The sequence below is a fragment of the Polyodon spathula genome, chromosome 13 (genome assembly GCF_017654505.1).
Source record: "Polyodon spathula isolate WHYD16114869_AA chromosome 13, ASM1765450v1, whole genome shotgun sequence".
NCBI classification, from domain to species: domain Eukaryota; kingdom Metazoa; phylum Chordata; class Actinopteri; order Acipenseriformes; family Polyodontidae; genus Polyodon; species Polyodon spathula.
The window spans coordinates 11,178,037-11,302,489 of NC_054546.1; the positions used below are offsets into that span (position 1 = coordinate 11,178,037).

The 124,453-nt window shown below is 36.4% G+C and overlaps 3 protein-coding genes across 8 annotated transcripts; 2 read left to right on the top strand and 1 right to left on the bottom strand.

Annotated features, from left to right (window-relative positions):
• The first annotated feature begins 11,982 nt into the window (after positions 1 to 11,982).
• On the top strand, positions 11,983 to 29,350 carry LOC121325337 (microsomal triglyceride transfer protein large subunit-like). The gene is made up of 18 exons (XM_041267764.1): positions 11,983 to 14,075; positions 14,356 to 14,546; positions 14,821 to 14,964; positions 15,389 to 15,496; positions 17,091 to 17,207; positions 18,842 to 18,981; positions 20,660 to 20,813; positions 22,585 to 22,736; positions 23,730 to 23,898; positions 24,160 to 24,267; positions 24,966 to 25,175; positions 25,440 to 25,651; positions 26,135 to 26,232; positions 26,425 to 26,546; positions 26,805 to 27,029; positions 27,500 to 27,624; positions 28,253 to 28,423; positions 28,818 to 29,350. Exons 1-18 carry the CDS (start codon positions 14,006 to 14,008, stop codon positions 28,972 to 28,974), a joined length of 2,673 nt encoding a protein of 890 aa, XP_041123698.1. The 5' UTR covers positions 11,983 to 14,005; the 3' UTR covers positions 28,975 to 29,350.
• Positions 29,351 to 32,478: 3,128 nt separating this feature from the next.
• On the top strand, positions 32,479 to 38,502 carry LOC121325883 (steroidogenic acute regulatory protein, mitochondrial-like). The gene is made up of 7 exons (XM_041268963.1): positions 32,479 to 32,545; positions 32,909 to 32,984; positions 33,888 to 34,041; positions 34,433 to 34,591; positions 34,953 to 35,137; positions 36,339 to 36,432; positions 38,392 to 38,502. Exons 1-7 carry the CDS (start codon positions 32,482 to 32,484, stop codon positions 38,500 to 38,502), a joined length of 843 nt encoding a protein of 280 aa, XP_041124897.1. The 5' UTR covers positions 32,479 to 32,481.
• Positions 38,503 to 56,157: 17,655 nt separating this feature from the next.
• On the bottom strand, positions 56,158 to 109,661 carry LOC121326251 (A disintegrin and metalloproteinase with thrombospondin motifs 3-like). 6 transcript variants are annotated; one of them, XM_041269481.1, is made up of 23 exons: positions 109,508 to 109,661; positions 108,282 to 108,673; positions 94,344 to 94,500; positions 93,521 to 93,562; positions 89,365 to 89,561; positions 80,829 to 80,912; positions 75,955 to 76,102; positions 72,492 to 72,597; positions 71,195 to 71,338; positions 70,832 to 70,964; positions 70,073 to 70,186; positions 69,319 to 69,467; positions 65,111 to 65,283; positions 62,811 to 62,944; positions 62,239 to 62,362; positions 61,781 to 61,864; positions 60,687 to 60,847; positions 60,236 to 60,401; positions 59,831 to 59,963; positions 59,114 to 59,321; positions 58,534 to 58,663; positions 57,813 to 57,923; positions 56,158 to 57,443 (listed from the first exon to the last, which is right to left on the bottom strand). In XM_041269481.1, the coding sequence occupies exons 1-23, from the start codon at positions 109,587 to 109,589 to the stop codon at positions 56,824 to 56,826; spliced, it is 3,792 nt and encodes a 1,263-aa protein (XP_041125415.1). In that variant the 5' UTR covers positions 109,590 to 109,661; the 3' UTR covers positions 56,158 to 56,823. The 6 variants fall into 6 exon arrangements, with proteins under 6 accessions (XP_041125415.1, XP_041125414.1, XP_041125413.1 ...); XM_041269480.1 differs by having other exon boundaries at positions 61,781 to 61,861; positions 75,946 to 76,102; XM_041269479.1 differs by having other exon boundaries at positions 75,946 to 76,102.
• Positions 109,662 to 124,453: the final 14,792 nt, after the last annotated feature.

Here is a 124,453-nt window from a genome sequence, read left to right on the forward strand (position 1 = left end):
TGTAATTCAAACCCAGCACAACCACAACAGGGTTACTCAATTTGACTCAATTTCATAGGGTGAAGAGTGCTTTTTTCTTTTTTCTAACTGCCCAATTTCACGTGCTGCTCACAAATCTAAATGTAGACTGTATCCCTGATAGGGATTCCCTGATATTCTTGTGTAAACTAACATTGTGTTTGTTTGTTTCATTTATAGGTAAAGTCTAATACTTGATTGATTTATAAAATGTCATTGTTCAATGATGCAATCTATAAATACATTGTATCATTTCAGTAGACGATTGCTGTGTAAAAATTGTTGAAGGCATTTTGTTTTTGAGAATATTCAAAGCTATTGCTGCTTTTATATTCTGTAATTATATGAGATGGAAGCAACAGAAAAACATAATGATCTTACAAACCTGTCACTTCCACTTATCAGTAGCACTAGATTTTATTTAAAAAGCAAACAAGAGGGCACACAACAGCTATCTAGTCAGAGTTTGTTTTACAAAGACAAAAAACAACACATTTATACAGTAATCGGCAGGATATGAGTCAGTAGCTGCTGTGGGTTCCCTTTCAATTCGAAGATGGCCACCAAACAAGGTTTATGGGATATACACCTGCCTATTGGTAGGTGTCACTGAGCTCTTACTATCAAATTGAGTACGGTGCTCATTGACTCACATTACCCAGTACAGGCAGTGTGCTGACTCTGCACGGTACTCGGTGCATGGAGTGCACACTGTGCTCAGTGCACGTGGTGCCCGGCATTGCATGGTACTTGGGCAACGATGCCAAGAGTTGGCTGTCGCCTGTGCAGTACACAACGTATGTGGGGCTCCGGCTGGACTCCACTACGATGTGTGCATACCTGTCGGATGACAGAGTAGCAGCTATTCAGCACCACCTCTCCCTGTTTCGACATGGATCGAAGGTGCCCCTTGTCTTGTGCCAGAAACTACTGGGTCTGATAGCCTCAGCGATATCAACCATCAAGCTGGGCTTACTGTGCATTCACCCGCTGCAAGTGCGGCTCAATGTGTTTCACCTGCATCCCAAGTGTGAGTGTGTTTTGCGTGCTTGGTGGCCCTGCGCTGGTGGAGGACGACATCTCACTTGTGACAAGGGGTCCGAATGGGAGAGGTTCCAACCGCTGGGTAGTGACAACGGACGCCTCCAACTTCGGTTGGGCTGCAGTCTGCGAAAGCAGAGGAGTCAGTGGGTCCTGGTCGAGCCACTGGACATCCCTTCATATCAAAATGCTGGCGCTGCAGGCGGTTCTCCTTGCTCTCCAGCGCTTCCTACCTGCGGTGCACAACCAGCATGTGTTGATCCGCACGGACAACACATCTGTGGTGGCATATGTCAACCACCAGGGTGGCCTTTGGTCCCTGTGGCAGCATTGCCTTGCCTTCAGGCTTTTGACTTGGGCTCAAAGGAACTCGTTGTCCCTTCACGCAACACATGTCCCGAGCATAGACAAATGGGCGGTGGACCTCCTGCTCAGAGCACTCCTTTACGCATTCCCGCCTCTGCCATTGCTCCAGGCCTTTCTCAAAAAGGTCGGGTCAGAGAAGGCGTCAGTTCTCCTAGTGGCCCCCAGGTGGCCCAGGAGAATCTGGTTCTCGACCCTGTGCCAGCTATTGAACAACCCGCCTTGGGAGATTCCGCTTCGCCTGGATCTCCTCAGTTAGGCGAGAGGCACGCTTTGGCACCCGGAGCTGGGCAGGCTCCAGCTGTGGGTCTGACCCCTATGTGGAAAGAGTTCCAGAATTGGTGCTGGACTAATTGTCATGACCCAATCTCTTGTCCCATACTTGTCATCTTGCAATTTCTGCAAGATCTGCTTGAAGTTGGTAGATCACCTTCCACACTGAAGGTATACCTAGCGGCTATTTCTGCTTGCCATGCCCCCGTTGACTGAATGTCCCCGGGCGAGAATTTTCTGGCTAAAAATTCTCTCACATAGGAATTTTTTTATTATTATTATTTTTAAATCAGAAATGCAGGCATATTGATTTGCTGTAGTTTATTATGGTGTCTGCAGCAGCACGCAACATCTTCTGTCTAAACTACAGGATGAATCGTGTACACAGACTATAACTGCAGATGTCTGTGCTGAATAGTACCGCAAAACCTTCCATGAAGAGTTGCCTCGTACCAGCCTCTGGGGAAAAAGTTTGGATAATTAAGACAATAGAGATACCTGTTGAAATGAGGGAGGGTACAATCTGAATTACTGGCACTGCACACCGGCAGCTACAGTTATACAAATGTGTAACATCTGCAAATATAAATGCAAAGGATATTATCATTGTTAAAAAAAATAAAAACTTTCGAAACCCCTCCGGGGCCCTCTGAGTGTCCATGCCCGAGTGTAGCGGCACCTGCTGCACCTCCTATTGCTCCGCCACTGCTTGTTACAATGCCAGCAAGGCTTGACTGACATACATTTTAAAGTTATAGCAAAGTTCAATCTCAGTATTCTAACATGTAAATTGTGCACAGTCATGTCTCCAGAACTTTTATTTTTTTATTTTTGCTGTAAAGATCCACTTTGCTTTTTCAGTCGCATGTTTACTGGGTTTTCACTGTAATTATAATGGTCAACTGTAATTAGAACATAATGGAATTCAACTTAGTGAATTCTGATGAGTACCCTGTATGTGAGATGTTCATTGTGGCAAGGTTTTTTCTTTTGTTGAGTTTTAGTAACCTAGCAACTGACTAAGAAACAAAGCAAATAGAGGGACCAAGAGGACTTTCAAATGCTTTAACATTTCACAGGAAAGCTGAGGAAGGTCTGTGCTGGTAAGTTATTTTTTATTTATTTATTTATTTTTCAAATCTATTACCTGTTCCAAAAATGTTACTCACAGCAGACTAATGTTATATTTTTGTCCCTTGTGTTTTTCAATGTATTCTTCTTCAAGAGTGTTATTTATATGTTCCTTTTGCATGTTTTTTTTTTTTAATTAGTTAAGGAAAATATGAAGACGTATTGCTTTGGAAAAGGCTTTTTAAATCATCAGGGAGACATATGTTTACATATGTTATGCGCACTGATGTATACTTTCATCTCTTCCAGTGCTTTTTCTCTCTTAGTACTGATAACACTTGTTAGAAGGGCAGCTTTACAGTGTAATGCTCTTATAGGGTTTGTCAGTTTTGTAAATTCTGTTCAATAAATGTATTAGTTAAAATAGCATTAGGAATAGATACAAATAATATACAGCTCTACTTAATGACCAGAATTATTTCCCATTTTTTATGGTGCTATTCAATCAATCATCCAGACATAATCAAACTTCCAGAGAGCAGGTCTACCATGTGGGTGTTTAGTTTTGTATAAGTGTGATCTACTCTTTTGTATTTTTTCATTTACTATGTTGATTATAACATTTTGTAGCTTTGAAGGGATTCATATTTTAAATCAATGTTTAAATATTTTCTTTTATTAACCTTCTTGCCATAAGGTCAAACTCCAGAATGGCTACAGAAACCAACAATGTTCAGAATTTGTCCCCAAAACAGGAGTAAGTACCACTGCATTCCAATTCAAGTTTAAGCACCATTACTATTAACATAAAGTGTATGACTAAACAATTTTAAATAGCATTTTATGTTCTCTGTTCACCACACAAAGCTTATCCACTGATAATTTATGATGTAAATTGGTATGTTAATAAAAATAACTTGTAGTGTATGTCAGTATGTTTCCGTAAAATATATGACTTGTATAATACATGTGCCTCTTGATAAGTGATCAACAGCCAAAACATGTTTCAGACTACATTCAAATGCATGAATGCAATATGCAGTAGGAGTATGTTTGAGAACGGAAATGTGATGTTTAATCTCTGATTAAAGAGTAAGTAGCAGGATTCTAAAAAAAATATATAGCATTATACATCACCACATGTGGCTACAACTGTTTAAATACCATAGTTGTAATTTTTCTTTTCGTTGTTAACATCCTGACAACTGTTTACACTTATAACTTTAAACTCTGTTAGTTTCAAAGCTCTTTTCAAAATGTCCGCTCTACTGCACTGATAGTGAAAGGATTAGTGCCCACATTGTCAAAGAGGTAACACAGCAATAACGATTCTTGATGTGGTATGGAACAGAAAAGCCGGAGCACTTCTTGTATGGGTTTTTTTTTTTTTTTTTTTTAATTGCTCTTTCTGCAGTGATATAGAGGACAGATTTCAAACCCCAGTGCACCAGAGTGGCCATTTTGAACAGAGGTTTGAAACAGAGTTTAAAGTGATAAGTGTAAATAGTTGTCAGGATGTTAACAATAAAAATAAATATTACAGGTACATTATTTAAACAGCTGTAGCAACACATGGGGATGTTTAAGGCTATATTTTTCGGAACCCTGCTCCTTACTCTTTAAGGTCTCTGATTTGAACAACACTGTTTGTGTAACATTTAACAGGTGTGATTATCATACTGTCTTTTATATTGTTTTGCTTTAAGTGCTTTAAATGCCTCTGTAAAGAAAAGAATGAAGCAACTTGAAGATCCAGTGTCCAGTACCTTCAACCATAAGGACATAGTGAAAAGCATGACTAAAGCTGGGGATGTGTCTTTTAATAACCCTCTACGGTTTACTGATGATGCTGTAAGGCCTCCATCAAAGGGCAGCCCTCGTTTCGGGGTTCTGAGTCATCATTCCTTCTTCTCCAGACACAACCCGCACCCCCATAGAGTGACTCACATCCAAGGTAACATGCTGTGAGATGCAAAATCGCCATCAAATGGAGAGTATACCATTTCTAGTTTTGAGGTGTGCATATCCCTTTGTTGAAATGGCTTTAAATCAGCAGAAAACAGCTTAAAGCCCTCACAACGTACAGTAGCAATCAAGTGGTCAGTAGTTGTGGTTCCTATCCTGTAATTCCTATTTGTAAAAGTCTAGGAACTTTCCTATTGTTCTTGTACTATCACAGAGAAGTATAAAAAAGATACACTGAAACCTTCATTTGCTAGCAACATTCCAAATGATCTATTTTCTTTAGCAAATACAGTAATATCATAGTGGTTCAGTTAAAGTTAAAGAAGAAACATGAATATACCAATAAGATTAAAGAATACTGTGAGTATCTCATATGTTTAGTTACATATAAATAATGAGAACAATGTGGTTGCTAGGTTTCATGTGTTGCTGTTAGTTGCACAACAAAGCTATTCAAGAAATACCTCTGATAAGCATGTATATATTTTTTTCTATAGAATTGCACTAAAGCCTCTATGCTTTCTCTGTGTATTTAAAATAGATCTTTTACATGCATTTGTAGAGTCCTCATCTGTGTGCCACCTCCCACCAATCATAAATAATTCATGTGTAGTTTATAAGTCACTAGTCAATACCAATGAATTGTAATCAACCCAAAACAAACTTTTGTATCTCTTTCGAGCTTGTTTAACTTGTTCAGGCTTGTCTGTGGCACAGTTTGAAAAGGCCAAGCACTTGCTGAGTGCACGCTAGATGTTGTGCACCTTTATGTCACAGAATGAACAAGCACATTAAAATAGCATTATCTTTATTGGAGCCTTTAAAACCCATGGATAACTGCATAATACTTTTAGCCATTCCACCATGTATCATAGAATAAAATATGCACAAAACTTAGCAGTAGTATATTAGTGATTGTAGTTAAAATAATCAGTATTTTAGGTGTTATTATTGAATTAAAAATATATTAAGAATCAACAAAATCACAGATGTATAGTTTACATTTGACTGCACATTTTACAGTACAGTTCTTAATTCACACTTAATTGTGTGACCAGCAGAAAACCATTGCTTTAGTCATATTTTTATTTTGACAGTCTTGTTATCTTCAGAAAATTCTTCTCCACCACATCAAAAGAGGGCAAACTTTGAATATGCAAACAGAACATAAATTGATCCTGATAATGGGTTGTGATGTCTCAGCAGAAAAAGTGGATTTCTGTAAACTGCATTAGCACTGGCACACTCCGTAACAAAGGAAAAACAATGTGTTATAATAATATAATTAAATATAGAGAATATAGCTGTGCATTTAATAAGCAGAGCCATACCTTCCCCATAGCATGACTGTCTCTAAATGTCCCTACTGGCAGTATCAGGGCTGTACCAGCTGCAAGTTTACTCTCAACCTCCATGCAGGTTAAATATAATTTCATCTGTTAACCCTATTGTACTATACTGTTGGTAAAGAGACTAAAGAGAATTTTCCTGAAATTATATCTGCAGATAATAAAGCTTTAGATTGTGTAAATGTCCTCTTCTATTGGTCCTCTTTTCTCAGTGGGTGGTACAGTACACTATTAATTTGCCACCCACATAGGAGGCTGTATGGTCCAGTAGTTAAAGAATAGGCTTGCAACGAGGAGGTCCCTGGTTCAAATCCCAGCTCCCTCACAGAACTCACTATGTGATCTTGAGCAAGTTGCTTAACCCTACTTGTGCTCTCTCCTTCAGGTGAGACGTTGTTGTAAGTGATTCTGCAGCTGCTGCATAGTTCACAGACCATTGTCTCTGTAAATTCCCTTGGATAGAAGTGTCTACTAAATAAAATAATAATAATAGCTTGATTGTACACTCCCATCAAAGGGAAGCTTCTAAAATCCAAACACACCAATGAAGGGTATGACAACTAGTTGGCTGGGAAGTGCTTTGCCCCACGTGCATTTTCCTTTTCTCGCTTATTTCAAATTCTTCCTTCAGATCCTAGCAGGAGACTTTCTGAATATGCACACTGGAACTCTTATTTTATTTTATTTTTTTAAAGATAAAAGAGCTCTGAAATTTGGAATACAAAGTAAGGGTACTAAATTTGTGGGTGGTAGTGCATTATCATAAAAAAAAAAATCACAAAGTTTTGAAGTTTGCAGGATTTTTAGGCAGATTGTTCATAACATGCCGGCATGCAGAAAATAAGATGTAGAAATTATTAAATATGGATGACGACTATAGTTATTTAAAACGTGTAATGTAATGATCACTAGGGGTTATGGTTGGACTTGCTTAACTTACTTGACTCTTTCTCCCTTTCTTAAGGTCTGAATGGAAACCCAGTGTGCATGGTAAATGACGACTGGTATGCTTCTACCCCTCTGTGTCCACACCCTTTAATTAGAAGCCAGCTTCCCATGACTGTTTTGGGAGCTCCGGGGTTGGAGTTGCCCTTTGGAGAGTTTTATGGAAGTGGTGCACAAAGACAGGGCACAGGTATTTTTTTTTTCATTTCATCAGTTTTGTTAACCCATTTCTGATGTGAATCGCCTCTTTTCACCCACCAAACAATCAAGAGGAGACAAGGGCCCAGCACTGGGGAGTCTCAGCCTGGCATTGCTGAGGGCGTCTGACCAGTAGTGGTAGATTGAGGACAATAAGGAAATAGCTATAGCCCCATTCCGTTTTTCTTCCCTACCCCCACGGAAGCACTAAAACCAATGCAGTGCTCCATATGAGTCCCCAGCCAATATCAGCAACTTGGTGCAAGTAGAATAAAAACAAATGGTTACTAATTTATAGTTCAGTTGACAGTGAATTTCAGATATGCTTTATTAAACTTTATTAAACTGTATCACTAAATCACTGTTCTCATTATGTCATGAATTTCTTGTGTAAAGGAACGCTCATAATCTAGGGTATAGGGGTCTTATTCATGCAGCTTTAACACGTGAGTAATTTAAAGAATGCATTTTATAAATAATAAAATACAATGATATTTATAAAACCATTTTAGATTGCTGCTGGCTTCATTTCTAGTGTACACAGTTTCATGAATATCATGAATACAAACAGACTTTAATAATTAACACAAGCATTCTTTAATAGGTTGTACAGTTAGATCTTTGTGAAGATGTTCCAATGATAGAAGTATGCTGATGATAGCTTTGATTTCACATTGTGGTCTATCCAATAGATTTTTGGAATGACAATCCTATGGATTACAAAACACTGATAGAAACGCCAGAACAATTATATAAGCTGACAGGAGAGGGATTTTCTTGTTGATATCCAGAACTGCACAGTTCAATTTTGATCTTCAAAAATCCATTGTTTTTTGTTGCAGGTTTGCTGTCAGAGGCTTGGAGAGAGGAGCTTAAAGATCTTGCAGCTAAAGTCTGCATGGCAGGCCCTTTTGAAAAAGAGGAAAAGAAAGTAAGTGTACAGGGTTTTGAATACCATTGACAAATACATTATTTTCATAGTTCCAGTATAGGAGTGAGAAAGTTTTTCACCCCAAGCTGAGGCTCACTGGATGTTTGCCTTTGGTGGTCATACTACCAATGGATGCCTGACTGGTGTTAAGGCTGTCATGTGTGACAGTAGCACTGATATCACCCCAGAGTATCACTGTTAATCTGTAGGATGGAGCAACACTTAGAGCAGGCTAGAAATTTAAATGAAAAGTCAACTATATCACTGAATTATACATTCACAGTTGTTTGGGAAGGTCTATTTGCTGGCCGAACTGTACGCCTTTAAATCAACTATGTTTGATGCCCAACACATTTTTAGAGAGAACTCTAGGGTACACAATCTAGTGTTGCTAGGTTTTTTGGTCAGGGGGTTATCAGGGGTTTCCACTTTGTCCAACAAGGGGATTAATAAAAGACTGCCTTCAACTAATATGTTTAAACATGCATTCCCCTGCTACTACTTACCAGCATAACAGAGTTAGAAATTACATCCAATTGTTAAATATAAAAAATGTTTTTTCCAAACAATTTTGTTGAACTGATAACACTTTACATGAAAAACCTGTTGAGCTCATATTCTCAACATGGTACGGAATATGTGAGACACTACTTTTAATAAAAACTTAGCATGAACAGGTAAATAAAGGTAAACAATGAGAGTTATGGGTTAATGCTTTGTGACTTTGGCCCAAAAAGTTATTTAAAGGACAGAACCCTAAAGCAGCAGTAAAATGCTTATTTTGGTATCAAGTGAAATCAGGTAACTCTACAATAATGTGTTGATAGGTAGAAGAAGTATCGGTACGCAGAGCTACACAGTACTCTGCACAGACTGGTCGAATAATCCCACCCTCATCACGAGCTGCAAGCCGCCGTTCATCCCAAGCTTCAAGAAGACACACCCGAACCAAGGGTCAACTTCCATTTGCAACTATCTGCAATCAGGAACTTATGGTAAAATATAGTTTTTTAATCCATACCAAATTTAGTTTATTCAATAAAAATATTTGTTACAAATCTGATGAGCTCTCATAGGTGCCATATACTATTTATTTACCCCAATAGAAACATTGGTACATAATAAAGTGATTGAATAGAAGTAAGAATGAATTAATAATAGCATTTGAACTCAACAGATACCAACTGCTGATTTCCAGGGTTGCTTCATTGGCAGGACAAGTGTTGTGTGCTTTTCTATTTGTGTCACACTGACCCATGTCAAATCATTTTGCCCATAACAGGTTCTGGAACTGCTCTGTCAAATTCTCCAAACTGATTCTTTATCTCAAGTCCAGCAATGGCTACTATCAGCAGGGCAACATGGTAAGAGGAATAATACATCTGAAACATTCAGGCAATGCCATAAATAATTGTAGCTCTATATACAGCTTTATTTTTCAGTTGGAAAAATTTGCCACATTGTTCCTTCTGCAAAAAAAAAAAAAAAAGGGTTGTGTGTGACATTGTTTTTCTGCCAAATACAGTGACATTGCTTTTCAGTTTTATAATAATTAACCAACATTTGCATCTGAATCCATTTCAAAGCACACTAGCAATGATTTAGCATTATTTGCATAACAAAACCTGTAAAAAAATATTTTTAAAAATCACAATTTGAGTGGCTGTTTTCACAGATCTAAGCAGTTATCGACATGATAGGAATTTATTTATTCAACATTAAATCTTTTGCTATCTTAGGGTTTAATAAATATTTTTTAAATAGTACACATTTTCAGCAAGAGTGAAAGTAGCCATTACATTACATCTCCCTAATCTCCTTCCCATAGATACTCTGCATTATGTCCCCCTAAGATATAGAATAAGAGAGAGAGAGAGAGAGAGAGAGAGAGAGAGAGAGAGAGAGAGAGAGAGAGAGAGAGAGAGAGAGAGAGAGAGAGAGAGAGAAGATCTTAGAATTTGAGTATTCCTTAACCCTCTGCTCACTATAAGATGGATGCCTCGGTTTGATTGTCACAATACAGATAGTGACTATCTTTGAAGTCCTTTGTCTGTTTCAAGAAAGATATTAAAATGTCTCATCAGAATGTAATGGGGGTCAATGGGGAAAAGCCCCTAATAGTATCACTTCCATTTTTAATGTAACTCACATTTATCAGTCATACAACTGATTTCCACTGCACTCAAAGTAAGCTGCAGGTTTCCGAAAACTATAGTGTAAGGATTATTAACAGCTAACACAGCAATAACGATCCATGACGTGGTGTGGAAGAGAAAAGCCACAGCACTTGCTATGTTTTTTTTTTTTTTTCGCTCTTCTTGCAGTGATTAAGAACAGATCTCAAACCCTAGTGTACTAGAGCAGTCATTTTGAAAATAGCTTTGAAACAGACTTTAAAGTTATACATGTAAAAAGTTGTCAGTATGTTAACAAGAAAAAAGAAAAATTACAAGGATGTTATTTAAAGCGTATAACGCTTTTTTTTTTTCTCTTCAGACCCCGCTACTTAGTCTTTAATATCCCTTTGGGTGAAAACAATCACATATGTTTTAATGTCTATTTTGTTAGGGTGTTTGTTTGTTAACTCCACTTAATGTCACCATTGTGGCTCAGTCCCTTTTGCAGTGACATTAAAAGGTTTTGACTGTATATATGTTACTTTCTTGGTGTCTCTTATCTAGAGAAAGACATGGTTATGGGAATGATCCAAGCTGCAGTGGCAAACAGCCCCTTTGACCAAATTGGTGAGAATCCTGAAGGATTTCTTACTCAGAAATCTCCATTGGCACGTAGTTCCTCCTGCCCCTTGACTACTGGATACAACATGAACAAAAACCTGTTCAATCGGTAAGATGTGATATGAGCTATTATTGATTAGCAAACAACCATGAGAACCTTTGTGGGGAGCCATAAAGAGTTGTAATTTTAGAAAGATGTATAGGTTGTCATAAGAGTGGTGTTTCAATTTACAATTATCCATCTTCTGATGTCTGCTCATACCACTTCTTATATTTTGATTTTACTTTTCAGCTCCTGCTGTGAAGCAACAGTTAAAGGCTTTTGAAAAGTGATTCCCTGTACAACAAGTTATTTAAATTGTAGATGTTCCTGGAGCATTTAGTACCAGAATTGAAGATATGAGCTGCAATCATAACTTATACTACGTTTAGCAAAGATCTTAAATAATTCTGATCATTATTGTAAACTTCCCACTTCTCAGCTGAATCCTACAGTGCCCCATTAATTTAAAAGAAAACACGTGTATCAATGAATTAATATGCACTGCTGTGCTTCTTGTCAGATTCTACCATGAACAGAAGCCCAAAACAATTAAAGAAGAGGAGACGCCAGGTAATGGAATTTATTATAGTTTAGCGTGCACGGGGGAAGGCAGCACCAGGGCTGGTAGGTGATGTAATCACACACCGGGACATAAGCCTGATACACACTCCTTGCAAAAGAGCCAGCTCTTTTGTACAGCGGTATTAATGCTATGCTTTATTGTGAGAGGTCCTGGATTCGCACCAGCCCTCCGCCTGTGTATGGGTTGCCTCGTCCTGAGTGATGCGCCTGCCTGTGTTAACTGTGCTAGCTACAATATATTCAATTATAAATATGACTGCATCATCTGTACTCATACACTGGGGAAATGGTTTTAAAGAATAATAAAGCACTAAGCTAATATGATAAAATACACATTTTCTTTTCTCTACAGAGCGTATTGGAACAGCAGAGGTTCTTCAGATTCACACAGATCCATCTCTTGAGTCTCAAGAAAATGAAAACAATAACTCTGGAAACTCCAAAGACAATTTAATTTAATAGAGTATTTATCAGTGATCTGTGGACTTGTACACTGCTAGTAACCTTAATCAAATGTGTCCAACAACTTTAATCATGAATGCATTCATGCACATCTAAGCTTTTAATAAAAGAGGTGCTGACCAATATAAGGCACTTTGTACACTAAAGAATATCTCCACAAACAAAGTCTTTCGGGAGAGACATTGTTATAAGTGACTCTGCAGCTTATCCATAGATCACACCATAGTCTCTGTAAGTCACTTGGATAAAGGAGGCTGCTAAATAAACACATAATAACCCTAATTAACCATCCATGCACACATTGTTTAATTGTTGGTATTTGTGGAGTTGGGACTAGTCGCACACTCAAAAGGCTCTTCTATATTTTTGTAGACATGACCGCTGATGTTGCATAGCAACATCTTACATTTTATTTGCTTTTAATTCAACTAGAACAAAGTAAAAATACATCCAATCATACCGTGTCACACATTTAACCTTATGATCCAAATATAATTTTCCATACTAGGTTCTGTTCCTTTTAAACCTATGACTATACACTTTTTAAATATAGGGTATTCTGTTAAAATAAAAGGATTGATGCTGTGTAATTAATTACACAAATCAGGGCCCAGTATTAGTTTGTGCTTAATTACACCAGTTGTAAATCTTCCAATTTTATTGTGTATGTGAAGAATAACTTTATAATTTAAAATAAATAAACAGGACATTAAAACCAACAATGAATAATGTTAATGTTGTCAGACGTTTCAAAGAGTTAATGTTTAAAGATATTGATACAAAAGACACATATTCTGATTAGGAGCTATAGTTTATTCATGAGGCATTGTTAAGATGCTGGTTTGTAAGTAGTCAATTTACTGAAGGTTTTCATTAATTAAACCTATGTAGCTCATGCCTTTACATAATTGCCTCTATCAGAAGACATAAAGAACAAGAAGGAATACAATAAAATTGGAACATTCAATGACTATCCACTTACTTTTTCTTAACTTGCGCACAGCACCTGTATTAAATTATATGTCACCAGCTAAACAGAACAATGCTCTTACAATCACATCCTTTCTAAGTCCTTTTATTAATTTAAGTATATGCTCATTGACTATCAGTGCATTGATGCTGTAACTTGCATTTGGCATTGTGTGTATGATTAAGGAGTTTCATTTAACATCCCTTATATAACGGGCATCTTTTTATAACATGCTATTCCCATTAGACATGCTCCTCACATAAGCTGTGTTCTCTGATGTGATAAATGCAGAGCGGTAATGCAAAAAAGAATACTAAGTAGGATCAATCAACTGTGTTTAAATATATGATTGTATTATTGTATCAATTAAACATAAACTGTACACTTGCTATAATGTCGACAATCCCGATATTAAACCATTGGTTTTAGTTTTAGAAAAATGTGTTAGTGTTCATTTAGGTTGTGAATTATGATACACATGTAATCTACACTCAAGTTTACCACAAGCCTTGTAAATAATTCACATCTTGTGTATAGTGCACCACAACCTCTTGCATAGATAAATGATTATAAACAATGTATCTTCCAACAGTTTGTCCTTTAATGTAAACAAAGTGGTCTGAATTTTGAAGAATTCTATTGAAGAAAACACCTGTCTAAATATGGATGTGAAGAGGAGAAGATTAAAGACTATTGAGGTGTAGATAACAGAAAACGTAATTGACATTCAAAATGAATTCCTCACATGCTGGGTACATTTGATCTACAGTTCAAAATTCAGCATTGTTATTAAGCAATACCAAAAACCATTATGTTCAGTATATCGTGCTAAAATTAATGTCTCAGCAAAACTTACATTCGATCTGTTCAACAAACAGTTAATTATTGACCCTGCTTTCTTTTTCGTGAAATTTGGGCATGCCTCTTTCCAAACTGTGGCCATTATTTGGAAAGCAGTTTTATTGACTCTTGTTATTCTTATGTGAGGAGGTGAGGGAAGGGGAAGAAGTCCCTCTTTCATTTGGAATTCGTTTATTCTGCACTACTCTCTCCATCATGAAGATGACTAAAGCTTTCAAAAATACTTTGCTGACCTTGTCCTTCCTTGCTTTGATTGAGAAAAACGGTACAATTTTTAACATTTATTCTAACAAAGTTTTCAATTGTAACTTTCTAGGTATACATTAGCATTTTTGGTTTTTTCAAAATAAATTTTAATGCAGATTTTAATGTGGTTCTACTGGGTTTTTTTGTATTTTTATTTGCAGTGATCATGTTCTATTTCATCAAAGAAAAATATGCATTATATCGTAAATGAATATCTTTGAACATGTTGCAATTTTGAGAGTATTGAGAGGCTATTTATTTACATTGTTCTGATCTCATTGTTCTTTTTTATTTTTTAGTGACCTTTACAGTTGTCCCTCCCTTTAAGTCAGGTGTTGTATATGAGTACCTCTATACGCTGGACATTTTACTGGAACCTGCCTCTGGTTCTGGCATCCTAAGATCTGGGTTCGGGATAGAAGCATTAATTCAGATGCACTCACTCTGGAAAAACAGCACTAACACGCTGGATCAGCTAATACAAATCCAAGTTAGTGTCATATTGCCAAGCTGTAGTTATACAGTACATTAGGTGCCTACAATGTTCTGTTAAATATTAGCTTTTATTTCTGTATTGCTTTTGTTCCATACCCATATGACTTTCCAATACTGATTACATGTAATGCTGTAATTACCAGGCTTCCATTTTTAATAAATTAATAGCATAAAACCTATTTTGATTGTTATTTGTCCTTGTTTTATTATTATTATTATTATTTATTTATTTATTTATTTATTTATTTATTTATTTATTTATTTTTTAGTTTCAAGACATCAAGGTTCTAAAAAATGTAAAACATGAAGACAATCAATATATCTTCGAAGACTCATCTGTGGAAGGATTGCTAGGACAAGACACTGTAATTCATTTAAGAAAACCAGTTCTGTTTCAATCTGTTTTGGGCAAGGTAATGATTATATCTGCTCTGCGAATTTAATGTAGTCCTTCTTCTTACAATTCAGGGATAACTGAGCAACTCAGTAGTTTGCCTCACAACACTGACAGCATATAATGCCATTGTCTTCACACTCCTGATTTCAACATATGTTATTACAGTTTGTGACTAGGGTATAAATAAGCTGAGATGGTAATTAATTCACTGTAAAAGTGGCTGATAACAATGATCTCCTTTTAGCCTTGGAGTGGTCCATGAGTAACTCCCCCTAACCCTAACCCTAACCCTAGGACTTACCCCCACCCCCCCAACATTAATTGTGTTCTACTATTAACCTTGACATTTACATTGTTGCTGTGCTTCTTGCTGCCTCAATCCACTGCCACCTCTACAATGTATTCACCCATGTTGTAATCTCTCCATAACCCTCTTCCAGATTGTAAGAATGTTTGGAGCTAATGAAAACAATGGGACCGTTCTGAATCTAAAAAGAGGCCTGGTCAGCATGTTCCAGTTCCAGCAACATTCTGCATCTATAATCGAGGTGAGGTCCTGTTCAATCCCCTCAAATGAATATACAGCTCGGCTACTCATCCTGTCTCATGTAAACAACAAGAGGCTATTTGCTATTAAAATGCAATGGAACTGACATCAATAACATTCAAAACTCAGAAATGAGAGAGAAAGGTTATAGGAAAGCATTACAGTTTGAATGAGAGTATGTGTATACCTTAAAGATAAAAGATAAAGATAGACTCACACTAAATCACTCAATTATTTTCACTGGTAAAAATAAATTGCCCAGAACTACACAATTTGCTGGGAATGCTAGGCAAGCTCTAAGGAAGGATTGACAAGATACAATGAGCCAGTGGCACTGAATCAATGAAATCAGTTTACTTAATGCATCACCAGTACCATTTTTCTGCAGGGCTGAACAGCCATATAATGAAATAGTAATAATTGAATAACTGCCAATGGTTCCTGCTCCTACATGGTAACAACATGTAGTTTCGTTCTGATTTTTTCTATGATTTGCACATCGGTAATGAAGGAATCTGTTTTGTCACCATTTTTAGTTTAAATTAGTAAAACTCCAGTTATTTTAAACTGTTTTAAGGAGGTAGAAATGAGGCTTTATGATGTTTAGCTAAAAAAAAAAAAAAAAAAAAAAAAGAAACCCTAACCACTAATAGAAAAAGAAATATGAAAATATGGATCAGTGTATCCAAGCAAATAAATGTTGTATGCACCTTAGTTTAACATCTTCTGATTTGAAATTGCTTTCCAGAATAATATTCATTATCACAGTTTCTGCTGCTGTTATTTGATATGTTTACCAGCTATACATATCATCTAAATAACCAGTGCTTCTGTACTTGATTCACCTTTGTTGGTTTGGTACCTGAAACTGGGATAGTTTTATTTTTTTGGTATGGTACAAGAAACTAAAAAAATCAAAGTACACTTACAGGCTAGGTCAGAGGTGTCTCTATAACCATGGATGCACATACGCATACAGAAATACAATAGAGATACTCAGAGACCTTAGCTCATCATGTCAGACAAAGAAACACAATTTCAATGGGAATTTGAATGAGACTAATGAAAAAAAACAAAGAACAATATGCACACTCAAATTAGGGTTAAACATTATTTTCCACAATTATGCTTGTTGTATAAGAACATAAGAACATAAGAACATAAGAAAGTTTACAAACGAGAGGAGGCCATACGGCCCATCTTGCTCGTTTGGTTGTTAGTAGCTTATTGATCCCAAAATCTCATCAAGCAGCTTCTTGAAGGATCCCAGGGTGTCAGCTTCAACAACATTACTGGGGAGTTGATTCCAGACCCTCACAATTCTCTGTGTAAAAAAGTGCCTCCTATTTTCTGTTCTGAATGCCCCTTTGTCTAAACTCTATTTGTGACCCCTGGTCCTTGTTTCTCTCCATGAACATGTATAGTGTTCTGTGGTTTAGCTCACACAAACTCTTCCGTGGCTTATGGCTTATTCGGCTGTCCTCATTCATGGAATAACTACGTACTACAGAATAAATGTTCACGATTTATCCTCTGTGTAATGTATAAATATACCATATATGATTACACCTTATGTTTCCAAATGTTCTTTGCAGAATGATGTCTCTGGTAAATGCAGTGTGACATACGCAGTTTCTCAGAACCAGGTGTTAAAGTTAAAGGACCTCCAGAGCTGTGAAAATGAGGCTTTTGGGCATAAGTCTGCAAACAAGGTATAATTCTGTACTTACTTACTGTTGTGTTTTAGAACTTTTTTTTTTTTTTTTTTTTTTTTTGTAGATTGATGTTTCAGGATATTTTGTAGATCCATAGACTGCCTGCATAAGTTTCAACAGTGCAGAATTCCTGAGGCTTTCTATCAAAAAAGATGCTAGATACAGACATTGTCATACAAGAGGTTGATGAAACCATGATAACTGTGTGAAACTACAGTATTTAATAAATCCTAACACCATCAGTTATCTTTATTACAGTTGTTTACTTTTTTAGCAGTGCCATGATATAGAATTCACCTTAGAGTCAGGATCATTTTTATTGTATGGTGAACCCTATTTTTATTGAGCTAAGTTTAAAATAAAAAATGTCCAACCAATGTTAATAAAGACAGAATAGGGTTAAACAGTACACTATTTAGACTGGCATCTTGATTAGTATTGTATATCTATAATAAATGGAGCATGCATGTTCAATAACATTAGCATGACATTGAGTTATTTGTGATTTATTATAAATCAAAGCATAGCGTCACTGTAAAATCAAGGCAAAGTTCAAATTTGCTGTCATCAGGTTTTTTTTTTGCAAGGACACCTGTAAACTCTGTTATCAGGGAGGAATTTGCTGGCATTTATTCAGATTTACTGGAGGCCCATAGCAACCATCTGCTGTGAAAGACTCAGAACTGTATTATTGACACAATCTGTAAGTCCTTACTGGGGCAGAAACAAATGGGACATGTAGAGGTGCCAACAGATCCAGAATATGACCCCATGACTGTAAAGAACCTGTTCAGCCCTGTATGCCTTTTTTGTCTTGATGTGTAGTCAGAAAAATATTATTCTCTCCTTTATCACTATTATATTTATTTGCTATGCTGTTCCCATGGGCAGGGGTGTAATGCTGCAGGGTTGGCAGGGAGAGCCTACCCCTCAGTTCTTTGTCAGGTGGAGCACCGCTTCAGTACTTCATATGTAGATGAGCTGATTCTGAACCAAACCACTCAATATACAGGGGGGGATGGGCAGGGGACGGGACAGGGGACTAATAGGATTATTATTAGATGTTAATAAGTTGTATGAAAGTTGTGTATAATTGTAGAAGTGAAATGATGTTATTTTGCTTTGTAGTCCCCCACTCAAACAGCTCAATATTACTGTACATTTCTTAATATAGCTAAAGTTAGAGATGGAACCCATTATACATTCACTGTTGCGATTCGTGTGTTAAAATGATATAACTACTGTAGGGTGATAAATTGTGGTTCTGTTGAGTGTATGGGGAAATGGGGTTGACATGGGGTGTGGCAGCGTTCGTGGGGTTAGGGTAGATAATAGCGACCCCTCACTTCTATATATAGCACTACACCCCGACCCATGGGGTTGGATTATTAGGTCCATAACATTTCTATTTTGTACGTTGTGACAGCACAGCAGTAATATGTCACATCCCAAAAGGCTTTTCTGGAGAAGCATTTTTTCTAAAACAGCAATCGCAATGTAACCCACTGTAAAGGGCAACATTAAACTTCTCTCTGTACTCCAATTAAGATCACACTGAGCAAGTGCCATATGGCATCAAAACTATACCGCAGTACAACATTGTAAGGCCATGCCAATTTGATGTTTTAAAGGTCTTTGGAGTGAACTGGCAGGGTATTAGCAAAAGTCTCTACTCGATGGAAAACAGCCTCATCAAATCTATAGTATCTGAGGAAACTCATGTGATTAGTTTGAATCTGCAGTCTACTGTTGGCACAAAGATCACCTCAAGGTTTGTATATGATATGCTTTCTTTCACTATAATTATTTTTTTATGGTTGAAAATTCAATTGTTCTGTTTTTAAAAGTATCTTTAGAAAGCAGTAGGGTTTAATACAGCATGAATGTCAAGGGCAGCAATAAACTGTCTGAAAATTAACAAGCCAAACTCTCCTGGGAACTAACTATATAATACCTAAATAATACTGACCCAACATCTACTGGCCCTCAATTCTTTAAGAAATCAGTAAAATTAAATAGCAGAATTGCAATAATACATTCATCACAATTTTAGACACCAAAATGTAAAGTATAACTTTTTAGTTTTTTGTCAGGCCCATCTGTATTTTCTCATGTTTTTTCTTTTCTTGTGTGAGTTTACAAAGCAACCTTCTAGTACTCCCACATTATACCAAATGTTTAATACCCAATGACAAGTTCATTAAATAAAGAAATTAACCTCTGTAACCTGGGTTATTAATCATATTTTAATATTAGAAACTTGAAATACAAAAGATAGTTGGGAGGTGTTAAGCCATAAGCCATAGTGCACTAAGTGTACCAATCAGAAAATTATCAATGTACTGACAAAATATCACTTTTAGCAGGCCATTAATTAAAAAAAAATCTGTGGAGATTTGTGTATATTGGGTATTTATACCAGTACATACACAATGTGTCAATAAATACAACTTACTGCATGTCGCAGTAAGGCCACTATTTAAAGGCTGAAGAGATATGATAAAAATTAAATTCAATATGTTTTGCTTATTACATTATACACATCATCCATAAGCTTAAACACACTGTAAATTTGTCAGTGATACAGTAACTTAGATTATATTTTGGTTACATCCGAGTTGATGGTACGACAGGATCTATATTGAAATGTTTGTCTAAGTCTAATTACTATGATACTGATTATATGTAATACTGTACCTGATAATCTATAAAGGAATATTTAACACTATCCTCTTCTCAGGTAGCTATCCATAACGTTTGAAGGAACTAACAGGACCTAAAGATCAATGTAATACTTAAATCTGTAGTATAAATCACAACCAAGTTACATAATAGCCTTCCACTAGTATTCTTGAAAACCACTGACCTTGTACAGAATGAACTGTAAATCAAGCAATTGCAAGAAGCAAATTTTAGCTTTGGTTTATAGTTCCTGTGTAGCTCCCTACAACCATTTTTAAAATATCTTACATGTTCAAAATAATTCTCTGCCGTGATATTACCTGAAGAATAACTGGCCTTTTCAAGAGATCCCAAGACTCAAAACACAAAGTTGTCCCTTGTCTCCCATAGTAAAAGCATAGCAACGTGTGATGTGAGTGAAAGCATGACAGTGGTAAATTCATGGTATAACCAAGGGAAAAGCATGGAAAATCTGCAAAATGACCATGCAAAAATACCAATGTAAACTTTTATTAGGGGTTACTGTATAGGCGTTAATTATCTGCCTGGTAATTACAGTCTGTATAATAAGTGGTAATACAGGTTATTTCTTAACTCAACACAAAATTTCCAGTGCTTGGAAAATGGTAAGTATATACCAAGGATATTTAATTAAGTATCTCCCCTCAGAGATACTTAACTAAATATCCTTGGTAGAGATTTTCACTGGCAAAACAGATTTTTCTGCAACTTACTAAAAGCAAAAAATGTCTTCACACTTGTTTTAGACAACAGCTACAGTTGTTAACAACACACACAGGAGCTGCTGAGTTTTCAGGACCACGCTTTGAGGAAATATTGACTGCTCTTCAAGGAAGTTACATCCCAATAGATCTCAATGCTGGTCCATTGAAGAAAAAATCTTGCACAAGCTGTCCATCGGTAAGACTAATTAACAACTAATTTGACACTTAACCCACAATATTAGTAAAGATCTGACAAGCTGTGTGATCTTAGCTCAAGGACCAAATATAGCACATGCAGAAATGAGCCCTAACCAGGCTTCCCTCAGCAGTAATGTTACAACATTCTCACAAGCTCTTTATTTGTTTTTCTGATAAAATCTATACTTTGGATTCTTCGGTCTACTCAGGTGAAAAAACAGAAAACCCTGGACGACTTATACTTTAACCGCATGATTGTTTTAAAATGCAAATGCACCATCTTCAGAAAGTACCGTATGATCTTTTAATATTATCACATCTCATAATGCTTAACAATATACTGAAGAATGAAGTTTTTAAAGATGACCAAAATTCAGCTAGTGGGTATTTTGAAAAATATAAAAATGTGGCGATAGACAATTTCATTTCTGCAAATATGCTTTATGGTAGTTTAATTAACAGTGAAACAACTTTCAACTTCCCATCTTAGTGCTGAGAAAAAAAGCAGACAAATTAAATTATTATTATTTTATTATTATTATTATATTCATTACATTGTAGGTCTCCAGTCTCCAGTATGTTCTGTGATAAAAATCCTTATATTATGGATTTAATTTAGCACTGCCAGCACAAAGATGCATACACTAGGCAAAGTCAAGCTTTTAAGAAAGGATTATAATTATGCTACACTATGTTTTATTACAAATATAATGTTTAATAGAAATAAACTAAATGATTTCTATCATACACTTGTCCTTTACGAAGGTCATTTACATATTACGTTGAAGGTTAGGCATTACATTCCTGAATCTCTCCCAAGGTCCTAACCTTAATCTACCAAAGAAGAGCAATACACTATTGAACTGAATAGTAATGTATTTAAATGTGTGGTTGATTCAATTAAAATGTACGATTATGTTAACATGTTTTCACTGAAATTTAATTGAAAAGCAACACTCTGGTCCAGTGGTTAAAGAAATAGGCTTATAACCTGGTGGTCCCTGGTTCAAATCCCAGCTCAGCCACTGGCTCATTGTGTGACCCTAAGCAAGTCACTTAACCTCCTTGTGCTCTATCTTTGGGGTGAGTCGTTGTTGTAAGTGACTCTGCAGCTGATTCATAGTTCACACGCCCTAGTCTTGTATCTTGTAAAGCACTTTGTGATGGTGGTCCACTATCAAAGGCGCTACATAAAGAAAGTATAAATCACCCTAATCATACCAAAGGGCATTTTGTTTAAAATATGTTCAATCAATCAGATGATTACAATACGCCTATATTCTAATCATCTGACAGTGATTACATATATATATATATATATATATATATATATATATATATATGTATAATTGTTTTAAATTCTGTTTAGTTTCTCTGTGAGTTTCCTGCTAAATGAGGTTCCTGCTTTATTAAAAATAAAGCAAGCATAGCAAAGACCCCTGCATTTAAAAGTCACATTTAACTCAATATAGAATGGAGGAAGTGAGAGGTGGACTGGAGTATTACACCAATCCAGGAGGGCAAGACAGGCGGACAACAAACTTAAGAGAAATAATAACAAGTAGTTGTCATGCCGTCAAACACCTATAAATACCTCCAATGTTTTGATTCAAACACAGGCTCCCTTGAGAAAGATATGTACAACATATCGAAACGTTGGGCAGCTGGCTCTTTGAGCTAATATATATATATATATATATATATATATATATATATATATATATATATATATATATATATATATATATATATTTTTTTTTAAATGCAAGGTTACAGACTACATGAAGACTTTAAGGAAAAAAACATTGGAAACGTCTAATGTATCAACAATGAAGAACTTTCTGAAGATGGTCAGATTGCTGCGAGAGGCAGAGAAGAAAGAAATTATTCAGTTGCTCAGAAAAGCAGAGGAAAATGTAATGTAAGTGTTGTATTGGAATGAACAGTACAACAGAGATAACAGAACAATAACAAACCTGCCAAAGACTGGCTGTAAATGCAACATAACACAAAGATTGATTGTATGAATAAATAGCCTACTGGTATGCAAAATGGCAGAATGACAGCTGGGATTAAGAGGCTTCAGGTTTGGAGATATAATGGTGAAAAGTACTGAAAGTTATTTCAAGTTTCAATGCGTGTTATTGTTAGCTAAACATCATGCTCCATGCAAATTAACCATGACAGAGGCATCTGTGTATAAATTGGCTTTCCCTAACGTAATGGTTTAGTTTGATGTTTGAAATGTGGCAGCACCACACTATTGAGTCCAAACTCTTATCACATATTTTTCTATGCAATAATTTGACTGATAACAGTCACATTTCTCATAAAGCCCTTGGCTGAATTCTTTTTGTGTTCATTAAGGAATTGATATTCAGGGTGATATTAAATTCACTAGGCCACTTTCAATTGCTACTGTGGGATTCAAAGGATTGCAACTGTCAGGTGCTGTTGTGAGTCTCCGTGGAAATGCAGAATTCTACAGTTGTTATTATGATGGATCACATTCTAAAAATGAACTGCCAGTGCATTCATGTGCCAAGCTTCATTGTCTTGTGACTGGTTCCACCACAGTAGCATTATAAAGTGAAATGCTGTATAATCCATGTCTTTCTTTGACATAAGGCAAACTATTAATAAGAACATTTATTTAAAGCATATATTAAAACATTGCCTGTTGATCGATATATCATTGCAATTAAACAAAACAAAATGTGATTCTTAACAACAACCTAGGTGAAAGAAAATATCTAATGAACTGGGAACCACAGCTCAAAAACTTTTCTTATCCAATGAGTGCCATATTGAAATAGTTGAACTTGTATGCTCTTGGGGTCTTGTATTATTTTTATTGTAAATATTTGCTGAAAGCAATGCTAAACATGTCCCAGCTTGACATTCTTGGATTAAGCCCCTTCATTATAGACGCTGTTGCTGCGGCCCAGACCCCAGCCTCCCTTGGTGCTCTTACCAGCTACTTGAAATTCACTGATGAGAAAAGGAGTCCCCTCTTAAAGAAGTTTCTGTATGCCTGTGCCTTTTCTTCTCACCCAACAACAGATTTATTGAACACTTTAACAGTAAGTACATCATTTGGTACAATTTTTCAGTAGAAGCTGTAAACCATTTTGCCATTTTTATTTCCATTCCAATAAAAAAAAATATATGATGGCATTAAGTTAGCAATATATGTCTTTTATATATTTTATCGCATTTGAATACTTTCTTTTCCTAGGCAATATTACCATTTTTTTTCTTTAAAAGTAGCAAAAAAAAGCAGGAGAGAAAAATATGCGTGGGCCGGTAATAATAATACATAACTTGTATTCACTTTATCATAGAATGTACTGAAAGGTGAAATTATTGAAAGAGAAATACAAGAGATTGCTGTTATATCATTGGGAGCAGTACTGGGCAAAATGTGTGCATTGGATTTATGCAAATTACAGGTAAGTGTTAAAACATTTATTCTGGAGTTTACAGCCCCTGGTATCCCAGACAGTCTCCTAATCAAATATGAACTATTGACAGCCACTCTTGTGTTAACATGGTCAGTAATACCTTCATTTAAAACACATTTGTACTGCTCCTTTGTCTTACTACTGCCCAGTAACACTGTCCACTATTGGAAGCCCTTGGTGTCAAACGAAAGAATGTGTATCTTATGCAGCTTTTTCTCAAATCTAAACCACAATCTGAGGAATTTCTGGACACTTATCTTAAGCATGATGTTAGTATTTGTTTAAAACATAACCCACAGTTAAATACTTTAATTTCTATACAGTTGTACATTTAGAATACACAGAATAGAATACACAGAAATTTGAAGGCACTCTTTTTTTTTTTTCTTTCAAGACCTTGCCAAAGAGTCAACGTTGATAACAATATTTTTTCATTGGTTATGATAGGCCTGGAATGCCAGCAGTTTTGTTTTTCTGGATGTTATAAGGTCAAAAACTGGTGGTGGCAATCAAAGAAAGATGGGTCTAAAAAGACAGTTCAAGTAAGGGCAGTTAATTAAGGCTGACAAAAACATAAGAAAATAGAAAAGTTATTAAACTAAGTGGAAGCAAACTATTTTAATGGGTTTGTTTGTACAATTTTACAAAACTGACTGCAAAGTATTTATTTATTTATTTTTTATTAGGAGGTGGAATTAGCTAAAAACCTAATCTTGGAAAGGCTGAATAACACAGATGAAGTTTCTGAGATTAAGACATATCTCTTAGCACTGAAGAGTGCTCTTCTGCCTGAAACTATTCCACTTTTTCTTCAGTACACTGAGAAACCCAGCGCTGTTTCTGCAATTGCTCTGTCAGCACTGCAAAGGTTTCCAGCAGCACACATTGATAATAAGGTATTTCATTAATTCATTAAATAACACTGTAGAATATTAATATGGTGTGAAGGAAGAAGATACAGCATGAGTGAGAACCCTATGCATGATGCTTTATGTTCATTAAACTTTTCTCGCTGATGGCAATAAAAAAATGTAAATGTTGTTATAAGTGCATTATTCTGCTTCGTACCAGTAAATGATGTAATACAACATTAAAAGGCGCAATACACCACTAGAAGAAAAGTGCATGTGGAACGACATCTGATACAGTTTTTTCCATAGGTTAAAGATCAAATGAGAAGGATTTTTCATCAGAGAGAGAAGAGCTTTGGTGAAACTCTTCGACTTGCTGCTGCAGACATTCTAATCAACAATATTCCCCAGCACATGGATATAAGAAATATCATACTGGCTATTGGGAAAGAAGGACCAGAGGTGTCCAAATATTTAGCGTCAAAAATTCAAAGTATTCTACATTCTGACCATGTGGCAAAGTATGTATGTACATTCTAATTAATGGATAATTATCTCCATCAAATTAAAAGATAACTATATTTAAGTGTGCATAATACATGCAAAGAATGAACTTTTGCAGCCCTTGCGATTTATTATTTGGGAAGACTGTTCCAAATGAAGTAGTTTTTATTTACAGTACTTGGTGTTTTTCTTACTAGTTATTAACATTAGGGAAAGTTATCAAAATAATTTACTCTAAGGTATACTTGGATATTTTTTCTGAAAGAAAAAAAAAACTATTAAAATCATTAACTATTAAATGATTAAATGACTCAGGAATTTTATTCCAGTGCTCCTTGGGTGCAGTTCTACAGTTGCAGTTGAGAAAAATTTAGGTCTGTAGAGCTGTCCCCCTGGACTGAGTGACAGCTCTGCAATTTACTGTACATAAAAACGAGCCTTTAATATGACTTTATCCTACCAGGATTTTCTGAAGATTTATGTATTTATTTTTTTTCTAGGAGTGTCATTCTTCAAGTCTTGGAAGATCCAATGTTAAATAACTACAATCATCTCTCGAGAATGGGAAGTTCTTCCACATACTCTGGGTATTTCACAGGTAATATGTACTGAGTAGATACTTTACAAGTAGGTCCAGGGCTCACTGTTTCCTCTTTACACACTAAATTATGATTAAAGGCAATTAGAGTCTATCGAGTTACCAAACTAATGACATGTGTAAGCAATGTTGTTACATGGTTTAATTGATTATTGTTCATCCTTTTGTTTCCATTTTTTTCTTCAATTTTAGCTACTAAGGATATGGTTTCACCTTACCATCTGGACTTCCTTTTCTCAGAAAATGGATTCTTAAGGCAAATTAACAGTAATTTCTTTACACACAGCCATGGGAATCAAATGCATTCTTTACAGGTACCTGTACTGAATTCCATCAATATTAGTACCCTGTTAGATGCAGTAGACTTGATACAGTTGCCACTCAAGATATTGGTTTCAAAATGTACAGTTCCATATGTCATTTGTAGCTCTGCTTTTTATTATCTGTATAATTCCTCTTGGTGACTTTTTGCCACAACAGAATCAGGTTTAATGTCTATGTCAACAACATTTATTACAGCTTGGGCAATCCATTTTTTTGTGGCCATTGAGGTTTTCCATGCTGTATCTTAGGTATCTATTGAAGCAAAGGGCCTCCAGTCTTTTTTTGGAGGAGACACGGAGGAGGAAGAGGAGGAAGAAGCCATGGCAGGAATGTCAGCCATGTTGTTTAATGTCCAGCTCCGTCCAGTAGTGTTCTTTCAAGGTTATAGTGACTTGATGGAGAAATTCTGGGCAGCCACTGGAGAGCCAGAAAATATATTGAAAGGAACTATCCTCATAATTGATCATCTACAGGTAGGAAAACATACAAGCAGATATATTGGATCTCAGGTTGTAATTACAATTGCAAAATACCTGTTCCACACATTTTATCTATCTATCTATCTATCTATCTATCTATCTATCTATCTATCTATCTATCTATCTATATATATATATATATATATATATATATATATATATATATATATATATATATATATCTATATATATATATATATATATATATATATATATATATATATATATATATATATATTAATTACACTTCTGTTATGACAGTATTTTCAACAGACAACTAAGCAATTGCAGCTTTTCTAAAACTATTAATTATCATGAAATACATACATGTTATTGGTACATAACAAAACTGCATCACTGGCATTACAAATTTCACACTCAGTATTTAATTCTTAAAGTGTGCCTTTTATTTTAGAAGCTTAAAATAAAGTGAACAGCTATGACATTTGAGTTCTATTTTTCAGGCCATTTCGCTTCAGTCTGGGCTACAGACACTGATCGAGTTTCAAGGGGCAATTAGCATAGACATATCAGGGAGTATTGAGATAAGTCTGCTCAGTCAAGAGTCCAAAAGTACTGTAACAAACAGGTAAGTATTTGTTAAATATTTATTCAAAATAGGGGTTAAGAATCCTTACTGAAAACACAGTTCAAACACCCGTATGATATACATAACACATATTTGATGAAGTTTCAAAATTCTGAATTTTTGTTTCTATATTATCAATGTTCCCAAAAGTGGATTATTTTTGCTTTGCTCAGAGTTAAAGTAGAGCAGAACCAATGTTGCCTAGTCTCAGAGTCTCATAGATGTTCTTGGAAAGCTGAATTCTTAAATCAATGGACAAAGAATAAAGAAACAGATCTAAGTTGTATCTGTATTTGTGTTAGTCTTTCATTTTTAGAATACTGTACAGTTCTAAATTTCAAAAGATGATAGAAACAGTTATTTTACAATGTTGAAAAATAGATAGCAGATATAAACTGACATAAAAAATGCATTGGATCAAAGTTTCTATTAATAATAGACATGTTTTTACACACACAGTTCTCCAATTTGTAGTTTCTGAATATATATTTTTATTTCCTCCTGACCTGACCCAGGACGTAGTTTTCTGACTTTTATTATAGTCGTCAAAATAATTTTGGGGATTATCCTCAAATATGTAAGTAGTTTACTAAATGTTAACTGATATCTTGAAATCAAAATTTTACAGGGGTGCCATGGTTATTGTTAGTAGAACACAAGTTGATGCTTCCTTCATACAAGCAGTTGTGGAAACCAAAGTAGAAGCTACAAACGCATTCATTTTTGGCAATACTGTAAACTTCTCACAGTTTCCCGTTTTGTATTGCTTACAACTGAATAAGGAATCTTTCCCTTACAGTGTCCCTTGTATAATATATATATATATATATATATATAATATATATATATATATATAATATATATATATATATATATATATATTTACTTTTCCAGTCTTTTTTAAATTATATATAAACATTCCATACATACGATCTAGTGTTAAGTGGGCTGGAATCATCCCCACTTTGAATAGCCTGTGTTGTATAGAGAATAATATTTCAATAGTTCTACTGGAGGACTGAATAGCAATGTGACACTGATCAAATTAAAGGTATGGGTTTGTGATTGTAAAGTTAGGATTTGGTGTATGTGTTGATAATATAGAGGTGTTGATGTTTCTGGAGCATTTCACACCAGGCAGTTGATCCTAAAGTATACTGAAGATCTTTTCTATTCTGTTCTCTCTGATCTAGGGAGACATTTTTAGTTTATGAATCTTTTGCTGATGGAAAGAATTTCACATTGCAAAAAGGAAGAAAATTCACTGTCCAAGGAGGAGAAGCATCATTGAACCAGGACAACTCGAAGATGTGTAAAAAGTTGCTTGGAGACACCGACACAATGGCTTAGAAGAAGTGACAAGTCCATCACCCACAATTAACAGCATTTTGCTTATTCTTAATGTGTAAGCAAATTATAAAAATGCGGAAAGACAGGCTGATAATTTGATATACAAAAGGATGTCTTAGATCACCCTGTCACTAATAAAGCGGAACAATCATCAACTTAATTTATATTGAAAGAAAAATCAAGCAAATTATCCGATGCCTTAGCTGTATAAGCTTGTTTTTGACATTAGAAAAACATACATGTACTGTAATATTCTTTGCCCCAGTAAAGTATACAGTGAAACAATACTATTTCTTTATTTAAATACCTTAAATGCTTCATGGTGGTGTTATACTCTTGGGATATACATGAATAGGCCTGAAAATTTGACAATGTAAGAAAAATTATGACATATTCAATAAATTGATATTGGCATGTGGTTTACTTGACCTATATAGTCACTTGACTAATATAGAAGTGATTATATACAGTGCCTATAGAAAGTCTACACCCCCTTGAACTTTTTTTCACATGTTGTTGTGTCAGTGCCTCAGAGTTTCATGCATTTAAATGATGGTTTTTTTCTACTTATCTACACACCATGCTCCACACTGTTAAGGGGAAAAAAGTTTTTATTGAGAAAAAAAAAAAATCTTAAAAATATACAAAAATGAAAGATTAAATCCAAATCATAATTGGAATCCAAATCATAAAATCCAAATCATAATTGGATAAGTCTCCACCCCCCTGAGTTAATATTTGGTGGAAGTACCTTTGGCAGCAATTACAGCTGTCAGTCTGTTGGGATAGGTCTCTACCAACTTTGCACACCTAGATTTGACAATATTTGACCATTCTTCTTTACAAAACTGTTCAAGCTGTCACGTTCCTTGGGGATCGTAGATGGACAGCAAATCTTCAAGTCCTGCCACAAATTTTCGACTGGATTTAGATCGGAGCTCTGACTGGGCCACTCAAGGACATTTACCCTTTTGTTCCTTAGTCAATCCAATGTCGCTTAGGCTGTGTGCTTTGGGTCATTGTCATGCTGAAAGGTGAACTTCCATCCCAGTTTCAGTTTTCTTGCAGAGGCAGCAGGTTTTCCTCAAGGACTTCTCTGTAGTTTGCTCCATTCATTTTCCCTTCTATCCTGACAAGTGCCCCAGTCCCTGCCGATGAGAAACATCCCCATAACATGATGCTGCCACCACCATGCTTCACAGTAGGGATGGTGTTCTTTGGGTGATGTGCTGTGTTGGGTTTGCGCCAGACATAGCACTTTGTATTTAGGCCAAAAAGTTCCATTTTAGTTTTGTGAGACCACAAAACTTTTTGCCACATGGATACAGAATCTCCTGAGCGTTTTTTCTGCATACTTCAAAAAGGATTCAAGGTGGGCTTTCTTGAGTAATGGCTTCCTTCTTGCCACCCTACCATACAGGCCAGATGTGTGGTGCTTGGGATATTGTTGTCACATGCCCACTTTGACCAGTCTTGGCCATACAAGCCAGTAGCTCTTGCAGAGTTGCCTCTTGGTAGCCTCTCTGATCAGTCTCCTCCTTGCTCGGTCATCCAGTTTGAAGGGACTGTCTGATCTGGGCAGGGTCTTGGTGGTGCCATACACCTTACCACTTCTTAGTAATCGTCTTGACCATGCTCCAAGGGTTATTCAAGGCCTTTGATATTTTTTTATACCCATTCCCTGATCTGTGCCTTTCAACAACTTTGTCCCGGAGTTCTTTTGAAAGTGCCTTGGTGCTCATGGTTGAGTCTTTGCTTTGAAATGCACTGCCCAGCACAGGGTACCTAGGGAATTGTTGAATTTATCCTGAAATCATGTGAACCACTACAATTTAACACAGGTGGAGACCACAACTTGGTGTGTGATTTTGAAGGCGATTGGTTACACCTGAGCTAATTTAGGATTTCTATTACAATGGGGGGGGGAGCTATTTCAGTTTTATTTTTAATTTTCTACACATTCCTAGAATATTTTTTTCACTTGGAAGTTGTGGGGTAGGATGTGAAGATAAATGAAAAAAAATGCATGTAATGAAGTTCAAATGACCAGTACAGTTAAAAAAAATATGTTTTTTTGGTTTTTATGGAATTGTTAGACACTAAATAAGTTTATTTATTTAACTATTAACTGTTCCTCAAAAGTAATTAATTGTATAAGTAAAAAAAAAAAAAAATGTTTGAATTTATTGCAAACATAGAAGGTTGTGGGGGTTTTTTTTGACCCTCACTATAACACCACCCTTGCTTATTGCCCATTTTTGCCATGGCCCTTACCAGGCGGTGTAAAGAGGGCTGACTGTATTTGGAAACGAGCCCCAAGATAGAACAATTTCATTACTGACAATGACTTGAAAATTATAGTTGGGACCATTTTGCCTTAAAGGAAATCACTTGTGCATACGTTATTTCATTATGAAATCATGCAAGAGCACTAATCCCACACATAATGAAACACATCCAGTTAATAATGCTAGTTGTACAGGAAAGACACTGAATGAATGCACATGCCTGATATTTTCAGGATTTAATGATTGTGCTGTGGCATTTTCCTGAAGCATTATCAACCAAAGAAATAAATATTATTGGCACGTCTGTGAAAAGGTTATCCTGCGTTCTGCATGCATATGAATATATTTTAAATTGATCCCTCCCTTCTGCAAATATATTGATCAGCATATGCACCATATATTTCTTGCCATCTTTATTACACAAAATGATAATAGAACGTAAATGTAAATCTAAAAGGCTGATCCTGGGCTGGGGTTGTCTTTTAGGTTGTGATTTCATGTAATTCCTTTAGAAAGCAAACTGATTGTCACATTTCTGGCCCGGTGCAAGGTGTAGTGCATAATTTATTGGTCCTAAACGTAACATCTTTATAAAATGTATTTATATTCCATTGTAACAAATTAATGTATATTAGTAGCTTGGTCCACTCATGAGCATCACAAGGTTTAATAAGACAATGGAAAATAAATAAATAAAAACGCTACATACTGCAACTGCATGAAAGTAATGCATGCACTTCTCCTTGAAACAAGCATTGGAGGCAAATGATAGCAGGATGAGGCATGTAGAAATAGACAGGCACCTGCACAAGGTGCGGGGACCAAACAAGCAAGCGTGTGGAAAGTTGAAAACACTGTTTAAATGAGTATGCCACTTCCCAATAACTTACTGAGCAGCATGCAGTTCATACAGTATGTCTGCTCACGTAATGGTACTTATTGTAGGTTGCCTAGAAAGGTCAGTTTACTACTTGGAGTGCACTCATCCCAATAGATTGCACAGTGTGTCAGAGATCCCCTTGAAAACAATCAACATGATTTATTACATTTGGATTTAAATTCAATAATGTTGCAGCTGGTCCAAAGCTTGATAATCCCTTGCTACCTCTAACCTTCATGTAAAATCGTATCTAACAACCTGTGTATCTCTGTCCTTCAGAAATACTATAAAGGCAAGTCCTAATAACACATCTTTGAAATACGAGGTAATTCGGACAGCATGCTGCCAGCAACTGTTAAACTCTGCTGTGGAATCTCACACCAGCATTTTAGAAACATGACAGGTAACAGAACACAGTAAAGTCTTAAATATTAGTAATACAATATATAAATGATAATGGGGAGTGTTAAACATTTCCATATTTCTTCCTATCTTAAGCATACAAGTCATGTAAATCTTTAAGCAAGTAAATCAAAATACACAAATGTTTTGGCTCATGCTTTCGCCACTTTGTAACAGAAAAAATGTTTTTTTTCTTTTAAAGAAGTAACATATTATGCTTTTCATTACTGAGTGTTAACTGTTTTGACATTTTAGAATCTACTGTGTATAACTCACTTTATTTGTCAGTGCTTTTTTTCTATACCAATACAATGTGCATGATTCTTCTAATTTAAATAATGAATGTATCCATATATTGTTGTAGGATTGAAACATACTGCTATGGCTGCTATTGGACAAGAAATAACTCCAGTTAAACTGACAGATAACATTTTATCCAAATGGGCAAGCTCTAAATGGACTGGATGCAAGGCCGGTAAGTTAAAACATCTGTCAATATTTTGGGATGATAAAATGACATGCTTACTCCAGCAAGCTTGTATTTATCAACCATTTAACCAAACCATCTTTAATTTGAACAGTGTAATTTGTGATTCTGAAAATACCTGACTATTGCTGTCTATGCTATATGTGTTCCTGCATCTTTAAGATCATTAAGATTGTTTTGGTATTTTATTCATATACCAGCATTCCTTGCACAGTTCACAGATGAACACTGTTGTGCTAAAAAAAGATGTTTGTTGTAAACTCTGCACAGCAATCAAAGTTAAGTCTACTAAGGGCAGATTATCCGTCACTCCTGATAACTTTCACATATCAATAGCACCTGCATAGAGAATTCAATCTCAGTCATCACATTGGGAGACTGAATTGTAATTTTTAGCACCTGGCGTGACAAAAAACAGTTTTGAAAACCATAGTTGTGACCAATTTGCTTTAAAAAGTATGTATAATCTACAGTATGTGTTTTGCAATTAATGAGGTACATGGGCAGTGTGGCTTGCAATGGTATCTGGTTGGAAGGATGTGAAACAGAACAGATTGCTTTGGTAATAAGACAAAATATTTGTCTACCAAAATATTTGTAGAAGAACAGTTTGCTTTTTCCCCCCTCAGGTTAGAATTTTACTTTGCTTTTTTGATCTTGCACACTTGTGGCTATATTGTGGAATAGTGCATAATAATGGGTGTTGTGCAACTGTACTAACTGAAATTATAATGGGCATTGCATAATTGTAATAACTGATCCAGTGGATGTTTTATGCTAACTCCATATGATTTCAGTAGTCTTCTCATTACAAAGGTTGCAGCTGCATTGCTCATATTTTAATACAACAATATACTTGTCCTCCAGGACTTAGAAAAGAAGCTACTGTTACTCAATCCAAGGAATTTAAAGATGAAGAACTACTCTATGTGAAGCAAGGAAAGGAAGCTTTACAAAGGGCAGTAGAGATCCTGGAACAGCAGGGGGGGTGGCAAACAGAAATATCAGAGGTAAGTCATAAATATTTCCTTTAAGATTTAGCTGAACCCTCTAGCACTATAGAATTCTAGATTAAGCCTTTATTCATTCAGAAGAACAGGGGACACAGATTCATGTCCCAGCTAAATTAGTTAGCATTTTAGTTACTTATTTCTCTTAATTAGTTAAGAGAAATAAGTAATTTGAATTTTTTTTTGTTTGTTTTTTTAATAGTATGAGATTGTACAGAACATTGATGTTATTGTTGCACATTATCTTCATCGTCAAATGTCTTTAGGATTAAAGTTCTGTAAGTTCTTGAAATTAATGCATTGGTCTTGCTCTATCCCCCCCCCCCCCCCCCCCCCCCCCCCCCCCCCCCCCCCCCCGCTGTAAACCTTACCTGTATGTTTTGTTCTTTAGGAAAATGGAGATGTAGTCCTAAGCAAGATACTCCCTGGAATTGGAAAGGTCTTTAAACTAGAGGCTGTTTTGGATGCAACACCCGAGGAGCTTCACAATCAGCTGTTTGCCAAAGTGGAAGAAATGAATAAATGGAACCCAAACATTAAACAAATTAAAGTATGTTTGTTAAAGTCTGAAAATCGTTTATATGTTTATTCCTGAATTCTTTAGTGACCTGCATGCTTCACTAATATACACTAAATATAGAGAATGTCATAAATATAAGGTATAGTTTGTTATTAAATTTATAACTTCCAAGTAAGGAGGCAGACAGCTGAGAAATGCACATAGCTTTCTTTTAAAATCATACAATTATCTGTTTCTGTATTTAGGGCTGTTTGTTTTTAGTTCAAATCTTTATTTTATTACAATAACATTTCTCAGATAAGCTAAGACAAAATGTTCGCCAGTGCTGGCATTTTAATAATAACACTAATACATAATAATTAAAAAATTGTGTGTTGAATGTTTTCCTCAGGTCTTACATCAAGTTGACAAGGACACCATGGTGACCCACGAGGTAACTGCTGAGGCAGCAGGGAATCTGATTGGACAAAGGGATTTTGTGAGCATCAGGCACTGCTGGAAACAAAAGGCTTCATTTTATTTAGCAGGGGCTGCCATACAACTGGAATCCTTACCACCACAAAAAGGCTTTGTAAGGTTGGCATCAAATATATTATATTTGAGAGACAGAAATAGTTTCTTCTTCACTAATCAAGCTCTTACAAACTTGGGATTAAATGCCTGCCATGGTTTTAAGGGATGTATGCCCACCGTGCAGCAGTTAATTAGTGCCACTCCCTTAAACTCATTTCCTGGTGGCCTGGGGCTCTCATTTAGACAGAAGGTTTGTAGGAGCAAGTCATTATTCAATTGATGTTTCTAAATCCCTGTAAGGCTATTGTCTATTCCTAATGCATGAACATGTTTACAAGGACAAAATAAAACAACTATTTGATCAAAGTTTGGCCCAGCTGCATTTCAATTTATTTATTGTATCCTGGACAGCCCTACAGGTGAAGTTTTAGCAGAACTCTGTAGCTCAGATGCAAACAACCTCATCTTTTTTTAGTGCAAAACAGAAGGGGAATCAATCAAAAGGGAAGAATAAGAACTACCAACAGTTATCACTTTATTGGTATGCAAGGAAAAGTAGTGCTGAATTGGTATCATCTACTCTCATTGACAAGAAAGTTGTCTACTGTAATATTTACTTGAGCTTTCTGAATTTAGTTTAAAAAAATATTACACACTGTTTCAGTGTACTAATTGAACTGCCAAACTGTGAACAAGAAAAACTGCCAGGATACAGTATACACATTTAGTTAGAACCAGTCAGACCCACATGATTATCGATTTAGCCATTCATGTAGAAAAAGTAGTTAGTAGCTTTTCATTTCTTGATAGGTTCTTAAAAGTCAATAACTATTACATGTGAATTATTGAACAATCATGTACTTAATATTGATTGCCTTTCATAGCTGTTAATAAATGACAAGGCTGTCAGTTTGCAGTGTTTCTAAGAAATACATGGAATATGAAAAAAAAAACAGAATAGAATTCCAGAGGCAACACTTATTGCATATATGACTGATAGGTTTGCAATAGAAATCTGGTTGCGTGAAGAGAAGGCTGTTGTATTTAAATAACCTTCCAAAATAAATCATAAAAATAAATCAATTACAGTTTTCAACTGTTGACAGACACTTATTTAGTTGTCATTTCTTTCTTTTGAAGAAAATTTACTTCACTATTTCAGGGAATTTTCATCCAACCTCCCAATTTATTTAATTGTACACTTAATTCCCAGGGCCAGGGTTTTTTGGAAATTAGCTGACCTATTCTTTCTTTCCCACATTAGAGCTCAAGGTGGACCTACCTGCATTATCCTGGAGCCTCTAGAAGGTGACAAAAATAAGAGCCGTTTCACATGGCTTCTTAATATGGATCTCAAGGCAAGTTCAACCTAAAATTACCCATTGAACTTGTTTTTATTATTATTATTTTTTTTTTATTCCCCTTGTGTTTGCAATTAGTCTGAGTGGTTCTCGGTTCTGTTCCAATATTACATTATTAGCATTTAGTTATTGGTTTTGTCTGGAAAATCCTAAGTGCTAGTGTGAGCCAGCCGCCAGATAAGGCTATGTGTCTCCAAGAGATCAAACAGTATTACTTTATACTTGATCTATTTATACAAACCGAATTATTAATATGTAGTCGTGACTTGCACCAGCTTACCCCAATTTAGTCCTTAAATCAAATCTCACCCCCCCCACCACCACCACCAAGAGCACCACTAGACCTTCCCTCAGAGAACAGCACTTATACCTTGAGGTCATAAGACAAAATAAAATACTAAAAACAGGGATACTTTAAAAAATAAAAAAAAAAGACTCTTACAAGCAATGGGAAATTCGAGAGGCTAGTAAATAGATTAAAACAATGGTATCCTGAGAGGTCCATATTATCCATCTATTTCAGATCCTCTCTGGTAGTTCAAACTCTAAAAATTAAACAAAACACAAGCTGTATGAAAATGAGAAGACGCAGGGAAATGTGCATCCACACAATAAAACAGAGCAATGCGGCATATTTTAACAATGTACTTAACTTTAACAGGGGAGCGAATCTCTCCGTCGCTTCCCCTACAAACAGTAACCTGCACGTCACGCAGTCAGCAGTCACCATGGGACAATCGCTCTGTCTCCGGCAATATGCTTGTTTCCTTTTGGCTCAATCCACTTGCGCTCATGGTAAATCTTGCACTGTTGTTTTCTTGCCTCTCTCTGGGGCTGTATTTCCCTGCTGCCTCTGGTCTTGCTTGTTCCTTTCTTTTGTGTTCCCAGTTTATTTTCCTCTTTCTCTGTGTGTCTGTGTGTGGTAACCTTCTAGCTTTAGGCTATGCGGGCAGACAGGAACTCATTAGTCTCAGGTATCGGTCCTTAATCAATTTCACCTGCAGGCGTGTGATTAATAAAAAATAATAACAATAATAATAACAATTTTATATATTAAATTAAAAGATAACATATATAAATACTTCAACTGTGAAATAAACATGTTCAAATATTTACAATTAAATTGCAATAATACAATTAAATAAATAATACAAATAATCAAATTACTACAAAAAGTACACCCTGTAACACTAGGACTATCAATAGGACCCAAAACCACCCAAAGTTATTTCAAACACCCTATACTAAAGGGAAATATAAAAATACATTTATCTACTCTTTAAAGCGCTGGATTATTTAGGATAAATAGAATAACCATTTTTGCACTAAACAAACTGTAAATACTAACCACAACCCTACCTAACTTCTGGGATGAGGTGTGATTTGTGTGATTAGGGCACTGAAATGCCTACTTTTTTTTTTTTTTTTTTTTTTTTAATCTGGATTATGTGCTTGTAATACTTTATTATTCAAACCACCTAAATAATGCTCCATTATCACATGTTGAAAACATGATTGTGAGTGGCAATCAGATGGTTTCAATGTGTGTTGATTGTGCATTACTTAGCGTAGATACAGTATAAAATTCAATTGTTAACTTCAGTTTTTCAAATTCATAATAATACTGGCAAGTAGTACCTCATTATTAATTGTAATCATAAGGTTTATCAGCATACTGAAACAGTTTTAGCATAATGTTGAATTGGTATAAATGGTCATTAATGTAAATTATGGTGTCATTAGAGTCATTAGACTTGATTAGAAATGATTGTTTACTGATAATAGGAAATGTCTCTACACTACAGATTATATAGCATAAAGTTAATTTTTTTATTATCTCGTTATAAAATTGGATTTGGCAAAAATTTATACAGTAGGTCCAACATTTTGTTAAGCAATATGGCACGCACACCAGTAATTCAAATGTGTATTTTATTGTTCTTTTTAACTTTTTAGGGCTGGCTTCCCAAGTCCATTGTCAATCAAGCTTTGCCTCAAGCCCAGGCAGATTTTACAAGATATTTGCGGAAACGACTGTCTGCAAGGCTAACCTCTGTGCAGCGCTGAGAGTCTGGCAGATTCATTCATGGCTTACTAAGTTACATTATGTGAAGACGGATCTAGTAAAAGGCTTTGTTAGTCTGTAATAATTTGACATAGGCTTAGGTCTGCCCTAGACAGTACCATTCTAGAAGCCCTGAAAAATGCTTTTACAGAGATAGTGGAGCAAACTGGGGGTGCTTTGAGATACAGTTGAATACAATCCTGAAATGCTGTATAAACAATATATTGTATGTAGGTATGGTCACACAGTTTTGGATTTTTTATTATTTTTTGGCCAGTGGTGAGATGGATTTATGCAATAGGAAATTGGACATTGTCAAAACAAATACATTAATTAGTTTAGCATCATTTTGACATTTTCCTTCAAATGATCTCTTCTGGTATGTAATGATGTTTGCATGGAAAAACAAAACATCCATACAACATGGATAACTCTTGACTTATTACACTGTTGAGGAGGCACATTTTTATTGTATAAAGATCATTGTCAGAGCACCAATTACCACTTCATTGGTATCCGGGGAGTAGTGTTGAATTGGTACATCTCCTCTCATTGGCAAGAAAGCTGTGTACTGTAATATTTTTAATTGAGTTTTCTATATTTAGTTTCAATAAAATATTACACACACTGTTTTTGTTTCAGTGTACTAATTGACCTGGTCTTTTTTTTTAGGAGCCTCAGTTTAAATAAATAAATAAATAAATAATTGAATTTTTATTTAAACTTTATTTAAATAAAATATTACATCTGGATGCATTGTGTGCAAGTGTTATGGGGCAGGATTTTCAAAAGTTTGTAAATGATAACTCCAGTGTTAATCAACAAATCGTTATGTAGCATTGATTTTGGCATTTTCAAGAGGTCGTTATGCCTATCTTGTTATTAAATAATCATGCTAACAATTTCCGAAATTATGTTGATTTGTGAAATAATGGTAATATTTTAACGAGCAGTTTGCTTCTTGCAACTATTTCGTTTGTTTGTGTAGGAATTTAAAAGCAAATCTGTGTTAATTGTCATAATTTATCAGGACTTAATTTGCACTTGGAAAAGGAGGGTTTTAATTAACAAAAGGCTATAACTCACCTTGAAACAGAAATTTAACAGGCCACGGCTGTGATTCCGACGTGCTTATGGAAAATTGACATGTGATTCACAAGTGAACCATGTTATCAGATATGATAACACTTTTTTCATGTTTTCACGTAAAAATTCCATTGCCCCTCTGTATATCCACATGATAACCACATGAGAACCACATGTGGGCACCTCAGACAACAATGAAAGTTGGTCCACATGAGGGAAGATCAAGACATGTTGAACATTTGAATTTGAATTTATTTATTTATTTAGTCATCGCCAATGTTTTTCCACCAGTTTTCTCCCCAATTTGGAATGCCCAATTATTATTTTTATCCCAGTTCACCACTGCAACCCCATGACGACTTGGGAAACGGAGGCTGAAACAAACCTGTACTCCACCTTTTCATAACCAGCTCCTGCGGTCGTGCTTCCTAGAAGGGCAAGAGCGATGGGATAGCAAAGCATTATTTTTATAGGTCGAGCAGCCCCCCAAGGCCCACCTCCCGACCACTCAGAGAGAGAGACAGACAACACACCCTCACCCAACCTCTCCATGTCATTGCCATGGTTGACAGGTGAATCCTAAGGGGCTCCTGACCTCCTCCTGCAGGATCATGCATGCGTGAGATAGCCAGCACAGACCTCGCCCTGTTGCAGGGTGCCATCCACAATTATGGCTGTAATGCCCCAAGATCCCAGGAGAAGCCCTTTGGAGTGTAAATGTTCGAAAAATCTATTTTTTTAAAATATTTGTTTTTATTTAAAAGTATACTTCACCTTATATTACAATCTTACATTAACATATTCAATAACGTGCAGTCCGCAAGTAAGGCCAGCATATTTTCCTCATCAGATGACGCCTGGGTTGAACATAAGCTAATGTAATTGGCTGCCAAATGACATACCTCACAAGAAAAGAATCTCACAGAACAAAGATGAATACATTAAAGGAAATATGCTTTCATTATTCACAGTATAACAGCTACAGAAACTAGGGTCACAAATACTATCAAATTAAAAGGTATCCATGTATGATGCCCTAGCCATTACTTTAGCTTAGTCATGCTTGGTAACGCAGTGGCAGACAGTGGTGAGAATGAGCGTTGTTTCGAATAATCTGTATTTTAGGGTACACAGAGCTAAATTATTTTAATTATCTTGTCAACGTCAACCAGGGTCATAAATTAAATCACAGAAAGCATCCTGCTAGTTTATCACAGTAAACATCACAGAGAGCAATGCAAGTCAGCCTGCTTCGAAGCATTTGCACTTTCAGAAACACAGTGGCTCCACTTTGTAGCCACACTTCAATAACTCCTGATAAGCCTTGGCCGCTTTGGGAAGGCTGGTCAAGAAAGGCTTCCAACATCCTTCCACTTTGGTCCATCCACACCCATCAGGATGTGGAGCATTCTGTTTCATATGGAGGCTGGTAGGCCACATACTGGTTTGGTACACTGCTCGATTGATTTGTTTTAGAAGTCAAAATTGCAAACCTTCTGAGTAAGCAGGGCAAACAATCCTTCTTTGTTAGTGGAATCTCAGAGGAAGTCTGGAAAATTGCTTGGTCTGACCAGCAACCTTCCTCCTAAAACCCTTTTCTTGTTTCTCTCTTGTTGATTCCTTCAGGCTGTCAGATCTGTAGGTGTCCCGCACAATGTTGATTCTGTCACAGGATTGGGTATTAATTACACATTTTATGGGTACTAATTATGATTTTTACAATGCACCTACATTCTCGTAATACTGCTTCATTAATGCATCAGTTAGGGTTGTTATTGAAGCACCTTGCATCCAAACAGACTAACCTTTTTTTTTATTTGTTGAGCAATTAAATATGAAATAAGGTAAAATCCATGCGAAATTACTTAATTTAAGCTGATATTATCACTACTTATGAATTGCATGTATATGTATGTACTATATATGAAAATGTTTCTCTGCACCTGTTATTTTCTGTTAAGTATTATGTGACATATTTAAATTTGAAGCTAAAAAGAAAAAAATAAATCTTTCAGACAGCAGCCTTATTGTTTTTATTCAAGGTTGGATGCCTCTAAAATATAAAATGAAGCAGAAAATGAAAGGAAATAGCTTATGACAATTGTTCAAAACTTTAGTTATATTTTTCATAATTCACTTCATAATTTAAAATGACCAAATTTTACACAGTTCTTTGCATAGTATTTCCTAAATTGTAATTATAACAACATGAATGAAAGTATTTTGCATTGAAAAGATAGGAGGGTGTGCAAACTTTTGTCCACAAACATTTTAAATGATATACCTAAATAAAGTTTTACATTTATTGGCATGGTGAAAGAGGCAAATATTTAGAACATGTTAATACTCCATTTTAATTTTAGACATACCAGGAATAATAGAAGCCTCTGTAAATAAAGCTCTGCTGAAATACCAGCTTTAGCCAAGCATAGAAGGGCCTTCTACATGCAGGCAAACCTAAACACCACCCCGGAATACAGTTCCACTGCTGCCTGTTGCAGAGTCTGCAAAAGCACCAAGATTTCACAGACAGAAGCTGTAAGTATACTTTCCTATTCAAATGTTTAATTCATGCTTGAGATAACAGAGGAAAGCCACAGTTGTGGGACATGTAGTTTTGATACTGCATGTAAATTAATAGCTTTTTATTTAGTCCCAAGCAGTAAAAAAAATTTGTTCAGACTTACTTATTGCAGGGATGTGGAATTCATATCGCCTGATATCTGAGACAACAAGATTTGTTTTAGGGACAAGTTTACTTTACCAGAAAAATCTGTACTGTTTTGTATTTGCTTGGACGTAATCCACTGGCCCTGCATGAGGTGAAGAGGGCCACGTCTTATAAAAAAGTGACCAGAAATTTGCACACAGCCAGAAGAATTATCAAAATGATCTGTAACTGGAAAAAAAGTGAAGTGGAACAAGGAGGGGGATGCCAGATAGGCCCCACAATCAGCATTGATTGTCCATAAAATCCTTGGACCCATAAATCTATGGTTTATGTAATATACTTAAATATCCTATATATGCATTGTTTATGCATTTGTAAACTCCACACAATGGCGGCGTTTATATGCACAAGTCATGACAGTTTTCCTCACAACCTGTTTGCCATACTTTTCATGAAATGTGTTGCTATGCAGGTCTGATTTAGGGAAATAAAAAATCAGCAGTACCAATGCAGATTGCACAATTCATAGTCATTTAGGGGAGGGGGTATTTAAATAAGAACATAAGAACATAAGAAAGTTTACAAACGAGAGAAGGCCATTCGGCCCACCTTGCTCGTTTGGTTGTTAGTAGCTTATTGATCCCAGAATCTCATCAAGCAGCTTCCTGAAGGATCCGAGGGTGTCAGCTTCAACAACACGTTCTTTTCCTACTTAGTAAGCAGACAAATATCTGTGTCTGCTTACTAAGTAGGAAAAGAACGACTCTGAATATCGTGAGGAGAGCTTCATGCATTGCCATGAAGATAAAAACATTTAACATGAAAAATTAATTCACGTGTTGTCGCGCACATTCTGAATTACCCCACGCATTAGTTGTTTGTCTGGTCGCCTTTCCAACATGCACACATACACTACCAGTCAAAAGTTTTAGAACACCTCCATTTTTCCAGTTTTTACTGAAATTTACGCAGTTGAATCTCTCAATGTACTCTGAAATTAAAGCACAGCACAAATAAACAATTGGAGATAAAAAATAAATCATGGAATCGTTTTGTTTAACTAAATTTTATCTAAATTTTTGACTCATCAAAGTAGCCACCTTTTGCAGATATAACAGCCGAACACACTCGTGGTATTCTTTCTACAATGGAAATCAAATATTGTTTGGAAAGTTCTTCCCAACACTGTTGCAGAAGTTCCCACAAATGTGTTGCACTTGTAGGTTGCTTTGCTTTCACCCTTCTATCCAGTTCATCCCAAACCAGCTCGATGGGGTTTAAGTCTGGAGACTGTGCTAGCCATTCCATGATTTGAAGCCTACTGTCTTGTTCTTTTCTTCTAAGGTAGTTCTGACATAGCCTGGAGGTATGTTTTGGGTCATTATCTATCAGTAGGAGAGATTTAATCTTTAAACTAGCCACAGAGCTTCAGGAGAAACATTTCGATCAGAAAACCGCTGAACAGCAGTCTGCAGCAGCTCCACCTGGATTATGTGCTGCGAGTGACACCCACGCAAGAGAAATCATGTTACTTTCATTTTAGATTAAAAACTAGTTTTGTTTTTACAATTTTGTATGTACATAAACCTGTTTACACAATAGTTTGTTTTGAAATGTTTATTTTATTACAGTTTTTCGTTTTTTGACGTACTGCTTTATATGTGGTAAATCTGAAAATAAACCCTTTTATGTTTAATTCAGCGGTAACGCAAAATGCCGAGGCCCTCCGGCCAAATATAGTGGGCGGAGACGAGGGTGGGAAGGTGGCCTAAACGCATCAGCTGAGGAACCTCCTCTCAGTAGCGCACACACACACATATGTAAATGCTTTTAACTTTTAATCAACATGAACAACAGTTACTTAAACAAAATCATTTAATTCCTTTCAATCATAATTCCTTTAAAACTTCCCTTCCTATGAAATCAAACGCTTTCCCCTCAAAATATTTAAAACCTTTGCCTGACCTTTTGCTTGGAAATGTTCTCAGTGAAGTAGCCTCGTCTGTCCTGTCTGACCCCTGAAGAGCTAGTGCCTGCTTGTTGAGTAAGACTGGGGAACGGTGCTTCTTTTTCTTTCTTTTTTTTTTTTTTTAAACGGGCATCAAAATGTTTTTTTGTACGTCGTAATCGTTTTTCGGTAAACTTGTGTTCAATTTCGCAAGAAGCGGTAGCTTTAGTTTCTCCAAACTGTTTCATAAAGCTTGTAAAGCAGTTTCGATACGATCTTTACAGTCTCTAGTACTTTGGACTATTGTCTATACAACACTGTCTCATTTGAAGTGATTTTTAAAACCCCCAAAGTAATGACTAAAGCTAAGGTTTACAATTTTATCAAGGGAAACTATGAAGGTATGAAACAGACGTCACGGGTGACAAAGGTGTATGTGATTTATTGAATTATATTGTGATTTTTTTAAGAATGTTTTATTTTATTTTTTATTTTTTCTCACGATGTGTTGTTGGAATGATTTATTTAATTTAAGCACGTTATTGATGTATTGATTTGTTTTGCTTTTACGTTTTCGTACACGTGCTGTGTTAACTGTTCCTACGGCAACGCCACCGTGGTCTGTTGCTTGAAATCACTGTTTGGATCACAGGTGTGGACAATAATTAATCAGCTGTGCACTATAAAATAAGGGAGAAGGTAGAACGGAAAGAGGAGAGACAAAAAAGGAGGGATCGGGGCACACAGTTCAGAAAACGAGGTCACAAAACAAAGTGAGAAAACTAAGTTAGAACAAGGCGGAACGAAAAGAAAAGAGATAGGTAGAAACAATATCGGGAGAAAGCAGAAGGCGGGGATCGAGAAAATAACAAAACAGATACAGGACCAAAGAAAACAAAGAGATCAGAGTGTTGCAGGTAGTGGCACGGGACCAGGATGTGAGGAATTTGGGGTGTTGGCAGCAGTACGGGACACTTTGTGTACTGGGAACGAGAGTAAAGAGAAATCGGGACGTGAGGGGCTGAAGACGACCAGCTGAGCGGCGTTGACTGGAGAGAAGTAAAAAGCACGAGCACTTTGAGAGAGAGCTGCCCAAGACGCTGGACTGGGAGTTGTGGGTCGTTATCCACTAGCTAAGTGTCCTGTTGTGTGGTGCATTCTGCTTAAACTGCAGTAGCCACGCACCTTCTCATTGCGCTATTGTTAGTTTTTATTATAACTTATCAGCGAAGTCTTCCCTGTTCCCTGCCTTACATTACAGCCAGAATTAATTGATGCCGGGCTGTATTTTGCGGCTACAAATGCTGTTAAATTATACTTGGCTGCTACACTAGACAATGCTGCTAAATTGTATCTGCTGCTAAAATTATATAATGATGCTAGACTGTATCTGTTGCTAAACTACATAATGCTACTAGGTTGTATATGCTGCTAGGTTATATCTGCTACTAGATTATACTGTGTATTTTATTATATATATAGGTCTAGATGTGTGTGTGTGTGTGTATATATATGGCTAGATATCTGTTTATGATTAATTTAAATTAGCAATTCTATTAATGGTGATCTCTCTGGTTTTACTATACAATTTGTTGTATAAATTAGCTGAATTGAAATGTCTTGACGTGCACTGATCCTTTGCTTTATTTTTATCAGGAAACTCATGTGCAATATCCTATTTTAGATTGAGAGTGGAGGCCCTGCTCTGTTGTAGACTGAAACGTTTTTTTCTCCACTCAGTTGACTGGGGAAGGCTCGGTGTTATTAGTCTGTTGGCTTGGATGCAGTGGTGGAGTGGCGCCCCCTGTTGGGAAAGGGATAATTGAGCAGTTTTGAAATTTGGGGTGGCAGGAGATTGGAACGTCCCCTACCGACAATTCAGGCAGGGTAAGTGCAATATTGAATAAGGACTGGTCATGCACATTGTTTTACTGTGCTACTTTGACTTGTTAGTGATGGTGTGCTATACTAATGCCAAGTTTTGAATATAACCTGTTAATAAAGACTTGCATATTACTTATTGTCTGTGCTCCTTGATGTTGGCTAGATGCTGTTCCCCTTTGATTTGAGCCTGTGTCAATGAAAGTAGAAGAGAAATTATAATAGAACAGAATTCATTATTTTCTTTAAACATAATGTGGTGCAGTCTAGCTTTATTTCAGGGGCGTGTGTGTCTACTACCACTACCCCCACCCCCTGCTACGCAGACTAAGTAGACTGGAGTAAAATAGAGAAAACATCCATAGAAAAGGGATGGCTTTTTAAAACCTGTTTTACTAGAGGTGCAAAATAATTACATTCCAACAGACAAATCAAAATCTGAAACAATTGCCAAAGTGGTTTAATGCAGTAGATCAATTAAAAAAAAAAAAAGTGAAAAGGCATTTTACAGGGTGCCTTAAAAGGGACCAAAAACAAAGAACAGAGTACTCTTTGTGTAATTTGTGCAAATGCAAGTTAGAGGTGAAGTTAGAAAGGCCAAGATATATAGAAATGAACATTGCTTAAGGGGCTAAAACCAATTTCAAAATGTTTTCCAATATTACAACAGCAAGAGAACATTTGCAGAGGATGTTAAATGTTTAAGACAAATGGCAAACTCCTAGACCAAGAAAAAAAAAAAAAAGCATATGTTAAATGATTACTTTTCACAAGTTTTTACAAAGGAGGATAAGGACAACATGTCAACCTGTTTCTATCCAGTTTTAATTTACTTTAGCATAACCGAGGCAGAAGTGTTGAAGGGATGAGGAGCTCTTAAAATAAACAAATCCCCTGGGCCAGATGAGATCCTCCCAATTGTACTCGAAGAAACATAAGAAGTTATTTACAAACCGTTAAGCAAGATCATGTAACAGTCTCTTGACACGGGGGTTGTACCGACAGATGGGAAAATTTCAAATGTAATACTGATCCACAAAAAGGGAAACAAAACCGAACCAAGTAACTACAGACCAGTAAGTCTGACTTTTATTATATCTAAACTTCTGGAAATAAGATCCAAAATGGAAAATTACCTGTATGGTAATAGTATCTGAGGAGACAGCATGGTTTTAGGAAAGGGAGATTGTGTCTAGCTAACCTGCTTGATTATTTTTGAGGATGCAACACTGATAATGGATAATTGCAAATTGCATTTCTAGAAAGCTTTTGACAAAGTCCCACAGAAAAAAATATTTCTCAAACTGAATGCAGTAGGGATTCAAGGAAATGCATGTATATGGATTGGGGAGTGGTTAACATGTAGAAAACAAAGTGCTGGGACAAGGTAACCAGTGGAGTACCACAGGGATCAGTATTAGGTCCTCTGCTATTCCTAATCTACATTAATGATTTAGATTCTGGTATAGTAAGCAAACTTGTTAAATGTGCAGATGAAGCTAAAATAGGATGACTGGCAAACACTTTTGCTGCAGCAAAGGTCATTCAAAAATGATCTAGACAAAATTCAGAACTGGGCAGACACATGGCAAATGACATTTAATAGAGAAAAGTGTAAGGTACTGCATGCAGGCAATAAAAATGTACATTATAAATATCATATGGGAAATACTGAAATTGAAGAAGGAATCTATGAAAAAGACCGAGGAGTTTTTGTTGTCAGAAATGTCTTCATCTAGACAATGTGGGGAAGCTATAAAAAAAGGCCAACAAGATGCTTGGATATATTGTGAAATGTTGAATTTAAATCTAGGGAAGTAATATTAAAATTGTACAATGCATTAGTAAGACCTCACCTTGAATATTGTGTTCAGTTCTGGTCACCTCGCTACAAAAAGTGTATTGCTGCTCTAGAAAAAGTGCAAAGAGGAGAGACCAGAATTATTTCGGGTTTAAAAGGCATGTCCTATGCAGATGGGCTAAAAGAACTGAATCTATTTAGAACAAAGAAGACTACGCGGCAACCTGATTCAAGCATTCAAAATTCTAAAAGGTATTGACAATGTTGACCAAATGGTCTTTTTTGACCTGAAAGAAGAAACAAGGATCAGGGGTCACAAATGGAGATTAGACAAAGGGGCATTCAGAACAGAAAAAAGGAGGCACTTTTTTACAGAGAATTTTGAAGGTCTGGAACCAACTCCCCAGTAATGTTGTTGAAGCTGACACCCTGGGATCCTTCAAGAAGCTGCTTGATGAGATTCTGGGATCAATAAGCTACTAACAACTAAACAAGCGAGATGGGCTGAATGGCCTCCTCTCATTTGTAAACTTTCTTATGTTCCAAGAGGCGTAAAGATAAGGCTATGACAGTAATAAATATCTGCAATTTTAGCTCGATATTAAGGCGGCGTGATCGTGAAAACCACATATGACTGGAGACATGCATGCACTCTCTATTAAACATACACATACATACATAGATACATAAATACATACATATATACATACGCACATGGTATTTCATTGGTTTGTCTGTGCCGATATTTTTTGAAAACAAGACCTGACAACTTCGTTGTACTTTAACTATTAGACGACATATTTACAGAATACTTAAAAACTGCTCTTATAATCATGTATTATTAATAGCTTTATCATAAAATTATGCCAAATCACATGTTTTATTTACAATGAAGGTAACCTATACTGTGGCCCCCAAATGCTTATAAAGTCAGCAAAAACATGTTTTCACTTTCTTGTAAATAAAAACGTGATTTGGTATAGTTTACTGATAACGCTATTAGTAATAAACACATCATGCAGCATGGTCCTTATAGCAATTGTGTTAAGTACTCTGTAAACATTTAATTTAATAGTTAAAAAGTGAAATATGGGGCTTGCTTTCAAAAGATATCGGCACGGACATAAATGGAATACCAAATGTGATCGAGATCATTGACATGGATCGTATTTGTAATATTGTCAGACTCCCCTTACATTGTATGTACAGCGTACACTCTCACCTTTTTCACAAGTCTGTATGCACATATTATAACATCTTTGAACACTAAGTGTTTGATGGCTACTTCTATTCATGTTGAGTTTATTTATGTCGGAGGCGAGCAAAGAAACCAGAGAAAACGCATGATTAGAGGAATTCACCGAACAAAAAACTATAAACAAATTGTGTATTGGGTTGTGGAGCTTTATGGTAACTTTAAAAGCTTAATGTACAATGAAACACAAATTACACTTCCAAAGTATTTATTGATAGCCTACAATCATACATACTAAAATACGTACAAAAGTAGATGTCAACATAAGAAAATAAATTCCAACCTTGCCTTCAATTTCTATTCCAGGTTTATTCAAGTAATATACTTCAAACAATATAATTAATTGTCTAGTCCACATTGTACTTCTTAGATCAGATATGCCAGTAACTGACAATGACATTGAGTGGTCAAGGGACACTACATGGAGGTATGGATTTAAAAGTGATAATATCCTTTGCATTTATATTTTCAGATGTTACCCCCTTTAATATTCGTATCATTGTAGCTACCTGTTCAGTAATTACACTTTTATCCTCCCTCGTTTCAACAAGTACCGCTGTTATCTTAATTATGTTTAAAAAGATTGCTGAATTAAAATAAGCTTCCTAAACTATTTTTCTTCCCTCGCAACTGCATGGAGGCTGGTACTCGGCACTATATTATGTTCCGTTAGCGTGTCTTTTTCAAACTCCGCGACCACTTATGCTTTACATTAGTGGTTGCTTAACATTGCAAATGTTTTCCATTGTCTTCATGGAAGGTTTGGGGGTACTGTTCGGCCCAGTATTTTGCAGTTATATTCTCTGTGTACGGATTCATCCTGTAGTTTACAGATGCTGCTGGGTACCAAGATAAAGTAAAACAAATGAACATGCCTGTATTTCGATTGGACATTTTTGTTTTTTTCTATGTGTGTAAACGTCTGCATCACCATTGTGTTAGTTCTGTATTTCTGGAGAGACGTGTTAAAACATGTTAGCTTGTGATTAAAAAGTAGTGTAGTGTTGGATGTAAAGATGCACACAAAATGCAATTGAAGTAGGTGAGTAGAAAACATGTCATTATGTGTAGTTGTATAGTGTTTCATACATGCAAACATTCTGAGATTTAAATATTGTTAAATATTGAACACTTTTTTTTTATCTACATAAACAAGTTTTACATTAAAGGTGGTGGTGTGGGGGGGGCACAGTAAGGCCATGCACCAGGCCCTTCTTTCTCTTGCTCTGCCACTTCAGCCATATTCGATTGGAAGACAAACATTGCTCAACAAACACGTTGCAGTTTATGATTTTTAGTGATGGTAACACAACAATCCATTTAGGAACTGCCTGCTAAGGAAGGAACTTGCAATCCCAAAACCAACTAGACAAACACAATTGAAAAAAAAAAAAAAAAAAAAAAGTTTATTGTCATCTTTAATGCAATCCGTACCATACCAGTGGTATCTGTACCATTGTCCAACAAGTTAATTTTGTATTGTTGCCAAAAATGTACCGTGTATACATGAGATTAACACTGTTAAATATGACGACTGAGAATAACACAGTATATATACCAATAAGTACTGTAAGTACTACTCTTAATTACCTGTTCTCTTTAGTTCCAAGGACAACGTAACTTAGCAGCATTGAAGAAACATTTGAAGAAAACAGCTGCACACACAGGTCCATGAACAGATGGTAATACATTCAATTCAAACTGTTTTGGTTTCCAACAATAAAATATGTGTATAGTTATTTACCATGTGCTCATGACACTGTACAGAAAGTATTGAAAGTTACTGAAGAACTTAGAAGTGATTTCACAGTTGATGTTTTTCAAAAGAAAATATCGTCTTGCAAAAAGAAAAAAAAAAAAAGAAGAAAAAAGATCCCAAACATCAGGGGTCGCAAGAAGATATACAGGGCTTTCTTTTGAGCATATTAACCAGTATATTAAAAATAACACATTAACAACTTTTTACACATAACTTTATTTCTGTTTTAAAGCCCTTTTCAAAATGGTCATTCTAGTGCACTAGGCTGGGGTTTGAGATCTGTCCTCTAAATCATTGCAGGCAGAGCTATTAAAAAAACAAAATAACAAGTGCTCTGGCTTTTCTATTCCATAACACATCATGGATGATTATTGCTGTGTTACCTGTCTGACAATGTGGGCAATAGTCCTTACACAGTGTGCTACAGAGGCTGTTTTGAAAAGCTTTGAAACTGATTTGAAAGTTATAAATGTAAAAAGTTGTCAGGATGTTAACAATGAAAAGAAAAATTACAAGTACGTTATTTAAACAGTTGTAGCAACACGTGGGGACATGTAACGCTATCTTTTAGCGTTACATGTAGTAATGTAAGTTACATGTAAGTAGTTGGAACCCTACTACTTACTCTTTAAACATACTGTCATTGGAACTGCTGATATTCAGGGTAGTGGATGCATTTACATACTGTATTATGCATTTGTAAAACTGTTTTAGTAGAGTTGTAAACCTTGTGGTAATGGGTCCCACATTGCCTGAAAATGAACAGACAATTGGAAACAGCAGTATTAGTTCTGCTTCATGTTACAGTCCAGGTTCTTTACATTTCTTCTGCATACTACTGCATTACATCAAAGATTACAGAGGGAAGGGTATGCAAACACTCACTTACATGCTCACATTTAAAGAGCACACCATGGTGCAGAAACATTTTCTGGAAAAGTACACAATATATATTTAAAGAAAATATTTTGCTTGCGTTCAAGAATGCATTTTCTCCCCATACATTAGGCCTAAATGTGTTAAATGCCCTATTCTCCACTCTGAAGCTCAGTTATTATATTAATTTTTCACCACCATTGTGATGGTACAGTTACACGTTGGATTTGTGTTAAAAAAACAGTTAAATGTATTTTTTATTTACTACAATTTTTAAATTTAATAAATATTAACATTTAAAGCTCTCATTCATGTATATACAAGAACTATACAAAACACATTATGACGTTAATAAATGTAACTCAGGCATGAAATAACATAACAAGCAGCAACATGTGACGTATTTTACAAGCTCACATTATCTAACCCTATTTACTGTACCTTCCCAATACATTACACTTCATACTACATGGTTTCTTGTTCATTTTTCGTACAATGTTGAAATGTACACTATATACAATATTACTTGAAAATATATAAGTTAAAAGACTGTAACAGTACTAGGAAATAAAAAATAATTAAGTCTTTGTACGTTTGACAAAAGGCAATGTGTGTGCTGGGATGTAGAGCTATGTACATCGCTATCATTTATTAGGCAGCACAGCCTTCAGATTAAAGTCACTGAGCACATACTCTAAGAAGCAGGCATTCTTTTAGGGGTACCAGGTGGAGGTATATAACAGGTAAGCACCAAGAGACAGGGTTTACATAGGTCCCTATTCTGGGTGATGTATTCTCCATACACCATAAATCCCATAATGCATTTAACTTATTTCAAACATCAATGTTTCACAAAATAAGTACAATATGTAATTCCAATGCACTTATACATTGGGTTAACAAACATACTGTATTAACTGAACAAGTAATTATCAACAATGCTTCCAATAAACTAAAACATGTTTGTATAGTCCATTAAGTTGTATACAGCACCATTAACAGTTCTCCAGACTAACGTTTTACCGAAAGAGCCAATGGCTCCTCCTAAGCCAAAGGTTCAAGGTGCCAAATCCAATTTTTGGGTGCCACTTTTTGAGTGTTTCCATATTCAACTGCTTAAATTACAATAAAAGCTTGTTGTAGCACTAAAATGATGCAAAACAGAAACGTATTGTTTGCACTCACTTGTTTGCTCCCTCACTGTTCATTTATGTTGTCTGACGCTAACTTGCTCTGCCATGCCTGTCTTTCAGTCTGCTATTCTGCCACTGCAGCTGTCCTCAAAAAGTGTTGCTGTAACACATCCTCATGAGGTCATTTTATATCTTTGCCGCTTTAGAAGTGAACTCGGTTTCCTTAACTTAGTACTCTGAACTCAAATTTAACCTTAACTTAGGCTAGTGAAGTATCAACAAAGGTACGCAACCAAACTATTACGGGTCGCATATCCAGAAAACAAGTTTAACCTAATGTTTATAGCGGGCTGCACATTACTAAGGAATAATCTGTGTTTAATCCTTAGCTGCAATATACATAGGAATCTATATAGGCAATTTCCCTTAGAATTACTGCTAATTTGATTTCGTACTGCACGATACACATCACAAACAAAAATATATAAAAAAATTAAAAACAAAGTATTAATACTGTACTGTTACCATATATACACCAGTGACGTCACCCCCTTAGCAACAAGCCTGACTCCTATGTTGGGAATGGGTTCTTTCAATGCAGTGGGTGTGTGCTTTTGAGAAAGGAGAGGAAGACTCATGAAATTAGTTGTAGACTTAAGTTGATGAGAAGTAATTACACTCTGCTGTAGGAATTAAAAATGTGTGTTGCATTTTATGTGAAAAATGAGAAAAAGCAAGTCAGCAAAGTTAAAAAAAAAAATATTTACGATATATGCATAAGTGAAATGGAATAAATACACTGGACCGCAATCAGACCACGGGTTGCGTGTCCCTGATATACAACAATTACTTATTTCATATTTAGAATTTGTAAGCAGCATTGAATTTCATTTTTAATTCCCTAAACGTTTTTTTTTTTTTTTGTCTGGATTGGCATACTCTTTGCAATAACATATTCCCTAGCACTTCTGCGTTTTCTGCTTTCACCGTGCTTCTTCACAGACCCTTTCTGAAAATGGTTAATTCCAGAAATAAAATCACTTTTCCCTGCACAACTGGCCCTTCTTTACTGCAAAATGTTAGGTTACTTACTGTAATCCTGGTTCCCTGAAAGAGAAGATGACCACCAAAACATTACATATGGGATATGTCTGCCTAGTGGTAGGTCTTTTCTGAGCTCTCTATAGCAGAGCTGCCGATAGGCCCCTTCTGGGATGACTGCCTCAGCAAACGGAGGTGGATGGAAAGACTGATTCTTCCACAGATTTATTCATGTGGAAGGATGTATTCACCTTGGGGAGGAAAACAGGGTTTACAAGCAGAGACACCCTGCTGCCATCGTCCCAAATACGCATACAGGAGCTGTACAACGTCAGCGCCTGCAGCTCACTAACCCACTTTGCGGTGGTGATAGCCAAGAGGAAAGCTGTCTTCACAGACATGCTTCAACTCTATGGAGTGTATAGGCTCAAACGGTGCCTTCGTGAGAGCCTCCGGTATAACATCAAGGCTCCATTTGGAGACAACGGACCTCCTGGGAAGGCGTAACCACGAGCGCCTTTGAGAAACCGGTTAGCTAAAATATGTGAAGGCCGCTAAAGATAGCGGGTCCTTCTCCGCCATCAAGGGCTGCAGCTCTGGCTCGGCCTGGGCTTCCATGGGAGACCCAGAGGCTGAAGCTGTGAGGATGGTAACGGGGCCGGGACCTCTACCAATACCGTAGGAGCTTGCTGCCTCGACAGTAGCTCAAGGACCTGGGCAATTTGCTCCTTGAGGTAAATAATGTCCCTTGCCTGCCTAGAATGCGTCACCCTTTTCATCTGGGTAGAGGGGGACTTACTACGAGATTATGGCACAGGAGCCACAGCGTAGGGGATCTCCTGCGAGGGGCCCTGCGAAAGTTGGAGGAGCGGGGATGGGGCCCCAGGGACTGCTAATAGCTCCACTGTGGGAGACTGAGCCTCTATCCCCAAGGCCCTTTTGAGCCTATTGCGACGTATTCTGAACTGAAAAGCCCCGCATAAGTCGCAGAAGTACTCTCTTCCCATGGCCTCAGTGGCATGTTGGACCCCTAGGCACTGCATGCAAAGTGAGTGCCTATCATTGAGTGGCATGTTCGCCTTGCAAGATGCACAAACATGGAACCACGGGTGTAACACACTAATTGCACCGCCTTGCACCAACTAGCGCATGCACTGAAGCGCTATGTGCACCAAGCTCCGTGCGCACCGAGCACCATGTATACTGAGTGCACTGAGCACCGTGTGCACTGGGGTAACATAAGAACCGAGGCGCTGTGCACAGAGGGCACCGAGCACTGTGCGCAATGAGTGATCTAAGCACCGAACGCTCCATGTGCACCGGGCACCGAGGTACCGAAGCACTGGGGGGCAGCTGAAGCAGCGATGCCTACCCTAAGAGTGTGTCGTCTGTGCTTAGCATATACTAGGGGTCACACAGGCCGAAGCCGCGGCCGGCGAATCTGTGGACGGAGTACAATAAACCATAATAGTGGGAACACACTGCTGTTGTTGCAAGATTTTTTTTTTTTTTTTTTTTTTTTTTTTTTTCTAAGGCCCAACGCACTGAGGTGGGAGGGCCGAGGTAGTCAGCGTGGTCAATTCTACAACAGGGCTAGTAAAAATACAGCCCAGTGTTTATTTATTTATTTATTTATTTATTACAGCAGTAGCACAACACAGGCAAGCGGGAGTACCGGGTGTGCACTTGAGATGTGCCAACAAGGTATTTCGTCAACAACAATATATATTTTATATATATTTAACTGCTAACAGCAGCTAGCAGAGTCGCTCAACAGTGGGGGTAAGGCGAAGCCTAGCGCCGTTGGCATGCTTCCACGCAAGTGAAGGCTGGAAGAGACAATAACACTCGCTCCTTTAAATCAATACTGCACAGGCAGTCGACTTTTATATCACAGATAGAAAACAGCAGCCTGCAATGCAAGTGCATGCAGGTTACTGAGAAAAGATGGCAAGAAAAAAGGCTGAATCAGGAGTCACTGATTCTGTGAAATTGGTAAGGAACTGGAGTAGACTCGAGCTCTTTTTCAAAAAACGCTCAGATACCAACACAGAGGGTCTTACCGTACCATCTTGCACCTTGAGCGGCAAAAAGAGAAATGGCTTCCGTGAAATGACGCTTTTAATATCTTGGTAGGCGGGACCGAGGGAAGGGGCCTATCGGCAGCTCTAGTAAAGAGAGCTCAGAAAATACATACCAACAGGCAGGCATATCCCATACTTAATGTTTTGGTGGTCGTCTTCGAATTGAAAGGGAACTCACAATACATTTTTTTAACATAAGCAGGGAAATTCTTGATGCACTTGAATTCTTTGCTGTGAAGGTGCACTTTCCGCCAGATCATCATTATCAACAAATTCTCATCTCTCACACATGCACTGCACATTAAAATGCATTGGTGTATTTACATATTACGTATGAGCATAATGAGTGAAAAAACACGGCTCTGCCTGTTGGTGTTTTTGAGTTTTGGTCAATGGTGATGGTCACCATTGACCAGATGGTCAATTTTGCTATAGGAGCCAACAGTGCCTAACATAAAAAAATACTGTAGCCGGAAATATTTTTAAGTCGTGTTGCCGACTATTTTAGTCACAGTCTGGAGACCTGATTAAGTCAATTTTTGTGTTTTGTTTCGTAAAGCATGGAGTGTTGTGTAATACACTGCTTGTAAGTGAAACATTGAATAATTTCTGCCAACTTTGAGGTAACCATCGCTGGTCAAAATTCACTTGCACAGAAATAATTTACTTGCAGCAACTGGTTAAAAAAAGTGCCTCAGAGTCACAGTTAAAACAAAACAAAAAAAAAAACAGGTATGTTACTGTCAGCTTCAGTATTAAATGTGCATGTTCACAGATTAAGTCATAATTCATGTAACTACAGGTGAGGTTTGGTGTGTCAAGTCTGTCTCAGATCCATAATCATCTCTTCTTGACCTGGTCACACCTGAGGAACCTAAAGTGCTGCTTGTACTAGTAGTGCTATGGGAAGTCTTACTGGAGTCTAATGCAATCCTTTTTGAGGCCATGGTATCCAGTGCACCTACAGTGCTTGTCCCCACTATTTTTTGGCCAGGAGGTAGTCTAAATAGGTTTCCAAAAATTTCACTGTCTACAGCTGTGGAGCGGCTGGCAGTACCCTGAGACTGAACCGTGGAGATCAAAATTGAGGTGCCAGCAGCCCTGAGGTCTGATGTATCGACAGTCAAGGCTTGAAGTGGTGCCGATGTATTCATCATTGTTGTAGCAGCTCTGTTGGTCATTTGAGGTTGGTTTTGGGCAGTTGGCTTGACTACCATGTCTGGGATTGGTTTGGGACTGGCCTGGACAGCCAGAGAATCAGTTTTCTCAAGGTTTGGCAGTGGTGTTGTAGTAGCTATCTTCTTATTACAGGACTCGCAGCACAGCTTGTTGTAGCCCGGGATGGAGCAATAGCGGGCTAGGACTTCCATCTGACAGAATATGGATTTATCACCAAGGCAGGGCTCATCTATGCATGAAACAAATCAGGAAATAAATTAACACTCTGAATGTCTTTTCCATTTAAAGTGTGTAGAGAATCCAGTGCGTAGTTAAGATAATGGATTAATGACACTGGTGGACAACAGTCTTTAACTTGCTAGACCTTTGTTCTAGGCCTTCACCTCTTGAACAGTAAGTTATATATTAAAATGATACAGTATTTCCCCAATATGTGTGCTAGGATGCAATGTTTTGTTTTTTTTAACTATAACTTAGACAGACACTTTTTTTTTACTGTATTACTTCTACTTTCAGATCATTCAGGATTCCAACACAGGAGGTGTGCAGTTTGAAATCATCTATTTACTTCATACCATACACAATAATGAACACTTACTGGTAGAGATCTTATTAACAGGACTTTCTGGAACCATCTGGGATACCCACTGAACTTTGGGGGTGACATGTTCAACAGTTTCTGTGCTTGGTGAAGGTAACATGGATTTTCCTATACAACAAAACAAATGCAATAGTATGTGCAGATTAGTTTTTTGAAAACAGCTTACAAAAACATTAATAAAAACACAATGTACAAACAATCTATATTTAGCTGCAGTCATTTGAGAATCTGTTTTTCCTGTTGTGCATTTTGCAAAATTGACAAAATAATAGAGCACAATGATTTTTAATGAAAGTTTAACTTGTTCCTTTAAGAAACTACATTTTTACTTGTAGCAGGAAACCTGTAATAAATATATTTTTAGCACAAGACCCCAACTGACTTTCTTTCATAAAAAGAACTAGTGTTCTTTCTCTAAATGTCTTTCATTCAAGTGTGGGCACCTCCCAATTCTTCCCACTATTGATTACATGGGAATATTTTCAGGATCCCCACCCACCAAACACACACACCTAAATGAAGGGTGGAGACTTTAATATTAAATATTATCACTGGGACTTTGAGTGCAGTACATAATGCAAGGCGAGTATACTGACAGAATTTCATTGTATTTCTAGCTCAGATATAGAGATATCATGTATATTTAAATGTAGGTATGCCAGTATATTTTAATTACAATACAATTCACAACCAGTCAACTATGTACATTTTGATTTACCTGGGCAGGGTTCCAATTTACAAATCAGTACAGTTTCTGGCTTGCCGTCCTCACAGTGGCCAACGCTGTTGTCCGTAGCTCGGCACACTACCTGTCGTTGTTGAATTCCTTCTCCACAACTCACAGAGCACTGCACACAGGAAAGGAAATGTAAAAAAGTGATAACAATAACAATTAGATAAATGGTATATGCATTTGCCTTACTAAGAATCTGACAGCACCTTTCAGGATGCCTGGACTGTAGTATACCTCACTTGCTTCATGCTTAGTTGAAAATAACTTACTTATTTTAAACCTCTAAAGACCTGTTTTATATCTTTACTGTTTCACTGTCAGCAAAATAGTCAGTAGATGATAGAATACATGACAGCCCTTTCAATATGCTTTCCAGTTCTGATTATGGAAGATGTACCACCCCTATACTGGGAAATGCCACTGGGTAAATCCCCCTGATCTTCAACAACTTCATTCTGTGAGGTCTATATGAACCCTAAAACACAGTGGCTGCAGTCACTACCTCCATTTAGATTCATATGTAAAAAATGGGCAAGTGGTGTACCAGTGAGGGATCTGTACCCACCTGAGACCAGGCTCCTGTGCGCCATTGTGCTGGACATGGTGAACGGTTACAGGCTCTCCGGCTCTCTGGCCGCTCCCCAGTGCAGTATTTGGTGTGGACTGTCCTGTTAGTGCCATTTTGAAGAGACTGAAGACATTGTACCACCCTTGACTGGAATCCAAGTTTCCCACATACCTTGCTACAAGAGCTCCAGTCTTCTGCCACCCACCTACAAAATTAAACAGAATTGTGCTTAACAAAGCCAGTCTCTTTTTGAAGAGCATCTAATGTGGGTTATTTGTTCTAACCTTGCAGGATTTACTATGATTACTCCTGGGTGAGTCAAACTTATCTGACAATTGGTCCCCACTGTCTTGCATACAGTATATACAGATACAAGATAATAAGAAAATAATACCTGTGCCTTTGCCTTTCTCAGTCATCTCACAAGCATACATGTACATCAAAACCAGCCCTATTTTAATTAGACATTGCCAAGCAGAAAACTCTTTAAAGTATAAAGCACCAATTGGATAATGTTTTACTACACCATGGTAAAAGCAGAGATGCTTCAAAAGCCATGATGAAAAATGTACAGCTATAGGGGTGTTATTTTTAGATTGACCTGCTGAAGACAAAAAAATATTAACTGATGAAGACATTGGACAAAATGTTATCAAGTTGGAATACAGTGCTAGATTCTTTTTTTTTTTGTTTATTTAACCGGGCAAGACTTACAATGGCTGGCTACATTCATTGAGGTTACACCGTCTTCTGATTGGCTTGGGTTTCTTGTTGGTGTCACAGAAGTTTCTGTGGACCATCCTGTTATCACTCTTTCTCCTACAGCCATACTTTGTATACTGTATACCTGCAACATTTCAAATCACATCGTAAATATGCATGGCCCAGTTTTATAGGTTGGGGTCATTATTCTAAGGAATAAAGTACAAGCCACATAGACTTATCTTTCCAAGAATGTAGTGAATAACTTTTACATTTATTCTTTAGATTAAAGTGCAATCTCATAGGTATACCTGGTCTTGTAATGAGTTTTGTTGGGGATGTAATATCCTGGTATAATTTACTCTGAGTCTGTGTGCAGAGATATTCAAATAAGGATGGGGATTTATGATAACCAACCTCCCCCACAGGGTTTTGAACACTGTGACCAGCTCTTCAAGGCCCATTCATATGTGTCCATCTCTTCCAAAAGGACATTGTTGTTTCCAATAACTGGCAACAGATCTTCATGGATAATGTACTTATACATTAGGCTGGTTTTGGAGCCATCATCTTGAGGTATTGCCTGTTAAAACATAATTTTTAGTTAAAGGGCAGTGTAAATTCAAAAAGGAATACATTTTCCTAATATAAAACATTATTTAAGTCCATAAAAACAGACTTGAATTAAATATTTTTGATTGGGGCCCATCATATGATACTGTAGATACCCAATTGAACTACAAAAAACACTAGGATTTAGTAGGATTTTAGGAGTTAGGATTAAAAATACACTAGCTTTCATGCTTAGATATTTACACATTGCATTGGTCTTTTACATCATTTATTGCTTAAAAACAGATATCCTTACCAAAACAATAATGTTGTCATGCAGGGGGCCGTTAGCTTTTAAGGTTTCCTTGCCATCTTCAATGGTGTACTCCCACTCCAAACCACTGTCAATAAATGTTTTGGGCTTGGCTTCAATTTTTGCATTCAGTATGAAATTACCTGTTGCTTGATTTTTAACAGCTGCAATGAAACAAAAGAAAAAAAGTCCAAAGGTTTTAAAAGGGTTTACTATGAGACGTGATATAACGTTATATTACATGGGTTAATATTTATTGTTAAGTAGTAAATTATTATTGTTCTTGCAATGGTGTCGTAACTTTGAGGTAGTATAGTAATGTATATTTTATATTGTATCTTAATTTTAAAGCATACAGTAGCTTTCCCCTTTACATTATTTCTCACAGCAAAACCTTGTCTGTGCAATGCCACTTCTTTTACCAAAAATTCTCAGATTTCCTTCTCCTCTTCCTTTAAATTAATACTTTTTTTTTTAGGAAGGCTTGGCATTCTGCCATTTTCCCTCAGAGAGTAATCCTTGCAGATAAGTATTGTGAGTGTGCTGAAAGAAGAGCCACAAACACCTACACTAATCGGACAACCTTCAGGAGGCCCTGCATGGCCTGATTCAGGACAGAGATGAGAGCGGATACAAAAAACTAGGAAAGCCTGACTGAGTATCATAAATACTGCTCAAGGGATCTGATACAACATGAAACATCTATGTCTATGGTCCCCTTATGCCAGGTATTACTGCTTAAATGTAAAACAGTAATGGCATTGTAGCCTCTTGAGATAAGCCTCTTGGTGAAGCCCAATCTGAAAGCTGTTGAAATTGTGTTTCAGTCTTTATACTTCACTCCATGTAAGGGAACAACTGAAATAGTAAATCCGCTGACATCAACTGTGGTTCCTGCCTTTCCGTAACAGAAATATATTGTAAAGTGTCTGTTGCAGAAGAATTCCTACTTGTTAAGGAAAAGATCATTTGTGTTACAGCTCTCCTTCATCAGACTAGCCCCTGCATTCACCATGTGGAGTGACACAAATGAAAGGTTTCACACTCTATCCTTAATAGAGAGTGACTTTTTGATCATGACAAACCAGTACACTTACCAATAACATGCGGTGATGTCTCAGTCTCTTCTATGAGAATATGTCTTGCTCCTGCTGGTATGTCAAACATTTTCAACATGCCTGCTTAGTAAAATAAATTAAACAATGTAATAATAAACCCTCAAAAAAGAAATTCAAAATCCAAAGGAGAGCTACTGACTTGACGACACTCGCTTTTCCATAACTGTACTTTCATTGTCTAATATGTAGCTTTTGAGAAAACTCCTTAATATAAAAACATGGGCTAAGGTGCTGTTATTATTAATAAAAATAATAGGAGTAATATGTCTTTATTAGTGTGCTTGTACAGAAATGAATTGTGCTACAGCTACAATCACCTTCCCTCTCCAGTCTGAAATGGCAAACTGTAATAGTTGCATGATCTTAATAGGAAAGTTGTTTAGTTTACAGTATACGGGTAATACAAAGGGTACACTTAAATTTTTCAGCTTTTGTACCTGGTCTTTTGGGAGTCTTGACAAATGTCCCTTTGACTGTTCGACAATGTGAGTTGTCCCCACCGCACACGCCACACTTATCTTCCTGTTTAAAGGAGTCAATCTCCTTGTCACATCCCACATGCTGGAAAAGTCAGTGTAGCAGTCTTAATGCCATATGTGAATGAACCTGATTTTTAAAAATGACACTGTACTAAAATATTTTTAATGTAGGATCATACTGATCACATTTCTGCAACAGAATGTATACATTATACAGCAGATGCTCATGGTATATTTTATTGCAAAAGACACAGAAAAACAGATTTAAATATTTTTTTTACAGCCAGACTTACACTGAAGATTATTGCTTAAATTATTGAGGAGTTTTCCTGTGGTTTTACAATCATTTAATTTAATATGCTCTGCTATTCATCTCTGGGCTTTACCATGCTTTCACCTTGCTTTCTTACACTTCACTATGCTTTTAATGTTGTAAATTTATAAAATGTAATAATTTAAATGAGGGAGGCATTTAGATTTGCAAACATCTACATCAGTTCAATATACACTCATGTCATTATACTACTTACCATGCACTCCCCTCGGGCACAGACGCTAAAAGGGTCTTTGTAACTGCATCGTGTCCCGTCGTGGATCACCTGATTCATGAACACCACATCTCCTGTTTCTTTAGACTGGCAAATCAGTTCACACTTCTGGGCCTCTGAAACACACCAGCCCCAAGAAACCAAGTATATATATATATATATATATATATATATATATATATATATATATATATATATATATATATATATACACAGTGTCTTGCAAAAGTATTCAGACCCCTGACCAATTCTCTCATATTACTGAATTACAAATGGTACATTGAAATTTCGTTCTGTTTGATATTTTATTTTAAAACACTGAAACTCAAAATCAATTATTGTAAGGTGGCATTGGTTTTATGTTGGGAAATATTTTTAAGAAAAAAAAAAAAAACTGAAATATCTTGCTTCCACAACTATTCAACCCCCACACATTAACATTTGGTAGAGCCACCTTTCACTGCAATAACAGCTTTAAGTCTTTTGGGGTAAGTATGTACCAGCTTTGCACATAGTGTCGGAATGATTTTGGCCCATTCTTCTTGGCAGATTTGCTCCAGGTTGTTCAGGTTGGTTGGACGACGCTTATGGACCGCAATTTTCAAATAGTGCCACAGATTCTCAATGGGATTGAGATCAGGACTTTGACTGGGCCACTGTAGGACATTCACCTTTTTGTTCTTGAGCCACTCAAATGTTGCTTTGGCCTTGTGCTTGGGATCATTGTCCTGTTTTTTAGCGGACTGAAGCAGATTCTCTTTCATTATTTTCCTGTATTTTGCTACATCCATTCTTCCTTCAATTGTAACAAGATGCCCAGTCCCTGCTGTTGAAAAGCATCCCCACAGCATGATGCTGCCACCACCATACTACACTGTAGGGATGGTGTGTCTTGAGGTATGGGCAGTGTTAGGTTTGAGTTTTGGCCAAAAAGCTCCATCTTGGTCTCATCTGACCACAAAATCTTTTCCCACATCGCAGCTGGGTCACTCTCATGCTTTCTGGCAAACTCTAGACGTGCTTTCAGATGGTACTTTTTGAGTAACGGCTTCTTTCTTGCCACCCTCCCATACAGGCCAGTGTTATGCAGAGCTCTTGATATGGTTGACTGGTGCACCATTACTCCACTCCCAGCCACTGAACTCTGTAGCTCATTCAAAGTGATTGTTGGCCTCTCTGTGGCTTCTCTCACAAGTCTCCTTCTTGTTTGTGCACTGAGTTTTGAGGGACGGCCTTTTCTTGGCAGTGCCTGGGTGGTGTGATGCAGCTTCCACTTCCTGATTTTTGATCCAACTGTGCTCACTGGGATATTCAAACACTTGGATATTATTTTGTACCCTTTCCCTAATCCATGCATTTGTATTACTTTATCTCTAACTTCTGTAGAATGCTTTTTGGTCTTCATTTTCCTTCAGATTCACAGCCTTACCAATGATCCTTCAACAGTGGGGTTTTTATCCAGAAAATGTGACAGCAACTTTAATGGTTCACAGGTGAAGGCCAATGGTAAGGTAATTATGTCCTCGTTAGGGCAATTTCTTTCATCGGTGCAAAATGGGAGCTTCCACATCACAGGGGTTGAATATGTATGCAAGCAAGATATTTCAGTTTTTTATTTTTCTTAAAAATATTTCCCAACATAAACCAATGTCACCTTACAATAATTGGTTCTGAGTTTCAGTGTTTAAAAATAAAATATCAAACAGAACGAAATTTCAATGTACCATTTGTAATTCAGTAATATGAGAGAATTGGTCAGGGGTCTGAATACTTTTGCAAGGCACTGTAGATATATACGGTGTAGTGTGCTATGGGGTAGGGGTCAGGGCTGGTAGGTAAAGCAATCAAATATGAAGATATAAGCCCGATACCAGGTCCTGCAAGTGAGCCCCAGGTTCGCGTTCCACCTCCGCCTGTGAGAAATCCCGTCTGCGGGACCTGAGATCGTTACTCTAGGTTTGAAGAAATGGGACCAACAGGTACCATGAGACTGCACTTGGAAAGCCTGTAGCCTGGTGACCAGTCGCTCCAGTTTTCCCAAACTGGCACCGAGAGTGTCACATCTACTGGGGTAGGGCCCCCCAGGGTCCCCCAGTCCCGCATATATATATATATATATATATATATATATATATATATATATATATATATATATATATATATATATATATAATTGTAGTTTAGTTGTAGTTAGTTGTAATGTAAGTTTAGTAACACAACATTTATGACACTATACATTATAATATACACTAATTCAGTCTATTTTTTTTACATGAACTCACCATCTGGGTGTTCGTATGGAAGCCAGGTATGTTTTTTGTTCTGGTGGTAATGTGAGCTTCGTTGTGAGCACTGCTGGGCTCTGAAATCTTCATATGGGCCACGGCATTCTTCAGTATTACATAGTTGATATTCAAAAGTGGATCCATGGCAGTCACGTCCTCCATATGCGGGGCTGGAAATACATTTTATAATCAAAGTCATTAGGAAATACATAATAAAGACATTATATTATAATATTATAATTATATAATATCATGAATATCCAAATAATGGGTAGGTGTATTATATAATATATTATATATATATGCTATATAATATATATATATATATATATATATATATATATATATTATATATAGTCCTATGTGGAAGTCCAAGTCCTTTTAAAGAACAAATAAACAAGTTTATAATTATGTTAACCTGTGAGTGTGGTTTGGAGGGTGGAGCTAGGCCCCCCTGCATCCTATCATCTCCTTTCATCAATTAAATCTATCTTATTAGCCATCAGTCACCCCTATCTAGCTGTCTTGTGCTTTTTTTATTTTCGTTGTAAACCTAAGTGGATTTCAAGACTATCGACTTCTATTAAGCACAATGGAGAACTTACAGCATCTGTCTTCTGATTCAGAGGATTCTTAGGATTTCAAGTCTATACCAGTCCATTCTCCTCCAGCTTCAATCCAAGGTCCCTCCAGCCCCTGATTTTTTCTCCCTCCGGCACCTCAGTTCCATCCGATCAGGCTCCAGTTCAAATTTCTTCATGTCTACCTGCCACCTAAGGTCCTAATCTTCACTGATCCAAGAGACTTTGGCCTCAGGATGCTCCTCCCGAGTGACTGTTTTGGAAGGACTGGACTATGAACAAACTAGTAAAAACCATTCTTAAAAATGGCTGTGTGATTCCAGCTGGGAGCGATCGAGAATCTCATTTTCTTCTCTACTGCAGTTCCATTTCAGCAGAACCCATTTTTCCACTAAAAAAGCTTGTCCGCAGCACCCATCCCTTCAGCCACTTCAACCATACAATAGGCAGCCTGTGCTAGAGCAAGTCATCCCCACAGCCAGCACTTCTCATCAGCTGCCAGCCGCACCAACCAGAGAAATTCAGCAACAGCACTTCCTGATATTTAACTAAATAAAATCATTCATGGAGCCTTTTGCCAACACATTATCTTCGGTCAGTACCAAACTGAGCAATTTGTATAACAGGGTATCTAATATCGAGCAAGAGAAACATAGTTCAACTCTCTCACTAATTCCTGCAGCAACACTGTAGCGACTGCTCTACCGTTGGTCATTTCATCAGCCCCTCCAATTTACAACCTTGCTACTGCATCTGCATATGGCTCCTCCTCTCCAACCTCAGCTTACCCTTACTCAGTATCTCCACAAATCAGATGTAACATAATCGAAGGTAAGGATGTCAATCTGGTTTCATTATTGACAGCAACATCAGAGTTTCTGGATCAGAGTTGTGGATTATCTATATTGAGAGACATTCTCTGTGTTCTGTATATCCTAACCAAAGAGCTGGACTAGACTCCTATAAATATTACATAGTGGAACTATCTGTCAGATATGGATGGACCATGTTTTTTGATTATCACAGAGCTTTTTCAGCAAAAGCAGTAGCTATTCTGGCATCCGATAACCACATAATTAACTGGGCACAACCTGACTAAAATTTATTTAATCGATGGATTAAAAAAACGTTTTTTTTAACCGGTCTCAGTCAAAGCAAGAACCATTGTTCTGGCATTCAAGAACCAGCTGTAGTTCATTCTCTAATCGAAAAAGAAATTAAGAAAGGTTTTATAGTGTTTGGGATTTGGAGGTCTCTTAAACAATCAATGGTTTTCCAGTACATGGCCTCAGGAAATTGAAAATCTATCTCCAAATCTAAAGTCCACAGCTCTTCTCGAAATATACCCAATAGTTGCAGCTGCCCAATTATGGGGTCATATCTAAGAAATCATTATTATTCTGCTGCGATAATATAGCTACAGTGCACATTATAAATAAAGGCTGTTCCAGTTCCCCTCTTATCATGCAATTACTGCGGCGGCTAGTATGGATTTCAGTTTCCAACAATTTCCTAATACAAGCTCGCCATCTACCGGGCTTTTATAATAATGCAACTGATGCTCTTACAGATTTCCAAATTCCACAGTGGCCCCTACAACTCTACCATTTGCAACAGCAACTCCACAGTTAAATCAGCTGATTTTCAACGGAATTGAATGATCAATAAGCTACTTAATTCAGCGCAAGACTACATGGCTTCAGCACTTGCCCCTTCTACCAGATCCTCATACTCTACAGGTTGGGCTTGTTACATAACTTTCTGCTCTCAAAGCAGGATTAATCCTACTCCATTTAATGAGGACTGGATCATGGCTTTCATAGTTCATGCAAAGGATTCTTTACATTGTCACCAGCTACTATCAAATCCTATTTGTCAGGAATTCAACACCAATTTCACTTAATGTCCATCTCTTTTCCAATTATTCTATCAATCCCAGCTGTCTGTCTGCTCCTACAAGGAATTTCCAAGTGCCTGCCTATTTCTACAGACATTCTCGGCAACTTGGTTTCAGTTCTCCGCCAAGGCTGCTTCTCTCTATTCGATGATTTAACTATAGAAACCATACGCCAATCAGCATTTTTGGAGGTTTTGAGATGATCCGAATATACAGTTCCTTCTATTTCCAGCTTTCCTTCTCTAGGTATCCGCTGCAATGACCTCAAGCTCATTCCAGATTCCCATTTCATCTGATCGTGTCGCATTTCAAAAATGGATCCGCTGCGGCAAGGACAATGTATTCAGCTTTCAAAAATCAACTCTCCTCTATGCCCCTACACTTCCATGCTGAAGTACATCACAGAATGCAAAGCCATTTCATCTTCTGATCCTTTGTTCATCAATTCAAGCCAGTCCATTGTATCAAGGGATTGGTTTTCTTCACATCTCTCCACTGTGGTGTCCACAGCAGGTTTTCCCTCACAATTCTACACTTCTCATTCATTCAGAACAGGGGCAGCCACATCAGCTTCAAAAGTAAATGTCAACCAGGTGCTGGACCTCATCAGCAGTCAACACTTATATTTGTTCTTCATCATCCGAAATATCCTCTGCCCATCAGTCCACTGCTAGTATGTTCAGAGTGGGGATGATCTTTCCGCCCGGGCCACCAAAGTTTTCCTCCTAAACTTTCCACTGTGCAGAGGGACTTCACATAGACAGTAGGGTACAGCTTACTAACCCCTTTGTCATGTTAAGTGTTTTCTTTCCTTTTTGTGTTAAGATTTTCTCTCTTTTTCTCCTTTTCTATGTGCATTGGCAGTTCCCTTTTTCTTCTCCTAGGTGTCTTCAGTGGGGAGCCAGGGGTACATTCTTTGGGGTTTATTGATTCAACTTTCTTCAACCCTTGTTAAGCTTTGCTTCATTTACTTCTTAGAGAAGGGTTCTCCGCGAGTCAGAGACGACCCTCGACCAAACCTCTCCTTTAGCATGCACGATCCCTTGCCTTTTTCTCTTTCAGGTTCTGATACCTCTATTTATGTGAGGGCCCCCAAATGGTGGAAGCTCTCTTTGTCCGGTCTCTGAGACGATGACCCCTCTCCTGTTTATCAGGTCTCCTCAGCAACTGAAACCCCTTCTTTATGTTGGGCTTTCGAAGAGGCGGAACATGTTTTCTTTCTGGTTCACAAGCCTCTTCGTATGTCGGGTCACCTCAAAGATGGTAGCCCTGTCCTGTTTGTCGGGTCTCCTCAGCAACGGAACCCCCCTGCTATTACATGTTGGGCTTTCAAGAGGCGGAGTCCCTCACTCTACATGTTTTATATGTTACTAACTCCATGACTTTAAACATTATATCAGATGGCTTTGCTCTACCCCGTGAAAGTTGTGTACAACAAGTCTGACACCAACATTAGAATGTATCTTAGCTTACAGTGCAAAACTATGAAGTACTCCTTTTTCAATGTATTACCATCATTTAAAATATATTTCTTTCAGGGAATAAGAGGACAAGATTTTTTACAGTTTGAACGGCAGAAGAAGCAAATACAGAGGATTGCTTATTATTATAATTGGTCTACTAAAATGCTGCCGCTGTGTTATTTGCATCTTTGCAACTGAAACACTCAACAATTGTACATTGAGATAAAACTGTCATCCAAGATTGAATGTTTTAGGATGACTTACGGTGGGTTGTTGCACTGTCTGCTGCGGGAACGTACTCCACCACCACAGGTCCTGGAGCAAGACCCAAATTTATTCCAGGAGCCCCAGTTTCCATCCTGGCTATACGGCTGGTCTGCAGTCTTCCATATGCAGTGACCCTTAAAGCACCACTAGACATAATACAGAAATCAAATGCTAGGATTTCAATGCAACAATAATTAATTTTGGTGCTGATAAAAATTTCTGAATTAGCAGCACTGGAGACACACTGGAGCATACTGAATTGATCTAAACAGCGTCAGATCTAATTACAGCCATGAAAACAGTAAAAGAAGGTGGCACAACCAAAATCTCTCACTGTGTGCAAGCCTTTTAGGTGTATTTCTGTCTTTAAATGTAAAGTAAAATGACATGTTTGGTCGTAATTTAATATTTAAACAGCGTCAGTATTAGGATCTGCTATTAAGACCAATTGTATAAACCCAACTGTGTGGTGTTTTTTTTGTGTATTTGTTAAATTCAAACTAATTTCAAACTAATTTCTCTTGCCACTACCCCTCTGCTCCACCAAGGTCCTTGCAATTAGAATTCTAGAACAATGGGCAAGAGAATTACAAAGCTTACCTACTTAATTAGTGAACACAAAGGTTAACGACATTACATAAAATATCAATACAGTATAAACACTGGAAAATACATTTTATCAAAATATATTTTAATAAGTGTCCATCATTGCAGTTTTCATTTACAGTACAATTTTTTTTATTGTACCCACCTTTGCTGGTGCACATTCTGTCCCATCTAGAGGGGGACCCTTCTTAGTTTTGCAGAAATACTGATTATCAGGGTGACTGCACCAAAGCTGCTTACAAGGGTCAAATGTTCGGAACTAAAAAAAAAAAAAAAAAAAAAAAAAAATCCTTATCAGTATACACTGGCAGATTACTGGTTTCATCAGATTGACACCGAGAAGTGTAATTATATTATAAACATCCTCTTAGAGCACATGGTAAATGTTTCCATGTCTGCTCTGTCAACTATCCCATTAGTATTTTGAATGTGTGTTTACAGTACATCAAGCACACAAGTGACAAATCCGATAGCTGCTATCATCACTACCTGAGACATGAAAAACTGCCATAATTGAGTCTTCATCAAGCTTAGGACTCACAGCATGACTGCTGTTCTTCTAAATATATTTCTTATCAATTAAAGACAAAACCTCCAACACATACTGTAACCCTTCATCTTCCAATACATAGCACAGGCATTTCTATATTTACATTATAATTTCATTGAAATTTGCAATGGCTTTTTACTGAACAATCAAGGGGCCTTTAGTTATAGAGTATAGCAAAGAGCAATAAACTACACTATAAAACGGCTACTTGGAGATCACCACCATGAACTTTACAGAGACCCACAGCCCTTCAATGCTGAACCCCAAAACCTTTGTATTACCCACATTCTGTAACCTGACAGTTTTCCTAAAAATATTCATCACAGAAAACGTGTCATTAAAGGCAACACATACAGCAGTGCACATTTTGTATCCCACGCCGAAATCAAAGCGACACTGTTCGTCCATTGAGTAGTTTATTCCCGGGAGCTCCGGAAGCTTGGGCCATTTGTGTTCAAAGGGATCATCCAGCAAGCAGTCATAAGAGCTAAACCCAATAGAAACCAGAAACAAGAAGAAACATTAAAGAAAAAGGATTCCAAATTAGGAAGAGTGAAAAACACTGAAGGGAATAAAACACACCTAGGTTTTGTTTGTGTCAGCTTCCATAATTCTCTTTTATGGTGTATTTACCTGGTTTCAAAGCAGTCGAGCCTGGCTTGCCCTCAAACTGCCACATTATTATTATAAAGAAAAGAATACAGAGAAGCCACATACTGTATGTATCTGTTCAGCTCCTGTTTGCTGCAGCGTGACCAGTGATAGCGATGGAAGGCGGCCTGTACTAGTGGTGCCATTATGCTGCCCATGCTGGTTTCATCAGCACAGCGATTCCCCTGACCGTCATGTTCCATACCTAACCTGTTAAAATTGTACATTAGTTACTTCATTAAATAACAGCAATGGCACAGGTGAGACCTCCTTTTACAACATGGAATAAAACACTTGTTTTGAATAAACCAAGAAAATAACTTGTTGATGGCAATGTGGGAGAAATCGTAAAGTAGCCAAATATAGCAATTTTGGAAATCTTGGCTCAGATGAGTAAGTTATAGTATAGTATCTCCTTATTCACAGGTTGGATTAGGGACATTTGAACTGTTACTTGTACTCAAGGTTTGTGGCAGAAAGCCCCAGTGAATTTGATTTAGATTGTAATAAGAAAATAGTAAAACATACTAATTTGTAAAATTGTACTTTACTTTTTAACGTGTTTTCAGCAGTTGGTTAAGATACTAATGAGCTTATTTGTATATTGGATGGATATGATTTTATAATATGCACTGAATGAACCATATGTTTCTTTGCAATATGTTTCTTATATTCTACTAGCAATGTATTCTCAGCTACAGGTATTAAACTAAACAGTAGGTAAAACAAATCAGCGAGAAGCTAACATTTTATTTTGAATGGATTAAGTGTAAATCATTCTTCTGAATAAAGCTGCTCTTTGAAGATTTGACTCACTTCTAAAATAAACATATCTGGTTTAACACCCATGGCAATGGCTATTTCCTATGGGCGGTGCTCTTGAGCCAACTTTTACAAAATGTCAGTTGTACATGTGGAAATCAATAGGCATTCTTAGAAAACAAAATACTTAAAGACATGTAGATTTAAAACCACTGGAAAACCTAGTTTATTTTAACAAACATACTTGCTAAAAACCCAAAGTAACTGATTACTTTATTCATATATTTCACTTGTGTTATTGTGTTTCAACATCAAGTCAAACCAGGCTTTTTTTGTTTCAAGGGGGTGGGGGGGGGGGAATCTTTTTTTTTTTTTTTCTTTAATCACAGTAGTAAAAATGCCACATATAACAAATATAGAAAGTCCAATCCTTCTGGAACAGAAACCAGTGGTTAACATTGAAGGTTTTAAATCTAAATTTTGAGTCATGAATTGTGGGTTTAGTCTAAAATGAGCACTCTGGGATATACAAGCCACAAAAAAAAAATAGCAAGTTAAGATTTGTTTAAAGAAAGTCTACAATAGCGAATTCTGAACTTACACATGGCCAGTCTCATGGGCCACTACGAAAGCAGAGGAGAAGCCATCTTCATGGTTGAGTGTGCAGCTTCTTAAGGGATGACACATGCCTGTCACAGGAGCGTAACCTGAGTGAAACACAGATAAGGGAAATCAATGATAAACCTCACAGAGTATCATGCCTCCATAAGGAATTTGAGATTAAGAGATAGAAAAACAAAACAAAAAAAAACATTTGTTTTTACTGAGCGGCAAGTCTTCAGACAGTCCAAACCTACTAAAACTCATAATGATTGAATTTCCTTGTCAAAGGCAACAGAAGCCCTTGTTTTGTTGCCCTTCATTTGGTGCCTCAGTCTGTCAAGTTGCAGCACTGGCATGATATTATATTATAATCCTGTTATTTGTAAGACTTTGAATATACACTGCTTAGCCACTTCATTCTGAACTACCGGATTGGATTTGACATTGCCTGAATCAGATGCAAATTAGTTTCATCACGTGAAGTGATATGTGATCCTTGCAGCACTATAAAGCTATGGCAGGACCACAAACAGTCTACCAGATTTGGGGGAAAGGCAAAGATCTAACAACATTCAAAATATGCATGATAGTCGTGGGTGCACATTGAGCAGGTGCCACAGTAGTAAAGACAGTCATGTTTGCAGGCTTTCTCCAAGACACAATTATCATAGTGTATCGGTAGAAAGAAAGGGTAAAGTGGTTGCCAAGAAAGACAGTAAACAGTTAGTGAACAGTTAGTGATGGACAGGGAAAAAATGGTTAGACGGTCAAGTCTGAAATATTGACTGACTGACTGAATTAACATCCCTAAACCACACTGTGTCAAGGATGTGATCAGGGCAAAAATGGCACAGCCGATATTAGGTCAGAAAAAAAGTGTAGTTATATACATAAATGCTAACAATAGTTCAATAATGTACTGTCTTTACTTTAAGAAGGGCAACTACTGTAATTACTAGAAATTACTTCATTTTTAAATAACTGGACCCCATAGAACAATCCACCTGAACTACAGGGCTTTTGTTTAAACCTGCTAACCCCACTATAAACATGGCACAACAGTTAAAAATAGCAGTAACTGGCAAAAAAAAAAAAAAAAAAAAAAAAAAAAAAAACTTTTTTAAACACATTATTTCCATCATAAAACATATTGTGTACTATACTCGATCAAGCCGTGTGCAGTGATTCAGATTAGCATAGTGTGGCCCAGAAGCACATTCCTTTTCTTTTTTGTCATTGAACAATTGACATGCTTTCTGACCATTTGAAGAACTTTGGCCTGCAGAAAAAAAGCAGTAAGCATCAATATAAGTACAATAATTAGAAGCCAACAGCGCATAAGCCTCCAGTGGAGTGGTATAAACACAGTGAACATCAAGTGACACCAGCCATTAAGATGCTAAAATAACAGGATGAACGCCAGTACCTACTGAAAAACTAACCACTAGCTGAGCTCCAACAGAGCTCTTTGATGTGATACAATATCTACAAGGGCATGTTATCTGCATGACTAACTAGAATGGTGTTTTTGTTCACAAAAATAAATTATTAGAAAATCTTGAATAGATTGTTGCAGTACTTGCATGACACACTGCATTCTGCTTTTAGTTTGGATAAGGAATTGAGTCTCCTTTACAGAAGTCATGTTCTAATTGATATGTAACACAAGCTGATATTGACTGTGTTATTTTTAGGACAGCCTCAATATTCCAGCTGTACCTGTAAGTTAATGTTTTAATTGTGTGACTCAGCAATGCAATGCCTAAAATGAAAGTCAAAACACATATAAAACAGCATGTTGTCTAAATAATGTTATAATTTTGAACAGGCGTTTCACAAGCCCCATATGAAAATCACTACAAAATGTGAACATGATTTTGGAGTCTTATGCCCTAAGTTGCTCAATTATGACACCTAATAAATAATGCCACTTGGACATCGAAAGCATATTGCATCATTATCCACATTTTCCTGAGTTAATGTATACAATATGCCACATGACAACAGATTATTTTGCTTTTTGTTGTGCGATTTAATTTGAAACAGAATTATGAGGAAGCAATAGCATTCGTACTGCAAAATGTGTTCCCAGCCACAAGTTGTTACTAAGTTTCTACATAAAACTCAAATTTGATGGCAGTCAAGCATCAACCCTAAATAAGTGACCACTAGATCATTGCAGGGTATCAACACAATTAAATTATTACACCATTAACTATTTAACTGACATAAAAATGTGTGACACATATCCCCCTCTATACTAGTTTTGCTCATTAGTGTAATGTTTGCATTTCTGCCCAAATGGGTGCTCCTCTGGAGCAGAGGGCAAGGCAAATCTAAAAATGTCCTGGAGACAGGGCTGTTATGACCAAAATATAGCCGAAACTATGGCAACATTTTCCATGCGACAAAAACAAGTATTCAAAATGTCTATCTTGAATTTTCAGAAAGGTATGTTTTTGAAATATTATTTTTTTTAAAAAATGGGTGAATACAGAATTAAAAACTAGGCAATAAAATTATAAAAATATGAGATAGCTTACTAGTTATACAGTGATGTTTAATTAACCTTTGATGTTAAAATGAACCATTTTTTTTCTTGGGGTCTGCAGGTTTTGGAGTTATTAGCAAGAAATTCTTTTTACCAGTTTTACACAGGGAAACACAAATCATGCGGCAAAAATTAAAAGATGAAATTACTAGGAAGCAAAGATACTGCAAACAGCATAAGGAAAGACAAAAGCAACACAGAATAAATACATCTGGAAAATACCAGTATAGACATTGCAATGCTAAACTACAGCCATGACCAAACTTTTGTATCACTCTATGGAATTAACTAATTTTGCTTCATAAGGTCGAATGAACTCTGCTGAATAATGTTACGTTAACATATTGAATTATGTAATGCTTTGTAGTTTTCCACATACTTAACAAAAAACTGATAAAAAAATTGAAAAATGTGATCCAACATGAAACACTGTACTATTATTATGGCTTCCGCTAGACTTTTTCATTATCATTTTGTAGTTTCTTTAATTATGTTCATACAGTTTTTCTCAATCCTACAATTCTAGGTGATGCAAAACATTTGGCCATAGCTGTAAGTATACTGTAATTTAGTTTTTTTCCTCTACATGCCAAACCCTTAATTTTTATTTTTTTTAAATACAATAAAGTTCTCTAGCGGTTGGCACCAATGCCCAGTCAGCAAGGTGCTGGAAAATTACTTCAAGGCATCTACAAGAAGCAACAACAGATTGCTGAGTTGAAGTGGTTCAATGGAGATTTAATTCTCCAAAACATAGATGACCCCACTAAATGGCAAACAGTACATTTCCAGAAGCCTTACCTGAGTAAGACTTGAAGCAAACCATTGTGAACAGAAGCAGATACTAACCAGCACCCAGTCTGCAGTACTGCACAGGCCTCGATCGAGAAAAATACAGTACCTTGCATACCTGCAGGACCAAAATCTTGCCTTGTCAGGAATATGGCATGGTCATGGTATTCTGCATGGTCAGGCTCAGAGCGCTGTTGGGAATGAGCCCATCGGCAGACCTGTTCGAGGCTTCGCGAAGGGTTCCCTTGTTCAATCAGGCTGATAGACTGCAGGAGGAAACCAAAGTAGAGATTTGCAAAGTTATAGGAAGCACAAATGACCCCGAATTGAGTTTGTAAGAAAGAAGATACTTGGTATATATGTGTTAGTTCTTAATTGTGTCTAAAACCTGTTTAATCCTTTGTTATAGATGATAATTTCGATCTAATTAGATCAATGACATAATTTCAAATTAGCATAAAAGCCTTTGTCAGACTTCAGACAATCAACCAAAACATAGTTATTTTTTAGTAAAGTTTTAGGTTTTTGTTTTCTGATAGGAGATTCAGTGATCAAAAGTACAAAGCTTACCTGAAATCATACTAAATCGCCCAAAATGATCATAAACCCAAAAAGAAATTAACAAAATATTTACTGTAGTGATATATCCATAGGAGAAATTTCAGGGATGATTCTCCAATCACAACACATTTCACTAAAGCCCCAAGCCATTTCAGTATCTATGGTTTCAATTACCATATACCATGGCTTCAAAGCGCACAAATTACTGGAAAGCATACTGAATCTCTCTACTTAACCAAGAAGGCTTACCAACCTGAAAGAAAACAAAATCATAAGAAGAAGATATTGTTGGGATGACAGAAGGGGAAGATCTCTCGGACAACAAACTTATTCACACTGATTGTAGTAAAGAATCTGAAGTAGATGAGCCTGCGCACCCGTCAAACAATTCTGTGTAAAATCAAAACCATGCATGATATTTGTAACATTCTTTTTGATTCTAGTTCTTGAGGGTTGTGGCTACCACAGTTTTTTAGATATGAGTTTACTAAGTTCAACTTATAAAGGAAAATACATTTTTCAGTGAATTTTAAAACTTTTTTTAAATGTAGGGTATACTTCTTCATAGAGTGAACACATGTTTTCTTAAAAATCTGCAGACCTTTTAGAAAGGTATAATACTGTATACTTTGCACTGAAACATGCCTTACAGTTAAGTCACATCAGGTGGATCTAAGGGTAACATTTTCACAGTCTGCAAAGGGTTTAAAAGAGTCTCCTTGATTGAGTGTGCGAAACAATCCCAAAGCATCTACTTTTACCACTTAAAGTTAAAAGACATTCCCACAAACAGAAAATGTTTCAACACAATACTATTCCTTAAAGGCCATCTGCTTATTGTTTCCTCTGCATTGATGAACAGCTGATGTCTATGACACTGTGTGCTTTGCTGTTCTGCCAAAAACTCATAAACATCGCTAATGAAGCATCTGCCTAAAATGATTAAGTATTTTGCTTTTCTATCAGCAGATCACCAAGAAAAAACATCCATTGTTTTATAATTCCTTAAAGCGTTGCGGGGTTCTGAAAAATATAGTGTTATACGTCCCCACGTGTCGTTACAACTGTTTAAACAATGTACTTGTAATTTCTCTTTTCATTGTTAACATCCTGACAACTTTTTACACTTGCAACTTTAAAGTCTGTTTCAAAACTCTTTTCAAAATGGCCGCTCTAGCTCACTGGGGTTTGAGATCTTTCCTCTAAATCACTGCAGGAAGAGCAAACAAAACAAAACAAAACAAGACATACTCTGCTCTGGCTTTTCTCTTCTGTACCACATCATGGATTGCAGTGTTACTTGTTTGACAATGTGAGCAATAATCCTTACACTATCAGTGCACTGGAGCGGCCATTTGAAAAGAGCTTTGAAACTACTTTAAAGCTATAAATGTAAAATGTTGTCACGATGTTAGCAATGAAAAGAAAAATTGCAGGTACATTATTTAAACAGTTGTGCAACACCTGTGGACAGGTAATGCTATATTTTTCAGAATCCCACTACTTACTGTTTAAAGAGGAATCTGGTTCACTTTCCACTTATCTTACATTTTTCTCAAGAATTGCATCTGTTTCCTGCTGTATAATATGCTATTTAAAATCCTCATCCACCGAACTGTCCATTATGAGATATTTTAGACAAAACAGTGACCAGTGGAACGAAGGATTCGACCTTCACTTTTGTCTTTTCTGTTATAGTATTACTTAGGTACTTGACCTCAGAAATATGTTTATTATGAATAGATCCATTTTTTTTTCGACTTAACACTTTTTAAAATTATTATATAGCATATTTTTCCATGTACATTAATCAACTGGAATACCAGAGCAATGCTTTCTATCAAGCTCTGTTGTTAGCTTAAGAATTCAAACTGTTAGGCCAGCCTTGCTTTGTTTTATTTAAGGAAGCAATGCACATTTGACCCTCTCGATTTATAAAAACAAAATGCCATCCAGCAGGCAACCATGTAAACTGACTTGATAGAAAAACTTAAAGACATGACTTCTCTATTCAAAGCTGGTTGAAATACATAATTTCTTAACTTTTGTAAGCAGTTGTTTGGAGTTCTATAACCCATTTCCTTTGCTAAACATTTTGTAAAATGTCTGTTGACATATTATTCCTCAATAACTCTGGATGAAAAAAAAAACAAAAAAAAACAAATATCTGAAAAGACAGCTAACAGTTCTTTTAGTCCTAAAGCTGTGCTCTGGCAACGAATGTCCTAGGAGCGCATTTGGTCACTGACAGATTTGTGTTGGTGTCTTTGATCTTAGTCTTCCTGACATTCAGTAGGTGAGCTTTAGCTCAATGTCAGGAAGACCCATGTGTACTCAGTCCCATCGGAATTTATAGGAGTGTCCTTCCTCTGATCTCGCCAGCCTGAGAAACTCATCCATCACAGTATGAGCACTGGGAAAAAATCTGCAAGGATCTATGGTGTCTTTGAACTTCAGAGGTGATCTAACCTCTTATTGTTACCTAACAGATCTGGCCTTTTGTGGCAACCTAACAACACAGCTATGTTCCACAAAACAATGTACATACCTGGGAGGTACATACCCTGATCATGCATACTGTAATGCAAAAACATTTGAGTAAATCTGAGCTCCTGTTGTTCTCGTAGCTCACAGACTCTGTATGTGACAGTTCAGTGATTTACAGTACCAATATAGATTTGATGATGTATGTTTCGACTTATTTAGCATGCAATGAGGTATTGTAAATGTTAAGTGGAAACCTTAATCTCCAAGTTCTAAAGTTCTAAAGTTCTCGAGTTGGAGGTGGGGGCCACTTGTCTGGTAGTGCCCCTTAACAATGATCTGTGTAAAACTGGCTTTGGGGGGACAACATGGATTAATATGTTGCTTTGACCTACACAAGGTAGACTTAGATCATGACCAAATGCAAATTGACTTAAATCCTTTTTTGTGTGTGCTGCTACAGTGGTTCAGAGTCTTAGAGACACTTATGTCTGGCATTTCACGTCCCCATTGGACTTTTTAACAGCCTGTAACCAAACTTTAATTTTCTCAAAAGGGGAATTAATTAAAGAGGTTACACCCCCAAGACAAAAAAACATAATGTAGATTTCAGGTTAATTAAATTTAGTTAACCTCCAAATGTCACTTATCTATCATGCCTGTATTGTGACTGTTAAACTGTTTTCTATGTTTGACTTGATATTTTAGAGGCATCACCACTATGTAAAACTGTCTCCAGTAATGGTCCAACCTTGCTGAGTAGTTTGGTTTGAATTACATACATTTTTTATTCAAATAGAGTTATGTGTCTTTAAATAAACAAGATTTGAAAGTTCCTAGCTTTCACTTTTGGAGTGCATATAAAAGTATAATAAAATGAGCAGGACACCACATACTTTATTGTATATTTAACATATAAATAATCATTTTAGCCACAAAAGAATAAAGGAATCATATAAACCATAAGCTTAAGAAATCTATCAGGCCAGATAACAGTTTAAGCCCAAGTTTGCGAAGTTGACTTTGATGTTTGCCAGTGAAAAGCAAAAGCAAATAGTGCTGGCTGGCAGTGAGTCAATTCTTCAAAGTATTTTTTTCTTTTTTTAACATAGACTCTAACTGGTCTTGTGCTCGCTATACCCTCAGGGTGCCCTATCCATTTCCATATCCAGTCTACATCCAAGTAAACACACACTCGCAACTGAACTGCTCATACTCTTTTTTGCTTTTTAGTATTTTTCCGTTCATTATTGATGTTACATCTAAAAAGAAGTAAAATAACTTTCAAAATCAGTTACAGTTACAATGGTGTTCCTCCTGCTAGAGCCCTCAATGTACTGTATATACCAATCTGTCTGTACCACACTTCTCTGCCAAATGATTCTGTTCTTAATGAGAGACAGACTGACGTATTAGAGCTGAACTGGTCTATAGGGTGTAAGACCTCATTATCTTTTGTTAAAGCACTGCAGTCTTGTGACCTCTGAAACCTGTTCTTGAGTTGTATCAAGAGACAATCACAAGGCTTTCGCAGGACTATGGACTGATAGAACCTAAAGTACAACAAGTATAAAATCCAGTTGTCAAATTGATATTATTGTTGTGAAAAGTTTCATTCTTGTCTATTTTATTTAGGCTAGATTCTCAAAACTATTTAGTTGCCAACCCCTAAATAAATAACCTTAGAATTGTACGTTTCATTTTACCTGGAATCTAGCTAGACCTTAATTACAATCAAACAATATCTGTAAACAACATGTAATGCCACGGTATTATAAAGATTCAGTTGGGCACAACTTTCTCAATAGGGAAAAAGCTGAATAATACAGCTGCATGAAAAACTGCCAAATTATAGACATACATGTAGAAAAATATGCATGATTTTAATTCACTGTAACCAATAGTAGCTAATTCTACATACACTATTTAATATAAATTAAAACGTACCTGGCGATATCCCACCATAATTATACGGACAAGCACAATGTTGATATGGGTTCCCAAGGACTCATCATGGTAAATTTCATCTACCTGTAAGAAACATTAGGCAATATGATGTGGAATCTAGGACTAGGAGTGCTTATTATACTAACTTAAATTACAAAGATTTTAAAAAGCTACCACTGTATGACCTATTGAGTTTATCTTCAACCATCTGCAAAATGAAAATGTAAAATAAACTGTTCAGAATAGAAAAAATGACACCCCCCGACCCCCTCCCATGAACCCCCTCCATGTGTATAACTGTGATGCAAATATTAACCTAAAACAAAAACACACGCATTAAGTTACTTGTTTCATTCAAGAGAACAAGTTAGAATTTTCTTTACATTGTAAAAGAAAGGGTCATAATAGAATAGGCAAAGGCTGTAATTACATTGAAAAGGGGATCATAAGCTGAGTATATGTCCACATGTGAAGGAGCTGCAGTAGTAAAATACAAAACAAAGTAGTAGTAGAAAAATATTAAACAACACCAGCGAGGAATGCAGACATTGAGTGATCCTTTCCACAGAGAAATCTGACTCTGCAGACCTCATTATTCTTGCTCAAAGGGTGTGGAAGATAGACCAAGTCGTGGCAGACAGAAATTTAACAACAGTTAGGCACAGGCAGATACACTTTGAATAGGTAGCTTTAAGCAGCCACTAATTGATCCTCCCTTAAGTTAATTTAAGTTTCACTATAGTTATAAAGTACCTGAGTTTAATTACACATCACAAGCCTAAAGAGAGTCGTATCTTAATTCTTGCTGCTGACACTAACAGGGTTGTGAACACTGCAGCAGAGGAACAGTGAGCTTACTTCAGAACATGGAATCCAGGATGACCTGTAGTTTTATATAAACGCTTCACTATTTCTATAACACCTTTTGGTTCAGGCACAGGGAACTCCCATTCTGTTTGTTTTAAAGGTTTAGCCTTCAGTGATATTAACATGTTCACTGCAGTTATGAATCACTTCATTGTCTCTCAAGATTAGCTGCTTGGGAAAGGAAATAATAGTTAATTCTGCATTCTCCGCTGTTGTAATCAGTCCTAACTCTGGGGTACATTTTTATTAGTGGAAATGATTTTCTTCAGGGTAAGTCATAAAAAAACAGGACAATGAAACACTAACATCAGCATTTTGTTAACTGGGAGACAGTAATTTAGGGTTATATCAAAAAAACTTTTATGGAACTGCATAAAGCATGTGGTCTGTGGTTAAAGCACAAATCTGATTTCTGTATTAGAAAAATATATTTTACTAAGTTAATTTAGGAATGCAATAACTTGGGTGAAGCCCGTTTCTCCTGCTAATCTCTTGATTTTCAGAGCAATTTACTCAAAATTGTTATTAGTTTTTTTTTTTTTTTTTTTTTTTTTTCAGATAGTGAAATGCACCCAATAGGTGAAAACCCAATAGAATTTCCAAACCAGAAATAAAGATATGTTTAATAACTGTACACGTGAGTATTCTGAAGTCGTTTCAGACATTCATTTTTGAATAATATATATATATATATATATATATATATATATATATATATATATATATATATATATATATATATATATATATATATATATATTTTATCCTTTGAGATGACCTTTGAGATGAAAACTGAGCTAACGATTTTAGCTTTGAAAATCTAGCCCAATAACCACAAAGCTCTTCAATCCAAGTTTTCATTAGCACCTGGCCTCACTGAGTTCTGCAAGCACAAAACATTAGTGAGCAGGTTTAATTTGGGTACCTGCAGCACAAGAATTGAAGTCACGCATGAAACAGAATGTTTATCATCCCACAGTACTTACCGTGTTGTGGATAAATGGGAAAATAAAATCTGTGAATCTAAAAAATCTGCAGTAAAAGGTAATGGAACTTGTGAGATTGTTGTTGTGCTAATGAGAAGAAATTGTGTTTTTAAAGCCTTGGTTATTATCACTTTAAATGCAGTTTTTGTAATAAATATAAGCTTGATGGAAACATACCCACAGCACTACCCACGTAAAACAGATGTGAAGGACTAGAGTCAAGCTGTACAAACATTTTAAACACTAATTGACTCTAAGCTGTATTGCTGTTTCTAATTTAAAGTAAAGCATTCCTTCCACAAAGAGTTATTGCAGCACTGTAACATTAACAAAATGTAAGACATCATTAGCTTTCCAAATACTAGCTGGCTTGTTCTTTATGAAGTAGCCCACGTTCAAAATGGAAACATTTGGTAAATATACTGTATTCATCTTGTTTTATGTATATCAGCATATAACTCATGATACTAGCATGGTGTGATATGAATAACAGAATGTAAGCAACAATATAAAGGTGCTTTACCACTAGCCATAGCTTACCATGGTCTACATGCTAAATCTGAATCAATATTCCCCACCACTGCTAGACTACTTAGTGTTTCAATGAGCCTCTGTCTGACAAGACTACCTTATCTTGGCCAATATATCTGTCAAACAGACCAGCTTTTTTCAAAGCATGAAATTGGTTGGCCACGCACATGCTTTTCAAACTGTCTAATAAATGCCTCTGCATTAGAGCTGACAATATAAAAAGGGAATGGAAATGTATTAGTCTTAAAAAAAAAAAAAATATTCAGCCAGTTATTATGCAATGGCCTGTCAGATCTGACTAAGAATGCCTCAGTACATTTTGGCCTGTCAGTGAGAGAAATGCAGCTGTATAACTAGAAACAAACCTGGAATTCAAATAAAATAAAATATTTTCCATTTGCACATCTTTTATCTCAAATAAATAATCTCTATATTCCAAGTATGTCCCAAGCGCCATTACATGAGCACTGGATATTCCCCTGATAACATAGTAGAAAAAGGATCCCTCGTAGAACCATATTCTCAGCTTGACATAATTCTTGCTGAAATCGCACTTAAATACTTTTTCGTCTCCACAATTCAATTGTTGTGATATTTACTTCAAAAACTGGATAGCCAATTCTTTTTTTTTTTGTGATAACATTTTTTTTATTGTGGATAGTACAAAAATACAAACAAAAACATGAACTAATGAATTCCCCATTTTCGTTTTTTACCCTCTCCCTCCCTCCCCTCCCCTGGGCGGCTAGCCCCCTCCCTCCCACAACCCCCGACAAGGACCTCAGGGATCTAAATTAACTTAACAAAGGCTTAATAAGATCTGCTATGCTTTCCCAGGCTTGGATCATCTTCTCTCTGATACCATGGATCCAAGTGGTAAAAAGTTCTAAATAAATAATATCAAAAAACATTAGGATCCATTGGCACCAGGGAAGACAGTGTGACGGCTGCCAATGCAAAGCCACCATATTTTTCGCTGCAGTAAGGCCAGCTAACCAAATGCATATCTGTTGTGCTGTTAAGTCAAGGGATGTATCGTCATTCAATAAGAAAACCAGAGCGAAGCAAGGGATTATCTTTCCAAACATAGTAGAAAAAGTAGATGATACTTGCTCCCAAAACATGCAAAAAGATGCCAAGGGTGCCCTGGGGGCAAAGCGAGCAGATAGAGGTAGGGGTAAGCATCCTTTAAAAGCATCTATGAGGGGTTAAATCCTATTAAAATGAATCAACTGATGGTTAGGGTTCTTAGAAACTGAGCCTACATTATTCCAGATAGTTTCCCAGCTAATCTCCATACCTAAGGAAGCTAAATTGTTATTCCACATAATGTAAGCTGCTAGATAGCCACTTCAAAAGTACATTTCTAACCCTCAGAACAAAAGCACTGTTTCTGTTTAGTAACAGTCAATTTGAACTAAAGTCGTTTTGTAAACATTATTTTAAAACAGCAGCCTTTCAAAATGAAATAAATGTCAAGCACTGATTAAATTCTACACCTATAATCCTTTATCTTCTTCAGTCTTTCTGCGTCAGGAAGACAGTTTTCTATATAGTACTGTATACATTTTCTTGAGTCACTGGTGTATCACTAGTAACCAAAAAAAAAAAAAAAATAACAATGAAAACAGAAACTTCATCCTTTCATCTAAATAAATATGTTTGCTGCTACAGCACCATGATGCCATTTCCATCTCAACAAAGCCCATGATATATATATATATATATATATATATATATATCGTGCATTGGCCTAAATGCCTGGGGATATAAACAGGTCAGTGTAACACAAGTGTTTAAAATGTATATTTGTATTTAGGCATGAGGATTGCACACCACTTCACGTGCAAGTAAAACGTAGTAATATGTGAGCACGGGGAATTGCGCTTTATTCATTCACGTGCAGTTGTACTGCGACTCCAGTTGAATGATTGATTAGCAATCGAGTCTCGGTACAGCTGCATAAAAGCCGCATGTTTTCATTCATTTGGGGTTGTGTGTTCGGTGAGTGGAGAATGGGAGGAGACAGAGGTAATTGTAATAGATAACAATAGAAGTATAGTCCGTTTTGTTTGTATTTTTGTTTTGGCTACAAGTGCCGTGTCCTGTGTCTTGTTTGTCTTACAACCTTTTATTTTCTGTCTGTCTGTTTATTATTAAATGCTGAGCGAGACCAATCGCTCAGCTTCACCAAACTCCACCTCTGTTGTTTATTTCCTGGTTCCTGGTTTCTGGTCTGACGTCACCCACTGCAACCGTCTTTGTGACTGCGCTACAAATTTCAATGAAAGAATCAATGAAATACCCCTCTGGATGAAAACTTCTCCCTGTACAGTTCCTCAAAACCCAAGTCATATTTTTTCTTTCCGCAGGAAATGCGTGTATGTGTGTGTGCAGGGCAGAGGGTTTGTGTGGTAGGGGGCAGGCTACAACGTGCTCATCTACATACACGTCAAATCAGACGACACAATGAGATATGCGTCACCCTTGTTTAAACATCACTGAAGTCAACATTTTATACGGTTGGATATGTGAGTGCTGAGTGTGTGTGTGTACATATATATATGTGTGTATATATATGTGTGTATATAGTGTGTGTGTGCATATCCTTGAGTAGGAATTAATGACCTCAGCTAATGAGTGACTTGGCCTCACTCAAATCATGACTCATACATCCATATGGCTAAACACCCAGTGACATGTGTTTAGTTTCTTTCCACAGATGTATAATAAGATCTGGAAGTGTTTTAGCTTTCAATTATGTTACAGCAATCTGTTAGCAAATTATAAAAGCATACATTCTATGGCTGTTCCTCTGAAGAGCATCAATAGGGACTCGAACATCAAAGTTTGCTGTGTTTCCCAACAAAGTAAATGTGTCTTTCAGCATTCTTCATTATTATTTTAGCATTTTTTCCAATATTTCTATTTTGTGAGGATATCACCAAAGTGCTTCATTAAGTGAATAGCAAATGTATGTTAAGGTGTCGTACATCATACACAAAAACATTAATTTTGTTTATTTTGCAGAAACCTGAAGTTCTCAATTGACTATATGGAAAATACAACTTACAACTTAGATTATGAATTAAGTGTTCTATTTATAGGTAAACCCATTATTTTCCTGACCAACAAATACTGCTAATGTTATTCCCTTTCCATTGTGGACATATAAGGTCAAACCCTTTTTAGCCTAATTAGTACAAAGTACCGGTATGTAATTGTTAAATAATAATAACTACTCACTCAATTCAACTTCATGCCAGGGATATAGTTCAGTGAACGCAGTACATTTCAACTGTCCCTAATTAGTCTGAACAACCTTCACCTGTCAGAAATGTCTAGCCTAACTTTAACATTGACCTATATTTAGGGGTCTATGTGTGCCTTTAAAGAGCCAGGTGTTAAGAAATGAGAACAACTTGTGGACTTATTTTTAAAACTTGATTTTGACTAAATGTGCTTGCTTTTAGTAATTTCTGCCTTTCTTTTGTATGCCAACTTAAATGTAATTTTTTTTGTTTTGTTTTTTTCCAAAGTGAAATTATCTGCATGAATTTACAAACACAAGATTTCCAGAGGTTTATTATAGGACATTTGCTCAACAAAGTTACCAAGTACAGACAATGAAAATGCCTGACTACAAAATGCTCCCCTGTAAACTGAGAAAAAACTCAAACTCAAATGGTGGATGCTAAAAACCAGGTGGGCATTTGGCAAGATAATATCAATGTTATAAAAAAAATTCAGTTTAATTTTGTAATAAACAACCAAACTGGTCTAGTCAATGCATTTTTAATATGATAATGTATAGATCTGTATTGAGCATGTGTATTTACTGTGTATTCCTGCCTAGACTAACACAAGGTGCAGTACAAGGCACCGTAGCCTGCATATTTTCATGGTTTAATTGGCCCTGTGCCAAGAATGAAGTGGAATAAAATAGTAAACGTCTGTTAAATGTTGTATTGTGAATTCCACTTTTAAAATGAAATCGCTGTGTCTCGGGCAGGGTAAAGGTGCCATGTGTGTACTCTTGGATCAAAGGAATAAATCGAATGATTTAAGTAAGATAAAATACCCATTCTGCAAAAGCACTCCAGCTATCTTTGTGTCCATGTCAGGAGAGCAGGGTCTGCTTTATTCAATTATCATCCCCTGAAGGTACAACCTTCATAGGTGGGATGACATTCTCCTTTCACCAGATGGGAACATTAACCCGCTGAGACACCTGGATCCTAAACCCTGTTGGGATCATTTAAGACTGAAGCATCACAAGGGTATTTACAAAACATTTGCATTTTTCATAAATTGCAGCGCACATTAACATAACATTTTCCCAGTGACTCTGGTGTACGCTATTTAACCATCCTTATCACTGTACATTCACCCTGTACAACAGCTAAACCTCACCTTGCTTTGATGCACAAAGAAGGTGGTGTTGGGTGGAAACCTGAAACCTTCTGTCAAAGGAGTGAATACAGTATATAAGGATCAATGTGCAAGTAGGTATTGTACAGTACTTTGTTTTCTCTAAGGTTTTATCAATCCATAATACTGGTTGAAGGACTAGAGAATACCTGTTTCCATAAGTACAGTGATGTTGCATCTAACTGAGACAGCAAATACCTCTGAGCAGTCTTACATCCTCCTTAGGCCAATCCATTAAGATTATGGGAGAAAATGAATGATCACTTTATTATGCAGTCCACAATCAGGACACATCCGGGTGAAGAAAGCCCTGAGCTTTAAATGACAGTCCTGAAAACCAAGGGCTCCAATCAAAAGACAAGGTGCTAAAAATGGGGAAAATAGGAACATATTCATATGATATATGTGTTTTTTGATTTGGAAACAATAAGAAATTGCACTTGCTAATTGTGCAATTTGTAATGACAGCACAGGGTTTAGCTCTAAATTGTGGGTTTTTCAGTTTCCGGAAAGAATAGCTGAAACAACCTTTGTTGAAATCCACTGAGAGCTCTCTTTCGTTATGTGTGTTAATTCCATCTCCGTAGAGCACAATCGTACCCCTTACTTTGTGGTGCTTTTCTCCCTCTCAAACCCCAGTCAAGTCAATAATTGGCCTACTGCTGCTAATCAGACCGCCCTGAAGGTGCCAAATCGTAACTGTTACAGAGTGAAACCAGCTCCCTGTGAAAATCTGACTTGAACGATTTCCTCAGACTAATCTGATTAAGGTGGCAGGAGCTGATGGAACCCTTAATGACAAGACTGACATTTTTTTATAAGCAGCCCGTAAGCGGTTACCAGAAGTGGGTAGTACTTGGTTCTATAGTTCTTCTGTTACTGCTGTTGAGGAGAATACTACTGTATTTCCACTGAAAAACTTTTCAAGTCTGTGTTCTTGGATTTCTTTGTTTTTTTCATTATAAACCACCATATCTCTTATCTCAGCTTGTACCAATATAAGAAAGCTCATGGGTTTTTACTGCTTATGGAACCGCTTTAACGTTCGTGGTCATCAACACTGGTCCTGAATGCTGCTCCTCTTCTGGCCTTCTGTGAGTCACTTGCTAAGCTAATAGAAGCTAGAGAACCCACAATATATCAAATCAAAGTTTACTGACTGGAAAGGAATTTTAACATAAAATACTCAATCCAGATTGAACCCTATAAGTAATGTTACTTATTAACAGCAAGTGTTTGGTCTTCTTTCGCAATCTAAAGCTGCTTTTGAGGAATATTTAGGAGTTCAGTTAAAATTATTTTAAACAATGCTGCCAGTCATCTATATGTTACCCATCAATATGAAGTCAGTGGAATAGATTTAATGATATTCTTATCCATTAGAAATAGCTAATTATCTACTTTAAAATAGTAGTTAATTTATAAAGAGCAGATACTGATAACAGCACCTCCAACAATCTTATAAATTGAGAAGAAATAAAGTCACCCAACAGCTGTTTTTTATCAGATCCTCATCTAACCAGCACACAATTGTATGATGAAAAAGGAAAATTAGAACAACTTTTAATTAAACCCTGTGAAAATTGTTTGGGTTATAGCTTAGGAGCCAAATGAGATCCCATATTCTTGTTTTATGGGGTTATATATTTATATTCACTAAATTCCTGAACTGCTGACCAAGATACATGAATTGCCTTTGTTTAATGAGTGTCTAAACTTACTATATTCATGAGAGTTAGGACATAGTTTTGTACATGTTCCTTCCCATGGAATCGCACTACCGAATCATCCACCGCCAGCAGCACCTCGATATTGTAGTCATCTTTCTTGGCATGTCTCCTTTTGCGATCTGACTGGATCAATTGATGCTCTATCTTGTCCAGCGAATTCTGCAGCTCTCCTAGGCCAAAGTCAGGAACTGAAAAAACAAAACAAAAACCAAAAAAATTACAGAGGAGGTGCATGCATTTTCCCATATATTGCCTAAAAAGGGAGACAGTATTTCTTATGGATTTTAACCAGCACCTTATACAATAATCCTATCAAACGTTGTGATCAGTGTGACTGAAACTGATTTGAAACCAAGAAAAGTATTTTATACTACTAATTACGGTAAATGTCAGTTATTTATATTTACATAAGGGTGTCTGTTTTGACAGGATAGCTGCTCATTTCCATAAAACTGTGCTACATGTTGCAGGTATCAGATTTTTTGTTCCATCCCTCTCCATACATGCATTTGATAATCCTTTTTCTGGCAAGACAACTTTGCTGAAGAAATAGACACATTATCAGAATGGGATGCACTTGCCAAAATACTTGCTAGCACATGATTCCATTCTTTGAAATGAGTGATTTCACTGGCATAAAGAAACTCAACAGCTTTTTTTAACAAAGACGCGTCTTTATCCCTGCATTGTGTTCAGATGAAAAATGCTTCCTTAAACTTTCAAAGGAACTAGATTCCGTAATAACAGCAGACAGCTTCTTCCTAGTTGTCATTTATTTTAGTTTTTGGATTACAGCACTCTATTTGTTAGGATCTGCATTTGTTTCTATCCATTGTGTTGTACAGATTCTTCTTGGCATCTTAACAAAGGAATTTTTCTATTCCTGACACCATTTGTCAAAACCCGCTGCCTTGAGTGATTCATTCTTTTGGTGCCAAGATGCATGACAGTGGGTCACATTTAATAAGTATCATCAATAAACCAATGTCCATGTTGTTATAGAATCCAAAGGTAAACCACAATCTCACAACAATACATTTTGTGGAGGGCCACCAGTAACTTCAAAATCATTGGGAGCCACAGACTGGTTTTAAATTCTTCTACACTTTCCTGTGATTAAAATCACCTAATGTTAACCCAAACTGCTCCTTCAGTAGTCATGCAGGTCACGATAAGGCTTCAGATTTGTACGCTGGTTAAGGTCCTCTTATAAAGATCTGCCTTGTACAGAGAAGGATAAACTATAGATGAATATAGTAAACATAAGTAATGTTTTAATGTAAAATGGAACTTTACTGTGGGGCTCTGCAGCTTCTTGTCTGCAGGTCTTTTCAGTCACTATAAAGATCAGTTATGAGTGGCAGGAGTCGGGTATCAAACATTCAACATGGGCAAAAAATACAAAATAATAATATGTAGCTACGATATTATAGTTATGGAAGGTGGATAATGCCTCCCACTATCTTTAAAATATTGTTTTAATATATTCCCAAGTCCACAGATATAGTACCAGTCATATTCATAAGGCGCTCCATCTAAATTACTATATGTTTTGGTTCCCATGCTAACACCTTCTACTTGGCTACAAACTACACTCATGAAACAAAGCGCAGAAAGAACAATTCCCACGGGTAGTCTATTAGAAGGGTGCTTGGCAATCACTGACAGCTTTTCAAAACTTCAGTTCTGCAAATCTCAAACAGCACATACAGTACATCACACGATTTAGTTGGAGTCCTGTGCACAACTGATTGGAAAACAGAAAATGTGGTGGAGACCAAAGGAAAATGTTAAAGGGATACTTTGTACCTTATACATTTCTGGAATATTTCATTTTCTTCCTGTTTATTATCCTTTTATGTATGTATAATTATCTAAAGCTGTTTCTGATTAGATCATTATATACAATGAAAAAGTTATATACAATGAAAAGTTCCAGCCTGTACAAAATAAAACAGACTTAACAGTTTGCACAGAACGGGTGGCTAACACTACATTTTCACCTGAGTTCTGCTATTTTCTGAACATCGTCGAAAATTAGATGCTGGTAAAATAAATACATTGAATTGCACAGGTTAATTTACAACAGCTCTAATTGCACTTTTCCATGCAAATAATAAATGCCTTTCTCAGGACTATAAGGACCATAAGTCTGTTTAACATACTGAGAGAGTGCATTTATAAATGTTTCTTGTAGACAAAGACGACCACTCTTTCCAAAAGAAAGGGAAGTGAGGAAAGTGAAGTTTCCAGCCCCTCACTGCACCATGGTTTCTCTTTCCTATTCCATGCTTCTCGCCTATAAATCTGAACCAGGTTTTGAATGGATTCCTCCTCGCCTCTCCAGTACCCTCTGGCAGACACAAAAGCCTAATTTGTTAAATGTCAGTTTAAAAGGTAAAACAAAAAGTGATGCATCAGCATTTCGAAGCAAGACCTACCAACTGGTGCCAACTTCATTTTCTGCCAGATTCCACTATAAATCAGACCCTCTTTAAAACTGTGCAGTGGCTATGTCTGGAATTTAATCAACATGCTGTAAAATAAATCAATTACAAAAACAAATGGAGATGATAATATTACAGTATACCTAGCAAAGCAGGCTGTTTAGTTAAAAAAAAAGGTACATACTGCACACAGGGCATCAATAAATACAGCTGTATTTTGTTTTAATCTTATTCAAGTTGCACTTGAAATATTATTTTTTCCTTAAAACTTTAAAATCCTGTAATATTATGTGATTCACATAATAGAAAATGTATGTTTAGCGCAAAGTGCAATTTTGGAGCTAATAGCTGTTTTTTAAATATAATTTTCTTAATTTGTAGATTGTCGAGCAAGCAAATACTGAAATACTGTGTTATTGGAAAGGAGGCTACGGAATCTGCAATCACCCCCAATAATTCAGTCAGTCAGTTCACATGCATTGAGTCACAGACTCTGCACTCTGTCAATCTTCACTTTAATACAGACAAAAACTAAATAATGCCATATTGGCAATAAAACAGTTATTACTTACTAACAATTTAGGTAGAGAATAAAAAGCCGGCCTAGAATAACACTGTATTTTCATTATTTGTAGCCTCAATACATTTCAAAGAAATCTACTTACTTCGTGTAAATCACACACCTTTTCTAAAAAGAAGTAGCTCTAATAATGACTTCCAGCTGCTATAAAAATGGACTTTAGTGCGCCAATGGATTTTGGCATAAAACCTATGAGTGAGCACTCTGATAATATAAATGTAAGTATTTCCAGTTGTGGTCTTATTTTTATTAGTCAATTCAAACAAATACATAATGTCTATACATCAGATTGTAGTACTATACAGTATGGGCTCACAATCTGTCTGTAGATTGAATGTACAAGACTATTTAATTACTATGACTATCTTCAAATGCAGACTGTAAAAATTATATTTGTATCCATTTACAGCAAGTTTGATTCTTGTCCATTTTGAACTAATATTTTTTCTACACTCAAAAAGGAACACTAAACCAAATAATAATTGTGACAGGTGTGTCTTTCTGTATTTCAGGTTTCAGTGTGAAATGTAGATGATGTGATTATCCATAACACAGCATTGCTAATCAACTTTAGAACCTGTTTTGACATAAATTTGTTCTGTCAGTTTTTGTGCAAATAAAAAAGAGATGGAACTGAAGAGGAAGGCAGTCTGTATCATTTAGACATTTCACAATTATAGCATTCCAATGTATTTGCATTAAGAATGTTGTCTCTGTTAAAACTACAGTATTTCGGTGTCATAGATTTTGTTTCATGCATTTCATGGTTACAATACAACCCCATAACAACATTGTAATCCTGGGCCCGATTTTCCTCTCACTTCAAAGAGAAAATACTGTAAACCCCATTGTCATTACTACTTCTACTAAGTAAAAGACCAAGAAAAAGAAAGTTGTCTCTTTGTGTTAATACAATGGTAAACGATCATTTCACCGAAAAGTTACCAACAACTGCAAAAGAACAAGCAAAAAATACTTGAATTAAATGCTCACTGCCAGATGTCACATATTAACACAGGTTTTGTTAACATTTGAACTGTGGCTGTACGTATTAATGGGGAATCTTTTTGCCTTGGAGCTCCCAGCACATCCGCACGAGCCCTGCATTCCTCATTCTTACCAGCTGGTGAGCTGAGTACTGCAGCAGCTGTGTTGAACTGTTCTTTTGGTGAGAGAAAGAGAGGGAAAAAGGAGGGGTCAGCCTACATTCACTTAAGCAGAGCCTGATAGGAATGACACACATTCTTCAGCAATAATGGAAAAACCTGACTGGGCACTTAACACTATGCACCTGTTTAAACTGTAATAAATAAATAAATAAATAAATAAAATCAATGTTAGATTCACTGAACTGATGGACCCAAATATTACTGAAGTACAGTACGTTAAACAACAATATATATATATATATATATATATATATATATATATATATATATATATATATATATTATATATATATATATATATATATTTGTATTGGTATGGGTAAATAATACCGTATTTGTAGTACATTTACATAGTTTAAAATATAACAAGTTTATTTATAATAATGACTCCAGTGAACTGACAATGGATAAAGTAAGCTTTCAACTGAATTCCAGTGCTTTTGTGAATCGCAGTGCAAGGCGCTTGGAAGTACATGTAGCCATAAAGATAGTACAACAATCTGTCCTCTGATTAAATACAAGCATTTACAACAAACACAATGGTAAGACAGTATGGCATTGTTTCAGCCAGTGCCATTGCAAAAAACAAACAAACTATAAAGTCTCCTTCCCAACAATGAACAAGGAATATGACTACCAGAGTTCTTTACACAACAGTGGAGCCATCTGCCTTGCCTACATTAAAAGAACACTGTTGCTCACCAACATTATACTGTAGCTGAAAGCTAATACCAACATACATTGTCCTGGAGTATTATCTTACTTCATGCCTACCTTCATAGTGGTGGTCCTCCCTTGTTTCCAATGGTTCCCTTTTGATGGTAGACCTGCGGTACACCACATGAACACGCCCCTTTTCTTCCATTTCCTGCTGCCCTTTCTCTAGGGGCTCAATGAAAAACTCCTCATTATCAGTGCGAATCATCCCTGCCTGAAAAAGAGTTTCACATATTAGTATTTATTTCAGGCTTTCAAACTATTGCAGGCTGGCAAGATGCTAGTGAGCCAACCCCAATACAATACACGGTACGTGTGGGTATTTAAAAAAGACCCAGTATTGTAACATTCCTCATTATGTATCATAAAGTTCAACAGAAGTAAAAAAAAATGGGATCTAGATATACTGTAGGCTGCATTGATGTTTTTATTACAGATGTTTAGCGTCACTTTTTTTTTTTTGCTGATGTAGTCAGTTGTTCATCCCTCTTTGGAGAAGTAGAAACTGGAGAAGTAGATGCAACTATAGACCGATGACACCTGCATTAGGTATATGCAACTGAAAGTACAGAGCCCTTAGTAATGACAAAGTTAACATCTTTCAGAAAAGTACTGTAATAATCAATCCATCAGTGAGTTGCAACAGCTCTACAAAGCTATAGACTGCTTGTGATGTCTCTTTACTGTTATGCAACTGTAAACATCTGTAATTTCGAAGGGGAAGTCTTTTTTTGTTTGCTGTAGCAGTTTCTAAGGGGGAAAGGGTCAAACTATTTTAGAAGAAAACAACCACACATCAACATTTTTTTGATGAGCCTACCTACACATTATTAGCCTCTTTTACTTAGGGAATGAAGTGTTTTGTAAACCTGGAATCATTTTTCCTATAAGGAGGAATGAGGAATCCAAATTTAAACCTGATATAAATTCTTACTTATATTGGTGGGTGGGGGTGCAGATGATGATATTCCAAGGACCTTACCAATTTCTTATAAATCAGCAAACAGACATTTAATTGTCGTGCACACTCACAGACATGTGGGTTTAATGTAATGGCTAAAAAATACATGCAAATGTAGTCTTGTTTGGTATCATTACATAGGACTACATCAGCCTCGGTCCGTATACTTCTACTTGTGCAGATATTCTGCCATTCATAGACGTTTGCTGGCCTGTAAGCTTTATTATTAATAGACAAGTTAAAAAGCCAACTATATTTGCTTTATCATCATTGCCAACTTTATTTAGTCAATTTCATTGAAAAGAGGTAAAAGGTGGATGAAGAGAACACCCTTAAGTGGATGAGGTACACATCAGATTGTGATGTCAACGCTTTTAATGAACTTTGCACCTGAGGTATGGTTTTAAAGCAGGTGACGTCATGAATCGGGTTTCTCCGTGATGTGTTGTGGAATACAGAAGATGAAACGTACGCTCTGATTGGTTGAAAGATCCTGAGCAGTCAATGATATATAATAAAGCATGACTGTAGGGTGCATAGGACCATATGTACTGGGAATATGTGTGCTGTACTTTATAAAATGCTGTACAATTGCAAATGCAATCATTCTCTACTTTTCTGCAATACAATGTCTGAGAAAATGATGAAGACTGCAGGTTAAAAGCAGCTCAAATACATGTAAGTGGAATGCAAACAACCTACTTTATTGATTGGTTTCATGAGCAGACAGACACATCTGGGGTTGAATTTCCCTGCTTCTGTGATTATATTGCATTCTCTACAGGCAGGCAGCCTTGACCTTGGCTGGTACAGTTTCATAAGTTTATTTTCACTAGTTATAGGCTTACACTACATTCACTGCTGGGAAATAAAACTATCCTCTTAATTCTGTCAAAAATGCCAATGCTGCTTGCAATAAATGCTATACTGCCCAAAGTCAGAATTAAAAACCCTGCAGAAATAGGTTTTGACAGATAATTAATAAGTTAAGTAAAAAGAGCAGAAGACATGTTTAAAAATGTGGGGTAACAACAGGGAGTTTTTCTTTTCTTGGTCTACAATAATTTTACATTCATATAAATATATATATATAGTTAAGTATTACTTTTGAGCCACTAATTAGGCAAATATGTCCAGATTTTGTACCCTAAACCAATTCACTAATATTAAACAAAACAAATATAAGTAGTCATCTTTTTTGTAAGACTTTAATCATTGAACCTTTGACTCTTTGAAGTCTTAACAACTGACCATGCAAGCAGCAGAGAAAGTGTACAGTAATGTACAGTATCAATAGGAATTACGTCTCATGACTGGAAAACTTGCATGATTGTCTGACTGACTGAGACCTCCTCTGATTATCAATCCTAAAATTTCCATTGAACTCATCAAACAATTTCTAGACACATCTGGAGTGGTCTGAATAATGTTGTGTGTGGTTGTGGGTTTGCTTTTCTTTGTTGGAGTTACTTATCAAAGCTTTGTACTCTAAAGTTGGTTTTGTCCCAAGTTGGCACCATTCTGTCTTTAAACTCTTTCCTATACCTTGCAGGTGCCCATTGATCTATCCCACCCACTTACCAGGACGGTATTTAGGACTTGAGTCCTCAAAAAGGAAACACCACTCTAAGCAAGAAAAAAACATGTTAGTTCACATTTGTTAGAGGGTGTGTAATTATTTTGTAGCTGTTTTCAGTACATATTTTAGCTGAGAAACAGTAAGCTATACAAAGCTGCCATACCACAGTTTTTTTTTTTTTACATAGTGTACACTGTCATTTAAGTTTAAAAAAAAAAAAAAACTTGACTGAGCAAGACTGAATTCTCCTTCTGAACAAGCAGCGCTTTGTGGTTGCATTTAAGTGTTTGTTCACAATATTAATTTACATTCAGCATTCTTTTAAACATAAAAACTACAAATGCCTTTTGGTTTTAGAAGTATTTTTTTTATAGGTTTGCCCTAATTCCCTCTGAAAACCTCAAAGACGAACTGTCCAGACTCCACAAAAAATACTATATTTTCTTGAAGAAACACCTAGTATCCATTAATTCTAGTAGATTAGGAAAACTAAACCCTGTATTATATATATATATATATATATATATATATATATATATATTATATATAATAGTGATATATATTATTATATACAAATATATATTTTGTACAGATGTTTAAGACGACATATAGGTACAGCCAGACAAATTCTGCATGATAGTTCAAAGTGGACCTTTTTCAACTCTCCCATGTACTTACTGAAATTATGAAGCCCCACCTATTAACACTTTACAAAAAAATGCAAATATATCATACTTTAACGCACACAGGCACACCAAACTATACTTATTGGTCAGATAAGATGTATGCTTCTACTCCTACTGTATACTGTATATTTCCTGACTTCATCTGTGTAGTATTAATAGACAGCCTGGTTTCATGTTCCAAGTCTATAACAAGCTAGTATAGACTGGATGGAATTGAAATGCTAGTAGACATATGTTACACATCAGAAAACAAGCTCATCATGATGCAAAGTTTTGAGCAGAAAGATTTAACTCACTAATGGTGGGTAGAAAGAAAGAAAGAAAGAAAGAAAGAAAGAAAGAAAGAAAGAAAGAAAGAAAGAAAGAAAGAAAGAAAGAAAATCTCAGGGTCCAGATTTCTTCCTTTACCTGTGAAATACTCTTTGAGTTGGATAATAAAAAAAAAAAAAAATTCCCTAGCCTGTAATGAATATCATGTGACCCACTAGACCATTATAAACTGTGTGAGCAGTCTCTGTGACTTCACAACGTGCACAATAGCATACTTTCGTTTGCAACATACTGTGAAAAGCAACAGATGTGCTACTGTGGCCCAAACCACAGAAACACTGAACACACACCTGTTTCCAAAGTATACACTATTTTTTTGTCAGTCAGTGTATTTTTGTTAACAATTTAGTTCCTTACATTGGCAAGCAGTTGAAACAGAACACGTGCTGAATAGACTGTTTCATTTACAGTTTCAATAATGTTGTTTTAATAAATCTGTTCCAAAGGGTGTGCCAGAAATGGAATATGTGGGAAAGAAAAATAACACCTGTTATGAAGGACTCACAACATTCATGGAAATCCATATTATTTTTTCCATTCCATAGATACTGGTTGCCATCTGTGAAGGGACTGGTGAAAGACTTCAGCAGTGAGTTAATTAATGTTGGCAAGAACAATGTGCGTTCTGGTGAGGGCGAGTCTGTATGTGTGAAACTGAGTGCTGGGGGTAAACAGGGCATAAACCATTAACCTTTTGTGGACCCAACTTCCATCCAGTGCCCTGTGTGCCCCACCCCCCTTCGCTCAATCAATTCAACACTGTTCAACTTGGAAAATCTCCCATATACACTTTGGGTAGTTACAGCAAAGCCCAATAACTTCCTGTGCCCAGCATTCTCATATATCATCTATACTGTCATGACAGTATGAAAAATTAACACATCAGATTTGTAATACCTGAGTGTGGCAAAGTGGGTTGCCGTGAGCAGGTGGAGATCGGTGATCAATGAAAGACAGACAGCGATAATCCAAAGTGCAACGATGTTTATTTACAGTACAATCCTGATCTGGTGACCACAAATAATAATCCCAGGCATTACACAGCAATGTGTATTACACTGTTTTAAATAACATGTTGCAGTCCCAAATAATAACACAGTCAGTTTACTACACACACAAATACACAAACGATCACAAGTCCCGAGTGAGTGGTTTCAGTGCAAGTGGTGAAACACAATTTAATACGTGAACAATGGTGCAATGTTTTCTAGGTTTGTGCTGGCCTTGAGTGACAGCTCCTGGATTGTGTTTAGCTGTCTAATAATCACAAATCAAGCACAGTGTTAGCAACTACAAAACAAACAAACACTCACAATATCATCAGGCTCCTTTCCAGTTCGTCCGTAACCATAAAAATGTTATAGATCACCTCCCTACGTCCCCTTATATATTGTCAATCACGCCCCCTTGGATAATGATTGGAACCACTCCTCCAATCCGTGGCTGCCACATCACTTCCCTTGCAGTCGATGACTTGGTGTACCGTCGCTCCGCCCCCTTTCTAGAGGGTCAGTAGGGAATGAATTGTCTGGCCATCCAGTCCAGGGCACTCTGTTCCCTTTACACAGTGCCCTCACAGGGAGGGAGGGAGATTTATCACCAATAATCATTCAATCATTCTCTGTCACACTGAGACAGAATATCCAAGAATCTTTACAGTAGACTTGTGTAAGAAGGTGTGATGGGCCGCTGCTGCTGCCTTATTGGCTGAAGGCTCCCCTCCTACGATTGCCTCCTGAGGGTCCGGAGCTGTTGCTGTCGGAGGGGCCGGAGCTACCACTGTCTCTCCCTTTTATCTTACAGGAGGTCCTGGACCTGTCTCTGCCTGGGAGTCAGGAACCACCGCTGTGTGGGGGTTCGGAACCACCGCTGCTGGGAGGTCTAGAACTGGGGTCGCCGGCACTGCTTCACCTGGGGACATCTGCATGCCCCCGACGGGGGTTATCGTTTGCTTAATACGGGCCGTGGTTGCCAGTGTGCTGCAGCTTGAGTTGCCACTAGGAGGCCAAGGGAATCCTCCGTTCCCACCCCTAAACTATAAAAAGGACTTTTGGGATTTTAAGGGTGGAGGTGGCTGTTGGGCCATGTGTGCTGGGGGAGAGTGTGATGGGGTGCCCTCTCCTTGTGCATATTTATGTATTATTATTATTATTATCGTGTATTATACTGTATTTGTGTGTGGCAGGATGAAAGACATCCATCATGTTATTTATTATTTGCTCAAACCACTCTCCTAATAGGTCGAGTGCATAACAGAGCTACGGCTGCTAAGCACAACTGTAGTAGATCAAACAATGTCAGTTTTAAGAGGTAGCAACTGGAACAATGCAGAAATGAACCCTTAGCAGTCCATTTATTCAGTGCTTGTCAGTCGCATCAGGTCCAATTTATTTTCACACGCGCCCTTTATTTTACAGGTTTAAAAGGCACTGATTCGCAAAATGACACTCAGTACTGTATCTCCAGCCAAGCCCCACCCCTTGCTCACTGCATTTTTCACATACCTCTTTATAGATGGCATACTGATAAATGCTCTCCTGAACACTCGTTTTATGACAAAACTCTTCCTTTTCAGCCACATATGTGAATGCACTTAAGCCCCCTAAAACCTCAACTGTGAAAGGACATTTCAGCTAGGAAGTCTATCACTCAAGTAAACTGCTATGCATTTTAATAGAAAGAAAGAATAGAAAGTTATAATATACATAACGTATGGGAGGGTAAGTTGTCCCCGCATATTCCCATGTGTTTTTAACATATGCAAATTATTTTTGTTGCTGTATTGCCATGTATGTTATATGAAAATTTCTAATTTTCTACATTAATGATCTTGACAGAAACCATCTAAATGACCCTGCACAGTATTATCATTATGATTTTGGAGATGTCAGTTAAAACACAATGGGACACAACAACATGAGAATGTTCATCGAGGATTTCTTAATTAATTTCTGTTTTTTATCATTATTATTATTATGATTATATAAATTATATTTGCGGCTAACAAGGAAAATATACAAAACAGTTTTAAGAACTGACATTTTCTTATATACAATAATACATATACTTTGGGAAGATCTATGTATTTGCTTGTTTTCAATATTCCATGATTCAGAAAAGGGAAAAGGGCACTTGTTGGCACTATTATGCATTTAGGGGATCAATGGGTTTTAAAATGAGTTAAGAGCTAAACTCTGCTCACTCAGCAGTGTTAGAGTGAAATAATACTGCAGGACAGGTCTCCAGAGCAGGGGATTATTAGGAATTAAGTCTTTTTCATCTAGTTTTAACTCTTCCAGATATGTGGCAGAAATAGTATGCATAAAATTAATTCATGTGAAGTGGGATATGATTCCAAAATATAGCTCAAGTGAGGTATCAGGTGTTGCAACAGGAATAAGGTTAGTACAGTATTTACAGTATAACCCATCTGTCCATGAAGTGCATTCATACTTTTTGACTGAAAAGCCAGTGCAAACAGACTGGTAATAATAGCAACTGGTTATTCCCTTATGGCATGTTCCACCTGTCTTTCTTGCGTCAGATGCCAGTGATGAACAATCAGACTGCTCTGGAGTTGGGCAATGGACCAAGATGTTTTAGTGCAGGCATTTCTGTGATGTCATGTATTCTTCCTCATATGAATTTCAAGCAAGTGTTCACCTCATCCGTTGTAAAGGCAACAGTACAGAGGGCAGCTGACAAATGTCACTAGATCCTTCTGCAATCTGGGTTCATGCCAAAGGAGCTGTTACAGTGTGTAAAATAAAAAATGATAGCAGTGTCTGAAGCAAAAGGATGGCCATTACATACTATATATATATATATATATAGTAATGCATAGTGCATAGTTCTATACTGTACTGGAATGGGTAAGGATCAATGTTCACTGAACCCAGACTAGGACACTAGTCAATAAATGATTTCCACACTCAAATACTCAAAGCAAACTGTTACCAAAACCACCCATTATGTACTTCACAAGTAGAAAGCCCATCCCTGTCATTTACACACCCTCAATGAAAAAAACATACATGTCAATCTTCAGATTAAGTATTAACATTATGGAGGCAGGATAGGAGATCTACTGAGTAGTTTTTAAGAATAGTTAGCACTCCCAAATGCAACTGCATGCTGCTTTAGCCCATACGGAGACACCTGCCCACTACGTACATTCAGTGCAAACAGCTATTGAAACCATCCATATTGCATGATATTGTAAATGGAATCAATAAAAAGAGGCAAACAGACACTTTAGTCTGGAGGACGGGTCCAAGCAACCAAAGCATCACATAATTTTTTGATAGGTGTTTGCTAAAGTTAGACACGGAATAATCTGCCATCGTGGGGTGTAACAAAGGGTATATTTTAATCTTCAAAGGTTTGGAGCAAACATTGCCAATGTAGGTCTGAACCTTCAGAGCATTTTACAACTTGTATGTATAAACAGAACACCAGTTTGTAGAACTATAAACATGTTATAAAACATGCTTACAATACAGTACACTGATATTATGAAATGTATCTGATCCTTCGGATGAGACTTAAAACTGATTGTACCGAAGAAAGGTATGGCGCAGCCATGGATTACAAAGCTCTCTGTTGACCATTCATAGGTCTATAAAGAATGCAAGCAATTGTCCCATTGTCCAGTTACCAAGCCAAGATGAGAAAACTGTTTCTTGCATAGCCTAATGTAAGATTACAACAGTAACAGCAGTGGGTGGGAATTCTAAAAGTACTAATGAGCAACACCACTGGTGCACTTTGTCACTAACAACACAGGTAACTTTCTTCCTAATGGTGTGAAAACCATTAGATAACACTGCTCTTGAGAACCTTACTTTTATCTAACACAAACCTGATATACAGCATACAGCCAATTTTAATTTTTTTAATCTTTTTTTTTAAATCTTTTATCTTGGTTTTGTGCAACCCCTTACACAAATATGTTACAGAATTGCATGAAACAGGTTCTAGGCTCTATATAAGCTGAAGAAGTCATACTTGGAACCAGGTGTTGGCAGAGCTCTGTTATTCAAGTAGGAATGATGTGAAACCACACTTATCATCTGATTGTAGCTGGGGGTTTGTCTTGGCGTGGGGAGCACTGAGAGGCATGGCAAATGGAAAGAGTCTGAGAGTCACAAGGAAAGCCAAAATAAAGCTGGCAATTACAGGCAACACTCCTCTAAGTCAGCAAAAAATAGGCAACAAAATATTTCTAATATTAAGCTAATATTTAACATGTATTCAACATAAAAGCAAAGAAACACCACTGAAATTACAGCATTTTTTTTTTCATTTTATTTTAGGAAATCAACCATTTTCCTGGAAAATAACAATATTTGTATCCCTATGGTTCTTGGTAAAGAGTATTCTCTACGGTTCATTTCTATGTAAGCCATGGCATTTGTTCAGGTCATACATGATATGGTTTTTGATAAATGGGAACAAATATAAGTCGTATGTAGAGTAAAATAAAAAATGAAGACTTAGTTCTCCAGCTGTGGTCTCATCTAAAATTGAGACCCCGAACTAGATGTTTCATATTTATATCTTCAGTGGGAAATATATAGTACATATGTGCAACTCCTTACTCCCAGGAAGCTATCACCAAGCATCTACAGTAGCTCTGCTAATTTTTGGTCAACAGATATTCTATTAACAAGACTGGAAACAACAAGTAATATGGAGAAGGTTGGTGTGATTTTTAAATGATTAAAAGGGTAAAGGTTTACACTTTATAATCATATTTCTCACAACACAATTTTGAATAGGTCTCTACCAGCTTTGCACAGTAGGATGGTGATATTTTTTTCCATTGTTCACTGAAAAATTGGGGATCATCGATGGATCGCAATCTTCAAGTCTCATCATAAATTTTCGATTGGATTCAAGTCAAGACTTTGGGTCACTCAAGAACATTAATTCTCTTCCTGTTCAACCACTCCAGTATGTCTATGGCTTTCTGAAACTTTCTTCCCAAGTTTCAGAGACTTGGTTGACTCAGGTTTTCCTCAAGGATTCGCCAGTACTTTGCACCATCCATTCTCTCCTTTATCCTGACAAGCTTCCCAGTCCCTGCTGAAGAGAAGCATCTCCATAACATGATGCTGCCACCACCATGCTTGACAGTTGAGATGGTGTTGACTGGGTGGTGCGAAGTGTTGGACTTGCTGCAGACATAATGCTTGGAATTTAGACTGACCACAAAAACTTTTTCCACATGTCTGCAGTATCATCTGCATGCTTTTTCAAAACTCCATACATGCTTTAAGATGAGCCTTTTTGAGTAATGGCTTCTTTCTTGCCAGCTGTCCATACAGGCCAGCTTTGTGTAGGGACCGCCTTATTGTTGATGTGTGAACACTTGACTCCCATCTCACAAACAGAACCTTGCAGATCTCTCAAGGTCATTGTTGGCTTCAGAGTGACATCCCGAACCAGTCTCCTGCTTGCCCGGCTGCTCAGTTTGGGAGGGCGACCTGATCTGTGTAGTGTCTGGGTGGTATTATGCATCTTGCACTTCTTAATGATGGACTTCACTGTGCTGAGAGGGTAAGATAATCAATTTTCTTGTACCCTTCTCCTGCTCTGTGCCTCTGTACCACTTTAACCCTGACTTGTTTCGAAAGCTCATTGGTCTTCATGGTTGCTTTGCTGGATCACTGTGTGAGTTGCAGCTTGAAAGTCTTTATATACCTGAGGGAAATTATCTACAAGTTAAACTACTTTGAGTACACACAGGTTGAAACCATTTCACAAATTTTGTGACCTTTCAAACTAATCATTTGCACCTGAGCTGATTTAGGGCTGCAGTAGCAAAGGGGTTGAATACTTATGCAACCCACAGTGTGTGTGAGTGTGTGTGTGTGTGTCTATATATATATATATATATATATATATATATATATATATATATATATATATATATTTTTTTTTTTTTTTTTTTTTTAACAAAGAAGCTGAAAGGTATACATGGCTGTACATGTTACAAAAATATTTTTTATAAGTTATGCATAGACGCCTTAAAAAGCACACTGAATGTAAGATAAAATAGCATTTATTAGTTGTGTCATTACTGTCAGAGACTTTTTAAGCATTTCTCAAAGAGGACAAGCACTACATATGCTGCAAAGAGAAATTAGCTTTAATTTATTTTCTAAGTTCAGCTGGGTCATATCTGAAAATAACCCAGGTGGCTCCAATCCCATTCAACGAGTATAAAAAGAGCACTTCACTCAGAGTCCCAAGAGATAACCCAGTTGAAGAATGGACATATATTTATGGCATTTTGCCCGAGCTTGGGTGAGGTTGAAAAGGTCAGTGATGTAAAAGGCCCCCTAATTACAATCCCATACCTGCACTTGGTAATACTCTGTACATCCTGGGTGACAAGTTTCATTTTTTAAATGTTCATGTTTCAGTGTTGAGCTTGCATACAGAAACAAAATGCACCTCCACTTCATAATATAGCTGGCTGTGCCTCTACTGTCCTAAACACATTCCTTAATCATTGTTTAGTACACAACCATCTGCCACTTATTTAAACTACTGTATTACAACTGTTTTAGGTCTCAACTTTGTGACAATAAAAATTAGTGCATTAAATGTCTTGTTTTATACTGGACCTTTGATCTGTCTTTATAAAATATATTTTGAGGTTCAAATAAACAGATATCTGTAATGTCACAGATAGCAAATGGTATTTGATTGATCTACAGGGTTGGTTATCAACCAAAGAAACATAGCATGTTTTTAACAAAGGGATTCCACAACAGTACAGTATCTAAACTTCTAGCAGTTAAGGTCAAACTCAATATAGATCTTCTTCATGTCAATATATGAAGCATCAACTCCAATTGGAAATGGCCAACATGCTGATTTGATCTATAGTTTGGAAACCCAGTTTTGCTTTTGCCTGCAGTTTGACTGTACCATCACTGTTGACTGTTCAATCTAACAAGAATGACAAACACACTGTGTATGCTTTTAAAATCATAATTTCTAGAGAGCCTAGAAGTAAACGTCTTTATTACGTACGCAGTCAATAGAACATCGTGATGAATAAGCCTGCAAACATTTTGTAAAGAAAGGGTTAAAACATCAAGTGCATATTTTAAAATATCTAAATATAATATAGGCAGCCCTAATAAACAGTACGAGAGCCTTTAAACTATGGTACTATATTGTGTTATTATAACTAAGTAGGGAACTAAATGAGGGGAAACATAATTATGCTGGTTATTTTGTCTACTGTGCTGCATAACACAATATAGTTTTATTTGATGCAATCCAGAGATGGTGCCTAATTCGAATTGAAGAAATTTAGATGAAGTGTAAATTGCCACTTGCTGATAAAAAAAAAATAGTGTGGCTGTTTCTTGGATAAGGACCAAATAACATTTTTCTATTTATATCAAACTTTGGTCACTTTCCCCGTTTTTTATACAGTGCAAATATGTTAATCTTCTTCACTTGTAAACTCTCAATTCTTGCCACCATGTAAAGTATAAAGCCAAATCTGTCAGATTACTCCCAACTAGACTTAGATCTTGGTAATTAGCAGTTCATAACTGTAACTGTACATCACAAATACTTACAAATGTTGACAATTAATAAAAATGAATTACTTTTAATACGGGTGGAACTGCCTGGCTATGTATATCCTCTTAGGAAAATCTCATAAAGACCATTGAAAGAGAAATGTTCCCAACAAAGGTATCTCACATAAATAAAGTACTGTGTATGGCTGGGTTTACATGCACATGAAAATCGACTCTACAGTCAGGGCTGTGTGACGTGTGAGCAAAAGAACGTCCTTTGGTCAGTGCGACTTTAAGGGCAGGATCATTCGCTTTCTCACAATAAAAACAGCTGTAAAAACCCATGCAAACCGGAGCAGGAATCGTGCTTGTGTCGGAAATGTAACGAGACACAAACAAGCAGTGAGTGATAATGCGTGCGTCTATGGCGGCGTTTACATGCAGAAGTCATGTCAGTTTTCCACTTTCCAGGAAATCCGTTGCTATGCAGTTCTGATTTATGCAAAAAAAAATCGTCCGTACCAATGCAGATTACTCAATTCATAGTCATTTAGGGGAGGGGATATTTAAATATCCGTGCCTGCTTACTAAGTAGGAAAAGAACGACTGAATAGCTTGAGGAGAGCCTCGTCGGTTGTTATGAAGATAAGAACATTTACCAATAGAAATTAATTCACGTGTTGTCGCGCACATTCTGAATCACGCCGCACATTAGCTACATGTTTGTCTGGTTACATTTCCAACACACACAAACACACACACACACACACACACACACACACACACAACTGTGCATGTACATAAACTTGTTTACACACTAGTTTCTTTTGAAATGTTTATTTTATTATAGTTTTTCATGTTTTGAAGTAGTGCTTTACATGTGGTAAACAGCAGGTGTTTGATATGATATGCTTGAATAAAACTTTTGAGTTGTATCCGATATTTTGTCTTTCATTTTACTATTGATGATGTTTAAAATGTACCGTGATATAATGACTGCTGCCGGCGGTTGCAGGTATGAGTATAACCGCGGCGGTTCTAGTGTTAAAGTACTCCATAAATGTACATTTTGTGTGTGTGTCTGTCTGCCTCTGTCTGTTGGGGGTGGGGTCCTTTTCCTGTTTTACGATGTATTCGCGTGACAACGTCACACAGTCATGACTGTAGAGTCAATTTTCACGTGCATGTAAACCAAGCCTATGTTAGCTGAAAAATCTATGCAACAAAAACAAAGTTCATAGTACTGCAATTATACGGTAAGTTCATTAGCAAATTATGCAGAGCACACAAGACAGAAGCTTATTCACTACCGTGTTTATTCCTTAAGTCACTCTCTAACAATAGTAGGATTTGCAAACAGTTTAGAAAACAATTACTACAAGATGTATTTATGTGTAGACAAACAATTCAAGTGTCTGTTGCGATTCCTGTTTCAGCACCAAGTCATGCAATTCTCTTTAACTTGCAATATGCAACTTGTTTTAAAGCTAATTAGCACACAGCGCTAAGGGCTTGTGGGACAGGCGAATATTAAAATACTGTGTAGTCCTGTGGTTTATTGCTCTTGAGCAGGTATTGGAGAGCCTGTAAGTTGTGGGGTTTTGCTCTCAGAGTTTCCCATGGGCAAAATTAAATAACTAATAGTGGGTTGCTCTGAGACAAGTTACATCACGTACAAAAGGGTATATTGCACCCAATCTTTAATAAACCACAGATAAAAACAAAACAAAAAACAAAACATCGCCTATTTGCTTTGCTACGTGGTTAATCCATAACATCCAAATTACGTCAATGTAAATACAGTATTTAACAGTGTCTGAAAAAGTAAGACATGAAGCATGAAGAAAGAATATCTTAATTCATGAATTTTCAACAAGACAGACAACTTACCAGTCCATCACAGTTGCTTATTGCCACGGTAGTCCCTGGCATGTGAGTTACATCCCCATTAAATGCACAGTCTCCATGGATCGCTTCCTTGGAAATTTCCTCAAAATCTTCTTGCCATTCCACAAAGGCACCAGGGGCTACCAGCTTATTGTTGGCCTTTAAGCGTAAGTGCAATTCCTTTCCAAAGACTGTGACATTGAAAAACAAATGCTGGCCAGATGAGGTGAATTGGAAAGGGTCCCGGGCGCTCCGTGCCACCCTCCTCCGGCCAGAAATCGAAACACCTTCATTTCTTCCAGTTGCTGAAAGCACGTGAGAAATATACCGACCGTGGGAATCTGTACTAAATGGCACAATTAGCCCATATTCATTTAGCTTTCCAGAGAGGTTTGCTGCGACAATAAAAAAAAAAAAAGGTAGATATATTAATTGGAAATTTGAATGACTTGTAATGACTACCATAGTTTACCAAGCAAATGTCCAAACTCAAAAATGAAGTTTTCTGAAAAACAATAATAGTCTGAACCCATTGAACTAGTATGTATTGTTATTTATGTGTTTATTGCTGTTATTGTTGTTCATAAAGATATATGGACTGCCTGTTTGGTAAAGTCATAATGCAAAATTATGGCGTTACATTAAGCTGATACCAAATTATCTGTTTAAAACATATTGTAATTAACATTTCTTAACAAAACGCCTTCCAAATACATTGTTATTATTAGTACGCCTTTTCATTATATAGTCCAGCTACAAAAATATATTCTGAGTTCCCACCAAATGTTGATAATATACATTTTTGGATAATTACAAAAAAGCTAAATTGAATGTTTCACTAAACGCGCTGGGAGTACAGTAAATGCACACCTGTCAAAAGGTGTCTTATTGCATGTCTCCATGGTTTAGGAGTTGGAAATCTGTTCCGTAATGTGGGTTTATTTAAAATGATCAAAGCTCAGTTATGCAAATACTAGAAAACTCTGCCAAAATAAACTGGTTTGTTGATTTTTTTTAATAATAAAAATAATAATAACTAATAACAGCACAGATCTGTCATATTATTTTTATGCAAATTCCAAAGATTCCAACGATTTTGCTAAATGACATAGGGAATGTAACATGTTAGCATTATTTTTCCAGTTTAATATAACAGAAATATGGCGAAATTGTAAATCAGGATTAAAAACTAAATGCATTTAAAAATATATAACGAAAGCAAAATTTACCTTGAGTTTTTGCTGCATGCACCCAGGAATCCAAAAATATCAAACTGACAAGATAAGACAGCATTAAATAAATATAATCCATTGCGAGAAAAAATATGACATATGGTTCCCCTTGAATCAAGAGAAAATAAACTTGATAAAAATTAAAAAATTAAAAAAAAAAAAAAAAAAAAAAAAATCCACGCCTTGCTAAAAGTAACCCTCTTCTTGCCCTAGTGTCAGCAGTGGAAGCTCTCTGTCTCTGCAGCACTGAAACTGCCAAGCATTCGTAATGTCCAACAAAAGTCGAAACTAACGAGCATTCAGAAGCTGTTCCAATCTTTTGGCCTCTGTTGAACTGTGTATTAACCAGGACAACCCCATCCATTTACAGAAAAAAAAAAAAAAAAAAAAAAAAACTCAAGAGTGCTGGTGACGACATCTCACTGACTAATCACAGAGTGCAGTCTGTAGACTGGGGGTGGGTTTCAAAAGAACGCTGCAACACACACATGCAGAGATTGCTGGAGCGGTGGGCTGTTCAGGTTCGGGCATCGCATGGGTTTGCTGGTTACAAGTAGTCTAAAAGAAAGTTATGCGACTTTACTGTATGTTAATATGCTTTTGATAAGCTGTTTTGGTTAAAATGGCTTTATGGAAAATTAGAAGAGTAAAATAGACTTGACCCGACGCACATTAATGAAATACGAAATGACCAAAACGATTTTTTTTTTTTTTTTTTTTCCTCGACTCGGGACACTGTATTTTACACGAAACATTCTGAAAACAGTTAAAATCAGTGCCAGCAATATTCATGGTAAGGGAACCACCCCCCCCCCCCCCCCCCCCCCCCCTCAAAAAAAAAACAAACAAACAAACAAAAAAAAAAAAGAAAAACCGGAGTGGATTTTAGAATATACACTATAGTATGAAGTATTTATGATTGGCTAGTGGACTTTATGACTGCATTTTAGGCATTGCATACAGCGCAGGTTTATGTAGATGTGGACAGTCTGACGCCCATGAAGTAGTTCCCATTAAACAGTAACCAGTGTATTGCTCTCCAGCTGGCTCCCTTCAGTATATTGTATGTGTTATAAGTTCTCAGCATAATTTGTTTAGTACTTTAGGGTTATGTAAAACTAAGTCAAGCAATGTTTTCTATACCTCTACTTACTCCTTAGAATGTGTTGTAGTTTAGATTTGTTGGGGTTTTAGGTATGTACAACAACCTATAAAGGGAATTCAAACTTATGCCACAGAATAAGTGTACAGAACACTATAACTATATATCTTTAAAGACTGGAATATGTTTGATTTCAAAGTTTTGAAGATAAACTACAGCATTTATTAAATGTACAGTACTGTACATGCTTTCCATCTTGTGTAAACCCTTGTAATTGTAATTGGTTCTGACTGATGCCAACCAACCAATAACAACCACCTTTATAGAAGTACCCCTACAGAAGAACCAAGAAACTTGGCATACATAGTGTTTGCAAATTTTATACAGATACAACAGTATCTATTTATTCATCTGTTATTTGTGTTTTGTTTAGACAGACTCAATTATAAACAAAAGCTATCATTAACACATAAAGCTGCCTACAGTATTTAATTAATTTGCAATAAGTGAAAGTCATGGCACGATTGTTCAGTTAATGAGAGTAAAAACCTCTTGTGCACAAAGTATGGTGCATTTTTTTGGTGTGTCTTTTGCAAATTTACAGCCTGAGGGGTTTGTTTACTCTGGAAATGTCTTTAGATTTTTATCAGCAAGGTTTATAGTCATAACAGTTTTTGTACAGTGCTGTATAGTCACACTTGCTCATGTTTCAATATATTATATATATATATATATATATATATATATATATATATATATATATATATATATATATATATATATATATATATATATAATATAATATATCAAGTTCGATGTAACATTCCTGTAACCTGCAAAATTAATAAGGAGGTTTTACTGCAGGGAATTGTTAATTCTACATTCAGATTAAAACCCTGTTACATTATATTGTGTGCAAAATATAACTTAATGCTATTATGAGCAAACATTTTCTTATTTGTAATGTCTAGAGTCTTAAGGTATGTAATTTAAAACTCCAAAGTGGCAGATACATGTACAGTAAATATGTGTGAGATCCTGTACTGGAAGTTACTGTTAAGGTTATATGTCTCAGAGATAATATAATACTTTATTATTATTATTATTATTATTATTATTATTATTATTATTATTATTATTATTATTATTATTATTATATTATTAATATTATTATTATTATAAGGACATCAGTTTTTATGTCTTACCTGAAGGACGGAGCACAAGGTCACACATAGTTCTTTAATCACTGTCTAGAACAGTTTTATTCATATGATACTTAATTAAATCCATCAATTTTATGTTTATTCAGCAGTGGGCAGAATGGATTTGACAGGCAATGGCAAAATGCTAAACCATAATGTAGTCCAGCCTACACTATAGTAACTCAGATAATATCTCCCTCTTTTAGGACAAGTTCTCCATTAAAATAATTTCACTTTGTCCCCTTAGTTATTATAATAGAGGGATTTCACTGTAACAGATGCTAACAGGTTTAAAAGAAAAACAAAACAATGTATATAATACAGTACCAAAGTTCATGTTATAGTGAACAAAAAAATGCCATTTTTTAAAAATAATTATTTGAGGTAATCTAATGAACATTATTTTTCTTAACATTTTAACACATGGATTTATTGCACACCATGTATGTAAAAATACCCTATTTGTCATAGTTTGGGGAGTCATCTAAATATTATCAAATGCCAATAACAGGATGTAAAACAACACAGTGTCTTTGGGGTGTGCAGTGTCAGACAAGCATTATGTTTGCCCTGAAATGAAAAATGTCTAAGCTTGTTTCAAATTTACAGCAAGTAAGAAAATTGAAACAGAGTGATAATTACGGCATAACAAGACAAGAAGAGATTTGTGGTTGTTTTATGGTGCGTACAGCATAAAGGGTAATCAGGGAGGGGTTGAAAATGCTAGACATTCTTTAGTAAATACTAGGGTTTGAATAAAAAAAAAACTTTTTTTCTGTGATGTTCCAATTTTAACTAATCTTTTTTTTTTCTTTTTGTGATTATTATGTTTGTGGCATGAATCTAATTTGTAGTATGTACATACACATACAATAACCTGCAATATAAAATGCAAAATTGCAAAATACCAAGTTGTTATACACTTATTTAAGATCCTGGAGTCCATATGTATATATTGTATTGGGTGATGTCACTAGTTCCCTCATGTAAACTGGATATTCAGTACACTGTTATGACTAGTACCAGAGGTTGAGGGTGGGAGACTTTTCCTTCCTGTTTAATCCCGAGCTTAATCCTGTTTACCAATATGATGGCATTCGTTTTGAAAGTATGTTAGTGTAATGACGAAAACCTCAAGACAAACTTGCAGATGTTAACATTATACATTACATTTGTCTAGAAAACATTAGACTTTGATCACAAGTTTCCAAAAACAAACTTACAGATGTGCTGGCAGTGTGTTTTAGATACAGTAAATGTGTGTCTCCTTCCTTCAGGAAATATTTATGTTGTATAAGTTCATATGTCCACAAGTGTGTTCTTTAAATACTTTGGAAATTATGTCTATGTTACGGTAAAAGTTAGAATATTGGCATATCTCAAGGTTATGCTTTACTGCAGACATTTAGTGGTAAATCTCAAGAACAGCCAAGTGTCTTTACCAATAAGCTTTAGTTAAATGACCAAAAGGCAATATATTTCTTCATAATTATGGACATTTACCAATAATATCTGTACATCATAAATGTCCAAAAAGCAATATAATTCTTCCTAATTTTGGACACTTTCCGATTTACTTGGTAAATGTTGACAGTTACCGGTTCCAGATTCTAATTTTTACCGTAACATATGCATTATGTAAAGGTACTGTATCCATGGTTGGAGTGAGTGTACAGAAGGCCAAACTGTGGGATGATGATGTGTAAACATGAACATGACTGTGAGACACTACAGCTTTAAAAAAAGATGATCACATAAAAGAAACTTCATTAGCCTGACCTTACCTCTTTATTCAGTTTTTAGAACATGTGTAAATAAACAAACAAATATTCAAAACACTAGGGTATTAACATATACAATAAATTAAAGATATACTTCCTGTGCTAAAAGAAAAAGTACTCAATTGGAAGCATTTAAAACACCATTCTGATGCAGAAAACAAAGTTAAAGAAAATGAAACAGTAGGTAATGTATTTAAAGACAAGCAAGTATTATTTTATTACAGTCAAGTGTGTATTTTGGAAGCACATATATATATATATATATATATATATATATATATATATATATATATATATATATATATATATATATATATAGTAGTTTTAAAACGCTCAAGGAAATGTCTGACTTGTTTATTTTGTGAAAAGAGCTTTAATAATTCAAATGAGTAAAGAGTTGGAATTCAAATTTTAAGAGATAGAATTTCTTTTTTAAATGAGCCCCCAAACTAAATTTTAACAGTAAATTGAAAACGGCACAGTTCCAGAATGAAAACAACTAATGTAGGGAGATAACCGATGGTGCAATGGTGTCTGAACAGTGGACATGAAAAAAAGTGTTCCTAATAAAAACAGAAATCTTAGCATAAATCTATCACACCAAAGACTAAAGGTTTAGTAATGACATGCTTGACCTCATTTTTTTAATCAATATATCGTTTCTTACATAATTCAGTTGTAATTAGCTCCATGTGTAACTTTTACACAAAGTGAAAAAGGAAGAAAGAAGAAAGTGTATTGTATTTGTTGGATTCACATACAGTATATACTACTTGCATAATAGAAGTTTTCAACAATATGTCTTGAAACTGCCATGAGACCGTCACAATTTCTTAAGTGCGCTTAGCTGTTTTATTCAGGAGTTAGTTTATGAGAACAACTGATCTCATACAAAACCTGCATAATTGAACTACTGAGGCCATCACTTAATAGGATAATGATGTTTGGAGTTTCTTAAAAGGTTTTCCAATGATTTCTTAGGTGAGGGACAATGGGGACTTGGTGGTCTGCGATTATTAAGTATCGTTGTTAAGAAAAGTCCTCATGCCTTTCACAGGACTAAAGTGAGCTGGAGAAACCACAACTATTTTGTTGCATGTAGACAACAATGTGCCAGATTTCAAGATTAAAGACTGTCCTTCACAGATAAAAACAAACATGCACAGACAATATACGATCCATACTACTTGTCATTGCTTAATGTGTATAATAAAGTACAGTATCTACTGATTGGACCATTCAACAAATATCCCTCTATATTCATTGATTTCCCTGGCCCATTTTAACCTTGATGTTGATATCAATAGCATCGTTGTATTATTCCTAATTACTGTTCCCAGCTTTCTTTGAAAAATATAATATCTTTCATATAATCACACATAAGTTATTTTTTAATTTGATTATATATATAATATATAGATATATATATATATATATATAATATATATATATATATATATACCTACATACATACATACATATATATATATATATATATATATATATATATATATATATATATATATATATATATAGATATATATATAATCCTATATCCCATTAAATCCTTTATCCCATGATAACAAAACTTGACAAAGTGTCCCTTTGACAGGATAGTGACAGTAGGCTGCTGACAAGCCAAATTACTGATTTGGTTGCAATCAAACACAGAGTGGAAGCAGCAAATAACTTAATTAAAAAATTAAAACCCAAAACTTTGGCTGTATCGAGTGCACTTGGAGACAACCGTTTCTGTCACTCGTATAAAAATCTTCACTTTGTCTTATTTTGTTTCCATTCAGGAGACTTATCTCATTGGACACTTAACTTATTGCTTAACTATACCAGACAGGCACTGAAATTACATGCAGGGATCCCAACACTTAGATGCCTACAAACAGTTATTTTGGTAAAAGTAATAAGGGTTTTTCCTAACACAGCTATTTTGAAAAAAAACATGTACATATTAATCACAAAAAATGCCCAGGAACAGCACACAAACATTCCAATCTTGAAAAAAAGAAAATAAATAAAAATAGTTAACATAGTCTAACGGAGGAGTCACAAAATACAAAAAAAAAAATAAGACATCTACAGTCTTTCAAGATTAATTAGCATATTTATATAGTCCTACTTTAACTCATATACAAAAAGAACAGCTCATCTGTGTTTATTTGAAATCTTCCATTTACAAAGTCAGTGTGTATATGTTCTTTATAATAAAAATGACTTTTATAATACAGTTTGATTTGTGTTTCCTAAACATGAGAACTCAAAACCAGACTCCAGAGATATATTTATTTGGAAATTTGCTCTGAACTGGTTAAGAGGTGGTAAGATTTCACAACCAAACCTATAATGTCCCATTTTAAATCAGAAGAGTCTGCCAATGTCGAGGAAAACTTTTGCTGTTGCCTGATGAAAACTAAACAGTCCCGGTAATGTACAAATAATAACTATATGAAAGTGAATAAAATGTTATTAAAACAGCACATTGCTCTTATCATAAACAACAATTTATTACAACCTAAATATGTATTAAAAGGCATTATTTCACAGCTGTGGTACATTTATTGTAGTAACCTGAGAAATCAAGAGTTGACTTCACCATGAATAATGAGGCCAACACTTATTTTCATCAGTTCCAGTCTATGAAATCAGGATATACACAACATTGAATACATTACGATTCACATTAACATTATCAAGAAGTGGTTTATATCACTGGTGTTTTCCTAAAGTTTTCTCTTGCATTTATTCTCAGAATTATCTTCACTGATGTAGTAAACTAAGCAGTCTCTCCTTTATTTTTCCTTTTTTTATTGTTATTTCTTTTGCATGGCTTGTTTTCCATTTGAGCTATGAAACCAATCTGTAAACATAAACATTAATATTCAACTCTCAGTTGCATCAACAGTCTGCAATCCACAATCCAATCTGCAATCGGACATTACACAAAAGGAATTTTTTTTTTTTTCCCCCTCTAACTGCTATTTATAACATATTTTGTTAACCTCCAATATTTCCCTGAAGGTATAACTCATTCATGCCCTCATGTTTTCCCTACATATTATATTTCATGCAGTCCAGACTCCAACATTTAAAACCTGTGTCCATTGTCAGAGCGAGTTGCAGGGAACACGCTCTGCCAGTCTACAGTCATAACTGGAGATGACAGTCCTAATCAAAAAATTAATTGATCTTGACCTGCTGCAGATGGGAATAAATGAGTCTGATTTGAAAGTGCTTTCAAGCCAGTCCCAGAGACAAATGAAAACATTACACTCCTTTAATATGTTTAATAGTATATATTGAAGTTTAGAATGTAAGTGGAGTGCATGCACCAATTGATTTTTAAAGAAATAGCTGTATTGTATTGTTTCTTGAAGTAACACTATTGCTGTCTAGTGTGAGACTACTGGCATCACATGCTGTCGAAAGCCAGTGGAATTCATCTTCTGTCAATGCTAACAATGGTAAGTGAGATTTATTCTGGCGTGAACTTCTCTTCTTTCTTTTTTTTCCCACCCCATTCAGTTTCTACCAGACATTTTATGAAGGGAAATAAAACTCAGTCTGAGCTGCCTCGCTTTGTTTATCCATGGTCTGTGACTGAGCTTACTTCACACTACCTTTAAAAGCAAAAGAAGTGTGACAATCTTTTTTTGTTATTTCTATGTTGATAGACAGTAGTGGTTCCAAAATAAACTTGACATAATAAATGTAAAAGTAGGGGGCCAGACCTATAGTACCCAAGGTTTTCTTAAAATATAAATAATAGTAAAAATAAAATTAGCTCATTTGATGGAAGTTTCAACAAGATACATTTTTCAATGTCTTGATCAGGCATTGAAAAAAAAAAGTTTCTTTAGTTTATATTTATATTAGAATATATATATATTATAGATATATAATATATATATATATACGACAACATGATTTCTGCTGTGTTGTACTAGTTTTGATAACATTTTGCCATTGAAGAAACCTATTTTTAGGGGTAAGATGAAAAACAAATATCCCTCCTATTCATACTGCAATTCTGCATTGATCGTAAACGGTAATATTTGAAAATGCCACTGCACTTCTACAAAGTCTTGCTTATTAAAATTATTGCCTTTTTTAAAGAGTGGATAGTTTATCTGTTTGGGGATTCCTATATATATATTATATATATATATATATATTATATACACATATATATAGTTATATATATATATATATATACCTATATAGTTTGTACACACACAGTGCCTATAGTAAGTATTCACCCCCTTGGACGTTTTCAGTTTGTTGTGTTACAACCTGAAATCTTGATACATTTAAATGGGATTTTTTTCCTTCAATTTACACAACCTACTCAACACTTTGCAGATGCAAGAGAATTTTGTTTTATTGCGAAACAACATTTAATGAAAAAAATAAAAAAAATGAAATGTCTTGGTTAGATAAGTACCCCCCCCCCCCCCCCCCCCCCCCCCCCCCCCATGAATCAATACTTGGTAAAGCCGCCTTTGGCAGCAATTACAGTTGTGAGTCTTTTGGGGTAAGTCTCTACCAGGTTTGCACATCTGGATTGTGCAATATTCGGCCATTCCTCTTGGCAAAAGTGTTTAAGCTCTGTCAAGTTGGATGGGGGTTGTTGGTGGACAGCAATCTTCAAGTCTTGACACAGGTTCTCAATCGGATTCAAGTCCAGGCTTTGACTGGGCCACTCTAGGACATTGATTTTCTTGTTTTTAAGCCACTCCAGTGTAGCTTTGGCTGTGTGCTTAGGGTCATTGTCCTGCTGAATCTCCATCCCAGTCCCTGCTGATGAAAAGCATCCCCATAGCATGATGTTGACACCACCATGCTTTACAGTAGGGATGGTGTTACCTGGGTGATGTGCTGTGTTGGGTTTGCGCGAGACATAACGCTTTGCATTTAGGCCAAATAGCTCAATTTTTGTTTCATCGGACCACAGAATCTTTTGCCACCTCTTTTTAAAGTCTCCCACATGCCTTTTTGCAAATTCCAAGCAGGATTTTACATGGATTTTTTTCAGAAATGGATTCCTTCTTGCCACTCTTCCATACAGGTCAGATTTGTTGAGTACCTCAGCTTGACACATGGATGGTATCTCCCATCTCAGCCATGGAACACTGTAGGTCTTTTAGAGTTGTCATTGGCCTCTTGGTGGCTACTCTGACCAATGCCCTTCTTACCCGGCTGCTCACTGTGTGTGTGTGTGTGTGTGTGTGTGTGTGTGTGTGTGTGTGTGTGTGTGTGTGTGTGTGTGTGTATATATATATATATATTCTCATTTTGTGACTACTATATTAGACCTTTTTGACAAGTCTGTTATCATTCCCCAAAGCACACAAGCTTCCTCACTCCTAAACCTGCTTGTCAGTCAGTGGTTTTCAACCCCGGTCCTGGGGTCCCACTGCGTCTGCTGGTTTTCATTCCAACTGAGCGTTCAGTTACTTAACTAGACCCTTAATTGAAATGATAATTTGCTTAATTAGACCTTTTAAATTGTTTACAACTCTTAAACAGTTGCAGATTTCAAGTTAGCTGCAACATTTTGTAAGTAACTTGAACTCTGCAACATTTAAAGAGCTGAAAACAATTTAAAAGGTCTAATTAGGCAAATTATCATTTCAATTAAGGGTCTAGTTAAGTAACTGAACGCTCAGTTGGAATGAAAACCAGCAGACATAGTGGGTCCCCAGGACGAGTGTTGTCTAGTATTACACTGTGAACTTTGCAAGGGATTTATTGACCTATTTATAAAAAGACAATGCACATTGAAGGGCATTCTGTCTGACTATTCATGAATCAGCTTTTCAAACTAATCATGAAATTCTCCCAACAAAAATGTTTAACCCAAAGTTTTGCTTTGTTATGTCATAAATTTGCTTTTATGAGTCTCACACCTGCATGATTTTTTTAGGGGAGCGGCACTGAACTGTTCCAGCTGTTGACCTTGTTTAATCTAGAAGCAATGTTCTGTCTGCCTTGGGGATGAATCTCTGTTGAGTCAGAACAAGAGGTATACATATACTGTAAGTGGTACACTTCAGTGTTGGAGTTAAATAATAAAGAGAGTGTTCAAGTGAATTGGCATTCAGAAAGGGGGAGCCACAGGTGCTCTCAAGTGGCACATTCAGTAAAGGCACACCGTGTGGAGTGCAGGATGAGCCCTATAGTCTGGACATTGCCGGTTCAAGTCCAGGCTATTCCTTTGCCAACCAAGGACAGGAGCTCCCAGGGGCAACACTCAATTGAGCACCACCCAGGGGGAGGGAGGGCCAGGGTGTCCTCAACTCACCATGCACCAGTCACTCCTGTAGTCTGGCCAGACACCTGCAGGCTTGCCTCTAAGCTGCCCAGGGCTGCATTGTCCTCCAATGCTGCACCTCTAGGTGGCTGCATGTTGAGCCTGCAGTGTGTAAGAAGCAGCCTGCTGATGGCACACACTTCAGAGGACAACATGTGTTCATCTTCATTCCTCCCAAAGCACAGGAGTGGTAGCAGTGGGTTGAGCCTAAAAATAATTGGACATTACTAAATCAGAGAGAAAACAATAAAAATAATTGCCAACCCTTAAATTAAAAAAAAAGGAAAAATAAATAAATAATGGGGAGCCTCAGTGCTAAGAATAGCATACCAACATTTCAGTTTTGACTTTTGCCACAGATATTGAACAATTAATTTATTAATCTATTTTCCTAAGAACAAAACAAAACCACCAGTAGGAAGATGTTTTTTTACTTCAGGGTTTAACCTTTACAAAGAGTTTCCATAAGAAACAAAGGAAGATAAAACTCTTGTAATATGAGTGGCAGTACTATGATCTTTGTGTTTTCTAGTCTTTTTTATTTGTCTTTTACTTTAAGAGAGTGTGTGGAATTGTTTTCTTTTTGGCCGGGGTGAAGCAATGTTTGAAAAGTAATCTGTGTCTCTAAAACAAAACTTCATAGCATTAGCAACATCAAAAAAGTTGATCTCCGTTAATTATTTTCATTATTTAAGAAGTCCTATTAATTCGTTAGTTGTTTATTTTCTTTGTACCTAATTTATGAGTTGATAGTACCCACTTTTGACACAAGCAATACAGAACATAAAAAAAAAAAACAGAAACCAACCCGCAAACATGCTTCAAGTTTTTGCTTGTAATCTTGTTGCATTGGTGCATTGTAATACAACAGAGGAATTTAGTTTAAGCCTTTTGCTGTATTTGTATGCAAAGGATGAGGTTAAGTAAAACATCTTTGAGTGCATACAAAGAGAGAAGAACAATTTCTTAACACTGAGTAAGGTCTAGACAAACTGCTTCTAGCCCAAACAAGTATGTGTCTGTGGTCAGTAGAACCTACCTCCCTGTTCCACTCATTCTCTGAAGATAGTCTACATGTCATAGGTAATAAATAATAATAATTTAAAAAAACGTTAGGTTACTTACTGTAACCCTGGCAGCTGTGGTATAGAGAGCTCAGTGAATACCTACCAATAGATAGACATAGCCCATATGCAATGTTTTAGTGGTCATCTTCAAATTGAAAGGGAACTAAACTAACACTGTAGGGAGAGCTGACTTAGTTCCAAACCACATTGTATTAAAACATGGAAACGATTAACAGCCTTGTAATAATTTTTTATGAACTTTTTCCACAATACATACAATGAAATTCCAAAACCAAAATGGCATGGTGAAACATATGTACAGATAAACAAACAAAAACAAAGGATATTATTGAACATGTTGCCTCCAAAATGTTTCAATCACACTAGATTTTTTGTATATCATCTTTAGGTAAAACTATATCCAGAGACAAACATTTCAGCAAGTGCCAAGTGGAGCTATTTGAAGTTATTGACTGTTTATCATCTTACCGCTTCTTCATTTAGCAATTCATCAGTAATGTATGGATTTGTTCACAGGCCATTGTTTGATTCATTACTTGGGAAAGGTTATTTGCTTAAATTTGACTACTTAAAGAAGTCCAATTTGCTTTATGTAACAGGGCGGTGGCTGAGAGAGAACCGGCAGCAAGCAAGTGTCTAAACCACAAGGCAAGAGAGCCAGGCTCATTTGCATTTGTGTTTTATTTTTAGAACTTTTAACCGCCTCTCTTGTGAACATCCAAATCCTAACATACATTTACTGTCTGAATAAAGAGCCATTAGTTGTGTAGCCAGAACCATGACGTACTGTATAAACATATTGTGTCAGCACTACATATAGACACATCGTACCTCATTTGAAAACCAAACCTCCATCTTCTGAACAGTAATGTATGTGGCACTGAATTGTATGTGTAAGTACAGCATAGTGCGATAGTGCCACATGCCAGACCACCACAGACCAATCTGTACAGGGATGTACTTCATTAGATTGCTATGCAGACAGTTATGGATAACTACAGCACATTGCCTCCTTCTGTCCAAATTTGTTAGGAATAGACACCATTAGCAAAGTTTACCATTTTTCTGGGGGTTTGGAAAGCTCTTTCTCCTTCACACTTTATTGTGACCACCCAAAAATGAAAACTATAGCTGTTTTTTTTTTAAATATTTTTTACATGGTTTTCAGCCTTAATGAAATACCAAAATGAGACATAGACTTTATAAGTTATGTTTTAATAATATTAAAAGGCTTTAATGTTTTTATATGAGCAAGACTATTTAACATGTGATGACATGAAATGACCACATAGCTGTTTGCTTTAAATGGTGATGATTTTATTCTGTACTTTTTTCTTCTAAATCTTCTCCTAAATCTTTATTTCTGAGAAAATAAAGTGCAGACCACACCCACACCCACTTTTTATTATATAAAGACTCTGTGGGTTATATATATATATATATATATATATATATATATATATATATATATATATATATATATACACACACACACACACACACACACACACACACACACACACACACACACACACACAGTATATATATGACTAACTATAACTATATTAAACCAATAGTTAAACCATTTTGACTAAGAGAACCCTGTTTTTTTTATTTTCAACTGGAAATTACTAAGAATTCTCTAAGACAGTGGGCTGGAAATACAATTCAGTGCACAGGAGATGGAATATACCAGTGTATACAAACTTGGTATGTTATACACTTTTCAAATGAATGATACCACCTATCACCAACCTGAAAACACTGCTGATTGGAATTAATTATCCCAAGCAAGCAACGAGTACTGCAAACTCAATCATTTCTTATACAATTAATCGTGAAAGACGCAGTCAAGACGACTAATATTTATCATAAGCTCCAGACAGCTGCTGGTGCTGTATGGCTTTCTCACGTGTTACTGTTCTACATATTTAAAACATTTCTACAATCTCTGAATTATTTTTATCATACCACACTCTTTTTAATAGAGGGTTATGGCTCAACGGGATTATTAAAAACCTGCTTCCTAATATCAGCCAACTTGTTATAACAGACAGAATGAGTGGCTTCCACAGAGGATGCTGTAATGTGGGTAGGGCATGCCAGTGTGTTGAGTAAATATATTACTTTTCATCTTTCTCAGACATGTAAAGAAGCCACACTGCAAATCTCCCTGATGGGACAATATTTGCGAAGAAACCACAAGTAGTTGCAATGGATTACAAAAAGCTCTATTTCAGCATTTTAATGTTTCAGCAATGCTTTTGTGGGCACTGGTGTATTCACTGAAATAGAACAGCTGCCAATTTGACAGATGCAGTCCAGTTGAAGGTGTGTCTGCTGTATCAGCAGAGATTCATTCATTATTCCCAGAGTCCTTATATTGTTAAAACTACAGTATAATGGGTCCCTCTCACCTGGTATGCAGAATTAATTTGGCAGTGAGATTGGAGGATGCATATTGACCTTTAGTTCTTCTGAGCTGTTGTGGGGAGTTGCTATGTGAGGAAACATAGCAACACATACAAAACAGGGGTACATTTATTTAAATTTTTTTCTAAATATCTGCAGAACACAGAAATTTTAGACCCAATTGTCTTAATTATTTCAGCAAGTAAAAATGTATCCATTATAATTGTTTTGTAACATGAGCCACTATGATTTTACAGTAGCCACATTTTTATTTACGGGGGTGGGAGGAATCAATGCTGGTGCAACCTTTAGATGTGTTTCACAAAGCTGGTTGTATATAAAAATCATTTTGATCATCAGACATCAAAAGGAAAATCAACTATAACCCGCTGTTCAGTTTCCTTTTCTCGTTTGCTAATAACACCTTATTCCCAGAAAAGTAGCTAAATAAGCATTGAATTATCCTGCACTAGAATGAATTAATTTGCAGATGTAACTGCATAAAAGGTTGGAAAAGGGACAGCGGTATAAAAATCTGGACATGGTTTGACTCTCCTATATTTCAATGTCATTGCATAGGTTTCAGTTATAATAAGAAGAACTTTGAAGGTACAGTACCCTCACCATACACAAACATGTTCCTTGCTGCTCCAACGTCAGGCAGCCTGGGCTCTGTTTGGATTTCCCTTCTCTCAACTCTGGAGGAAGCTTTTAAGTTCATTGCAGCTCCTCTCTTTAGACACTCGACAATAAAGTCCATTGTACCAGCATTCTCCATATCCTTAAGGCCCTCCAGCTTAAGTTACACATTAGAATATCTCATTGAGGTCAAAAACCATTTCAAAGTACAGAGATCTGCCATATCAGCCCACTGTGGCCTTCACATGGTTGCGAAAAACAGAACGAGGTGTCTGTCTTTAGATAGGGTAGACAGGAGAGAGGCAGCCTATTGTTTAACCTTTTCAGTGCCTCCTGTATGCCAAGATGTTATGATAGTGTGTGTGTGTGTGTTTTGTAACAAAACAAAACTGTG

Coding starts and splice junctions, on each gene's coding strand:
- LOC121325337 (XM_041267764.1), top strand. CDS start 14,006: ATGAAGATGACTAAAGCTTTCAAAAATACTTTGCTGACCTTGTCCTTC. Junction 24,268..24,965: donor TGGATTTATGCAAATTACAG/GTAAGTGTTAAA, acceptor ATTTTTTATTAG/GAGGTGGAATTAGCTAAAAA. Junction 28,424..28,817: donor AAGGAATCTTTCCCTTACAG/TGTCCCTTGTAT, acceptor TCTCTGATCTAG/GGAGACATTTTTAGTTTATG.
- LOC121326251 (XM_041269479.1), bottom strand. CDS start 109,589: ATGGATTATATTTATTTAATGCTGTCTTATCTTGTCAGTTTGATATTT. Junction 94,501..108,281: donor TAAGCAACTGTGATGGACTG/GTAAGTTGTCTG, acceptor ACTCTTTTTCAG/GCAGGGATGATTCGCACTGA. Junction 58,664..59,113: donor GCACAGGAGCCTGGTCTCAG/GTGGGTACAGAT, acceptor TCCTGTGTGCAG/TGCTCTGTGAGTTGTGGAGA.
- LOC121325883 (XM_041268963.1), top strand. CDS start 32,482: ATGCTGCCAGCAACTGTTAAACTCTGCTGTGGAATCTCACACCAGCAT. Junction 32,546..32,908: donor GCATTTTAGAAACATGACAG/GTAACAGAACAC, acceptor ATATTGTTGTAG/GATTGAAACATACTGCTATG. Junction 32,985..33,887: donor ACAGATAACATTTTATCCAA/ATGGGCAAGCTC, acceptor ACAACAATATAC/TTGTCCTCCAGGACTTAGAA.